This window comes from Osmerus mordax, chromosome 5 (genome assembly GCF_038355195.1).
Source record: "Osmerus mordax isolate fOsmMor3 chromosome 5, fOsmMor3.pri, whole genome shotgun sequence".
NCBI lineage: Eukaryota > Metazoa > Chordata > Actinopteri > Osmeriformes > Osmeridae > Osmerus > Osmerus mordax.
This window is the reverse complement of record NC_090054.1, coordinates 7,929,144-8,073,322: the sequence shown is the minus strand read 5'-3', so window position 1 is coordinate 8,073,322 and position 144,179 is coordinate 7,929,144. Positions and strand designations below refer to the sequence as shown.

At 42.0% G+C, this 144,179-nt stretch overlaps 1 protein-coding gene and 1 pseudogene across 1 annotated transcript; both read left to right on the top strand.

The window, feature by feature from the left end:
* Nucleotides 1–19,245: 19,245 nt before the first annotated feature.
* Nucleotides 19,246–20,173, top strand: LOC136943318 (uncharacterized; annotated as a pseudogene).
* Nucleotides 20,174–32,346: 12,173 nt separating this feature from the next.
* Nucleotides 32,347–120,717, top strand: myom2b (myomesin 2b). The gene is made up of 36 exons (XM_067235999.1): nt 32,347–32,410; nt 33,364–33,469; nt 34,858–34,915; nt 35,088–35,242; nt 35,380–35,466; nt 37,243–37,331; nt 37,451–37,501; nt 38,303–38,467; nt 38,589–38,750; nt 42,214–42,355; nt 63,353–63,552; nt 63,705–63,758; nt 64,385–64,512; nt 64,613–64,796; nt 77,347–77,521; nt 77,616–77,737; nt 78,486–78,673; nt 78,805–78,931; nt 79,008–79,186; nt 79,331–79,445; nt 79,844–80,006; nt 80,158–80,264; nt 90,098–90,142; nt 90,478–90,614; nt 90,730–90,874; nt 90,988–91,050; nt 91,950–92,017; nt 92,187–92,300; nt 116,823–116,910; nt 117,024–117,062; nt 117,281–117,386; nt 118,041–118,204; nt 119,001–119,037; nt 119,422–119,444; nt 119,553–119,608; nt 119,855–120,717. Exons 2-36 carry the CDS (start codon nt 33,384–33,386, stop codon nt 120,293–120,295), a joined length of 4,263 nt encoding a protein of 1,420 aa, XP_067092100.1. The 5' UTR covers nt 32,347–32,410; nt 33,364–33,383; the 3' UTR covers nt 120,296–120,717.
* The last annotated feature ends 23,462 nt before the right edge of the window (nt 120,718–144,179 follow it).

Sequence of the window (144,179 nt, the reverse complement as noted above, 5' to 3'; positions counted from 1 at the left end):
TGGCGGCAGCCATGTCTTCACGTCATGTCACAAAGTTCATAATTTTACAGTTTTACAGTCAATTATACATCTAAAAAGTGGAGCAGGGCAGCTTTCAAGAGATATGGGAATTCTGCTTTTAGCCAGCTGGTCCGATTATTTTTGTGATTTGTTTAAAACTGGCAATCTGAGTGAGACTGCATCCCCGTTACACTGTTTTGACGTTAGCATCAGTCAGACTCGGGTCGCTCACTGGCAGTGTGCACAATGTTGTATTTCACTCCATTCTAGACCAGAAACGTCAGAGAGGACTGCCTTTTGTAGATACGAGCCTGTTAAAGATAGCCAGCATCTCGGATTTCTTTAACCGAGCCTGTTTCATTCGTCATTTGCCTGAGAAAGCAACCTCCGTTAGACAGGCTAGTTTTGCCCGATCACTTGGTCAGGCTATTTAAAGGTATCAGGGTCAAGTGACTTTTGTGCACAAGTGAAACGTAAATGTACTTGTCCAAAGGACAAGTGCCTCAAAAAGTTAATGTCAAGCCCTGCAATCCAGTGGCCAGAGATATATGATGACCTGATCGACATTACACAGGTCTATTACAGGTCTATTAGGTCTATTAGTGTAATAGACCTGTAATAGACCTGCTTGACAGTCGTGTGGCAGTCGTGTGGCTATAATGTTACAATGTTTACTGTTTGGGAAAAGAGCGCGCAGAGAAGAAATTAGCATAAAATTAGCTTGGAACAATGTCTTTATCAAAAGGTCTTAAGAGGAAAGTTGACAACGATAACAGAGTATACAAAGAGGAATGGAGAGACAACTTTGCTTTCATCTTACCCGGTTTCACAAATGGAAAGCCGATGTGTCTTATCTGCAACGAAGTTGTGGCGGTTTGCATAGGGTACAATGTCAAGCGGCATCACGAAACGAAGCATGGCTCCTTCAACGTTGCTTATCCGCTCCTGTCTGAGGCCCGAAAACGTAAAATTCAAGCGCTGTCAAGAGGGTTATGCAAAGAGTAGCAGTATCCTAATGCGAGGTCTCACATCCCAAGAAAAAGCCACAAGTGCGTCCCTAAAAGCGTCTTGGTTGCTCGCACGACACAACAAGCCTTTCACCGATGCAGAGCTTTTCAAAGATGTCATGATTGCTGTGTTGGAGGAACTAGCTGACGATAAGTCGATGGATGGAGTCATTGCCTCTGTCAAACAGATACCCCTTTCTGCGAGGTCCGCTACTCGACGCATAGACACGTTATCAAATGCTGTGCAGGGAGCTGTTTGATACTTTGATGGGAAAGAGTTTAAGGAAGACCTGCTGGCTCTTATTCCGCTGGAGGGGCAAACTACTGCTGACATCATTTTCACTCAATTGTCTGAGCGGTTTGAACGACTTTCGTTGTCCTTTGAGAAGGTTAACCTACTCGTAACAGATGGAGCCCCTGCTATGGTGGGTAAGCACAGAGGTTTGGTGAGCAGGTTGAAGGAGGTCGCTCCCCAAATGCAAGGACTGCATTGCCTCATCCACCAAAGTGTCCTCTGTGCCAGGCTGGGTGGTGAGTTAAAGGGAATCATGGACAAAGTGATGCGCATCATCAACTTTATCAGGGGTACATCAAGCACCCAGCATTGGCTTTTCCGACAGCTTGTGGCTGACTCAGAGGAGGCCACCCACGATGACCTTCTGCTTCATAATGACGTGCGCTGGCTGAGTAAGGGGAAAGCGCTGGAGGCTTCTAGATGAAGTGAAGATGTTCATATCGGGCAAGAGGGCAGCAGATCATCTTGTCCTAATAGAGGATGATGAGTTCATGGCTAATGTGACTAAATGTAAATGGATATTTTGAACTACTTACCAAATGACTCGTCATTGAAATCATCAGCACTCTAGTGTTGTTCTTATTCGCTGACGTTCTTTGTGTGATAGACAGACGAAAATGTCCAATGATACTAGACACAGAAATGGCTATATTTGATTGGCTTAGATGGTTTTGGGAGCATTGTTCCCGCCTTCTTCTATGGAGACACAAAACTTTTTTTTTACAAGTAAACGAATCTTTTTCTTCTACGGAGACACAAAACTTTTTTTTACAAGTACACTAATCTTTTTCTTCTACGGAGACACAAAACTTTTTTTTACAAGTACACGAATCATTTTCTTCTACGGAGACACAACTTTTTTTTACAAGTACACAAATCTTTTTCTTCTACGGAGACACAAAACTTTTTTTCACAAGTACACAAATCTTTTTCTTCTATGGAGACACAAAACTTTTTTTACAAGTACAGGAATCTTTTTCTTCTACGGAGACACAAAACTTTTTTTTACAAGTACACAAATCTTTTTTGCAAGTTACAAATCTTTTATGCAAGTACACAAATCTTGCCTTCTTCTACGGAGACACAAAACTTTTTTTTTGCAAGTACACGAATCATTTTCTACAGAGACAAATCTTTTTTGCAAGTTACAAATCGTTTTTACAGAGCTCGCTCTCCTGGCACTAATTTCACGCCATAGGAGCTTGGTCAGCACACAATTTTCAGAAAGCATGTGTGTGTGTATCGCCATGCTCGCTCGTTTGTCAAGGGGCAGGATGAGCGTGCCCGCGCTATGGAGCCTTTCAATCAAGGCCGGATTAACCATTAGGGCAACTGGGCACTTGCCCTGGACAATGTCAACTAAAATGTTATATCACGTTATGAACGCAGTCCTAACTTTCCTTAATGTTAGTACTTTATTGCAACTCGTTTTATCAAAATATTATGTTAAATCACGTCAAAAACAGTGTTTGTGTAGTCTAGTAGCCAGTGGTGCCGCTCCCATAACGCGCACTATGCGCTGTGCGTAGGGCACCAACTCCTGATTTTGGGGCACCAAAAATGTGCCAACTGAAAAATCATCATAGTTATAATACTTATAATGCCGATATTATTTTAGTATAGAAATATTAGGCACATATATTACAAAACAGGCAGAACAAGAGATATAGCCTATTTAAATGCTCAAAAAAAGTTACGATGGTGCCCCCCCCCCCCCCCCCCCCCAAAAAAAACACACTCAACTTCCCAAGCTCGCTGTGGGTGCCCTTCCCTATTTCAGTGGCCTGACGAACTTTGACAGTAGGCTAGGTCAACTTTTCTAAAATGGGCTTAAAAAGATAACAGGAGTCAGGGGAAGAAAAAAAGAAAGAAAGAGACTGCGAGATGGTGCCCGTGCATCACTTTCAGGTAAGCCCATGTTTAATCATTGTTAAATACGGGAAATGTGCTGCTAATTTAATGGTTAGCCTATGCATAAACCTCAAACTAGCTGACGTTATTGCTAATGTTAGCACACTCAAATCTGTTTTAACTTAGGTGAAAGCTAAATTGAGATGTTACTGTTAAACATTATCTATGCATTTTACAAGTAACTGACGCCAGCTAGCTGTTACTTTACATTCTATGATGCTTTTATATTCGATTTATCAAATAGTTTTAAAATGAGTAATAAAGGTGGAGAGCTCCTTGGCTAAACCAGGCTAAGAAACGCAAGGTACGGATCTGAAATATTAAGAGACAAAAAGACATCACCTTCTCTAGACAAGATTTTACCAATTGAAAAACGACTTGTAAAATGTTTATTTTACTTAAAGCTCCAAAAACTATTTTGCGCTCAAATAAAGGCCCCAAAAATTCGCTCGCGCGCTTTCACCCTATAGAAAGACATGTATTCTACAAATCTGTAACAAATTTCAAGTCGATTGGATCTATGGTTCATCAGGAGAAGGGTTTTGAAGGTTGTACCAAATGTGGACAGTACAAGAAAGGTTTCCTCCCACCGGAGGAACCCTAATAATAGGAATACTAACAAAAACAATAGGTTTCCTCTAGTGCTGTCAGTTTAACGCGTTATTAACGGCGTTAACGCAAACCCATTTTAACGGCGTCAATTTTTTTATCGCGTGATTAACGTTATTTTTGGCCTAGCAAACGTTATAGTTTTTTTCACATGCTGTTGCAACAACTACTGACGTTAGAAAAACTACAACACCACACCGGATCTAGCTAGACCGGAAACAAAACAACAGGCATGCCGCACACACTTGTTTGGGCTTGCAAACCGGCTAAAGAGTATTAGGCTAACGTTACGTTTTGAGTGGATGGCTATGGCAGGCCTAGTGGGCAAGTATTAAGACGCCCCCGTGTGTCAACCATGCGTAATTAACGCCGACGTCCATTGCGCCGACTTCCATACAAAGTCTGCGTCTTTTTCGCCTCAAATCGAACCGTGTCACGTGACACGTTCAAACATTCTTTTTTGAGACGTGTCTAGCAAACCACACGAAATTAACGCCTGGTTTGGCTCAATCAGCGTCTGGTTTTCCAAAATTAAAGTCTGCTGGCTTGAATCTCCGATGGGAAATTATGACAATAATTGTAACAACTAATACGTAAGTAAAGTAGGTCTAAGGATGCTCGTGCGAGCTACTATCAAATACAATGTTGGTTACATTTTACATTTACATTTTGTCATTTAGCAGACGCTCTTATCCAGAGCGACTTACAGTAAGTACAGGGACATTCTCCCCGAGGCAAGTAGGGTGAAGTGCCTTGCCCAAGGACACAACGTCATTTTGCACGGCCAGGAATCGAACTGGCAACCTTCAGATTACTAGCCCGCTTCCCTCACCGCTCAGCCACCTGACGCCCCGTGGTTAGCTAGTTAGCTATTAGTATGAAGTTGGTGGTCACAATTGCAATACTGTAGGATATAAAAAGGGGTGCAGACAAATAAATACAGTAATTTCAGGCTGGCTGGCTGTCTGGCTTGGAGCTTTGTGAACTTCCCTTGCGCTGAGTTTGCGTTGCCTCAGTATTGTGCGCAATTTGGTTTCACTGCCAACATCCTATGGAAGCAAATCGTTACCAAAATTCAAATGCAAATGCATTTCCAGAAATGCATTTGCATTTTAAGAGTGTGGCTGCATTATTTGACTCATAAATGAAATTAGTAATCAATCATCCTATTTGCATTTTAATTTTCTTTTTCAAGAGTGCTCAATCTTTCACTTAATTAAAATGAAAAAGAAATAGACATTTGAGATTTAATTTTCAAAACATGCCCCAGCAAATAGATACAAAAATTCAATTTGAAATGTTTTTTAAGAACGTGGCTGCAAAATCGTGACCACAATTCAAATTCAAATGCATTTCCAGAAATGCATTTTCATTTTGAAGAACGTGGCTGCAAAATCGTGACCACAATTCAAATTCAAATGCATTTCCAGAAATGCATTTTCATTTTAAGAACGTGGCTGCAAAATCGTGACCACAATTCAAATGCATTTGCAGAAATGCAAAATGAACGAAAAAGCATTCTGAGCGGTGCAGCAGAGTGACGTCAGTAGCCGCTCTTCTTCAGCTCCCTGCTGACCGAGCTACCCATCTTGTTCAGTAGGGAGCGGTGTGCACATCTGCATTGCATTACATTGCAAATGTGCCGGAAAATTGATTGAATTGCCGGGTCTTTAGAGCAGCGTTCCCCAACCGGTGCCCACCGGTCCGCGGACCGGTACCGGTCCGTGCGTCATTTCGTACCGGGCCGCACAAAAAAGAATTAATAACATTATTTCCTTTTCATTGATTATCAGAGTCTGAAAGACATTTTGTTCTGAAAAATGACCTGATTCTCTCCTTCTCCGCGGGCCTTTTCCCCTGAGCAAAAAAGCTCTGCAAAGACGTGTGTTTACTCATGTTTTAGCAAGTTTGTGGGCTTTATTGAACGGTATCATGCGCGTCTCTTCCTCTTGACACATGACAAGTGATAGTTACCACTCAATGAAGCCTGTTTGAGACAACAACTCTGTCTGTGTTTTGGATGAAGGATATCCTGAGATCGCCACTAAAGCACTGAAAACCCTGCTTCCATTTCCAACATCAAGCGGGATTTTCTGCCGTGACAGCAATCAAACAAAATTATGGAATAGGCCTGAACTGGATATAAGGAACGCACTTCGGGTGTCACTGTCGTAGCTTATAGTCACACACAACAGTGGGACTGACACATCGAAAGCTAGCTAGTAACAATATAACGCTGGAAAAACAGGCTAAGAAACTTAAAGATGGGTCAATTGAAAAAACGTCTGTTTATTTTACATAAAACTCCAAAAACAATTTTTCGCTCAATCAGCTAAACTATTTTTCTCGCGCGGTCCGCGCGCTCGCATTAGGTGTGGAAGTCACTAACTAGGATCACATCAAACCCAGAATGTGCATGCATTAGCAGTGCAGCTGTCCAGGGCCTATCTTTCCTCCCAGTCCGTCCTGCCGGTCCGTGAAAATATGCCTTACATGAAAGCGGTCCGTGGCGCAAAAAAGGTTGGGGACCGCTGCTTTAGAGGACGCATCACAGACCATGGCGCTCCCTCAAATTGTGCAAACACTGTTAGAACTAGAGAGGGTACAATTTCTGGGGAAATTGTAGGGTGTGCTTGCGTCGGTTGCACAGGGGTCCGTTTTTGAATGACATTTTTACAACTGATATTTCTGTATACTTTATATAAAAATGCATACTTATTATTTATAAATATTACATAGATTTAAAAGCATTTTTTTTTGCTGCTCATTTACAACTGAAAATACGAGTGAAGTGTAGAATAAAATAGATGTATTATTTCACCTGCAAGAGGCAGCCTCATCGTTGAATCAAAACGAATAAATTTGTCAGACCGGTGTAAAAATTGACCTAATCTCTATGACTTAAACGTCCTTTTAAGTTTTCCCCTTCTCGTGATATTTTAAGGAATTTAGCCTACTCATATTGCATTCATTCATGAATAAAGAACCCCCTTTGAAGATTATTCTACGACGTTACCGGCAGTATAAGATGGAATCGCGATTCAAACAGTGTCAATCTGCTAACTGAAAATATGCCCCCAAAAACGTAAATAAGCTTGACATTTATTTAGTGGAAAATCGCTTTCATAAAAAGCTCACTGGTAGCGATCATTGTCAATAACAACGCCAAGTGCGATATAACCCTGTGTGGAGAAGCTGCCCCGGTAAATTGTACTACTACGGTACAGTACTAGTAGACTACTGCTGTGTTCGTCTTGGTAGCGATTGGGTTGGTTGAATTGGATTTAACGTTCCGTTGTACGGTTTAGGCTGAAATTAATTATTTTGACATATTGACAAAGTTTAGGCTGTGGCAATGAAGTTAAGGTTAGTAGTTAGATAGATTTTTTGAAGTAAGGGGAGTGCCGAACATGTTCTGTCGCTGTTTGACTTCCTACAGCTGTGTAGATGTTTTTGTAGTGTCTCGCGTAGGCTACAGCGTTTCAGTGAGCAACATTGGTTTGAAACCACAGGTAATGATAATTTCACCCACAAATCGTTTACTTGTAATGTAATGTCATAATAAATCCTACAACGAAAATGTATTTGTGAGGAATGTTTATTTTAACGATTGAAAACAGATGCATCATAGACCACTGTAGTATGTGTTGCCCGGGCAACAGAGGCTAATGTCATGATGCTAATGCTTCAGTGAAATAGTAGACTACTGTTTCCGAAAGTAGATGTACTTCCTTAATAAAATCAGCTTATATTGTACATTACACGTCACAATTGTGTGTCATATCACAAAGTAAAATTAGTAAATAGTTATCACCCTGGCCTCTTTGCTTGTGGCGTTTCTGCAGCTGCCTTGCAGTAAAGCAGTTAGCTTAGCTATTTCCCAGAAGTTAACGAGCTGCTAAACTAATGTTCTGCTAGAGGTAGTCACGCGAGTTTTCGTGACGTTAGTGACGTAAGTAGCGTCATTGACTGTGGCTAGCAAGTTAGCCACCGTTAGCTTCACTTTTCGCCACAAAAACTTAATTTCCACTTAAACCATGCAACGGAACGTAAATCCCAATAGAAGCAACTCAATCGCTACCAAGACGAAACTTTTGACACCTAGGTTGTCTATGTAGGTCAAATATTGACTGAGTTTTAGGGGGGCAAAAAGAATAATAAAAAGAATAATAATAATATATATGTGAGAGAACAAAGGTTGTGCCCTTGCCGAAGGCAAAGCACACCCAATTAGCTGAGCAGGTAGAATCTAATAATATATCTGAGTCTGATGCCCGTGACCGAGTAGAACAATTCATAGAGAGCTTGGCTGCATACTCTGCCCTGCCGCCACACATTTACACATTAATAGTAGCTCTGCCACTGTTTTAGTCATTGTTTGACATCAAGTGCTCAGTCTGTGATGCGTCTTCTAAAGACCCGGCAATTCAATCAATTTCCCGGCACATTTGCAATGTAATGTAATGCAGATGTGCACACCGCTCCCTACCGAACAAGATGGGTAGCTGAGGGAGTCAGGTGGCTGAGCGGTGAGGGAATCGGGCTAGTAATCCGAAGGTTGCCAGTTCGATTCCCGGTCATGCCAACTGACGTTGTGTCCTTGGGCAAGGCACTTCACCATACTTGCCTCGGGGGAATGTCCCTGTACTTACTGTAAGTCGCTCTGGATAAGAGCGTCTGCTAAATGACTAAATGTAATGTAAATGTAGCTCGGTCAGCAGGGAGTTGAAGAAGAGCGGCTACTGACGTCTCTCTGCTGCGCCGCTCAGAATGACAGAATTTTCGTTCATTTTTGCATTTCTGCAAATGCATTTTAATTTGAATTGTGGTCACAATTTTACAGCCACGTTCTTAAAATGAAAATGCATTTCTGAAAATGCATTTTAATTTTCAAATTTTACATTTAAAATTGAATTTTGGTATCTATTTGCTGGGGCATGTTTTGAAAATTAAATCTCAAATGTCTATTTCTTTTTCATTTTAATTAAGTGAAAGATTGAGCATTCTTGAAGAATAAAATTAAAATGCAAATAGGATGATTGATTACTAATTTCATTCAAATGCATTTCTGGAAATGCATTTGCATTTGAATTTTGGTAACGATTTGCTTCCATAACATCCCTTAATGTAAGAGGCAAAGCGCAAACTCAGTTGGTGGCAATATGGTCCGTGTACTTTGCGGCCAATGGATTTTCGTTTTGAAATTAGAAAACAAAAACCGGAAAACTACCCATTTTCCGTTTTTTGTTTCGATAATAGAAAACGAAAAACGAAAAAACAACCCGTTATCTGATTTTCTTTGATGTGCTTAAACATGGAAATCGGGAATTTAAATAGTGTGTGGAAATCTCCTCTCTCAATTTTGCATAGATTTTAGTGTTGTGACCCGGAAGTTGCTCCCACGAGCTTGACAGTCACATATTCAGGATGTCAGCAGAGGGCGCGCTGCCATTTGTATGGAAGCAAATCAGTGACATAATGTTTTGAATTTGAAGGCATTGAATACTTTGAATAATTTAAACAACACCGAATTCACATATAAAAAATATTTAAAAAAAATCTGACCCAAAAATTCAAGACTCGGAAATTCAGGTTGCTCAAATTCGAGCCCCCCCCAAAAGTCGAGCTTTAAAATTTCGAGCCTATCATCTTCGAGCCAAAAAAATTCTATCTTAACAAATTTGAGCCTTATGGAACAATAGGGTCATTGTAATCAATAGGAAATCATTGTTTAAATATGATTGGTATGAAAAGGGCATTGTGTTTGTGAATGATGTTATAGATGTCTGGTAACCTTTTGTAATATATAGCTTTCTTCGACAAATATAATTTAAACTGTACTTATAGAGAATACAACAAGATCTGTAAAGCAATACCGATACCATTATTACAGTTAGTTCAAAGCACATTGTTATATGTAAGAATAAGACCCTTACCAACTTTACCAAATGTTTTTATTAATGATTGTACTTTATTTGACAGTAAATGTAATAATACATATATTAGTGATGCTTTGAAATCTAAATATGTTTTGATAACAGAGGATTGTGTGTACAGGTTCTGAATATGGTTGCATTGTCCATAAAAAAACTAACATTTAAAATTCATTAAATGGCCCATTTCCCCAAAAGTCAAAGAGACTCACTTTAAAATAATTTATCAAATATATCCGGTCGCTGACTTTCTTAGAAAAATATTCAAATTTGGTGTAGAACCTTCTTTATTTTGTGAGGTGGCTGATGAGACTCTGGAACCATGCTTCAGTCCGATGTAATCCAATATTGCATTGAGGCTCGATTGCTCTGCGAGCAATTTTATCGTTCATCTGCTCTGCTATGCGCCCTCTGCTGACATCCTGAATATGTGACTGTCAAGCTCGTGGGAGCAACTTCGTGGTTGCAACACAAAAATCTACGCAAAATTGAGAAAGAAGATTTCCACACACTATTTTAATTCCCGATTGATGTTTAAGCACATCAAAGAAAATCAGATAACGGGTCGTTTTTTTTGTTTTCCGTTTTCTATTATCAAAACAGAAAATGGAAAATGCGTCGTTTTCCGTTTTTTGTTTTCCTATTTCTAAATGGTAGTCGGGAAACAGCTTGTTTCCCGATTTTGGTTTTCTTATTTCAAAACGAAAATCCATTGGCCGCAAAGTACACGGACCCAATATACAACTGTTGTTAGGCTACTATTCAAGTCAAGTGTATTTTATTGTCATTTTCAATTACATATGGTTGTACATACTAAAAACGAAACAGAGTTTCAAGTTCAAGATGCACAGACCAACACGGTCAGACTGGGCACTGAAATTCTTAGGACAAGATAACGCAAAGCAACCTGGCATAACATGACATATAAGTAGGCTACTCAGAAGGCAATAACATGACATATAAGTACTCAGGACAAGTTTACACCTATGACAAGCAAACATATAATGTAATAAACCTCCTAAATAAATACAAAATAAACAATAGAGTATACTAAACCTATAGGACCACAGGACGAAACTTATTTCCCCAGGACCATGATGCCATATAAAACAAGATATAACAGTAATTGGTGCCAGTGCAAACGTATGTAGCCTACAGTGACATGACAGTATGTACAGTAACAGGACAGTATGTACAGTGATTGGAGGTAGCAGTTATGAAGTGATAGGTTCTCGTGCCAATATATTGTGATGCCAATTTGTTGAGCGGTCATCTTCCTTGTATAGACCTAGAAAAGTGAAATACACAGCCAAGGTGACAGAAATAAAGGTTCATCGGTTGTCCTTCACATTCACACACTGTTATCTTTATACTTAACAGATCATATACTGGACTGGGGGTCAGATGGCTGAGCGGTTAGGGAGTCGGGCTATTAATCAGGTTGTTGGTTCGATTCCCGGCCATGCGAAATGACGTGGTGTCCTTGGGCAAGGCACTTCACCCTACTTGCCTCGGGGAGAATGTCCCTGTACTTACTGTAAGTTGCTCTGGATAAGAGCGTCTGCTAAATGACTAAATGTAAATGTCAACATACAATGTCCCAAAGGCCCAACTCCTTCTCAGGTCACCTTCTGGCAGCAACCTTGCAGCTGGGTTTCACTGTGCAACCAGGCCTACCAAGCTGCTGCTGGGCCAAGGGCTGATTGTAATGGCACACTGGGACTTGCAGATTACCTGAAATAAATATTTGTCTTTCTGCTGTGTAAGATGTAGGCCTACTGCTTTTAACTTGAGTTGAACACTGTTAAACACTGCCATGGTCAGCAAACACTTGCCTTGCCTACTTCAGAAAGGATACTGTTCACAGCTGTATGAGTCAATAGGACATTACCATTACCTGAATGACTTGTAGTGATCGGGAGGTTATGCCTGTTCTGATGATGGCATAAACCATGTTAGATTGTTGGCTCTATGTGCATTGTTTCAAATCAAAATCAAATCAAATTTATTTGTATAGCCCTTTTTACACGCATGCATGTCACAGAGGGCTTCACATATGCCCATTGAACTGCCCCTCTACCAACCTAAACCCTCAAGGAAGACAAGGAAAAACTCCCTAAAAACTCAACAGGAGAAAAAAAATGGAAGAAACCTTGGGAGGAGCAATTCAGAGAGGGATCCCCTCCTCCAGAGACGGTTGGTGAGAGAGAGGAGGAGAACACAGGCTAAACATAGTCATACAGTGTCGATGGGTTTTTAAAACACCAAAATCCATTGTTCAACTTTATAGATGTAGGACAGGACCGGGAGACTCGCGACCAGGTCCAGCGTTGGCTGACCGACGACCAGGCAGGTGCTGACAACTCAAACCCCCCACACCACAAGGGATGTGTGTGGGGGGGGACAGAGAGAGGAGAGCAGGGATTAGAGAATGCCAGGAGCAGCTAACAGTTACAGTCATAATAGAATGAGATCCCCACCGGTCAAGTGTGGACTGGTGCAGCAATTTAACAGAGCAAAAAAGGGGAATTTGATGCAACCCCACACACCAAGACAGCGACAGCCCCCCTCATTTGGAACATGAAATCTGTTCCAGGGGGAGGGAACTCTAAAATAAGTTATACTTATAGAATAAGGATGGAAGCAACCCGTCCCCCGTTGCCTCCAACTAGTAACATACTTACCTTTAACAGTCGTAGAATTGACTAAACAATAACGTTTTAACCTAATTTTAAATGTCGAAACAGTATCAGGGTGTCCTCTCCATTGTCTTCTGTTTTGTCTTTGATTCTGTTGCAGGATGGCAGGCAGGTAGAGGAGCTGTGATTGCTGCAGGGGCACACCTGTGATCTGTGCCTTGGTCCTTAATAAGTTGTGCCCTAACAAGCTGGGTCTCTCCATTACTAGCAGGAACATCAAATCTAATCTTCCTATGAACCCAGTTAACACAAAATAGTGTACACTGCTAATCATCAGCTAACTAAATGGTAGGTGAATAGACAATCAAGCTTGATATGGTATAGTCATGAACTAGCACTGTTCAAAGATGTCCAACCTAAGTTCTCAATGTCAATGTCAGCAGAAAAACACGAAAGAGCAGAAACCTGCTCTCGCAATGCAGTGTTAGTCTACTAATAAAATAATTGTGATAATTTTTTAACTTTCATTTATCTTCATAGCGCCCGCTCACTAGGGATGATTTTCCATAACAAATTACGCAATGCGCCCTCTACTTTTATGAGGTGACCTGACGCTCAAGTCGTTGACCCTTTAGTGACACCATCTATATGGGTAACACAATTTTCATTATCTGGGAAATCACACCATAATCTTTTGATACATTTCCTTCTCATGTAATACACTTTCCCCTACATTCAGCCTAATAACATACTCCAAACTAACACAATGTACCATCATCAGGCTACAGTGTCTTGGTAACGGGTTTAAAGAATTATAATAGACCTTTTTGTAAGTCCAACGGTAATATCTGTAGGTTGCCACCTACACTCAGAAGCCAATGCTACTTAGAAACCCTTTTAAAATCAAACACTCTAAAAGTAAGGTTATACAATTTAATTTGATGTCTTTAATTAATTCAAATATGCCTTATGTGTTACAGTGTGTGGTGGCGTAGGACCCAAACGCAGGAGAGTAGCCAGACATTGCCTCAAACAAAGGGTTTAATCTTTTAATTGGGAAACAGACAGGGTCAGTAGCGGTCCTAGTACATATGGCGCCCTAGGCAAGATTTATCAACAGCACCCCCTCTTCATGCTGCCCTAGGCGGCTGCCTATGACGCCTATAGGAAGGACCGGCACTGGACAGGGTACTCACGTTAACAAGGGTAAGGACAAGACAAAGACTGGACACAAAACAGGAACCTAAAATACACAGAACCAAACAAGACACAGGTGGACATGATAATACAAACAAGAACTGAAACCACTGAATGAGACACAGGTGAAGACAATGGCAGACACAGACACAGTAGGGCAGGGCAAAACCAAAAACGGGGTCACGTTTGTGGCTGTGACATTATGCCTGCCCAAAGGTGGGTGACTGTATTATCCTAGACTCCATGTACTGTTTGAACTGTACATGGGTTGTGTGTATGGGCAGTCTCAGGGTTATGTCACAGGTTTTGGCCTCTGGGCACACCCTTGGTGCTGGGGGAGGACCAGGGGGACAGGGAGCTGCTGGTGCTGGGGAAGGACCAGGGAGATGGAGAGAGGCAGAATAATTGAATATCCAATACAGTGCCAATACACACATCTGTATAAGCCCGACATGAGGTGTGTAACCAACCAGGGCTTGTTTAATGCTGTCATAACTTGATTCATAGGAAAATTAGATAAGAACTTCAGGAAGTGACAAGCCACGGTAATAAGGATAACAACGTATTTATTTAATAAAAAGTGCTTACAAAGAAATGGTTGGTAAATTAGAAGTGTATGGAATGGGTGTGGGATCAGTGCAAGTGTATAGTGTGTAGAGAATCATTACAAACTAAAAAGCAAACAGTGATGATGTTCCTGCTAGTAATGGAGAGACCCAGCTTGTTAGGGCACAGCTTATTAAGGACCAAGGCACAGGTGTGCCCCTGCAGCAATCACAGCTCCTCTACCTGCCTGCCATCCTGCAACAGAACCAAAGACACAGAAACAGAACACAGAGAGAGGAGACCCAAACAATGCACATAGAGCCAACAATCTAACATGGTTTATACCATCATCAGAACAGGCATAACCTCCCGATCACTACAAGTCATTCAGGTGATGGTAATGTCCTATTGACTCATACAGCAGTGAACAGTATCCCTTCTGAAGTAGAGCAATGGCTAGTGTTTGCTGACCATGGCAGTGTTTAATAGCATTCGACTCAAGTTAAAAGCAGTAGGCCTACATCTTACACAGCAGAAAGAAAAATATGTATTTCAGGTCATCTGCAAGTCCCAGTGTGCCATTACAATCAACCCTGGGCCCAGCAGCAGCAGCTTGGGTAGGCCTGGTTGCACAGTAAAATCCAGCTGCATGGTTGCTGCCAGAAGGTGACCTGAGAAGGAGTTGGGCCTTTGGGACATCATAGATGATCTGTTAAGTATAAAGACAACAGTGTGTGAATGTGAAGGACAGCCGATGAACCTTTATTTCAATCAGGAGAGACCTTGGATGAGTGAAAGATGTTTATTACAGGCTAATACATGTACTATGGTGTTTGGAGCTTGAACCCCACGGGGAATTATATAGATCAAAGGGCGCCTGTCCAACGGCCGAAGAAGAATCCCCCACGGAGTCCAGACACTGGTGGCGGTGGCGGCAGCCGACGACCAATCGAGCCGAAGACTGAGACGGAACCGGGCGGCGACGGGGTGGTGGAGGGTCGCGCACTTGATAGCATGGACAAACTACACAGGGAGAGAATCATATTTAAAGGCAACGGATCATGTGACACCATTAATTGATAACGGGAGCGCTAATCGACCTGAACCCTAGTGACCGCCCAACCAGGGAACGGGGGGAAGGTAGGGCGTTCTTAGCGGGGGGAGTGAGAAGTGTACACTACGATTAAGCCCGAGTGCAGAGATCGGTCTTGCCTGACTGAACTTGCGCAAGCTTCATTTCTGTCACCTTGGCTGTGTATTTCACTTTTCTAGGTCTATACAAGGAAGATGACCGCTCAACAAATTGGCATCACGATATATTGGCACGAGAACCTATCACTTCATAACTGCTACCTCCAATCACTGTACATATTGTCCTGTCACTGAACATACTGTCCTGTAACTGTAGGCTACATACGTTTGCACTGGCACCAAAGGGAGTTAGATTAACTAACTAAAGTTCGGGAGGAAGATAGCGCACCAAGACTCCTCCTATACTCCAATCAAGCAAATCGCAAAAGCACGGAAGAATGCGCACCAACTCCAATCAACTTCATACGCATCAGCCTAGCGAAAGCACGGAAGAATGCGACCAAACTCCCGGTATCAATTACGAGGCTTGTATAAAGTGTCTTCCGTTGCTCTGATCCTTGTGCTAGCATGTTTTTGTCGTTCGACTTTTCATGCACCCCGCTGCTGCTGCTCTGCCTGCCGACTCTGCTACCTGCTTAGTTGCCGCCGCCTCTGCTGCTCCCGCTCCGCTGCGGTCCGGCTCGCCCGTTCTACCGGCTCCGGCTGTTCGCCTCCCGCCCTCATGGACGTCCTGGACCTCCACCCGTCCGACGAGGAGTTTCCCTCCCGGCTCGAGCGCCGGTCCCGCCCTCGGCGTTCTGGCCGCGTCCCTGAGGCCTCCGGCCGCTCTTCGTGCGGCGCTGCTCCTACCTCCTCGGCTTCCCCGGTTCCTGCGGCTTCTCCTGCTGGTCCCGGGCGTTGGCCCGACCGCCTCCCGCGGTCTCCGCCCCCCCCGGCCTTCCTGCCGGGATCACTCCAGGCGTCCCTCCCGGTCTCGGCGGCTGCCCGTGCCGGCCCTGGTTTCTCCTCCTCGGCCTTCCCGGCCTCGCCTCTCGCGACCTCGGGGGGCCCCGCTTCTCCTCCTCCGCCGGCTCTTCGCGCCGCTCCTCGTCTCCTGCGTCCCCCTCCCGGCGCTGCCCTCCGATTGGACCGTCGCCGGCCTGCAGCGCCTCCTCCGGGCTTGGGGGCTGCGTTTCAGCCGGTCCGATCCGAAAGCCAGGCTGTTCGCCCTCTGTTTCGGGGAGTCCGTGGGCCGGCGCGCCTCCCCGCTCCGCCGCCATCCTGCTGCCGGGCGCTGGACCGCGCCCCGCGTCCCCCTGCCTCCTGCCTCGCCCGCCTCCCCGCACCGGTCGTCTCCCGCTGCCGGGCGTGGGGTCGTGGCCGGCGCCTTCCTGCCACCTGCCTTGCCCGCGTCCCTCTTTCCCCTGCCCCCCCTCCCCGCCTCCTCTGCCCCGGCTCCGGCTCCCGCCCTCTCCGCCCTTCCTGGGCTGTTTGCGGCGTTCCTCGCCTCTATGGCGCCCCCCTGCCCCGTGCCTGCCCCTGCGTGCACCGTCCTGGCCGCGCCTGCTCCGGGCCCTACTCCCCTGACTGTGTGTTCTGTTCTTTCCTGTGCAGATGGCTCCGCTCCGGCCGCCTCCCCCGCCCTGGCTGCTGCCCTTCCTTCTGGTCTCCTGCCCGCCCCTCCCTTCACGCTGGCCACGGCGCCTCCCCCTGCCCGCCCCGCGGCCCCCTCTGCCTCCCGGCCTTCCCCCGTGTCTTCTGCCCTCCGGGCCACCATCCTGCTGGGTAACTATGTGGACCTGGCTGACCTTCTCCTCCCCTCGCAGGTTTCCGCCCCCCGTACCATTGACGGGTCCTGCGGCCCCGTCTTGCTTCGTCACCCCGACCCCGTCTGGCGCCGGGAGCCTACGCCTTCTCCCTGTACCGGGACGTCATCTGCTCCTCCTTTCCCGGGCGCCGTGCGGAGCTGGACGACTACCTCACCTTGGTCCTGCAGCTCGCCCTGCGGTTCGGGGGCTCCGGCTTCTACACCTACCACGTCCGGTTTGCCTCCGAGGCCGCAGGGCGGCTGTAGCAGTTTAATGAATCCACCTACTGGTGCGTGCTGGACAGCGAGGCCTACTGCCGGGTCTTCGCCGCCCGGTCCGCCCTGCCCTGTTCCCTGTGCGGCGCCCCCTCATCCGTCGCTGGAGTGCACGGTTACGGCCCCCCCAGGTCCTGCCCGCGGCCCCCCGCCCGGCCTGCCTTCTCCTCCTCTGCCCCTCCCCACCCCCTCACCCCGCGGCCCCTCATGTCCGGCCCTGCGGGCACCGACCGCCGGGGCCGCCCCATCCTGATGCAAAAGGTGCGCATGATCTGCAATAATTTCAACGCCGGGTCTTGCTCCTTGTCATCCTGCCGGAGCCTCCACGTCTGCTACTTCTGCGGTGGGGCCCACTCCCGCTCCTCCTGCTCCTTTGACCCCCCCGGCCGGCCGGCCCCCTGACTGTCTGCCCATTTGTCCACCCCCATCGTCGTCCCTGCCCTGGCTGCGGCCCTCCGCCGCCACCCCGACCCCGCCGCTGTGCGGTTACTCCTGGACGGCTTGGTCCTAGGCTTCTCCCCCCGGCCTGGTGTCCTTGCCCGCTTGCTCTTTTGCCTGCCCAAACCTCCGCTCGGTGCTCGAGGCCCCCGCCGTGGTCTCTGCCCCGTTGGCCAAGGAGGTGTCTCAGGGCTTCATGATTGGCCCGTTCGCCTCTCCCCCGTTCCCTGTCTACCGGGTGAGCCCCATCGGCGTCGCCACCCGGAAGTACTCGGGCAAGCAGAGGCTCGTGATCGACCTCTCTGCTCCCCGTCGCGGACCCGTCCCCAGCATTAACAGCTTGATCCCCAGCCCGGACTACTCCCTGGCTTACACCACCATCGACCACGCCATCTCCCTCATCCGCCTGGCCGGCCGCGGCGCCTGGCTGGTGAAGGCCGACATCACGACCGCCTTCAAGGTCCTTCCCATCCACCCAGACTACTGGGCTTTCTTTGGGGTCTGCTGGGAGGATTCCTACTACTTTGCTGTCCGACTGGCATTCGGCTGCAAAAGCAGCCCACGCTTATTCGACTGCCTCTCCGAAGCACTCTGCTGGATCCTCCTCAACGAGTCCAAGGTTCCCTTCTTAGTCCATCTCCTGGACGACTTCCTCACCATCGGCCCCCCTTCATCCCCACCGGCGCAAGGCCTCCATGCTCTCACCACGGTGTTCTCACAACTGGGTGTCCCCCTCTCCCTGGAAAAGACAGAAGGGCCAGCTACAACACTGGAGTTCCTCGGTATCACACTGGACTCCGTGGCTTTCAAAGCTTCACTCCCCACCGACAAACTGGACCGCATCACCCTCCTTCTTTCCAATTACCTGATCACCCCCACCTGCACCAACTCCTCTCCCTTCTCGGCCATCTGAACTACGCCCTCCGCATCATCCCCCAAGGCCGCTCCTTCATTTCCCACCTCCTCCTCCTGGCTTCATCCGTACAGTCGCTCCACCACACCATCACACTGGACGCTTCCTGTCTCATGGAGTTGGAGCTCTGGCATCATCTCCTTTCCCACTGGAACGGCATCACTTTCTTTTATAACGATCTCGTATCCAACCCCAACGACATGCAGCTCTTCACCGACGCCGCCCCCTCTTCTGGTTTCGGCTGCTATTATAACGGCCGCTGGTTCTCCTCCCCATGGCCTTTCGAGTTCCCTTCCTGCCCTTCTCCCTCACTGGCCCCCTCATCTGCACTTCACGAGGTCTACCCCATCATCGCCGCCCTCCTCTGGGGCCATGAATGGTCACGCCAATCCATTCTCATCCACTCCGACAACACTGCCGTCGTCTCCTGGATCAACAAAGGCTGATCAGACTCCATCACCGCCATGCCCTTCATCCGTCGCCTCACCTGGCTTTCAGTCACACATCAGTTCATAATCAGAGCCGCTCACATCCCCGGTCACCACAACACCATTGCCGACTCTCTCTCTCATCTCTCCCTGCAGAAATTCAGGCGCTTGGCCCCAAGGTCTGTCCCCCCGTACACTCTCCACCTACTGGACAGCCTGGAAAAGCTTCAGGTCCTTCCACACCATTCACCACCTCACATTCCCCTCATTCAACCAGCTTCATCTCATAGGCTCACGCGCACCTCTCTATCCGCACTTCCACCATCCACACATACCTCAGCGGCATCAACTTCTTCTGCAAGTTGCTCTCCGGTTCCCCCTGCACAGCCATCTCCAATAGCCAGACCTCCCTTCTCATGAAGGGTCTGAAGCGCCTGGAACCCCGCTCTCCCTCTGCACGACTCCCCCTCACCGCCGACCTACTAGCCGCCTGCATCACCACACTGCAGTCTGGCTACTCCTCCCCTTCCACTGACTCCACCCTGGAGGCTATGTTCCTCCTGGCTTTCTTCGGCTTTCTTCGGTGCTCCGAATTCACGTCCACCTCCTCCACTTTCGACCCTTCTGCTCACCCATGCGTCTCTGACATCACCCTACACTCCCCCGACACACTCATTTTCTCTCTGAAACGCAGCAAGACCAATCAGAGCGGGCCCGCAGTCCCCATCTTCCTATTCCGCCTCAATTCTCCTCTCAGCCCCTTCGAGTCTCTACAGAAACTCATTCACTCCAAATCCGGCAGCCACACCCTCCCATCCAGCCCACTATTCATCACGGAATCAGGACTCGTTGCCTCCCGGTTCTGGTTCCACCATCATCTCCGCCTCATCCTCACCAAATCAGGCATAGACCCCACACACTATTCCGCACATTCCTTCAGAATCGGCGCCGCCTCCTCTGCTTCCAGCCAGGGCGTCGCTGACCACACTATCCAGCTTCTGGGTCGCTGGTCCTCTCAGGCATACCGCCTATACGTCAGGACCAACCTCCCCGATCTCCACCACACTCAAGCGCTCATCAGCCTCGCAGCAGCCCGTAGGTGAGTGTTCCTTTGGGGATCCGGTTGAGCCGCTGCTCGGCCGTGACCCATAAGGACTCTCCGCCACACCCCGAGTCCATACCCGGTACCTATTCATGAACCATCCACATCACCTCCCTGGTAACTATACATGCACCATCCACATCACTTCCACCATCTCTGCATCCCCTAATCACACTCTCATCCTCCCAGGAACCCAGGCCCGGCTCTGCTACCGGCCTCCATCAGCACCAGGCTCGGCCCTGCTACCAGCCTCCACCAACCGCCTCAGGCTCGGCTCTGCTACCAGCCTCCACCAACCGCTCAAGGCTCGGCTCTGCTACCAGGCTCGGCTCTGCTACCAGCCTGCGACACCCTGCATTAGGCTTGGCTCTGCTACCAGCCTCAGGCTTGGCTCTGCTACCAGCCTGTACCACAACGCATTAGGCTTGGCTTTGCTACCAGCCCAAGTTCAATAAAAGCTATCTATTCAATCGATGGTGTGATTACTGAACTCGTGAATTACTGTTATATGTTGTTTTATATGGCATCATGGTCCTGGGGGAATAGGTTTAGTGTTTATTTTGTATTTATTTAGCTGTTTTATTATATGTTAGCTTGTCATAGGTGTACACTTGTTCTGAGTACTTATATGTCATGTTATGCCAGGTTGCTTTGCGTTGTCTTGTCCTAAGAATTTCAGTGCACAGCCTGACCCTGTGTTGGTCTGTGCATCTGACATTAAAAGACTTGAACTTGAAACTCTGTTTTGTTTTTATTATGTACAACCATATGCAATTGAAAATGACAATAAAATACACTTGACTTGAAGATTAGCCTAACAACAGTTGTATATTGCCACCAACTAAGTTTGCGCATTTGCGCACAATACTGAGGCAACGCAATCGCAGTGCAAGGGAAGTTCACAAAGCTCCAAGCCAGACAGACAGCCAGCCAGCCTGATATAACTGCATTTATTTGTCTCTGCACCAATTGTTATATCATAGAGTATTGCAATTGTGACCACCAACTTCATACTAATAGCTAACTAGCTAACCAACATTGTATTTGATAGTAGCCTAGCTTGCACGAGCATCCTAAGACCTACTTTACTTACGTATTAGATGTTACAATTGTTGTCGTAATTTCCCATCGGAGATTCAAGCAAGCAGACTTTAATTTGGGAAAACCAGACGCTGATTGAGCCAAACCAGGCGTTAATTTTGTGTGGTTTGATAGACTCGTCTCAAAAAAGCACGCGTTTATTTAGACGCGTGCTTTGTGACACGTTAAAAGCATATGGAACGCCGACAGGGTCAAATGTACTCGTAATTTAAACGCGTATTTTTTGATTGGACACCCGTTTAGGAAGCGCCTGCATCTGTTTCATAAGCGGCTGCAGCCGTAAATGTGCAGGCGAAAGTTACACATGAATGTACGCGTTAGTTAACGCTTGCAGGCGTTAAATAAACGCCTGTATATTTACACTTGCAATTACAAGCGTTAAATAAACGCCTGTATATTTACACGTGCAATTGCAGGCGTTAAATAAACGCCTTTATATTTACACGTGCAATTGCAGGCGTTAAATAAACGCCACATGCAAATCACTGCCCACAATTTCCCTAGCTCCTCCTGCAGTTATCTGGGCTAGTGTGATTTGATTCTTCCCTGTATATTCAAGTACCAGCTCCTCCCCACTGTAGAAGCGGAAGATTTCAAAACAAGTTTAGCCCAGCACACAGAAGTTTGAAGTTTGAATCCTAATAATAGGAATACTAACAAAAACAATAGGTTCCCTCCTACCGGAGGAACCTTAATAATAAGAACACTAACAAAAACAATAGGTTTCCTCCTGACGGAGGAATCCCAATAAAGCTTAGCCTACAATACTTTATTGAACAATAAAAATGGAATTCAATGTATATCATAGGAGCAATTCATGTTGGTAACAGTTTTGTTTATAAACATGTTTTAAAGCTCGAAATGGTGTCGCACTTTACCTGAACAGTGCTGTCCCACATCTGACATGTTCAGTTAATGTTGGACAGTGACATAAAACGTTTTTTAAATAAAAACAAAGCATTATTAAAATATTATTTTGGTGTGTTTCAACCAATGGTTAACTTCACTTCATTATCATCCAGGAGTACAGTTTGTTAGCTAATTTATATTCCATTGACGCCTTATCAATGAGAGATAGAGGCTGTTCAAACCGAAGAACGCTACGAACATTCTTGAGAAGAACGTTCTTGCCAAGTGTCTTGCAAGAACGGTCTTGCAACACCGCGAGAACGGAGAACAATTTGAGATGTGTTTGGGCGGATCAAGAACGCTTCCGGGTATTTTGGGAGTTCTTGGTGACTTGTGTTCTTTGGATTGGAACCATACTTGGGCAATGAAAGATGACGTCATACGAGTTCGCAAGAACGGAAAAAGGATGGATTGATTGATGGATTGATAAACAACCAATGTTTAGTGGGAAGAAGTGTTGTAATAACAATTCAAGATTGTTTGTTGGTTTTACACATATCAAATCATTAGGCCTACAATGCTTATTTGTCCCACTTTACCTGATGTCCAACATTACCTGAACTCCCCCTACAACAATATGAAAAATAACAAATTACATTAAACGATTCAAGAATTAGCAATTTGATTCAATTAGATAACCAGAAAACCCTTATTTTGTTACAAATATAGAAAATAGGATTACAGTATCAAGTATTAACATCATTTCTTTTTACATGTACAAAATCCACACCGACTAGTAACACTGCCTTGTTACCATAGCGACCACACAAGCTAGACTTATTTATGCTCAAATAAGATGGAAAAGTCTCTGAAGCACGCGTACGCAGTGGCGTCTTTATATGTAAAAAATTGGTGGGGCACAAACCATTTCGAAATATAGGATACATACCATTAAAGCTACAAAACTCCCTCTTGCTACTGATGTGTTTATTTAACACATCAACAAACAGCGTGGCTCCACAAAACACTTTTAACGACAGAGCAGCTTGCTTCTACCAGGTGTTGTAGTAGCCTACACAGGCCTACTTGAGAGACCTTCTTGTGTAATTGCTCTCCTTCTCTCACACACACGTAAAATTACCACTGTCACATTTGCAAACCTAAATTAGGAATTTACATTTAGCAGACGCTCTTATCCAGAGCGATTTACAGTAAGTACAGGGACATTCCCCCGAGGCAAGTAGGGTGAAGTGCCTTGCCCAAGGACACAACGTCAGTTGGCATGACCGGGAAACGAACTGGCAACCTTCGGATTACTAGCCCGATTCCCTCACCGCTCAGCCACCTGACCTGGTTGCAGGAATGCAACCAAGCTCAGAACTAATTTGCCTACAGGGCCATACCTGAACAGCAATGAGCTCAACACCACTGACAGCCCCAACAAAGCGGAAATGTTTTGACTAAAGGTTCAATAAACACTAAAATAACTAAATAGACTAAATCTGTCTATTAGTTGATGTGTCAGGCTTCACAGGGTTAAGCATCTGGGGGCTTGTTTCAATAACTATATGGGGCCCTACCCACATAAAACATAATAGAGCAGAAAGCAAAAAGATTCCTGTTGGTTTGCATCAATGGTTTATTATTTAATTATGTGCACTTTCATCTTCATGAACAGGCAACTAAACATAGAAATAATCCAACCTTATTTGATTAAAACGATATACATACAGCGTTTTATGTTGGAATAAGCCTCGCCCTTTCGGTAACTTCACTGCTTAGCTTATTGATTAACGCAGTATATTTTCAGCTGTCTGGGCTGACTCAAACATCCCCTCAACTTGAATTATTTAACAAAAGCAAAGAAGAAAAAGTGTCTGACTGACACTGAACCGAACTTAGACTACTGGTATCATAAATAGCAACGATGAGGAAACTAACATCGGGTCAAGCGAACCATTCCTAAGTACCGTTGTACTCCCGGAACAAGTGCGTCTTGAGCCTTTTCTTGAAGGTGGGGAGACAGTCAGTGTCTCTGATGGAGGTGGGGAGTTGGTTCCACCACTGGGGGGCCAGACAGGAGAAGAGCTTGTGTTGGGACCGGGCGCTCTTGAGCGGTGGGACCACCAGGCGGTTGTCTGAAGAAGACCGTAGGTGGCGGGTGGGGGTGTAAGGCTGCAGGAGAGACTTGATGTAGTCGGGTGCAGTCCCGTTCACTGCTCGGAAGGTCAGTACCAGGGTCTTGAATCTGATGCGGGCCGTGATGGGTAGCCAGTGAAAGGAGATGAGGAGCGGGGTAATATGGGAGCGTCTGGGTAGATTGTAGACCAGGCGGGCCACTGCGTTCTGAATCCTCTGGAGAGGGCGGGTTGCGCATGCTGGGAGACCGGCGAGCAGCGAGTTGCAGTAGTCCAACTTGGAGAGGACAAGTGCTTGGACTAGCAGCTGGGTGGAGTGCTCAGACAGGTATCTCCTGATCTTCCGGATGTTGTAGAGGGTGAATCTACACGACTGGGAGACTGCAGCAATGTGAGCTGTGAGGGAGAGCTTGTCATCCATGGTAACCCCAAGGTTCCTGGCAGAGGATGAAGGGGTCACCGTCGCAGATCCCAGGGTGATTGAGAGATCGTGGGAGATGGAGGGTTTAGCCGGGATGATGAGAAGCTTTGTTTTGGCGAGGTTCAGCTGGAGGTGGTGCTCGGTCATCCAGGCGGAGATGTCTGTGAGGCAGGCCTCAATCCTAGCTGAGATCCCCGGATCGGTCGGGGGGAACGACAGGTACAGCTGTGTGTGTCGTCAGCGTAGCAGTGGTAGGAGAAGCCATGGGAGGTGATGATTGGTCCAAGTGAGGTGGTGTACAGAGAAAAGAGGAGCGGTCCAAAGACGGAGCCCTGTGGGACACCAGTGGAGAGCTGACGAGGGCCTGACAGTTTGCCTCCCCAGGAGACCTGGTAGGATCTTCCCGACAGGTAGGATGAGATCCACTGGAGTGCAGTGCCAGTGATGCCCATCTCAGAAAGTCTGGCGAGCAGGATCTGGTGGTTAACCGTATCAAACACTGCAGAAAGATCCAGCAGAATGATGACGGATGGCCTTGAAGCCGCTCTGGCAGACTGGAGGGCAGTGGTGACTGACAGGAGGGCAGTCTCTGTGGAGTGGCCAGTCTTGAAGCCCGATTGGTTGGGGTCAAGCAGGTTGTTCTGAGAGAGAAAGTTTGACAGTTGGTTAGATACAGCACGTTCAATTGTTTTTGAAAAGAAGGGTAACAGTGATACTGGTCTGTAGTTCTGGAGGACGGCAGGGTTAAGGGAGGGTTTTTTGAGTAGAGGGGTAACTCTGGCCTGTTTGAAGGCAGAGGGGAAGGTGCCGGAGGTAAGAGAGGAGTTTAGGACATGGAGAAAAAAAGTTATGATGGAGGGGGAGATGGTTTGAAAGAGAGGGGAGGGGACAGGATCAAGGGGACAGGAGGTGGGGCGATGAGAGAGAATGAGCTCAGAGATCTCTGCCTTGGACAGGGGAGAGAAAGAGTTTAGACATTTAGTTGGGTCAGTCAAGGAGGGTGAGAGGGTAGGAAAGGTGGGTTTAGGGAACCGACTGCTAATGTCGGCGACTTTTTTCTCAAAGAAGGAGGAGAAGTCGTCTGCTGTCAGGGAGTGCAGATAAAGCACTCCAATGTGTTCATGCTTCAGTTTTTGTGTTTCAGCAATACTAATGGGGGATTTAGCTATAATATATGATACTTCTAAGTACCACCTTTCATTAGAGATAACAATTATGTAACATAATACCTTTTTATCCTAAGTATTTGACCTTGGTTACAAAGGGTCATTTTGGAGTCTCCAAAAGAGAATGCCTGGATGTACTCTTATAAAAACGTGTCAAATATGAATATATTGTGGTATGTTTGACTTTTGATTTGAATTGGGTAAGGTTTCAAGCTGTTGTCCAATTCTGTCTTCCAGCTAATACCTACCACCTACAGGCCTCTGTTTTCAAAACAAAATCTAGGCGGAAATAGATACGTTCACTTTCCTTGTGTTCAAGCTTCTATTACTCAACACCAGTAGGACTGACAAGGGGTCCTGACAACAGGGGAAATAACTTCAGAGTGTCACCTTTCAAAACAGACCACAGTCATGCATGTACCCCAAATGGTTCAAGAACAGATTTCAATTTACTTTGGGTATGCTGTATAGACGTTTTCAGGCACATTTAACAGGAGTCTTAAGAGGTTTTAAGTAAGTGCAGAGCTAAAGTTGACCATATTTCAGATGTAACTGTAATCTTTCTTTTTCCAAACCCATCCCATCATCTTCCGCTTATCCGGGGGTCGGGTCGCGGGGGCAGCAACCTAAGCACGGAAGCCCAGACTTCCCTCTCCCCAGCCACTTCCACCAGCTCTTCCTAGGGACCCCGAGGCGTTCCCAGGCCAGCCGAGAGACATAGTCCCTCCAGCGTGTCCTGGGTCTTCCCCGGGGCCTTTTCCCAGTGGGACGTGCTCAGAACACCTCACCAGGGAGGCGTCCAGGAGGCATCCTTATCAGATGCCCGAGCCACCTCAACTGGCCCCTCTCTACGCGGAGGAGCAGCGGTTCTACTCTGAGCCCCTCCCGGATGACCGAGCTTCTCACCCTATCTCTAAGGGAGAGCCCGGACACCCTGCGGAGAAAACTCATTTTGGCCGCTTGTATTCGCGATCTCGTTCTTTCGGTCACTACCCACAGTTCGTGACCATAGGTGAGGGTAGGAACGTAGATCGACTGGAAAATAGAGAGCTTCGCCTTTCGACTCAGCTCCTTCTTCACCACGACGGAACGATGCAGAGCCCGCATCACTGCGGACCCCAGTGGCGGTTCTACATTGAATTACACCCAGGGCGAGACACCCTTCGCCCCCCCCCCCCCCCCCCAAACACCAAACATAATGGGAGGGTTACATAAACATGCCCTTACACGCTAAATGTCTGTTATTACATGCTATATTAATATAACTTTTAGGGAGGAACACTTTTAGTTATGACGTTAAACTATACTTGTAATATAAATATATATATAATATATATATAATATATATAATAAATATAGTTGTAGCAAATAGCAAATGTTCGTCTTTGAAACTACCTACAGATTTGAAAATTCCGTTGGCTAATTACAGGGCCTAACCTAAATAATGAAAATAAATAATAACTGAACTTGTAACAGTTTGGTTGCAAAGCACACTATTATGGTGAAATGTTATCTCGTGTTTGTTGAGTTAAAACCAAAATATTGTTGTTGCATAGCAAGCATAGCAAAAAGGCTAACAAACGTAAGAGTTAGCCTATACCCACCGCCCTTCATTCATGAAATGGATACCATAATAATCATACAGAGACATATTTGCATACCTTTATCTTCTTCTCGTTTCTCCTCTTCTTCTTTTCTTTTTTTTCGAAATTGGGCACCTGATGGCTTACTTGACCTTTTCCTGTCCATCTTCTTTGGCACTCAACAGTCAACAGATTTCCCATCCCCCCAACACTGTCACTCACGACCAGAAGTCAAGACTAAACCAATTCACAATTGTTTTGTGTTACATATTTTTATTAGCCATTTCACACAATAAAAAAAATTAAAAATGTGCAGGAACTTTAGGCCTATATTTATAATATTAAGAATGAAATGTGTGTTATTTGGAAGAAAGTCGAGGTGCAACTGACTTTAGCCCACTAATTTAGAGTATTGCACTATACAGTGGACCCCCCCCCCCCCCCCTTGTCCGTTCCATTTTGGAGACCCAGTCAGGTGAGCTGTCTGTCCCCCTCCCCTTTTTTAATCAGCTTCTGTGTACGGCACCTTCTCAGCAAGCAGGGGTGCCTGCAGCTGCCTGAAGGGGGCGCCAATTTGCCAATTCCCCACACAGTGAAATGATAGAAAAGAGAAAACCGCTTCGCGGCGCAGATTTTTATTTATTTATTTTATGCTTGTGCGCCCCCCACGTGACATGAAAAAATGCCGCCCCGGGTGGCTGCCCGGTCCGCCCGTGCCTAAAACAGCCCCTGGCGGACGCCGCACCGATCCGCCTGTCGATCTCACGCTCCATCCTTCCCTCACTCGTGAACAAGACCCCGAGATACTTGAACTCCTCCGCTTGGGACAAGATCTCCTCCCCGACCCGGAGATTGCACTCCACCCATTTCCGGTCGATAACCATGGCCTCAGATTTGGAGGTGCTGATTCCCATCCCAGCCGCTTCGCATTCGGTTGTGAACCGCTCCAGTGAGAGCTGAAGGTCACGGCCCGATGAAGCCAACAGGACCACATCATCTGTAAAAAGCAGCGACCCGATCCTGAGGTCACCGAACCGGACCCCCTCAACGCCCTGGCTGCGCCTAGAAATTCTGTCCAGATAAGTTATGAAAAGAATCGGTGACAAAGGGCAGCCCTGCTGGAGTCCAACCCTCACCGGGAATAAGTTCGACTTACTACCGGCAATGCGGACCAAACTTTGGCACCGGTCGTACAGGGACCGAACAGCCCCGATCAGGGAGTCCGGTACCCCGTACTCCCGGAGCACCCCCTACATGAGCCCCCGAGGGACACGGTCGAACGCCTTTCCAAATCCACAAAACATGTGTAGACTGGTTGGGCGAACTCCCATGCACCCTCCAGAACCCTGCCGAGGGTATAGAGCTGGTCCACAGTTCCACGGCCAGGACGAAAACCACATTGCTCCTCCTGAATCTGAGGTTCGACAATCCGACGGACCCTCCTCTCCAGAACCCCTGAATAGACTTTCCCAGGGAGGCTGAGGAGTGTGATCCCCCTAAAGTTGGAGCACACCCTCCGGTCCCCCTTTTTAAAGAGGGGAACCACCACCCCGGTCTGCCAGTCCAGAGGCACTGTCCCCGATGTCCACGCGATGTTGCAGAGTCGTGTCAACCAAGACAGCCCTACAACATCCAGAGCCAGACACCGGTCTGGCCTGGCAGGCCCAAACGTAATGTGAGGGTCTGCTGGGAACGGCTGGCGGAATCCCCTGTCAGAAGGAGCTTCAACTCCCACCTCCGGGAGAGCTTCGATCATGTCTCAGGGGAGGCCGGGGACATTGAGTCCGAATGGGCCATGTTCCGGGCCTCCATTGTTGAGGCGGCTGACCGGAGTTGCGGACGCAAGGCGGTCGGTGCATGTCGCGGCGGTAAACCTCGGACCCGGTGGTGGACGCCGGAGGTGAGGGAAGCCGTCAAGCTGAAGAAGGAGGCCTATCGGACTTTGTTGGCTGGTAGGACTCCAGAGGCAGCTGATGTGTACCGGCAGGCCAAGCGGAATGCGGCTTTGGCGGTCGCGGAGGCAAAAACCCAGGCGTGGGAGGAGTTCGGTGAGGCCATGGAGAATGACTTCTGAATGGCTTCGAAAAGGTTCTGGACCACCATCCGGCGACTCAGGAGGGGGAAGCAGTGCACTGTCAACGCTGTATATGATGGGGATAGTGCGCTGCTGACCTCGATGGGGGACATCCTGGATTGGTGGAAGGAATACTTTGAAGACCTCCTTAATCCCACCAACACGCGTTCCAACGTGGAGGCAGAGTCTGGGGACATTGGGGGGGGCCCTTCTATCTCTGGGGCTGAGGTTTGCCGAGGTGGATGAGGTCCGCCCGGAGTTCCTTTTCCAAACCCATGTGCAATAAATGCCTGTATTATTGTTTCTCTGCCACCTGCTTTTTTCCTGAGATCTATGAATGCTGTCTGTCCTTTCTTTCGGCGCCCCATCATCAATGTAACTTTAGCAGTTACAAATTACTCTTATTTCATTTTAAACAGGAACATCTATGGAAAATATGTTGTGTAGAGAAAATAAACAATTATGCGATCAACAATGAATACAACACACCAGGATGTTCCCAGTCTAGAACAGTAAAACCAGTCAATGATGCCAGTGCAGCTTCACAGAGCAAGAGTCACAGAATATAGATCAAACGAAGGCCTTCTTGAGAAAGTAGTCTTGACAGAAGTCAAAGAGAGTTCTGCCCAGTTCACATTCTGTTTACCTGTCCTCGGGAGACAGGTCTTGTACCCCCCAAGAGAGGGAGGTGTTCAGAAGACCATGGGGAGGGGATGTGGTCAACCTATTAGGGGTCCAGGGCGTTCGTGGTAGCTCAGGATGGGCAACAACCAAAACCAAAAAACTAATCAACACACTGTACCAGCCTTAATATCTCTATTACTCAAGTCAGGCAAACACAACCACTAAGTCATTCAGATGTATTGGCCAATCGGTAAACTTACATCTCCACCAAAATCATTAGGAAATCCAGTGACTGTGACATAATGTCCAGTGACATTAGGACTCCAATTACAGTGACTGTGTCCAAAGCTGCAAGTACGTCCTTTTTCAACGTTAATTTGTTTGGTCATTATCATCGTCATTGTCGTCATAGCATATGCACTAGCTCCACAGATTTATGGCTCTAGGCCACGGCATCTGACTCACAAGAAACAGATGAATGAGGGGGAAGGGTGGGGACTTGTAAGAGAAGTGATTGGGTTATCCCAGTGTCAGCATATAGAAAGAACCAATGTTATCCCTGGTTCATGGGCAGGTCGATGGGCAATTAATTTTTCTGTTTATTAAGTTTTTATTTTACACTGGCCCAAAAGGTGCCTCAGCCCACCGGGCATTTGCCCGGTATGACAGATTACCAGTCCAGGCCTATTTGACTTTAAAGTTGGCCTTTGGGTTTTACACTTGACTCCACTTCCTATGAGTCAAAGAGTTTGGATGTCTCTGTAATTACTACAAATTGTGATTAGATAAGAGAAAGTCTCAGCCTCTAAATGGACATGTGTAGATGTACTTTGTTTGCAATTAAACAGGGCTGAAATGTCACATGACCAAAAAGCTATTGAAATTTGAAATCTTCAAAACTTCACTGAAAATAATGTGAGATAAAAATTGACAAACTAAAGGCTGTGCAGCATGAATGCATACATCTTGAATAGTTTAACATTATTTTGATGCTCATAGTTCATGTTGTTGAAAAGCTATTGATTGTTGCATTTTTTAATTTGTAATTTGTTGATGGTCCCTAAACATATGCGTTGTTTAGGCAGCAAAAGCATTGGCTAAACGGACGGTCATAGCGGTTTTAAACGGTTAAAATAACAAAATACTGGGCGTCCGAATATCTGTTTAATATCGAACTTCAAACCAACTTCACCACAGTAATTTAAACCATCCTTTCAGATATGCAATTTTATAGTTTATAAGTCTGATATTTTATAATTAGTAGACATTGTATACCATAATTTTATACATGTATTACTTCATGTGGAAACATATTATGTAATCTGGAATACCACTGCTGTAGGCTATTTGTGTACCAAACCAGCTTGTTAAAAATAGTGCCTGGTTGAATTTCACATTTCACTTGGGGATCAGAACAGTCTTAACCACGTCTTAAAAAGTAACAACACCCCCCCATTCTCAGCCATAGGCTGACGCTTTATATCATCAAAAATGCTTTCCTGTTAAAAGTTTGATTTAAAATTATCAATATTCCTGAAATGCTGGAAATGATAGCTACATTAATACTGCCAATTAGCCGATCATACATAACCTCTCCCTGTGATACATCAGAGGATAGCCTACCTCAAAAAGGCCCTCTTGCGTCACACATTTCTTTAAAACCTTTCAACCAGTGGGGGGCAAGAAGAGTAGGCATTTAGAGCCAAATATATCAAAAATCACACATTTGTAAAGATTTGTCAGAATCAAGACAAGGATTGATTAGTTTAGCCCCATGAATAATGAGGGGTTATTACTTAATAAGGGGATTAACGTCAGGTTTTGGTGTGAAGTTACTCAAGGTAGGCTACCTTCATATAGAGAGTGCACAACAACAATGTGTATACTTGAATAAGGCCAGTGTTAGATGTACATTATTGTGGTAAATATCTTCCTGCTTAAATCAAAAATGTTTTTGTGTCTAGGCAAGTAAGTAAACGTTAGTTAGACACGACTAATATTCAACACACCTTTATAGGCAAGAATAAGGAACATCATGTGTAATTAGCCTATGGGGGTGATCGAATCTCGTCGACCCTCGGTCTTCAGCACAAAGGGGCTCAAACGAGGCAGATGTGATGGTTCGAGTTGATGTGAGTTATATTTAGAAGTATGCCTAGCCATACATGGGTGGCAGAAGCCGCAGGCAGCTCTCCGTCGGGTTAACGTTGTTTTCATCAGCGACTGACTCCCGAAGGGTTCAGGTTGACACACCTCTGCAAAAACCTTGCTATTCTCTTGGGGTAAGTAGTCCCTTTTTTCTTCCACCCATACCAAGATTTTCACAACAGGTGAAACAGGAGGGTGTGCACTTTCACAAGGAGGAAATGTAGGATATTTATTTTGTTTAATTAGGATACCTAATTAGAAATCTTTACAGGAAATAATTCAGTAGTTAGGCATGCTCGTTTCCATCTTAATCCCTATTTGTATATACATATTTGATAGAAACAGCAGGATTACATTGATTTTTCAGGTAATTGAGTATGAGAGTAAAAATCTGTTATGGTTCTGCTGCGGAGTTCAAGTGTCAGGTGCTGATATTTACAATGCCTGCCAGACTGATGTAAGACATTTTACAGTTGAAACCAACCCATGTAGATGGTGAGATTTGCATAAAAATGTAATATGAAAATACTCTTTTTTACATGGTTTTACATTGACCATGATACCATGACCAACAAAGATATATATACATTTGCTTTATTTTTTATTACATGTCATGGGATATATTGGGCTGCTGTAATATGTGGATTGTAAAGGAATCTGGCTCATATGGAATGCTGCCAGCTTCAAGTGAAAAAGCTGAAGATCAAATATATTCACCACACTAAAGCCATGCACAAGATCCTGATATTTATTGAAATATTCTCTCTATAGACTATTTCCAGATGAGTTTAATTCTGAAGTTGTAACTGAAACTTTGTGGATGATTTCTTTGACCACTAATTTGCCCTCAACTCTAAACCCAGGCGTAATGGAGTGTGGAATAAAGACTCCACAATCCCGTAGCCTCTATTTTAAACCTATGGAGAGTTTAAAAGAGTCAGCATTGGGTAAACAGAACAGGCACATTGTGCCTCATGCCCATCTACAATGGCAAGCTACCTCATTATTATATTGTGACTCCAAACCACGTCTACTACACTTTTACCGTTGCCAATGTGAGGTACAGTGTGTCTGGTTTGACTCACAGGTCAGTAAAAGTAATCAACTATGGCTGCAACCGTCTACAGACACAAGCACTTCAGCCATGACTACCACGATACTCAGAGCCCGTATGTGGTCAAGGAGTACTCAAGGTAAGGTGTTTAGGTACTCACCAGATACAGGCCATGTCTGAAACATTCCAGAAGTCCACAGTGCTGGACAGATTTACACACTATTACCTGCAGAGGGGAAAAAGCACCAAATAAAGCACTCAAGGCATTAAAAAACAACAAAACAATTAATTCAAATCTAAATTCAGATCTCTTCACAATGTCCTGTGAAACAAATGTTACGGTGTTGGTTTTTATACCCTGGCAGAAAAAAACTGGTACAGCAGTCGAAGTAGATCTGTTCCGGTAGACGTCCCAAATTGCTGCCAGTGTGTTCTAGTTAGCTCTAAATTATAACTCTTTAATAGCCTAACTTGCTAACTGGTTGCCTGTTCCATCACCCAATCTTACGTCTACATCCTCCCTGGTAATTGCCTGGCTCCCTTTACTATGGTCACCAGTACCATTAGAATCCACACAAACATATTTAATTCTTAAAAAATCTCTTAAGCAATGAATAGTCTCCTATTAATCAATACATTACAATTTTGCAGTGTTTACCTGTACTCAGTCTATCTGATTAGCATTCTAGAAAAATTGCAGTTATTAACACACATGTAATTATGCTAGTAGTACAAAATGACTTTCAAAATGACTTATATTAGTTCTGTACTATACTATAATACAGAACTAATATAAATAGTGCCAGGCACAAACAGATTCATTGTTTTGTGTCATCCTCAGAACTGCACAATCAAATCTCGAATTCAGGGTAATGTACTGTGGTGCTATCATGGTTGTTCCATACAGTGTCAAAAGAGAAGAGCCTAGTTTCTGTCTTCCATTATTCACACTATTCTACTGTTCTAGTAGTCTCGACAGAATAGTTTTTCTCCTGCCAAATTTCCATCCGCTTCCATTGATCCAAATTCATGATGATTCATCTACTCTAATCTCCATGTATGCAGAAATGATGAGCATTGGTCGGACTGTACTGTAGGCCCTGGTCTGTGCTGTAATACTACATGTACATTACCTGTCGACGTACCAGAAAGTTTGACCTGAACATTAAATTCAGTCTATGTAGTGGTACTCAATGTTATAGCTTTTTGCTTACAATGATTACATTTTCTTTTATTAAATTTAGACATGTTTATGATCCATGCCTGTTTGTGTTGCCATGCCACACTATGAGGCTTAATCCTACAGGCTGAGGAGTTTGTGTTGCTCAACTTTTCACCATGATGATACCATTTATACTAGTTGCATCTGCTTCAGTAACAATACTCATGCGGTTTCAGGCTAACTAAAGCCAGAGTGTGGTGATTTAACATATCCAAATACACTATTTAGGAATGTTAAAATGGTGCATTGTAAAACAATTTCCTGTTTCACACGTGAGAGTAACAGTATGTTCTTTGTTTCTGTAGCTCTGAGGTGGTGGAAGACGATTACCAGTACAAAGCAGAGAAACGAATCCAAGGAGTGGTAAGGTCTACATCCATTTGTGACTTGTTTATATGTGTGACTTGTCTATCTACCTGGCTACTTTACTTTGAGTATACTTGTCCACCTGTGTGTCAGTTATTCAAGTTGATGGGTTAAGCAGCATTCCTTCTAAGGGTGGTAAATCCTCATGTTCATAAACCTTGTTTCCCAGGTGAGGAAGAAGATGGTTGAGAAGTACATTCGAGAGGAGTCCATGATCAGGGGCCCTAAGTTTGTGGTCCGACTCCGTTCACACACTGTGTTTGAGAACACACCTATAAAACTGTTCTGCACTGTGGAAGGATACCCCACACCTGTGGTAAAATGGTCAGCAATAGTTAATATTGGCTATAATGTTGTCACATAACTACTTACAGCAAGAAGCAGTCTTTTCTATCAAGTGGTAACATTGTTTCAGTCATTATGTGGCTTAGAGTGTGTCCTCTCTACTTGTCACACACCAGGTATAAAGATGGCATCATCTTGGATAACGCATCAGGAAAATATATTGTTGGTGAAAAAGCTGGAAGCCACACTTTGGAGATTTTTAAGTAAGTGTTATTCTATGAATGCTGTATTTGTAGATGATTATTTGACCTAATTGATCTAGATAAAATCATACACAACATTATGAATTTGTTTAAATAATCCAAGACCACCTCATCTATTAGGGAAGAATATGAATGAAGATTACTGTGTGATATTTAGTTAACACATGGCTCATACTGGGTACTGTAACTGAGTACAAAGTTGAATAGGAGACTGAGGCTATAACACTGTGTTGGCAGGGAAGCTCTGCTCATTCCTATTTAGTCCCTCGCTGTGGTAGGCCACTCCCACATCTTCAGGAGTGTCAGCTGTTCATGGTCAAGTGCTGACTTCAGTGACACAAGATCCTGCAGCTACTTAAAGAGCTTTGAGCTCGTACTCATTTTACCCTTCTCTCCCCCTTTTCTGTCTGGGAGGGGATCTGGGTGCAAGTCTTAAAACTGCTGTAATTCCTCAAGGTACATGAAGGGGTTCAGTAAAATCATACAAACAATAATTACCTAAGATTCCTCTAACATGCCTCTGCGGTGAAAAATCTGAACAGTAAAGTGTGACAAAATAAAAGTAGTATGGAGAGTAAGGAAATGAGAGACGGAAAGAGAACTGAATAAAGAGAGGGAAAGACAGAGAGAGGATAGTATAGGGTAAGACAAGGGAAAGACAGGAACAAAGAAGGAGAGACAGGAGACAGAGTAACTGAAGGAAGGGAGTCTTACCGAAGGCAAGCCAGCAAGTCAAGGTTGTGTTTTGTCTCTTGCAGCTTGACATGCTTGTCATTCATGTCCTCCATGTAGAACAACTCAGCAGTGCAGGGGCCATCATTGATCAGCTCTTGTAGAAGTGCTACTAGAGGGAAAACCATTTTTTACTGAGCATTGATTGAGTCAGTAAAGGGTTTAGAATCAGGATTGCTTTTTGACATTTCCCTGTGCTGTTTACCACACTTTAAAGCTTACACTATTAATGGCAGATTTGGGTCCATTAATCAAAGTAATATAAAAAAGAATGTCTCACTCTTGAAATATATAGTTATTAGTGCCAAACAGATGGCCCACTTCAGGAAAAAAGTATTTTGGCATAATTTATATTCAAATTACCCACGGTACCGATTCTTTTTGTTATGTCCATAATTTGAATATACATGACAGCAAAATACTGTTTTTATAAAGTGGAGTGTCTAGCAGTATCAACTGTACATTTCAAAATAATTGCCCATACAGTACATGTTCATTTATTTTATACTTTAATAGTTTATCGTCATTGAACATTAATTTCATGGCATTGCTTTACCAAACTTTATCTATACATGTATCATGTATACCCGGGGGTGCGCGATTTGCGGACGTCGGTCCGTATCCGGGCTGAGTGAAAGTTCAATCTGGACCTAGATACATTTGTCATACAGAATTGTTCAATTAAATAATGATGAAACAACCGTTATTTTCAATTATCTCAGCTCAGCGCAGCTGGAAAAGTCCCAGACAAGCGTTCCATACTACGATGTGTTGTCCAATCATGTGTTATTTACATCACTTCACGAAACTCCAACAATCAAAGCGAAAGTTTACAGTGCATGTTAGGAGATAGACAGCGAGAGAAGCAGAAGCTTAAGCGAGAAAAGTAGAGAGCGAGTAGAATGGCGTGTGCAAAAGTCAAGGAAGAACATATTAAGTAAGCTAGGTAAGCTTCAGTAAGACAAATCATTGCTGTTGAATATGTTAGCAATGTGGTATTGTTTCCATCTCAAATGTGTGCAATTTTTTCTGCGTGGGGGACAGGTGTGAAACTCAGGACACTGCTCAATACACGGCTGTAGCAGGGAACATTCATGGCCAGGCCTCCACACAAGCCTCCATCATTGTCAAGAGTAAGTCTGCACACACCACACACACAAGTATTAATTCAGCTCTGCTCTTGACTTAAAGAAACATGAAACACTGAAAATGACTTGTTTGATCAGGTGCGTTTATCATATGTTTTCTACAGGGTTTAAATTAGAAGAGGAGACCTCTGTGTATGCATGGCTGCCTTACCAGAGTAAGTCCGACCAACATCTACACCTACTAGCTGAGAGCTCTAACCTTAGACCTCTACCTAAATCTTCAGGAGCTGCAGAGAGGCACATCAGGATGGTTCTCATCGACGCAGACTCAGCCATACAGTATTTAGATGGAAATACAGAAGCCTTTATCAGGCTTCCTGAAGACATGTTAGGGGAACCACTGTTGGTTAACTTAACGGCTGTTTCTGACAAACACATACTGTATCTCATTGCGCCTGAAAAGTCACAGTGTTGGTTTTATGTGTTGGTCTGTTTTTGAAAATGCGAAGGAGAGAGATCAAGCTGATTGAAAATAAATGATCTTGCACTGTGTAGATTTGGCGATAGCGTAACAAGTGATCCCTTTATCTTAGCTTATTCATAGCTTTTACTGCAGTAGAAATCCATTAAAACAGCACTAAGCTGATTTTCTGCCCTTGTATTTAGAGCCCTCTTTCAACAGAATAACTCAACCAGTATGTTGCATCAATGTGAAGCCATTGTAATACACATTGCATTTACATTTTATTCATATCTGTGTGCCTTCCCTCCAGTAAACTTTTTTGAAATTATAAAGTGAACAGATAACACCAAGGATGTGAATTTAGTTTGATGGCTCAGCGGTTAGGGAGTCAGGCTATTAATCAGAAGGTTGTTGGTTTGAATCCAGACTGTGCCAAATGGCGTTGTGTCCTTGGGCAAGGCACTTCACCCTACTTGCCTCGGGGAGAATGTCCCTGTACTTACTGTAACTGCTAAATGTCAATGATTGTGTGTATCTTCTCTGCCTTTGCTAGTTCCCATACTTCCAAAGATCCAGTACACCAAGATTAACATTACCTTCCTTGAGACCTTCGGAGCAGTGTTTGCCACAGAAGGAGTCTCAGCCACTCTGACCTGCACCATGACAATCAGTCCTAACCTGGCCAACCTGCAGCCTGAGGCCCAGTGGTTCAGAGATGGTAACACCTCAATGTGTGCAGTAACTAACACATATTTTAATATAAGCCAAAACCATTCTTCAACCATCACATTGTTCACCTTTTTGTGACTTCTCATTTTCGTCCTCATTCGTCTACTCAGAGCACCGTCTGTTTGACTCCAAGTGGGTGAAGATGGAGCAGGGGCAGTGTGTGGCCTCGCTCACTCTTCCTCACCTGTACAAGGAAGATGAGGGTCTATACACTCTTCGCATGGTGACCAAAGGGGGTGCTGCAGAGCACAGCAACTTTGTCTCCGTGGCAGGTAGGACTGGGCATCCAATCTACCATTCTTCTGACCAAAAGGATCTCCTAGTCCAAGGAAGACCCCTCAGCTGAGGCAGATATATGATTCTGATATATTAGCAGCAATCATTCTCAAGCAAAAATGCTTTTTGATAAGTAAAGGGTTAGGGATAAATTAAAGATCCTGTAAAGCAAATTCCATGATTTGCTTCTCAGTACAGTATATACGTGTGAAATGAGTTCTTGAAAGCATGTGCAAAGCGCGAAAACTTTGTCGCACTGAAATGTGGAGTTAGACCGTAGAACAGTTTCTCTTCCGTTTTCAGATCAGGTTTTAATGGGCGGAGCCAAAAAATTACCTATCTACGTCATTTTGACCCATCTACGTCAGATCACTGAATGACTCCTCCTGCTGTACTGTGATTGTAGCCTACATCAGCTAGCTAGCTAGCTTCAGGATGTCTCCCTCCATCCGCAACTGCATCTTCCCTGGATGCAAGAACTTCAGCTGCGCTGCAATGCTATTTAATTTCCCTATTGATGAGGAAAGGAAAAATACCGTATTTCTTCGAATAAACGCTGTGGCGTTTATTAAATAACGTTCATTTTTGGTGCAGCTTTTATTCGAGGGCTGCATTTACTCGAGTGTGGCATTTAATTAGTAATTGGTAAGAGAGATTTCAGCCATAGACAACTACGTTGCTGGCCTTGTGACAAGTAAAGCTTGCAGCTAAAAACGCAGGTTTCATTTAGGCTACTACCGCTGACATCCTTGTCTATTTTTTTGTTTGTCTGAGTGCGGCAACTCCCTTTCTCATTGGCTATCAATTAGGTGTGCATTGGTAATACAACTGTCTCAAATACAAGTGTTCTACATTGTGTAGAAATCTGAAGCAGCATGCCTAAACGTTCATACACGTTAGCTTTTAAACAGAAAGCTGTGCAGAAAGTGTAATAAAAACAGAAATAAATACTAGGGTTTTCAGATTATTTTTGTGTGGCGTTTATTCAAGGGCGGCGTTTATTACACAACGTTCATTTTTGGTGTGGCGTTTATTCGAGGGCGGCGTTTATTCGAAGAAATACGATAGGTGGATTGATTTTGTGAAGAGCCACGCTGATGGAAAGCTTCGGATAAACTCCAACAGCCGCCTCTGCAGTGACCATTTCACGGCGGATAATTTTAACAGGGACAGACGGGGTTCAGGGACACACGGCTTCTCTTACAGCGCGGAGCCGTACCAAGTGATCGCCCTCCCGGCCGTTTCTCCTCCGGTCGCACCTGGACTATCCACCGCTGCCAGCAGTTCATCACTCAGTTCTGTGTGCTTGTTATAATTATACTAGATAACTTTTCCAGAGGTATCTCTGCTATGAGTTAGTGCAAACCGCTAACTTGATATTAGGCTACTCGGTGTAGAATGATGGTATTTTGGTGAATTGGTAGTTAATGTGCTAGAAGTAGTGCTGTCAAACGATTAAAATATTTAATCGCGATTAATCCCATTAATGGCATAGTTAACTTGCAATTAATCGCACATTTTTATCTATTCTAAATGTCCCTTGATTTATTTTTGTCCATTTATTTTTTCTCATTTTAATACTCTTATCAACATGGAAAAGTGGATCAGATTGCTTGGTGCAAATGTTTTTTTTAAATTGAAAACAACATTGCAATCGCCTGGCTTTGATGAGGGGGCGGAGAATTTGCATCAGCTGTGTGCTTGGCCATCAAGTGGTATTTCAGACTGGACTTGCTGCGATGATAGCTCAGTTCACAACAACAAAACACACAGATCACTTTGGTCTTGTCAATGGAACTATTTGGCAACTTTTTAAAAGTAAACTTTCCATTCAGAACTTATTGGCATCCATTTCGGCGTCTCGCGCTCGCCATCCACTCAAAACGTAACGTTAGCCTAATACTCTTTAGCCGGCTCGCAAGCCCAAACAAGTGTGTGCGGCGTGCCTGTTGTTTTGTTTCCGGTCTAGCTAGATCCGGTGTGGTGTTGTAGTTTTTCTAACGTCAGTAGTTGTTGCAACAGCATGTGAAAAAAACTAAAACGTTTGCTAGGCCAAAAATAACGTTAATCAAGCGATAAAAAAATTGACGCCGTTAAAATGGGTTTGCGTTAACGCCGTTAATAACGCGTTTGCGTTAACGCCGTTAATAACGCGTAAAACTGACAGCACTAGAGGAAACCTATTGTTTTTGTTAGTATTCCTATTATTAGGGTTCCTCGGTGGGAGGAAACCTTTCTTGTACTGTCCACATTTGGTACAACCTTCAAAACCCTTCTCCTCATGAACCATAGATCCAATCGACTTGAAATTTGTTACAGATTTGTAGAATACATGTCTTTCTATAGGTTGAAATTGAATAAGGAATGCAATACAAAATGGCAGAAAGAAGTGTATTTATGTAAATGTCCACATTGCCACAATATCTTTGTGTTAATAAATCAAATATAATTTTGACTGATGGTTTTTCAAACGCTAGTGCCTTCAAGTTGACATCATTCTGAAGTACCATATGCAATTTCACCTTGATATGTCAATATATGATTGAATTCAATTGAAAGCAGGGCCGGATTAACAATTTTCTGTGCCCTGGGCAACAAGGCTCAAGCCCCCCCCCCCCCCCCCCCTGTGTTTGATGTGATGCTAGTTACGATTTCTGGAGAGAAAAAAAGCGCAAGCGAATGTTTGGGGCCTTTATTTGAGCTTAAAATTGTTTTTTGAGCTTTATGTAAAATAAACATTTAACAAGTCGTTTTTCAATTGGTAAAATATTGTCTAGAGAAGGTGATGTCTTTTTGTCTCTTAATATTTCAGATCCGTACCTTGCGTTTCTTAGCCTGGTTTATCGCGTAGAACGTTAATCGCGCGATAAAAAAATTTACGCCGTTAAAATGGGTTTGCGTTAATGCCGTTAATAACGCGTTAAACAGACAGCACTAGCTAGAAGTAGTTGGAGAGCTCTGGTGTCCATTTTTACTCCTGTGTAAAAACAATTTATTTATATGCATCTGTATGTTTCACTCATTGAACAAATAAATTATAATTCTGTCCTGTTTTGTTCGGCTTGACGTAGCAGCCATTATCTGGGTCGTAGGTAGGCAACGAGGGGCGGAGCCTCAGCTCCGTCAGGCGACATGCCTCCTCAGTCTCAAGCAGAAAGAGTGCTGATTTTCTCACGATTTCAAAACCTAATTTAACATACTTGTCTGTGTTTTTTTTTATTCTAATTCGAATGGGTAGTTAATAACACATTCTTCTGTGGTGTGGTGAACTTAAAACTTGTTTTCAATTCCACTTTACAGGATCTTTAAGTAATTTCCGTTCTATTATGGAGTGTCCTGTCTGTCATCTTAATGATGGAAATGTAAAGAACTATTCAGATTTCCAGTCAACAATTTGAAAATAACTATATTAATAGTGAAAATTGTGTAAAGAGGCACTCTGTTTCTGCCCTCATCTAGACGGCCCTCCCCCCGTGCCGGGAGCTCCTGGTGCCCCCATGGACATCAAGATCCACGATGCCAACAGAGATTATGTTATTGTGTCCTGGAAGCCCCCCAACACAACTACAGAGGGGCCTATCATTGGATACTTTGTAGACAAGTAAGAGTTGGAGGACTGCAAAAACACTACTGTTATTCTGGATACGTATTATTATTATTGGGTGTGCTTTGCCTTCGGCAAGAGCACAACATTTGTTCTCTCACATATATATTATTATTATTTTCGCACCCCTAAGGATCCCTCAATATTTGGACTACATAGACAACGTTGGTGTCAAAATGTTCGTCTTGGTCACGATTGCGTTGCTTCTATTGGGATTTACGTTCCGTTGCATGGTTTAGGTTTGAATTACGTTTTTGTGGCAAAAAGTGCCTTTTGTCGCACAAGGGAACTCAGTGCTAGCCTACGTCACAATGTCACAACGTCACAACATCAGCACACGTGCGCAACGATGCATAGATACGACGTGCTAGTGTACTAGTAGAATCATATATTTAGGCAATTCAAGACTTGCATGTACAGTAAGTAATGTCAAACTAAACTAGAGAGGGTACAATTCCTGGGGAAATTGTAGGGTGTGCTTGCTTGCGTTGGTTGCAGGTGGGTCCATCCCATTAAGTTATTCCATTCTAGTGATATTTTCAAGCATTTAGCCTAGCTAGGCTACTCACATTGCATAATTCATTAAGAACCCCCTTTGAAACAAGCTATTGTAACAACATTGTCACCGGAAGTATTTCAGATGGAATTGCGATTCAAACAGTACCAACTGAAAATATGACCCCAAAAACGTAAATAAGCTTGACATTTATGAACAAGCTAGCTGCTATTGCTAGCTTGCTCCGTAGCACAATTCAGCTTCTGCACGCAGGGCTCTAGGCTGAGACCAAATGGTCGCTTTTGGCTTTGTTACTGACAATGATCACTTCCAGAAAACTTTTGAATTAGCCATTTTCCCCTAAATAGATATCAAGCTTATTTACATGTTTGGGAGCATATTTTCAGTTAACAGGTACTGTTTGAACCGTGATTCCATCTGAAAAATACTGCCGGTGACAACGTTGTTAGAATAGCTTGTTTCAAAGGGGGTTCAGCTTGTTTCATAATAAACGGACCCATCTGCAACCGACGCAAGAAAGCACACCCTACGATTTCCCCCAAAATTAGTTATTAGTGTGTTTGCTGAAAGCAAAGACACTACTGTTGTTCTGCATACTTATTATTAGGGGCCAAGCAGCGAAGCACCTAAGGCACCTAAGGCTAGGGTTAGGCAACTTTTGAACCGTATGACTGATTCCCTGGATCAAGACGAGTTCAACGCATCCTATGACGTCAATTTCCGTTTATATAGATTTTCCGCCATTTCCGGTTTTATCAAAAGCCTTTGAAAGTAGCCTGGCTGCCAGCCCAACTTCGTCCCGCCCACAAAAAAATTTGGTCGGGAAGTTGGGTCTGGAGGGTCTCGTATTGGGGACAACTACAGAAAACCAGAATCTGGGCGGACCAAAGAAATTGCCAGGGTGGACTTTTTACAATGATGGACAGATGATCAACAGTAACGTAATCCCCCACGTCACAAAAGAGCGCTTAAGTTGAATTAGTTTTGAACAAACATGGCTACCGCTGGAGATCTGGGATGTTATGATTCTGCCATCGAGTCTGTTTTAGAAGACATCGACAGCGCATTAATTTTAAAAGAGGAACAGAGAAACGCAATCAAGGCATTTGTCGATGGAAAAGATGTTTTTGCCGTCCTTCCTACGGGATTCGGTAAAAGTTTAATTTATCAGCTGGCCCCGATGGTCGCGAAGAAGATGGGACACAACTACTACGTTGCTCTGATTGGTTGTAGATATATCCAATTGAGCGAAGAGGCATTTGTTTTCCAGGTTCGTTTGAAACACGCCCAATAGTCACAGCCCAACGGAGAGTTCTCAGACTCATATTCTGACTAGAATTATGAGTATGACAACGTCAGGCTACTTTGAAAGCCTACTCCTCCTACAATTTTTTTCCAATCTTCCCCAGAATTGGCACCCATCATCGTCAGAGCAACCCTCAATCAAATTATTTATATATTTGATTTTCAAAACCGTTTGTCTGGTACAGCCAATCATAATTGGCAACAAAGCAACCAAACAGGAATTTGGGTAAAATCTCAGCAAATCTTTGAGATATCAAAACTAAACTTGGAAGACACTACAACATGTTACCATGTTCAAAGGCAACTTCATATCTCCAAAAATGATTCATATAAAGCAAATCGAATTTATCGCCAACGCTAAAATAATGCTTTACACATCCGCCAGTCAAAAACTGATACTCTGATACTATGAAGACTCTTGAGAATGTTTAGTACACAAATCTGAGAAAAAGTTGACTGTGAGATGAAAAGTAGATTTTTGGTGGATATTTGAAACATGCATGTTTGGCTAATTGCTAAGGAAATTGGGTGTGCTTTGCCTTCGGCAAGAGCACAACCTTTGTTCTCTCACATATATATTATTATTGTGAGAATGCTGTTAAGCATTCTCACTATTGTTTTCCTGTTTCTCTTTATTGTGAGAATGCTGTTGAGCATTCTCGCTATTGTTTTCCTGTTTCTCTTTATTATTGTGAGAATGCTGTTAAGCATTCTCACTATTGTTTTCCTGTTTCTCTTTATTGGGTGTGCTTTGCCTTCGGCAAGGGCACAACCTTTGTTCTCTCACATATATATTATTATTATTATTATTATTTTTATTCTTTTTGCCCCCCTAAAACTCAGTCAATATTTGGCCTACATAGACAACGTAGGTGTCAACAGTTTCGTCTTGGTAGCGATTGAGTTGCTTCTATTGGGATTTACGTTCCGTTGCATGGTTTGGCCTTAAGTTAAGTTTTTGTGGCGAAAAGTAAGCTAACGGTGGCTAATTTGCTAGCCACAGTCACTGACGTTACTAACGTCACTACGTCACGAAAACACGCGTGACTACCTTTGGCAGAACATTCGTTTCGCATCTGTTAACTTGGGGGATAGCTAGGCTAACTATAGCTTTACTGCAAGGCAGCTGCAGAAACGCCACAAGCAAAGAGGCCAGGGTGATAACTATTTACTCATTTTACTTTGTTATATGACACACAATTGTGGTGTGTAATGTACAATATATGCTGATATTATTAAGGAAGTACATCTACTTTCGGAAACAGTAGTCTACTATTTCACTGAAGTATTAGCATCATGACATTAGCCTGTGTTGCCCGGGCAACACATACTACAGTGGTCTATGATGTATCTGTTTTCAATCGTTAAAATAAACATTCCTCACATATACATTTTCGTTGTATGATTTATTCTGACATTAGTAAACGATTTGTTGGTGAAATTACCATTACCTGTGGTTTCAAACCAGTGTAGCTCACTGCAACGCTGTAGCCTCCCCGAGACACTAGTGTGAGTAGCTAACAAAAACTCCTCAGTCTTTCAATAGTTGAAACAATCTGACTACTAACCTGAACTTCATTGCCACAGCCTAAACTTTGTCAATCTGTTCATGAAAATAATTAATTTCAGCCTAAACCGTACAACGGAACGTTAAATCGAATTCAACCAACGCAATCGCTACCAAGACGAACACAGCAGTAGTCTAGTACTGTACCGTAGTAGTAGAATTTACCGGGGCAGCTTCTCCACACAGGGCTATATCGCATTTTGCGTTTTTACTGACAATGATCGCTACCAGTGAGCTTTTTATGAATGAGCGATTTTCCACTAAATAAATGTCAAGCTTATTTACGTTTTGGGGGGCATATTTTCAGTTAGCAGATGGTACCGTTTGAATCGCGATTCCATCTTCTACTGCCGGGTAACGTCGTAGAATAATCTTCAAAGGGGTTGTTTATTCATGAATGAATGCAATATGAGTAGGCTAAATGCCTGAAAATATCATGAGAAGGGAAAAACTTAAAATGACGTTTAAATCATAGAGATTAGGTCCATTTTTACACCGGTCTGCACTAATGTCACGAAAACACGCGTGACTACCTTTGGCAGAACATTCGTTTCGCATCTGTTAACTTGGGGGATAGCTAGGCTAACTATAGCTTTACTGCAAGGCAGCTGCAGAAACGCCACAAGAAAAGAGGCCAGGGTGATAACTATTTACTCATTTTACTTTGTGATATGACACACAATTGTGATGTGTAATGTACAATATAAGCTGATATTATTAAGGAAGTACATCTACTTTCGGAAACAGTAGTCTACTATTTCACTGAAGTATTAGCATCATGACATTAGCCTGTGTTGCCCGGGCAACACATACTACAGTGGTCTATGATGTATCTGTTTTCAATCGTTAAAATAAACATTCCTCATATATACATTTTCGTTATATGATTTATTCTGACATTAGTAAACGATTTGTTGGTGAAATTACCATTACCTGTGGTTTCAAACCAGTGTAGCTCACTGCAACGCTGTAGCCTACCCGAGACACTAGTGTGAGTAGCTAACAAAAACTCCTCAGCTGTTCAAGTCAAACGGTGACAGAACATGTTCGGCACTCCCCTTACTCAAAAGTCTTTCAATAGTTGAAACAATCTGACTACTAACCTGAACTTCATTGCCACAGCCTAAACTTTGTCAATCTGTTCATGAAAATAATTAATTTCAGCCTCAACCGTACAACGGAACGTTAAATCGAATTCAACCAACGCAATCGCTACCAAGACCAACACAGCAGTAGTCTAGTACTGTACTGTAGTAGTAGAATTTACCGGGGCAGCTTCTCCACACAGGGCTATATCGCATTTTGCGTTGTTACTGACAATGATCGCTACCAGTGAGCTTTTTATGAATGAGCGATTTTCTACTAAATAAATGTCAAGCTTATTTACGTTTTTGGGGGCATATTTTCAGTTAGCAGATGGTACTGTTTGAATCGCGATTCTATCTTCTGCCGGTAAAGTCGTAGAATAATCTTCAAAGGGGGTTCTTTATTAATGAATGAATGCAATATGAGTAGGCTAAATGCCTGAAAATATCACGAGAAGGGACAACTTAAAAGGACGTTTAAGTCATAGAGATTAGGTCAATTTTTACACCGGTCTGCCAAATGTATTCGTTTTGATTCAGCCTGTCAGCTGCCTCTTGCAGGGGAAATGAGAAGACATCATATTTCATTCGACACTTCACTCGTATTTTGAGTTGTAAATGAGCAGCAAAAAAAAGATGCTTTTAAATCTATGTAATCTTTATAAATAATAAGTAGGCCCGATGCATTTTTATATAAAATATACAGACCCCTGTGCAACCGACGCAAGCAAGCACACCCTACAATTTCCCCAGAAATTGTACCCTCTCTAGTTTAATCTGTTAAAACGATAATATTCTTGTTACGACTAGCTAGCCTACTTCTTCTGTTTAACAGTTCAGCTTTCAGCTTCTCCCACATTGTAGGCTATTTTAGCTCTTAGCTTTGTTAAGATGATGCAGTTCAGCTTCCACATTGCCTCTTTTGTGTGACTCACACATTTTTGAAATTCATTTCAGCTTGCGGGTATTTTCTCATTCTCACTTTTATACTTTTTAAAATATTAAGGTTTTTGTGCAAATTATTCTCCCTTTAAAAGTAATGGTAAATCCTTTCAAATCATTGTTGGAATGCTGCTCCAGCCCCTTTCAAAAATACCTTTCGGTTGCTTTGAAGCTTCAGCTTATAACTTTCTACTAAATGTTCACTATTTTCAGCTTTTTTAGCATGGTCAGCTATCCACATTCAGGTTTTCAGCATTCTCACTGCTGTTTCGCAGGAACAGCCTTTTCTAGTTATTATTATATCAACTTCTTAGTTCTTCCGCCGTTTTTTGGCCTTTAACTAGTTCTGCATACTTTCACCTATTCCTACAATTTTTGTATCAAAACGTTCAGCTCCTTCAGGAGATGTTGGCTATGACTTTTGGTATTTCTCACTTTTATACTTTTTAAGACATTAAGGTTTTTGTGCAAATTATTCTCCCATTAAAAGTAATGGCAAATCCTTTCAAATCATTAAAAAGCTTCCTCCTCTTTCAAACGTAACTACTTCAGCATACTTTCAGCTAGAGACACCATTCAACCTTTAAAATGTTCACAAGACATTCAGCTATTCCCAAATGATTCAGCTTTTTCAAATATTCTGCCAATTTCTAATTATGACAGTTTGAAATACATTAAAATGTTTGCTCCTTCTTGATTGTTATGAATGAGCAGCCAGCAGAGTGGCACACTGTGCTGGCTGCTCTTTTTCTGATATTCAACTAAATTGTCAAACAAATTCCTCTAACGTTCATATAGTTTAACGTACAGAAACAAGTTATACCTTAAAATGTAGGAAAATTTGTCCTCTTTCAGCCAATGTAACTACTAAAGAGCTCACATTTACAGATTTTCAGCTATGGGCCTTGAAGCGAGAGCAGCCTTTCAAATTCTCTCACTAACTTCAATGGAGAGGTGGGTAAAATCCGTCAGAGAAAGCAGGAAGGAAGACGATTTCGAAACTGCCGGTAGAGACATATTTCTGACCGCACATACATATAAAGGACATCTCTAGTTTCGGCAGAGTCTTGGGTCTCGGAAGATATCCTCATTTTATTGATTGGACGTGTAGTTTTGCGTCTAGGTCAACTTGTTTGAGGTGTGGATGCTAGGTAAATGTTCGTTTTTCTCTCTGCCTAGCTCGTTAGCGATCACAGCTGCTCCATCGCCGTGGCAACCAAACAAACACGTACCAGGAAAGCAAAAGGAACACGTTTTTGAAACTGCAGGTATAGTCGTATTTCTGACTGCACAGACATATAAAGAATATCTCTGGTTTCGGCAGAGTCTTGGGTCTCGGAAAATATCCTTATATTTTGGATTGGACGTACAGTTTTGCGTCTAGGTTATCTTGTTTGAGGTGTGGATTCTAGCTACATTTCTCTTATTCTCTGCCCTCAGCGCGTTAGCAATCATAGCTGCACCATCACCGTAACGACAGACACGCACCACTCAGTCTCTCACACAGGTGATTGGTACGTTTACTTGACCATGAGAAACCCGATTACTAGCAATTGTCGGTTTATACCAATAATACGATTACTCCGTTTACATGTGTAATTAGTTATGCGATTACTCAATAAACGCGTCTACATGATTCTTTTTTATTAATCGTTGTATGCTCCACGGCCAAAACTTGCACCATCATCCTTCTGCAACAAAGTGTCGCCGTGTCTTCCTGTATCGGCTCTACTGCTGTATGTTTCATTCCATCAACACATTGAATCCTACTAAGAAAGCCGAGTAAACACACTCAATGGTAGGCTACATCTGCTACTGCTATTACTATCCCAACTATAATTTCAGCTGTTAAAACGATAATATTCTTGTTACGACTACCTAGCCTACTTCTTCTTCTGTTTATCAGTTCAGCTTTCAGCTTCTCCCGCATTGTAGGCTATTTAAGCTCTTAGCTTTGTTAAGATGATGCAGTTCAGCTTCCACACTGCCTCTTTTGTGTCACTCACACATTTTTGAAATTCATTTCAGCTTGCGGGTATTTTCTCATTTATCACTTTTATACTTTTAAAAATATTAAGGTTTTTGTGCAAATTTTCTCCCTTTAAAAGTAATGGTAAATCATTTCAAATCATTGTTGGAATGCTGCTCCAGCCCCTTTCAAAAATACCTTTCGGTTGCTTTGAAGCTTCAGCTTATAACTTTCTACTAAATTTTCACTTTTCAGCTTTTTTAGCATGGTCAGCTATCCCCATTCCGGTTTTCAGCATTCTCACTGCTGTTTCGCAGGAACAGCCTTTTCTAGTTATTATTTCTTTTTGCCCCCCTAAATCTTCGTCAATATTTGGCCTACATAGACAACCTAGGTGTCACAAGTTTCGTCTTGGTAGCGATTGAGTTGCTTGTATTTTTATTTACGTTCCGTTGCATGGTTTAGGCTCAAGTTAAGTTTTTGTGGCAAAAAGTGAAGCTAACAGTGGCTAATTTGCTAGCCAGTCACTGACGTTACTAACGTCACTACGTCACGAAAACACGCATGACTACCTGTAGCAGAACATTCGTTTTGCATCTGTTAACTTGGAGGATAGCTAGGCTAACTATAGCTTTACTGCAAGGCAGCTGCAGAAACGCCACAAGCAAAGAGGCCAGGGTGATAACTATTTACTCATTTTACTTTGTGATGTGAAACACAATTGTGAAATGTAATGTACAATATTAGCTGATATTATTAAGGAAGTAGGCCCACATCTACTTTCGGAAACGGTAGTCTACTATTTCACTGAAGTATTAGCATCATGACATTAGCCTGTGTTGCCCGGGCAACACATACTACAATGGTCTATGATGCATCTGTTTTCAATCGTTAAAATAAACATTCCTCACAAATATATTTTTGTTGTAGGATTTATTATGACATTACATTACAAGTCAACGATTTGTTGGTGAAATTATCATTACCTGTGGTTTCAAACCAGTGTTGCTCACTGCAACGCTGTAGCCTACGCGAGACACACTACAAAAACATCTACACAGCTGTTTAGGAAGTCAAACGGCAACAGAACATGTTCGGCACTCCCCTTTCTTAAATTAAAAGTCTTTCAATAGGTGAAACTATCTGACTACTAACCTGAACTTCATTGCCACAGCCTAAACTTTGTCAATCTGTTCATGAAAATAATTAATTTCAACCTAAACCGTACAACGGAACGTTAAATCCAATTCAACCAACGCAATCGCTACCAAGACGAACACAGCAGTAGTCTAGTGCTGTTACCGTAGTAGTACAATTTACCGGGGCAGCTTCTCCACACAGGGCTATATCACATTTTGCATTGTTACTGACAATGATCGCTACCAGTGAGCTTTTTATGAATGAGCGATTTTCCACTAAATAAATGTCAAGCTTATTTACGTTTTTGGGGGCATATTTTCAGTTAGCAGATGGTACTGTTTGAATCGCGATTCCATCTTCTACTGCCGGTAAAGTCGTAGAATAATCTTCAAAGGGGTTGTTTATTCATGAATGAATGCAATATGAGTAGGCTAAATGCCTGAAAATATCACGAGAAGGGAAAAACTTAAAAGGACGTTTAACCCTTGTGTTATCTTCGGGTCATTCTGACCCATCAGTCATTGTGACCCACTGTCATATTGCGACAAATTTACCTCATAAAAAAACAAAGTGAAGCATTTTCTTTTAACCGTTGGGCTGTCTCAGACACCCCACATTGCAAAGGTTAAAAGAAAATAATTTTGATTTGTTTTTGTATTGGGTAAAATTGGGTAAACACAACGATGGTTCGTTATGAACCTTTGGGTCATGTGACCTGAAGGCAGCACAAGGGTTAAGTCATAGAGATTAGGTCAATTTTCCACCGGTCTGCCAAATGTATTCGTTTTGATTCAGCTATGAGGCTGCCTCATGCAGGGGAAATGAGAAGACATCTATTTCATTGTACACTTAAATCGTATTTAGAGTTGTAAATGAGCAGCAAAAAAAAAAAATGCTTTTAAATCTATTTTATCTTTATAAATAATAAGTATGCATTTTATGCATCTGATATTATTAAGGAAGTAGGCCCACATCTACTTTCGGAAACGGTAGTCTACTATTTCACTGAAGCATTAGCATCATGACATTAGCCTCTGTTGTCCGGGCAACACATACAAGTTGGGCAAGACGCACACACAACATTTCAGGAAATTGTTGGCTGACCACGCCCCCACTCACTCATTGGCTTGAAGCAAAGGCCCTTGTGGATCTGGATGGGATTGCATTTCAGATTTAGTATCCCATTGGTAAGTCTGCAGCATGGAATTTTCTATACAGTGGCAATTTGTAAATAATATACATTTTTCAATGGTTCTCAATGTTTTGGAGGAATCCACCATTGCTGCCTGCAGCTATATTTATTATTATTATTAAGAGCCAAGCAGCGAAGTTACTAGGGCACCTATTGTTTTTGTTAGTTGTATTATTATTATTATTAGGGGCCAAGCAGATAAGCTGCTAGGGCACCTATTATTTTTGTTAGTTTTATTATTATTATTAGGGGCTAAGCAGCGAAGCTGCTAGGGTACCTAATTGTTTTTGTTAGTTGTATTATTATTAGGGGCCAAGCAGCGAAGCTATTGTTTTTGTTAGTTTTATTATTATTATTATTAGGGGCCAAGCAGCAAAGCTGCAAGGGCACCTGTTATTTTTGTTAGTTTTATTATTATTATTACTTGGGGCCAAGCAGCGAAGCTGCTAGGGCACCTATTGTTTTTGTTAGATTTATTATTATTATTACTTGGGGCCAAGCAGCGAAGCTGCTAGTTCACCTATTGTTTTTGTATTATTATTATTATTATTATACTTAGGACTAGGAGTCTATGGCAGCCCATAGAACCGATTGGTGCAAAGTTTTGAAATTTGGCACACTGATTGGGAACGGTCTCCTGATTATTGTCACCAAGTTTCATGTCTATCACTGAAGCACTATAGCGCCATCAAGGGGTCAATGTTGAAGGTGATTTTACGCCCATAACTTTTGAACCGTAAGACTGTTTTTCTCAAGTCAGGTATCACTGGATTCCTTAGATGCAGACGATTCGACTGAACCCTGTTACGTCATTGTCGTCCAGAATGTTTCTCCGTCATTTGTATTTTAAGAAATGCCTACTTTTTTGAACTCCTCCTAGGCCGTTGCTCTGATTTTCATGAAAATTGTAACAGATCAGCTTCAGACCATGCGGACAAAAAATATTTAGAATTTTATCGATAAGTCAAACCGTTCATGAATAACACGTAAACGATTTTGACAAAGAGCACGCCAAAGCGGACGTGAGGCCTTGACTCTGCGACGGTCTACCGTATGACAATAACGGTAGACCGACAATGCTTGATACGGGAGAAACGGCTTACTTTTTTTTATAAAGTAACCGAACACAGCATTTCCCAGCAGCGAGAATATCACACTGGGATAAGACGGGCTCCTTTACATTTACATTTATTCATTTAGCAGAGCTTTTATCCAAAGCGACTTCCAAGAGAGAGCTTTACAAAGTGCATAGGTCACTGATCATAACAACAAGATAGCCAAAAAACATCGCGAGTAGCCAAAACATGAAGCACACATTGTGAACAACCAAAGTAAGTGCCAAAGGGAAGAACCATAAGAGCATGTAGTTAAACAAGTTACAATTAAACAACATGAACCGCTAAAAGTGCAAGTGTACCTGTGGAAAAAAGCAAGCAACACTAATAAAAACAATATATCACAGCGAGAACAAAAATTTAAATCAGTTACCACTAACCACAAGAGCAACAAGTCTCTAAGCAAGAGTCATTGTGATCCTTGAGGAAACTAACATCGGGTCAAGCGAACCATTCCTAAGTACCGTTGTACTCCCGGAACAAGTGCGTCTTGAGCCTTTTCTTGAAGGTGGAGAGACAGTCAGTATCTCTGATGGAGGTGGGGAGTTGATTCCACCACTGGGGGGCCAGACAGGAGAAGAGCTTGTGTTGGGACCGGGCGGTCTTGAGCGGTGGGACCACCAGGCGGTTGTCTGAAGAAGACCGTAGGTGACGGGTGGGGGTGTAAGGCTGCAGGAGAGACTTGATGTAGACGGGTGCAGTCCCGTTCACTGCTCGGAAGGTCAATACCAGGGTCTTGAATCTGATACGGGCCATGATAGGTAGCCAGTGGAGCGAGACGAGGAGCGGGGTAACATGGGAGCGTCTGGGTAGATTGTAGACCAGGCGGGCCGCTGCGTTCTGAATCCTCAGAAGAGGGCGGGTTGCACATGCTGGGAGACCAGCGAGCAGCGAGTTGCAATAGTCCAACTTGGAGAGGACGAGTGCTTGGACTAGCAGCTGGGTGGAGTGCTCAGACAGGTATCTCCTGATCTTCCGGATGTTGTAGAGGGTGAATCTACACGACCGGGAGACCGCAGCAATGTGGGCCGTGAGGGAGAGCTCGTCGTCCATGGTAACCCCAAGGTTCCTGGCAGAGGATGAAGGGGTCACCGTCGCAGATCCCAGGGTTATTGAGAGATCGTGGGAGATGGAGGGTTTAGCCGGGATGATGAGAAGTTCTGTTTTGGCGAGGTTCAGCTGGAGGTGGTGCTCGGTCATCCAGGCGGAGATGTCTGTGAGGCAGGCCTCAATCCTAGCTGAGATCCCCGGATCGGTCGGGGGGAACGACAGGTACAGCTGCGTGTCGTCAGCGTAGCAGTGGTAGGAGAAGCCATGGGAGGTGATGATTGGTCCAAGTGAGGTGGTGTACAGAGAGAAGAGGAGGGGTCCAAGGACGGAGCCCTGTGGGACGCCAGTGGAGAGCTGGCGAGGTCCTGACAGTTTGCCTCCCCAGGAAACCTGGTAGGATCTTCCCGACAGGTAGGATGAGATCCACTGGAGTGCAGTGCCAGTGATGCCCATCTGAGAAAGTCTGGCGAGCAGGATCTGGTGGTTAACCGTATCAAACGCTGCAGAAAGGTCCAGCAGAATGATGACGGATGACCTGGAAGCCGCTCTGGCAGACTGGAGGGCAGTGGTGACTGAAAGGAGGGCAGTCTCTGTGGAGTGGCCAGTCTTGAAGCCCGATTGGTTGGGGTCAAGCAGGTTGTTCTGGGAGAGAAAGTTAGACAGTTGGTTAGAAACAGCACGTTCAATTGTTTTTGAAAGGAAGGGTAACAGTGATACCGGCCTTTGAAACGCAAGGTCGTAGTATCGAATCCAGCCACAGTCATCAGGCATGTTGTGATACTGGATCATCTGTTTAGCGAAGCCAGGTACGCCACAGTAGCTTTCTAGCAGTATTATCATAATGGTAACGATAATGTTTCATTCTCAGGGGATTTATAAGATTCAGATTTATTGTGCTTTCTAGATATAACGCTGCTACATCTAGCCAGCGCATCGGATTTCTTTCTTTCATAAATTCTGAACGGTTTGACCCCAAATCACAAGATCAGACTCTTCTGATTCTTTGTGGCACACCAAGTCGTAAAATATTACACTTTCCCACGTCGGCCCATTTCAAATGTTGTCTTAAAATGACATATTTACCGAACGCATCGGCTTATCGTTACAAAACTCGGTATACGTCTTTTGCGCAACGCCATGAAGGTAATCAAAAGTTTCGGGGTAGCGCCACCGCGTTGCCAAAAAGTATAATGTGATTTAAAAAAGGCAAATACTTTTTTATACGTTTTGCTTTGCTTCTTTAGCTACTGAATTTCCATATCGAATGCTGCTTGGCCCTTTCATTACTGCTTGCAGCTATATTTATTATTATTATTATACTTAGGCATTGGAGTCTATGGCAGCCCATAGAACCGTATGGTACAAAGTTTTGAAATTTGGCACACTGATTGGGGACAGTCTCCTGATAATTGTCACCAAGTTTCATGTCGACCACTGAAGCACTATAGCGCTAGCCTGGCTCTGCCCTACGTACTTCCGCTCAATTTTCATTTTGCCTCTGTACTAGGTCTGGGATTTCGGTGTATTAGTCGGTTTTTGGAAATAAAATGTTTGTAGGTCCAATCAGCGAACAGAGGGAGTGGCTGAGAACAATCCTTGCTGAGTTTTGTTGGTGGCCATTATTTTGTGGCCCTCCTCCCCACGGGCAGGGGCGTGGCCAGGGGTGGCACTGGCCACCAGTGAAAAGTGATTTGCCACCACTGGTGCCACCCCTACCATGCGTCCGTATGCATGAATACTGGCCAATGAAAAAAAAATCTAAAATATGAGGGGCGGGAGTTCAGGCTGAGCGGCATGTTCAACAACTACACTGGAGAAGCGTGAGAAAAGACTGATGATACTAACGTCGATTTTTCCATATGTGTGCTGGGAGATATTCATAAGGATATAAACATTCAGAAACTAAATATGAGCTATTGTATGATGCTATTCAACACCATGCAGCCCCTTTACTTTCGGTGTATGGAATACAGTTCGTATTCCAAAAATAGCCTGATGTAAAGTCTCTACAGACTGTAGCTTGCTTTGATAAATAGCATGCTAGCTAGCAAGCATTCACGATATGTGAGACATTTTATTTATAAGATGTTAAATACGCATTTGTCTGTAAGTGTTTCACATGATAATTCGTTTGTAGAGTAGTTAACATAAGTAACGCAATGCATTGTATTGTTATTCTGCCAAGCTTACTATATTCAGTCATGCAAACTCCTCACCTTTTTGAAAACAAAATGGGTCACCTACGTGATTTGTGCAGATCCGATGAGAAAATATTTGGATGGGATGGGGTCGTGGCCTTGGCCAACACAGCATTTTACCCATGCTTCTACAACTGGCTCTGAACCAATTGACACTTCTAATGCCTCCACTAACGACTCCCGCCTGGCCAACGACCTGAATGAGTTCTACTGCAGATTTGAAAGACAATTGGACAGTCTTGAACTACCCCTTCCCACCCAGGAGGCCTCCCACCTCCCCCCCTCTACAGTGACGACTCTCTCCATTCAGGAGGGTGAAGTTAACAGACTTTTCAAGAGGCAGAATCCCCGCAAAGCAGCTGGGCTGGACTCTGTGTCTCCAGCCACCCTCAAGCACTGCGCTGACCAGCTGTCTCCGGTGTTTACCTACATCTTTAACACCTCCCTTGAGACATGCCATGTGCCAGCCTGTCTCAAGTCCTCCACCATTATCCCTGTGCCCAAAAAGCCAAGGCCAACAGGACATAATGACTACAGACCCGTCGCCCTGACCTCTGTGGTAATGAAGTCTTTCGAGCGCCTGGTGCTGGCACACCTTAAATCCATCACTGACCCTCTACTGGACCCCCTGCAGTTTGCCTACAGAGCCAACAGGTCTGTGGACGATGCAGTTAACATGGCCCTCCACTTCACCCTACAGCACCTGGACTCCCCAGCATCCTATGCCAGGATCCTGTTTGTGGACTTCAGCTCTGCCTTCAATACCATCATCCCCGCCCTGCTTCAGGACAAGCTCTCCCAGCTGAACGTGCCTGATTCCACCTGCAGGTGGATCACAGACTTCCTGTCTGACAGGAAGCAGTGCGTTAAGCTGGGAACACAAGTCTCTGACTCCCGGTCCATCAGCACCGGATCACCTCAGGGCTGCGTCCTTTCTCCTCTGCTCTTCTCCCTGTACACCAACAGTTGCACCTCCAGTCATCCGTCCGTCAAACTCCTGAAGTTTGCGGACGACACCACCCTTATTGGGCTCATCTCTGGTGGAGACGAGTCTGATTATAGGTGGGAAGCGGCCAACCTGGTGACCTGGTGCAGCCAGAACAACTTAGAGCTCAATGCTCTTAAGACAGTGGAGATGGTTGTGGACTTCAGGAGGAACACAGCCCCACTCACCCCCATCACCCTGTGTGACTCCCCAGTCAACACTGTGGAGTCCTTCCGCTTCCTGGGCACTATCCTCTCCCAGGATCTCAAGTGGGAACTGAACATCAGCTCCCTCATCAAGAAAGCACAACAGAGGATGTACTTCCTTCGGCAGCTGAAGAAGTTCAACCTGCCAAAGACAATGATGGTGCACTTCTACTCAGCCATCATTGAGTCCATCCTCACCTCCTCCATCACCGTCTGGTACGCTGCTGCCACTGCCAAGGACAAGAGCAGACTGCAGCGTATCATCCGTACTGCTGAGAAGGTGATTGGCTGCAATCTGCCTACCCTCGAGGACCTGCACACCTCGAGGACCCTGAGGCGAGCGAGGAAGATTGTGGCCGACTCCTCCCACCCTGGACACTCCCTGTTTCAGTCACTCCCCTCCGGCAGAAGGCTGCGGTCTATCAGGCCCAGTACCTCACGCCACAAAAACAGTTTCTTCCCTTCCGCTGTTGGCCTCTTCAACAAGGCCAAGGGACCACACTGACTCAAATGACTTATTGCTTAAACACTCTGCTTTTGCACTGCACCACAACATGGTATCTTGTACATTTGTATTTTTTGTAATATTTGTATTTTTGTATTTTTATATTGTAATTTACGGTACTTATATTTTATTGTATATTTAATTCTATTCTAATCCCACTTAGTACTTCTAGTTTATGTACCCTTAGTATAGTTAGTCCACATATTTAAATTTTAGGTATATGTTTATTGTATGCACCTTCCTGCCAAAGCAAATTCCTTGTCTGTGCAAACTTTCATGGCGAATAAATCCCTTTCTGATTCTGATTCTGATTCTAACCCTCACAGCCAATCAGGGGCAAAGTGGGGAGAGGTTTTCTACATTCATCTAGCCTCTTAATTTTGCTCTCAAAGTGCAGTAGATTGGTGCGTTTAACTATTTAAAATGTAAGACATTTTCTTCCAGGGGAGCATGCCCCCGGACCCCCCTAGAGGGTTGGGGGTTTGCTGTATCATTATAACCTTTTTTACCCCTGACCTGTTTGCATGCCTGTATATTAAGTGGAAATCATGATCCTGGCTTACTTCAGTCATAAGATGACCGAGGTGAAGTTAGTTTCATATTCAACATTCGTCTCACATTCGGAACACGCTACTTTGCAGCGTCGCGTTAGGGACCGGGTAAAAAGCTACCCATACAATTTTGACAAATGATGACTTATAATATTTTTATTAATATAAAACCTCAAACGGACACCAGAGTATTCTAACAATGTTTGGTGTAGGCCTACTTCCTCAGCCTTTACTTTTTCAATTAAGTTTCAAACAAAATTATAGAAAATCACTCTGTCACTCACTCAATCTCTGAAAATAGCTTAATCCTCACAAATCTTAATAACTTTTTCAAAATTATGTCAAAAACTCAACTCTCACCCGATTATTCTAATGTCTGGCCTACTTCCACATACAATACAAAAGAAAAAATCATTGGAATTCTACATAGGGCTGACGTGAGGTGAACTTAATATTATTGAACAATGTGAACTTTCTGAAAAACAAAGAAATTACTCTGACACAGGCAGCAATGAGCCCCCAACAGTGCCTGATGCAGTGTCTGCTCATCAAGGTATGTCCTCTGAACATCAGTAAGATTTAATAAGTATGTAATACAGTAAAGGTATGATATCAGTTATATTGTTTATGTTTGTTATTAGTCTAGGAATCTATAAATAATGGTAAATTCCTGCAGTGTTTCATTACCTACAACAAAAAGGGTAGATAAATTTTTTTAAACTTGAGTCTCGATACGTGGTTGATGGCCACCCTGCTCTGAGGCTGTGCCCCTGCCTGGCCACCCTGTTCAAAATGTTCTAGACACGCCCCTGTGTTCATATTAAGCTAATGTGGTCTTCATTTTTACGTTATACTGTGGGTTTAGTTTTCACGGTGGATTTGGAGAAACTTCAAATAAACCTGTAGCAAGAAAGCCACTTGTGTCTGCCAGTGCTTCGAGGGAATTATAGTACACTTGTGATTTGTGTAATAAATACAGTGTTTTAACTTAACCAATTAAATAATAGTTTTCAGATTTTTTGGGTGCGGCGTTTAATCGAGGGCGCCGTTTATTTGAGGGGCGGCATTTAATCGAAGATTACATTTTCTTTCTCAGTCCCACAGAAATCACATTTAATAGCTACATCAGTACAAACCCCTCTCCCAATTTTTTTTATAGCGTACACCAGATGAAGTATTTTTAAATGTACTCTCTCACCTTATTTGTTAGGCAATGATGTATGCAGCAACCATGTATATTTCCAGTCAATGCACACAAATTCTGAGGGCTGTGTACTGTTAGTAACTCCCTAATAAAGTAATTATTCCATCTTCTATCGGTAACTCCTTTAATTGAAACAACAGGTCTAAGATTCCTTGTGGTCCTCCAGCAGTATGCAAAGGTCCGAGACACACTTGTCTGTTTCTGGTAGAGTAGCAGTGTAGTCGCTGAGCATATCCATGTAGTCAGCCAAGTACTCTATAGCATGTACCCAGGAGCCCCACCTGGTATGGACAGCATAAACAGGCATTACAGAATAATTTCCCTCTAGCATGAATGCTCTAAGCTGCTAATTACCTACAACAAAAAAGTTAGATAAAAAAATGTGAACATGAGTCTCGATACGTGGTTGATGGCCACCCTGCTCTGAGGCTGTGCCCCTGCCTGGCCACCCTGTTCAAAATGTTCTAGACACGCCCCTGCCCACGGGGTTTGGGAAAAGTTTGATTTTCAAGCTATTGCAGCTAGCTCCGTTACAGTAGTGGTGAAGGAGTTGGCTAAGGCGAACGCTAGCGATTGGTTATGGCAGATCAGAGTGGCTCTGGGCAGATCCAATAGTTTTAAACTTCAACAGAGTACCTGCCTTCAAGGAAGTTAACGCTTGTCAATGGAGCGATCCCAGACTCTCTGTACAAATGAAATGTACGAGAGTCTGGTTAGGAACAGTTGTGTCATAAATCACAAGATTGGTCTCTTCTGATTCTACGTGGCATACCAAGTCGAAAGATATCACATTGTCCCGTGTCCGCCATTTTGGGCTTAGGCCATTTGGAATTTTCATGAAAACCTACTTTTTTGAACTCCTCGTTCGTCGTTGTTCCTATTTTTTTTGATTACATGTAATCAAATCATCTTCAGACCACAATCACATTTACATTTTAGTCATTTAGCAGATGCTCTTATCCAGAGCGTCATATCACCTTGATATGTCAAAATATGACTGAATTACAACTGTTTAAACTTGGGTCAAATTTGACAACGGTCGCCACAGGAGAAAAGGCTGACTGTTTTTATACAGTACCTGAACACGGCAATTTACAGCACTGAGAACAGCTCACTGGGATAAGACAGGCTCCTTTGAAGTGCAAGGTCATAGGTTCGAATCCAGCCACAGTCATCAAGCATGTCATGACACTGGATTATCTGTTTAGTGAAACAGGTGGCTGAGCGGTGAGGGAATCGGGCTAGTAATCCGAAGATTGCCTGTTTGATTCCCGGGCATGGCACAACTGACGTTGTGTCCTTGGGCAAGGCACTTCACCCTACTTGCCTCGGGGGAATGTCCCTGTACTTACTGCAAGTCGCTCTGGATAAGAGCGTCTGCTAAATGACTAAATGTAAAATGAAACTGGAAGCCAGGTACGCCACAGTAGCTGTCTAGCAGTATAATCATAATAGTAACAATAATGTTTTCTATGCGTTGTAGATATATTGCTGCTACATATAGCCAGCCCATCCGATTTCTTGCATCATAACTTCTGAACAGTTTGACCAAAAATCACAAGATTGGACTCTTCTGATTCTTAGTGGCATAAAAAGTCGTAAAATATAACACTTTCCCACGTTGGCCATTTTGAATTTTGTCCTAAAATGATATATTTACTGAACGCATTGGCCTGACACCTAACTAGTTTCACACCGTTTAAGCTAGAAACACCATTCAAAATGTATTTGATAGAGGCTGGAATGCTCTAGTGTGCTATGACTCTAACGCTACGGCTACACCAAGCGCGGAAATTTTGCTGTGCAGAAATAGAACGTTCACGGAGCGGATCTTTTATTTAGCCGGTTACACTGGACGCGTTGAAGATGAATCAGTTTTGCTGTCTTTGTTTATTTATTTTACAAACACTGTCAACTATCTTACTTCCTATTTAACACTTGAATCGATCTACTTACTATCACTGTCGTATCTTCAAATAGAAAAGCAACGTTAAAATCGTTAGAAACGTTAAATCTCCAAGGAAATAGCTCTCGGGGTTTGGGAAATAATCTGATTTATTGCTTCCTTCATTATTTACAGCAAAATATATAATAATTTTCATAGATTTATTACCAGACTTTTTTACATTGCAATAAATAATATGTAACAAGGGCCATGCAAACCTCGCGGAAAATAATAAAAATAGAAGCCAGTCTATTTGTCAATTTTCCGCGCGGAAATTGTCGGCGCGTAAATTCAGTTTCTGCATCTGGTGTAGCCACTCTCATTGCTTACAACGGATTAGAATTAGAGTCCACACCGCGTCCGCAAAGCAACATTTCCACGCTTGGTGTAGCCGTAGCGTTACAGTTTTTATGATATTCCAGTCTAATGTGTTTTTTTTATGGGGTTCAGAATGTTCACGTCAAATTTTATTGTGATATCATACATTTACATTACATTACATTTAGTCATTTAGCGGACGCTCTTATCCAGAGTGACTTACAGTAAGTACAGGGACATTCCCCCCAGAGGCAAGTAGGGTGAAGTGCCTTACCCAAGGACACAATGTCTTTTGCATGGCCGAGAATCGAACCGGCAACCTTCTGATTACTAGCCCGACTCCCTAACCGCTCAGCCATCTGACCCCCTCATAAAGGTTTCAGTTTCAGCCAGACAGTTGTACAGAGATGGCTGTCAGCAGGGTAGAGAGCACGTCATGTTTGAGGTTAAAAGTCAATTGTTTTGCTGACTATTACCTTTTTATTTTTTATCACTAGAAATCCGATTTCATTTTTGTTCTTTTTATATCCAGGATGTGTTTAATAAATGGTTAAACATGTTAACAGAATAACACAACGTATACGTCTTTGGTTTTGTTGTAACCATGATAAATTACAACTTTTGGAGGGGGGGCCTGTAAAAATTGTCTTGGGGCCAGTAACATACATGGCGAATAAACCAAATTCTGATTCTGAAATTTGCCCTGTTGAGCCCTGGACATGTTTTGAATTTTAAAAGGCGTTGAATACTTTATTGAAATTTAAACAACGCCGAATTCACATATGCATTTATTGCAATGTAAAAAAGAAATCTGATCCAAAAATTCAAGGCTAGGAAATTCAGGTTGCTCAAATATTAATAGTAAAAATTTGATCCCCCAAATTCAATACAAATCAAATTCCTATCAAATTTGATCTGAATATTTCCGAGGCATTACACACATTGTCTTCAGGAAATGTACCTTTTCTAGTTTTCAACTGTTATTTTCAGCTTACATGGATGCTGACACAAGCTAAATAGATATAAACAAAGAAGGTACAATGATATGTTAATGATGATTTTCTCAATTTAGTTAATAGCAACAACATAGCAGTTAATCTATTATAACCTTATATCAGACAATGAAGTGTCCCCAAACCTAGATGAAGGTTTGCCTATCATCTACGATAGCCCTGTGAGAATGTGTCAATGCATTTACAGGTGTGAGGTGGGCACAGACAACTGGGTGCAGTGTAATGACTCCCCCATCAAGATCTGCAAATACCCAGTACCAGGCCTATTTGAGGGTCACTCCTACTACTTCCGGGTCCGAGCGGTCAACTCCCATGGCATCAGCAAAGCCTCGCGCATGTCTCAGCCCATCGCTGCTCTTGACCCCACTGAGTTTGAACACCTCCACGGTAATGTCATTACAAGTTTAAACAACACATACACATGACCTTACAAACTCATTTATTGTGCTTGTCAGTACATAATTGGTTCTGATCTTTTAAATAAATCTTAGATTCATAATATTTTCATTAAATTCACAATGTGCTTTTGTTTTTGACAGCTAAGAAATTGGGTGGCAAGCTGGACGTGGTGTCCTACCATGATGACCTTGCAGGTTTTAAATGACTGTCTGCTCTTTGATGCTGCACAGATGAATGTGGATCCTTGAACCTCTTTGAGAGAGAAAAAAACCTAACACTTCTCTCAAAAAACTGTCCTTAAAGGGACAGTTCATCCAAAAATCTAAAATACATAGTATTTCCCCTCTTACTTGTGCTGCAATTTAATTAATATTTAAATGTAAAGGGATCTTAGCTTTTGTGTGTAGTGCAGGGCCTAACTAAAGTGTGAACACAGGCAGAGGCTATGTTTCACCCCAGGACTCCTCCAGGGTGAACAAATTATTATTATTTCATCTCTCCTTATGATAGTACCCCAGTATTTAGTGCTGATTATGCATCTAGATCTGCCTCATCAGACAGATGCGGATTGGCTTTTTATGAGGTTTCCGTCAGGATTTTCACAGCCATCTGTGAGGTTATAACACAACACAGCAACAGACTCTGTGCACAAACAGTGTGTGTGTACGTGGTAAGTTTGTGTATGCCTTCTATAGATATGGACCCCTGTCTCTGACATTCCAGAGAATTGAAGTGTGTCCACACAAGACCACAGTATGATTTGAGGCAAAATGGTTGTATGACATTCTAGGTCACATTGTGTGTGTGCATGTGTCTGTAGCTGAAGGTGCTGTTCCTGAGGTTCCCTCTGGTGTCCGTGCCTCTGAGATTGACAGAACCTATGTGGTCCTGTGTTGGAAGCCTGTGGCCTATCACGGCAAGGCTCCTATGTGGTACTATATAGAAAAGGTACTAGCATTGTAATATGTCTTTGTGTGTGACTGAGTTAAAAAATAATTGTGTTTGAATCTTTGAGTGCATGTGAGTAACAGCATGATCATTCCCCCAGAGCCTGTCTCAGAGCGGAGTGTGGCAAAGAGTGAACACCCAGGTGCCTGTGAGGTCTCCTCGCTATGCTGTGTTTGACCTGACAGAGGGCAAAGAGTACCAGTTCCGTGTTTTAGCAGCTAACATGTATGGAACCAGTGAGGCCTCAGAACCCACCAAACCCATCCACACTCTGGAACTAAAGGGTAAGGGCATTCCTTCCATATTTCTCTGCTCTCCTCTCTATTTTTCTCTCATCCACTGTCTTTGACATCCTTACCTACCTACCTACTAGAGATGCAACAATACAGTCAGCCTACGGTTCAATACAAACCTCAGTTTTTTAACCACAGTTTTTGGATCTGACTGTTTTCTGTCATTCTATGCTTAAGCGACATATATACAATTATTTTCTTGATTTAAAATCTTTAGTGCATAGTGATTGGATATTTACTCGCAGGGAGGCGTTTCTCTATCTCAGCGGGCAGACTCCAGTGTTGCCAATTTAGCGACTTTGTCAAGGTAAGTCGGTTGCCCAAAACAATCTAATTGGGCAACGAGCGACAAATCTGGCAACTTTCTGCAACTTTAAATGTTTTGGGTTGATTACTTTTATTTAGAAATGCCAATCTCATTACAAACAATGGCCGCGTTTCCCAGATTCGTTAAGAGCCTCTTAGCTCAAAGGCAAAATTAATTGTAGAGCTGTGTTCAGCGCATTGATTCGCTCAGCCCCTTCTTGCCACGCTCGCGTTCTCTCTCTCACTGTGAATAACCCCCTCTCTCTGTGCATGCTCTCAATTCATAGAGAAGCCCCTCATTGGGTGTGCTTTGCCTTCGGCAAGGGCACAACCTTTGTTCTCTCACATATATACCGTAATTTTCGGACTATAAGGCGCACCTGAATAAAAGCCACAGCAGCTAAATTGAATGATGTGTACATATATAAGCCGCACTGGACTATAAGCTGCAGGTGTTTTAATGTTTAATTACCATATGTAAGGGTTCGTGCACAGAGGGGGTTGTCGGGAAAGAGATGGCTGCTTGAGGAAGCTCCCATTTATTAACAAACAAGTTGCATTTTTGCATAACGTATTCAAGTGTTACCAGTGTGTGAAATACGGGGGGGTCCGGGGGGGGCTCGACCAAATTTAGATCGGTATTGCATAACAATCGAGAGATGGGGACCCCCCCGAATAATGATGGGTATTTCGCACACTGAGTGTTACCATTTAGTGCAATAGTAGCTACAGAACATATACTGTGCTGTGTAAACTGTACTGTATCACATAGCATTTCAGACACACAAATGTTTCAACTTTCAAACTTAAAGGGTGCGCTCCCAGCACACATAGCGGCAGTGATCTACAGCAGTGGTTTTCAACCAGTGGTCCTTGAGGGAGTGCTAGGGGTTCCCCAGCAAAATTAGTTAATAGCGTCACAATCATTTAACTACTTAACTTTGGCTATTTTTGAAAAAGCTTGAAAAAGTGTGCACATCTTTGAATATTTATATTTTTTAGAAGCGAAAATGTACTGATATCTTAGTGGCCGTTAGCTGTAAAAATCCATAGATTAGCCGCACCGTGATATAAGCCGAAGGGTCGAAAAATTGGATAAAAGGCGCGGCTTATAGTCCGAAAATTACGGTATTATTATTATTATTTTTGCCCCCCTAAAGCTCAGTCAATATTTGGACTACATAGACAACCTAGGTGTCAAAAGTTTTGTCTTGGTAGCGTTGAGTTGCTTGTATTTGTATTTACGTTCCGTTGCACGGTTTAAGTAGAAATTAAGTATTTGTGGCGTCACTAACGTCACGAAAACTCGCGTGACTATCTCTAGAAGAACATAAGTTCAGGGTTCTTGCAGGTTTCAGTTAGTCAAGACCTTTTTAAGACATTTTAAGACCATAAAGATTGAAATTTAAGACCTACACGACGCATCACCCCAAAAAATATTCAAATCAAAGAAATTCTGAAAAAAACATTTTATTTCAATGAATTCAGTCATTGAAAAAGCATAAATTTTATTTGCAGATAAAACAATCACATTAGTAATTTTTGAATATTTTTTGGGCAAAGTTTGCAGCAAGCCTTGTACCTGGAGCTGGGTACCGCTTGTAACCAACAGCGGAAATCGCTGTGATCTAGCCATGTCTCGTTGAAAGTACACTTTCCCATTTTCCATACGTAGCCGAACTTTAACAAACTCTGTGGAAGCACAGACGTATTTCGTGGGCAGGTATTGCATTTATAACAGGATTTGTAGTTTTATCACCGTGTACATACCAACACCAATATCCCCCAGAAAGAACTACAACACACCGAACCAACGTTCTGAAGGCAGCGTTCTGCTGGTTTCGTTTGTAGAGCTCCGCTTTGTAGGCTGCGACTCAATACTTTTTTGCTACTTTGTCCTAACTTTCTGCAGCCAGCGGTTCTGGAAATGAACGAGGGTAAAACCTTTTTTAGACATGACTAAATGAAATTTAAGACCTCGGATGAAAATCTGGCCGTTTTTAAGACGTTTTAAGGCCTTAAATTTAAAGTTCGGGAACCCTGTAGTTTAGCAGCTCGTTAACTTCTAGGAGATGGCTAGGCTAACTGCTTTACTGCAAGGCAGCTGAAGAAACGCAACAAGCAAAGAGGCCTGGGTGATAACTCTTTGCTCATTTTACTTTGTGATATGACACACAATTGTGATGTGTAACGTACAATATAAGCTGATATTATTAAGGAAGTATATCTACTTTCGGAAACAGTAGTCTACTATTTCACTGAAGCATTAGCATCATGACCTTAGTCTCTGTTGCCCGGGCAACACATACTGCAGCGTACCACGTTTTCAGCTGATTTACTGATTTCACGTTAAGCTAGCGTTTAAATACACTCATATGCTAACCCATATAGTAGCAGTACGATGACAGCACCGACACACTTGGCAGAGTAAAGAGCGTCGCCCGAGTGTCGCCGACTGGTCTTTCGGCCAAAGTAACTTTCCTATATCATTTAGACATGTAAAAGTCCATATATGTTCATGAAATTTGACACGTAGATGGTTTGGTATGCCTAAAATAATACTACTTACACTTTGCTGGCGATTGCAAAAGAAAAAATGCTGGCAAAAAGACCGGAAACTGGACTGGAAACTGTCCAAACCCCGTTCGGGTTTGGACAATAGGAGTTTACAGCGGTCGGGATTGGACACAGTGACGTTAGATTACAAGTAAACGATTTGTGGGTGAAATTATCATTACCTGTGGTTTCAAACCAGTGTAACTCACTGCAACGCTGTAGCCTACCCGAGACACTAGTGAGTAGCTAACATCTCCACAGCTGTTTAGGAAGTCAAACGGCGACAGAACATGTTCGGCACTCCCCTTACTCAAAAGTCTTTCAATAAGTGAAACTATCTGACTACTAACATGAACTTCATTGCCACAGCCTAAACTTTGTCAATCTGTTCATGAAAATAATTAATTTCAGCCTAAACCGTACAACGGAACGTTAAATCCAATTCAACCAACGCAATCGCTACCAAGACGAACACAGCAGTAGTCTAGTACTATACTGTAGTAGTACAATTTACCGGGGCAGCTTCTCCACACAGGGCTATATTGCATTTTGCGTTGTTACTGACAATGATCGCTACCAGTGAGCTTTTTATGAACGAGGGATTTTCCCCTTAATAAATGTCAAGCTTATTTACGTTTTTGGGGGCATATTTTCTGTTAGCAGATGGTACTGTTTGAATCGCGATTCCATCTTCTACTGCCGGTAACGTCGTAGAATAATCTTCAAAGGGGGTTCTTTATTAATGAATGAATGCAATATGAGTAGGCTAAATGCCTGAAAATATCACGAGAAGGGAAAAACTTAAAAGGACGTTTAAATCATAGAGATTAGGTCAATTTTTACACCGGTCTGCCAAATTTATTCGTTTTGATTCAACTATGAGGCTGCCTCCTGCAGGGGAAATGAGAAGACATCTATTTCATTGTACATTTCACTCGTATTTTGAGTTGTAAATGAGCAGCAAGGGAAAGATGCTTTTAAATCTATGTAATCTTTATAAATAATAAGTATGCTTTTTATATAAAATATACAGAAATATCAGTTGTAAAAATTTCATTAAAAAACGGACCCCTGTGCAACCGACGCAAGCAAGCACACCCTACAATTTCCCCAGAAATTGTACCCTCTCTCGTTGCAATGTGCAATTCGAGGCGATGCCTCAATGTGGCAGGGGCGTGTCCAGGGAGTGGCCAGGGTTGGCACTGGCCACCACTGAAAAGTGATTGGCCACCACTGGTGCCACCCCTACCATGCGATCTGCTATTTGCTGACAGTCTTGTCCATATGCATGAATACTGGCCAATGAAAAAAAATCTACAATATGATATGAGGGGCTGAGCGGCATGTTGAACAACTACACTGGAGAAGTATGAGAGAAGACTGATGATACTAACGTTGATTTTTCCATATGTGTGCTGGGAGATATTCGTAAGGATATAAACATTCAGAAACTAAACATGAGCTAGAAACTTGTATGATGCTATTCAACACCCTTTACTTTCGGTGTATGGAATACAGTTCGTATTCCAAAAATAGCCCGATGTAAAGTCTCTACAGACTGTAGTTTGCTTTGATAAATAGCATGCTAGCTAGCAAGCATTCACGATATGTGAGACATTTTATTTATAAGATGTTAAATACCGATTTGTCTGTAAGAGTTTCACATGATATTTGGTTTGTAGAGTAGTTAACATAAGTAACGCAATGAATTGTATTGTTATTCTGCCAAGCTTACGATATTCACAGCCGGGAATCAAACCGGCAACCTTCTGATTAATAGCCCGATTCCCTAACCGCTCAGCCATCTGACCCCCAACTTTACAACTGGCTCTGGAACCAATCGATACTTCTAATGCCTAAACCTCACAGCCATTCAGGGGCAAAGTGGGGAGAGGTTTTCTACATTCATCTCGCCTCTTAATTTTGCTCTCAAAGGGCAGTAGATTGGTGCGTTTAACTTTAAAATGTGAGACATTTTCTTCCAGGGGAGCATGCCCCCACCCGGACCCCCCTAGAGGGTCGGGGGTTCGCTGTATCGTTATCACCTTTTTTACCCCTGACCTGTTTGCATGCCTGTATATTACGTGGAAATCATGATCCTGGCTTACTTCAGTCATAAGATGACCGAGGTGAAGTTAGTTTCATATTCAACATTCGTCTCACATTCGGAACACGCTACTTTGCAGCGTCGCGTTAGGAACAATTTTGACAAATGATGACTTATTATATTTTATGAATATAAAACCTCAAACGGACACCAGAGTATTCTAACAATGTCTGCTGTAGGCCTACTTCCGCAGCCTTTACTTTTTCAATTAAGTTTCAAACAAAAATATAGAAAATCACTCATCTCTGAAAATAGCTTAATCCTCACAAATCTTAATAACTTTTTCAAAATTGTGTCAAAAACTCCCAACTCTCACCCGATTATTCTAATGTCTGGCCTACTTACACATACAATACAAAAGAAAAAATCATTGGAATTCTACATAAGGCTGACGTGAGGTGAACATAATATTAATGAACAATGTGAACTTTCTGAAGAACAAAGAAATGACTCTGACACAGGCAGCAATGAGCCCCCAACAGTCCCTGATGCAGTGTCTGCTCATCAAGGTATGTCCTCTGAACATCAGTAAGATTTAATAAGTATGTAATACAGTAAAGGTATGATATCAGTTATATTGTTTATGTTTGTTATTACTCTAGGAATCTATAAATAATGGTAAATTCCTGCAGTGTTTCATTACCTACAACAAAAAGGGTAGATAAAAAAAAGTGAACTCGATACGTGGTTGATGGCCATCCTGCTCTGAGGCTGTGCCCCTGCCTGGCCACCCTGTTCAAAATGTTCTAGACACGCCCCTGTGTTCATATTAAGCTAATGTGGTCTTAATTTTTTCATTATACTGTGGGTTTAGTTTTCACAGTGGATTTGGAGAAGAAGCTTCAAATAAACCTGTAGCAAGAAAGCCACTTGTGTCTGCAAGTGCTTCAAGGGAATTATAGTACACTTGTGACTTGTGTAATAAATACAGTGTTTGAACTTAACCAATTAAATAATAGTTAAAAGATTTTTTGGGTGCGGCATTTAATCGAGGGCGGCGTTTATTACACAATGTTTATTTTTGGTGCAGCGTTTATTCAAGGGCGCCGTTTATTTGAGGGGTGGCATTTAATCGAAGATAAAATTTTCTTTCTCAGTCCCACAGAAATCACATTTAATATCTACATCAGTACAAACCCCCCTCCCAATTTTTTTTTTTGCGTATGTAACGAGTGTCTAACTTTAACACCGCTACAGAGAATAATAATGTGATCAATGGGAGATGTATTATAATATGTGGTTCTTTGGAAAGATGGTACTGTTTGCACTACAGAATGAAACACACAGAACACGTTGGCTATATTTCAGAGGTAATAGAATTGTTGTTATTATTTTTGATATTTTGTTTCTCTATTACCTCTGTTTTATTTTTGTAAAAACACACATTAACAAACAAACAACAATGGTAATTGACTTAATGACAAGAACACAAAAAATAAGAAAATAGTAATTCCCCAAATCAATGTGTCAATTAATTGATTTGATTTAAAGTACAAGTACAAAAAACATCAAGTATATCAATACCCAAATCAAGTAATGGAACAACCAAATTTAGAAACCCTCAATCTAACCTCATCAATGAATGCTACAGCATGTACAAAACAGTGAGGCAGCGTGAACTCACGCGCACCTAGAAACGATTTAAAGTACGACAGTCCTTCAAAACAAAAAAATACAAAAGTGATCAGTCCAGGGGGGTATTCGTCGTAGCTCGCTAAGCGGTTTAGCGAGCTAATTTTCAGGCTAAGATAAAAAACGCCCCTCTTTTTGGTTCGTGGAAGCAACTTTCGATAAATCACCATAGTAACATATCAATTAGCACTAACCTGCTCCAGAGCAGGCTAACGTAAGTGTAGCTGGATAAGCTTGCCACACCCCCAGAAAATAACATGGCAGCTCCCTTTTTGAGAGACCCAGTTGACCAAGGAGCTATAATTTAGTTCGATTAGCTTTCCATACCAATAGAGTTCTTCGCGATTGCCAAGATCCTTTATTTCACACGGATGAGTTCTTGTTTGAGCGATATCTATTCAGCCGACATGGACTCATTTATTTGCAAGACCTTCTCGGGCCGTACATTGCAAATAATATCACACGCCGCAGCAAGCTTTATGCTTTATTATGAGCTTATGCTGCTGTATGTGAATATGTAACGCTATGTTTTAGGAAATGTCTTGTCTTATCTGTTGTGCCTGTGCTTTTTATATGTTTCACTGTGGGAGAGTGGGAAACGTCATATCGATTCCTTTTTATGTCTTGACATGTGAAGAATTGACAATAAAGCTACTTGAAACTTGAACTGTGCTTCAGACTGCATAGCCTTGAGGTTTTTTGCATCAGGTAGGCTATATGCTACATTTTTATACAGTATAGGCGATGCAGAAAACATTGGCAAAGCCGCAGCATGCGTTGCTGTAAGAAAAGTGTACTTGGCGCTTAACCAGCTGATGAATCAATTCATCATATTCCCTGGCCATGTCCCAGTCAATGACATCAAAGAGGGATTTACACATATGCCTACATGCATATACACATATATAGTACATGATATAAGCGCAGTAGCTTACATATATCCTCATAATTGTCTATGATTTCGTATCAATTAGATACTCTTTGGCCTTGTTTATATTTAGCCTACTTATTCTGAAAGAGTTGAGATCATTATTTTCGCTAGCAAGATCTCATTCGATTATTAATTTCCATTAAGCCTATACCAGCAGGCACAATTAAAGAAATGATTGTAATGAGGCACTTAAGATGAGCCTATACATTTCCCCAAAACTTTCGCATTTAGCTTATCGGCAATTGTTTCCCAAGCTGCTTGTTTTGCTCTGGCAGCGGTGGCGGTGTTTGACTTAGCCATGATTATATGCTTATTGTCTAGAGACTCATTATAATAGTTTGCTCGGATGGCGAGAATAGCCGATCACCGCTCTCTCTTTCGTCTTTTCCGCCATCATACCGTTAGAAAATCACGGTTTTGGTGATCGACCTTTCCTGCCTTTTGAAGTAGGACGTGCACGTGCAATTTCCCTGATAAGTTTAGCCTGATTGAAATTAACCACATGATTTGGATGCGGATCAGCCGTTGACGAACCGATATTTGCTGTTCTCACTCATCTCGCTAATGTTAACGGGCTAAAGGGACAATTGATTAACTTAGCTTCAACCCTTACGACGAACGGGGCCCAGGTCCAAGTGTCTGGCAAATCGCTCCAGGGTAGAAAAAATATATATAAATCAATCAAATAAAATCAGGTCCTTGTCCTACCAGTCGTAGCAAGTTGTTCTCTTTCTGTTCTGTCTCTCACAGCGATCGCTAGCACCTCGATTTGCTAGCACTGTTGATGATGGAGTTGCACTCTACTCCAGTACTGTACTCCGGGAAAGAGTACGCCGCATACTATGATTCACTCAGAACGATGGTTCACTCAGATCGATGGTTTAGTTAGATCTTCCCAAAAACAATTGAAAAAAAGAGGAGAATACGGCCGAGGTTACTCTACAGTTCTCCACCCAACCGTAGTGTAGCAGATGGGACCTCTCCTCTTCGGTTACAGTTAGCCTAGCCAACCGCAACTAAACCAATGTACAGAAACGAAAAAAACGAAACTAAATAACATATCTTCTTTTTCTCAATCACACTTCAACTACTCTCCATATCTTCACACACATACAGGAATTAACTACGTACATCAATATTTTCGTTTTTTCTTTCTTTCCTTTCAATAACTGCAATCTCTAGTCTAGCTGGTCCGTGTACTTTGCGGCCAATGGATTTTCGTTTTGAAATAAGAAAACCAAAATCAGGAAACGAGCTGTTTCCCGACTACCATTTAGAAATAGGAAAAAAAAAAAACGGAATTTTTCCATTTTGATAATAGAAAACGGAAAGCAAAAAAACGACCCGTTACCTGATTTTCTTTGATGTGCTTACACATGGAAATCGGGAATTAAAATAGTGTGTGGAAATCTCCTTTTTTAAGTTTTGCGTAGATTTTTGTGTTGTGACCCCGAAGTTGCTCCCACGAGCTTGACAGTCACATATTCAGGATGTCAGCAGAGGGCGCGCTGCCATTTGTATGGAAGCAAATCAGTGACATAATGTTTTGAATTTTAAAAGGCATTGAATACTTGGAATAATTTAAACAACACCGAATTCACATATTTCAAAAAAAATATAAAAAATCTGACCCAAATATTCAATACTCAATTCAGGTTGCTCAAATTCGAGCCCCCCCAAAAAATCGAGCTTAAAAATTTTTAGCCTATCAACTTCGAGCCTAAACATTTCTATCTCAACAAATTTGAGCCTTATGGAACACGCAGCATTTAAGCCATATAGAACATAATTTATGAGTGTATGGCTTAAATGCTGCCAATTAATAATTGACGTAACAACTTATTGTAAATGGTCCGTAGCCTAGCCTATCGATTAAGGTAGGCCACTCTGAAGCATGTACACTGCCTGCTTCATTTGATCTTGATAGGCTAAGCATTCTGTAGCTAACAATAAACCCACTTTTTATTAATTAAAACTACTTTAGCATAATAATACACCTAAAATACAAACCTGAGCAAGGGCAGCAATCGCTATCTAATCAACAGACAATTTAGCTAGCAGGGGAAGAATACAAACAACACAAATCACCAGTTGATTTACATTTGCAAGAACTATAGACTTATACAATAACAGGCTTAAATGAACTGACAACATAAGTTATACGACTAACAGTGTGTGTCCACTGCAGCGACACGATGCGAGCGACAACATGTTTTCCATTCATTTTCAATGGAGCCAGGCGAATCGCTTGCGTGGTGTATTGTGGGAAGCGACGTGACGAGTTGAGATTTTCTCAACTTGATGCAAATGAGGAGCGATTTTCGCTAGCGATGGCCAATCGGAGTGTTTTCTTGTTTCTCGTAACGTAGCAACCATGGTGAACATTTCTAGCTTTCTAGGTGGAGGAGAAACTAATCGTTTGTGTGGCTGCTTACCCAGTCCTGTACGATACATAGCTGTATTCGTACAGCGATGTTAATAAAAAACGATGCATGGCGCAAGGTTGCTGAAGTTGTTGGTGCTTGTACTTTGAAATTCAGTCTAGTCACATTACGTAACTTCGTTCTGTGGTAACTAGCTAGCTAGCCAGGCTGGAACTCCCTATCGTATCGACAGATTAGAAGACTGAGTAATATAATAAAACTTTTTTTACACATGTCAACGTTTATGTCTATTAAACAGTTTTGTATTTTGTATACAAGTTGTATTTTGATCGATGTTGCGAGTACGTAAACCCAAGTCTGCACACTTGGCCATGACAACTACAACAGTGACTTTAGATAACTACATTTTACATTAATCTGTTTGAAACGCCCCCGAGCGTGGTGAACTGTGGGAAGGCGAGCGATGGCAAGCGATTCGCATTGCTGCAGTGGACACGCACTGTTACAGTTCTCAAGGACACACACACGCAATCTCAACTGCGGTGTGAAGTGCATGTCCGTGCAATTCTCCGACATGCACTCTAACAATCACTGCTGATAGACGGCCTAAAAGTTTGTACAGCTGATTTCTGATACCGTGGCGGCAGAAATTTAGCCATAGAGGAAACACTTCACTATATATTATCATTCCAGGTTAAGAATACCAATGGAGGCTGCGTTGGAAATCGTAAATTAGACTTTTAACAGCATTTTGAGTGGAAATTTGATTTGCATTTGTACAGGTGTATTCGTGCACGTCGGGTTGGCCCTCGCAGGGGAACGACAGTTTACTGGCCGCTCTGTCCATTCGCGCACCTCACAGTTGCATATTGATCAGACAAGAAGACACGCTTATCTCGATTAGCCTACTATTGATCAAAACAGAACGAGGGTTTGGCTGTAGCCTGCTTGAAACATACTATTGAGAACATATTCGCTGACCTGCATTGCACGCGGGATGAACACAGCTTCTTTTTTTTTTTTTCATTGCTGACTTTTTTTTGCCTTTTTTAAAATTTTCTTTATGCAGGAAAAACCCTGCATGTAGTCAGCCAAGTACTCTATTCACCTTATTCCGGAAGTCACGATGCATCCATAGTTCCCGCCATTGTTATGTTACTGTACTTAAGTCGTTTTTTTGGGATATCTGTACTTTACTTTACTACTTATATTTCTGTTTACTTTTACTTTGCTACATTTTGCAAAGAAAACTGATACTTTTACTCCGCTACATTTCCCCTGAAACCTTCGTTACTCGTTAAAAAATCAAATCATCTTTTGAAAAAAAAATTATAATGAGAGTGATGAGTCCAACGTCGGGAATTCTTTTTGGAATAATATCTCCCCGATATCCTCCAGAACAGATCAAGGCAAAATGGACTGCAATATGCGCAGTGGAAGGATATATCCAAAACATTAAGATCAACAACAAAGGGGACACAACAATAATCGAAGCAAAAGCATACAGGTCTCAAACAAAAAATGAGAAACCCCACAACCTCTTCATTAAATGCCACCAGCACAACCTTGTAGAGCTTGACTAGTCATGTTCTTTCACCTCTGGGTAAGATCTGTATATAATATTTCAAGCTAGCTAATAGTGATGTGTCGTTCGTGAACGATTCATTCATTTTGAACGAATCCTTACAAGGACTCGGGAGTAACGAGTCCTCTCAAAGAGTGATTCGTTCATTTTCTCGTGGCCGCGCATCGGGACTGTTGCATAGGCTCGCCCAAGTAAACAGAAATTATTTGTAAATTTTCCGACTCGGTCTTCGGGTACGAGTCTTTGGATCATTTTTCACGTGACCTGCATAGGCTCTGTACTGGTAGCTAGAGGAAACAAACGATTCGTTCATTTCCCGACTCGGTCTTTCTACGAGTGTTTGTATCATTTTTCACGTGACCTGCATAGGCTTTGTACTGGTAGCTAGAGGAAACAAACGATTCGTTCATTTCCCGACTCGGTCTTTCTACGAGTCTTTGGATCCTTTTTTCACGTGACCCGCATTGTATTTTTTAGTAGAGGAAACAGTTTCCTCATTCCCTTTTGCGTGCCTGCTGTTTTAGTAAGACGTGAATGATATTCGCTCAAGTCATCATACTGACTGGTTTTGTTATTTTCACTTTACATTTACACTTACAGTTTAGTGCAGTGTAATTGTTTGCTGTGATAATTAAATGCTAGTGTGATAATAAATGACCAAATCATACAAACTGTCATGATACATTATTTTAATGCAGGAATTTCGTTTAAAATAGTATCTACTGGTGCACATGTCATGCACTAACCTACATGAGAATATGATACGTGTTTGCAGTCACCATTGAATGCAAACACGTATCATATTCTCCGGAACACTTCCAGGAATTGTTGCCGTTCTTGGTGACTTGTGTTCTTTGGATAGGAATCGTACTTGGGCAATGAAAGATGACGTTGAACGAGTTCGCAAGAACACAAGAACGGAGAAAAACGTGGATTGATAAACAGCCTATGAATGCCAAAAATACCCGGAAGTGTTCTTGATCTTGCTTCGCGGCGATTTGCGGCTCTAATTATTTTACCGTATGTTGTAAACTGTACAGGTGTGCCCTCCGCTCCGGGCCAGGTGATCGCCACCAGAGAGACAGACACCTCCGTTCTTATTCAATGGGCTCCACCAAAGGAACCCAACAACCTGATTGGCTACTACATTGACGTCTGTGTGAAAGGCTCCAAGGACTGGCTGTCGGCCAATCACAAGCCCCACAAAAGCACCAAGTATGTACAGGACTCAGACGTCTGAATAACCCTTTATGCTGCTCTATAGCACATGGAATTGTTCTGATTAATAGTCTGTTTTATGTGTGTGAAGGTTTGTGGTGCAGGGTCTGACTACAGGGGAGACCTATGTGTTTCGTGTCCAGGCCATCAATGAGCTAGGTTTGAGTGATGAGTCACAAGAGTCCTCTCCTTTGTCTGTTAAAGCTGCCCTCAGTGAGTACACATAAACACACTCTGTCTCTCTCTCACTCTCTCTTATTTTCTCACCCTCACTCTCCGCTCAACAGAACGGATATGCATGTTGTTAGTTAGGTAGCAAACCAAGTGCACCAATGATTTGCCAGCAGATTCAGAAACAGCAGAGACAGAATGTGACCAGTCTACTGTGTTCTAACTGGTGGCATGATCTCTTCTCTAAAGGATCTGTCTGTTTTTAGTTAGGGGGTTTTAGATCATCAATGAGGAAAACTGGTGTTTTTCCTCATTGGCAAATATGACACAATTCTGTAATTGTAACCTAAATACAATGTATTTTAAATACAATGTATTTAGTAGAAAACAATTACCACTTTGGAGAGTTATTGATTCTTAGAGAAATAAACTTAAAGCATGTACTGGATTTGGCCTGTCAGTAGAACAACACTTTGATACTCTAACATTACCAGTACTCTGCAATTCTCCTCTCCCTTACTCCTGTGCCAGTCCTAGCAAGATTAGTGTGGAAGCCAGTGTATAGCCTGCTCGAGCTCCTCAGAGAAAGCCAGCATGACATGATCTAATCTTAGGCACACCCTACACTATCATATCATCTTAAACCCTACAAATGTAAAATGTTTAAATGTAGTGAGTAACTACATACAGGAATAACAATCATGTATCATAAATGCAATGTAATCACAAAATTCAAAGGTAACAAAACAATGTATAACATGCCTTAAGACTGCTCCCCTTACTGTTACAGCAACTCCATCTGCTCCCTATGACATTGCTTTGCTAAACTGTGATGGCCAGTCCATGGTGCTGAACTGGAAGCGGCCCTCCCACTCGGGTGGAGCCAAGGTAGCAGAGTATTACATTGACAAACGCAAGATTGGCACAAGTGTGTGGAAGGAGGTCAACATTCCTCCAATTAAACAGAGACTCCATAAGGTACATCGCCATCCTAGCACTACCATAACATATCCCCGACACTATCCTAACAGACCCTGGGAACCAGTCATTTGTATCAGTGTTTTGTGGTTCTAAGTCTGGTTCTGGCTGGTGTTCCTTTTTGAGTGCAGGTGGAGAACCTGTCAGCTGGCAGTAAGTACCAGTTCCAGATCTACGGAGCAAGTCTGGCTGGCCTGGGAGCTTCCTCCGCCCCAAGCATGGTCTTCAGCTGTGAGGCTTGGACCATTGCCGAGCCAGGTATGACCCACACCTGATAAGGAGCATGCATGTCAAGGCAAAGAAGATGTTATGATACACGGTATGTGTGTCTCAGGCCCTGCCTACGACCTGACCTTCTGTGAGATACGTGATGATTCACTGGTGGTGGAGTGGAAGACCCCTGTTTATACTGGGGCTGGAGAGATCACAGGTTACTTTGTTGATTACGCCATCAAGGGGTCTGATTCATGGACAACCGCTAACGAAACAGCTGTCAATCATCGCTTCCTGAAGGTAAGCCTGATACACTATTACACACAAAATAAGATTTAAAAAGTACTTTTTGCAACATATCCCTCGATATTGTACAATCATGTTCAGTCACATGGTGTTACAATCGATATTGTAACACCATGTGACTGCTTCTCTCTTTACTAGGTGGTGGGCATGGAGGTGGGAGATACCTACGTGTTCCGTGTGCGTGCTGCTAACAGTGATGGCGTTGGGGTGGCGTCTCTGGCTTCTGACCCAGTGACTGCCAAGGCACTGCCAGGTATCACAATACAGATATGGCTATCTGCACTCATCTCAAACCTTCCATTGGTTATCTGCCCTTGACGAAGCACAGTAGACGTTGAGTCTAGAATTCAGAGCAGCATTGTGCTGGGAATCTGGGTCAGGGTTGTGGTTTTCCCATTTTGATAATAAGCGTGAAGAGAAGGTTGGAGGAGATTGTAAAAGGAGGGTATCTGATGAGTAATTGATGATCCGCTGGGTTTAGAGTGGTGGAGTGCAGGGCAGTAAACCACCTTTTGGGGGCATTGTGGAACTCTCTTAAAATAAGGCTCACAAATGGGGAAGAAGAGTGGAGTTGAGGAAAGTTATCCTGTACAGTCATATGAACAATTTACTAAAGACACACAATTCATGATTACTCCATTTTCACTACAGGTGTTAAGGAAGTGTCCTGCTCTGTGGACTCTGATTCAGGTGACATAGTAATGTCATTTGAGAGCTGTCAGATGTCCGAGGGCTCCACCTTTGTCTGGAAGAAATCCTACAAGGAAATCACTGACTTCTCCAAAGGCATCATGGTCAAGACAGTGGGCAGCATGTAAGCATAGCACAGACCTGAGGACCGCACACAAAACAACACTTGACTCAAGTACAAAAGCACTCTTAGAAATCAGATTTCTCGGCTCTGTCCTGTGACTTTTGCTTGCCATTATCTGTACAGCTCAGTTGTATTTTTCTGTGTTTTACAGCTCAAAGTTGATCTTCAAAAACCCAGATAAGGAGGATGTGGGAACCTTTTCCGTGTCAGTGACCAACACAGACGGTGTTTCTGGCAGCTACAGCATCTCAGCTGAAGGTAGCATTAGGCAATGATCTTTTCCCTTAAATGCCATATGTCTACTATAATGATAGATAATTAGAAAAGCCAATCTTTCTTATAACGTTCTTTGCGAGCCACAAATGAGCCAGACACTTTTTCTTCAAGATTTCGGGGCATAAATAAACTCTGACCCCCTCGCTATCTGAATCGTAATGTACTATTAGTGCTATCCTCCTCATTGAAGCAATCAGGCATCTTTCTCTTCTGGGAGATCTTTTTTTTGTTGCCACAATTAACCGGACAAAAAGGCGTCAACATTTGATGCACAAGTCCCTGGCCTGAATATGTCCACTATTGCAAACATTTATCATATTCCAAAGGAAGAAATCTTAATGCCTCTAAACCAGCCAAGATAAATTAGAATAGGCTATAGGAAAGGTAATTGTTTGTGTGGCAGATAATAGGCCTATTTTAAAAGACGAAATTCCTGTATTAAATACAGTAAGCTACATCAAGACAGTTTGTATGATTTGAAATGGTCATTTAATACAACACTATTTAATTATCACAGCAAAAATAACCAATGAAAATAACAAAACCTGTAATTATCACCTGTGAACAAATCATTCACGTCTTTTATGCTAAACCAAACAGTCACGTAAATATTTAACGAAACCCCGAAGACACAGTCGACTTGACATGTGAACGAATCCTTTCTGTTTCCTTTACTGAGCCTAAGCATCAGTCACATGAAAAAGGAACCAAAGAGTCGTACCCGAAGATACAGTCGAGAGGTGAACAAATCTTTTACCTGAAGACACAGTGGAGAGGGGAACAAATCCCTTACCCAAAGACACAGTTAAGAAGTGAACAAATTATTTCTCAGTCATTAATCAGTCCCAATGCGCGGTCACGAGAAAATGAACAAATCACTCTCTGAGACTACTCGTTACTCCCGATTCATAAAAAAATAAAAAATAAAGAATCATTCACTAACGACACCACTACAATACAGCTGCCTTGCAGCGCTCCTTTTCTGAAAGTCTGTGAAGGACAGAACAAAACCTAATTGGAGCCCACGTCACAGACGCGCCTGATGCCTGTTCCATAAAGGCCGCTCAAAAAAGCTTGACTTAAAGCCAATTTCAGCTCATGCAATCCTACTAATTCAAGTCAGATTTAAGTAGTCAAGCTAATTGCACGTGCCCCTATTCTTAAGCATCCCGACAGGTAGAACATGGATTATATCGATCCACCACGGCAAAAAGCAATGCACACGACCACGTGACTTCTTCCAGAAAGAATGTTCCCTTTAAGCAGCTCCTTCATCTACCACTTCATCAAAATAAAATGACACGCCATGATTGACATGAACGACGTAGGTCGAGGTCCGTTTTTATAGACCTTTACTTCATTGATTAAAAAAATACACCCTCTAAACACATACAATTAAATTGACTTTTTTGACATTGTTTTATAAATACCCTACTATTAAAGGCCATATGGCAGGTTAAACACTATGGAAGCAAATTGTTACCAAAATTCAAATGCAAATGCATTTCCAGAAATGCATTAGCATTTTAAGAATGTGGCTGCATTATTTGACTCATAAATTAAATTAGTAATCAATCATCCTATTTGCATTTAAATTTTCTTCAAGAGTGCTCAATCTTTCACCTAATTAAAATGAAAAATAAATTTCAAAATTCAATTTGAAATGTAAAATTTGAAAATTAAATTAAAATTTCCAGAAATGCATTTTCATTTTAAGAACGTGGCTGCAAAATCGTGACCACAATTCAAATTCGAATGCATTTGCAGAAATGCAAAATGAATGAAAAAGCATTCTGAGCGGCGCAGCAGAGTGACGTCAGTAGCCGCTCTTCTTCGGTAGGGGGCGGTGTGCACATCTGCATTGCATTACATTGCAAATGTGCCGGGAAATTGATTGAATTGACGGGTCTTTTGTTCTAATACCGGATTATAAACCGCTTCGAAATATAAGCCGAACAAGAAAACTGCGGACGTTCGACTCCGTTGGCCGGCAACGCGGACGAGACATCTAGCCTTTATATATATCTATGGGTCGTCTCCCCAACGTGACGTCATGCAATGCATTGTGGGGGAAAGAAGAATCATTGCAAAAAGTAGCTACTTTTTCGTATTATATTCCGTTTTGTGACACCCAACAACATCAAATACAATGGATAACAGTTAAAATGTTTATTAGCAACCAGCAAATAGCACAAATTCGTTGGAAAAATAAACCTGCCATATGGCCTTTAATCAATACATTATCCAGTAGCCTAACTTTTTAACATGGTTTTTGTGTTGGGAAATATAAGGATAGATGTATGGATTTAGGTTCGTTTTGCAATTGCCTACTGTTAACAATTATGTAGCTATGATAATTATACTGGGATAATTTAGATTGAGATATAGGCCTATATGCCTGATGCCTAAACCTTTGAAATCACAAACTACCATATAGCCATACGTTTAACGTAGGCTATGAAGGTTTGTATCATTCTGAAATCATTGTTCATCATTGTTTAATGCATTAGGCTAAATGTTGTAGCCTATGTATTTAACTTGATTTTCTCTAAATGTAGCCTACATATTGAACTGAGGGAGATCATCGTTTTCCCGTTGGGTCAGTGTTACAGGAACGTCTGGTTAAGCAACAACACGGGCTAAGCCTGACAGTTAGCCTGAACTAGCCTGAACAGGCTAGTTTCGAAGCATAAGTTGCCATAGTAACTGAGTTCGAACTACGTTGAGCTGGCTTTATGGAATCGAATGAACTACAAATTAGTCTGACTAACTGACAAAAGCCTGGTTTATTTGGTAAACTCGCTTCATGGAACAGGCCTCTGGTGTAAATTGAGGCCGCGTGGAGGACGAAAGATAAACTTGTGTGCCTCAGATGCGCCTGGTGTAAGTAAGGGGTTAGGAAATCGTTCATCTGCTGATTGGATGATCATGCAACAGCACAGAATCGACAAGAAGGCTATCATGCTGTGATATTGCATTATGGTTATTTGACCTGATTGGGTAAGAAAGCTCAGGCCACAGACCCAGGACGGTTAGAAAAAGTTATGCAGGTGTAGGGGTGTAATATTGGCCAATTAACCAATTGATCATAGAATCCATCGTATGATTGAAAACACTTAGTTTTACGGGCTGTTACCCAAAGCCATCGTAGCTCTTGAAAATGGTCGTAGATTAACAAGAGCTCCTGAGTACGACGATGTATTAGCATAGCCGCGGGAACATATTTTGTCAGGGGGGTGCTGGGGGGGGGCTTAATGTTGCGGGCCGGTGCTGCGGTGGTGGATTTTCAAGTCATATCATTTTAAATTCTTGTGCTGTCAGCAGGAGGTGCTGCAGCACCCTCAGCACCCCTAGTTGCCATGCGTATTAGGGCCAGTGTAGGTAAACAAAAAAGAAAATGGAGCCGGAGGATGGGGGCAGGGTAATATTCTGAGATTAAAGTCATAAATTTGCAAGAAAAAAAGTCTGAGATTCTCAGAGTTTATAAAGTCATAAATTTGCAAGAAAAAAAGTGTGAATTATACTTTATAATAGGATTCAGAAATAAGGAAATACTCCTGATTTTATCCCAGAATCACCACATTGCAATAAGCATTTGGACTTTGAAAAGACATTGCCATGATTTGGGACAATACAGAAGGAAACATCATGCTTATTTAGATGAGGTGATAGCTTTTGTGCATCAGGAACTATAATGCAATGGACATATGCAAGGACATAGCTGGTTACATCTACGGGCAATTCAAATGGGATTCGTGGTTCAACAGGACACAACACGACAGATCCTCAAATTAGTCGATGATCAAGGTGTGGGTCAGCTTAGAAGAGCGCAGAAGTTTTTTTCTAGCAAAATTACTAGTTTTTTTCTCACAAATTAGTGACTTTAATCTCGGAATATTACCCCTTCTCCTCCGGTTCCGATTTTTTTTTAACTACCTGGCCCTAATTACGTTTTGTCATTTTTATATTATCTAATACACCGTCGTACCTGAGCAATCATAGATCGCTAGGTGCATCTTAAGCAAAGACATTCAGTGGAGACACCAACAGGCCAACCCTAAAAATAAGTAAATAAGAATCTTTGTGTACCGTGATTAATCAATTATTTTGGTAAAAGTTAATTTAACCAAAGTCTTAAAGTTACAACAGAACATTTCCGCATCTGGAAATGATCTTAAGTAGTTCTTAAGAGACAGGTACGAATGTTTTTGTGATGAGCATGTTTGTGAAACGCAGGTAAAATATAACGATTGTTCATTATTTTGCTAATAGAAAAGGCTCTTAACAGCAAAGATCAATCGTTATCGGGAAACGCAGCCCAAAACTATTCTCCTAGGTTTAAAGGAAGAGGGGTAAACTGAACAGTTTATTAATATTAACCAATTGTGCTGGAATTACTATTAGTCTATGGGTTAAATCAGAGCAAGAACGGTCAAAGTAAAGTTAAAGGAAATAGATATTTAATAACATTGCAAATCAATTAAATCAATTAAGAGGCAAACGTTACAGAATAAAGGTTTGAACTCTTACCTACTCTACCTTGATTATTGTAAATCAGAGAGAGAAAGAGTAATAGGCAAGTAGGGCTAAAAACGATTTGTCGACGTTATCGACAGCGTCGACAATAAATACATTACGATGAATATTTCTGTTGTCGACTCGTCGTTAGATCTCAAATGACCTATTTTAAGGGTCTGCAATAACGCGTATTGATCAGTGCGGGACTGTAGCGCTAGACTGTAACGCTACCCTCCCTTATGCAATCCAATAGAAGACGAGATAACACAGTGCTTACGATAAAGTGCAAACAACGCCAAACTAGCAGATCTTTTCTATGCATATGTAGCGCCCTCTACCCTGGTATATCCAATGGCCGGGCGCCCAAATTCCTATGTGTGCCTCTCGGCGAATGACCTATAAATCCCCTCCTGTGTCCTATTAACGTTAAGTCCTATTTACCAGTGTATCTAGTCATAGATATAATGTATGTTTTATCTTAAGGCTAATAATTACCATGTACACACCCTGTACTTAGTCCAAATAACACTTCTCTTTATTCACGTCAAATAAATGAATGCAATTTCACCCTGGGGTGGTTCTTCATGTAAAATAAATACATAAACGTTTCCTTACCCCTCAACTGGATGGTTACATTGGTGTTATAAAATTAAATAAACCTTCAGTGACTGAAAACCAAGTTAGTTATTTCCGGTAGTTGTACACCAGCATAAGAAAAACACAAACTTCAATTCCAATAATCAAACTTAACAGATAGCAAAGATGCTAAGGCGCTACAATATATTAATTACTTATCACAACAGTGCACTGTGGGCCCACACACACTCACATTCACACGCATACCACTCTCCGTTGCAGGCCTGTATGGTGGCTTGAGAGCGTGGTGGCCGTGAAACTCACAAATGGCCGCTTCACTCCGAAGAGCCAACTCTAGAACAAAGTTGAACTGGTCCACCAGTGCTCACGTTCCTCCGTCTGTAACCAGCTCCAGCAGTACGCGGACCTAGCAGACAATCCTCTTCTCCTCCGCACGCCGACAGTCCATTCCACCACGCTTTGTAGCGAAACCGCCTAGCTAGCCAGGTCCAAACTCAGTCCGTCACTATAGGTTACAGACAAGGTTTATCAGAATCAGAATCAGAATCAGAAAGGGATTTATTCGCCATGAAAGTTTGCACAGACAAGGAATTTGCTTTGGCAGGAAGGTGCATACAATAAACATATACCTAAAATTTAAATATGTGGACTAACTATACTAAGGGTACATAAACTAGCAGTACTAAGTGGGATAAATATAAGTTGCCGTAAATTACAATATAAAAATACAAAAATACAAATATTACAAAAAATACAAATGTACAAGATACCATGTTGTGGTGCAGTGCAAAAGCAGAGTGTTTTAAGCAATAAGTCATTTGAGTCAGTGTGGTCCCTTGGCCTTGTTGAAGAGGCCAACAGCGGAAGGGAAGAAACTGTTTTTGTGGCGTGAGGTATTGGTCCTGATAGACCGCAGCCTTCTGCCGGAGGGGAGTGACTGAAACAGGGAGTGTCCAGGGTGGGAGGAGTCGGCCACAATCTTCCTCGCTCGCCTCAGGGTCCTCGAGGTGTGCAGGTCCTCGAGGGTAGGCAGATTGCAGCCAATCACCTTCTCAGCAGTACGGATGATACGCTGCAGTCTGCTCTTGTCCTTGGCAGTGGCAGCAGCGTACCAGACGGTGATGGAGGAGGTGAGGATGGACTCAATGATGGCTGAGTAGAAGTGCACCATCATTGTCTTTGGCAGGTTGAACTTCTTCAGCTGCCGAAGGAAGTACATCCTCTGTTGTGCTTTCTTGATGAGGGAGCTGATGTTCAGTTCCCACTTGAGGTCCTGGGAGAGGATAGTGCCCAGGAAGCGGAAGGACTCCACAGTGTTGACTGGGGAGTCACACAGGGTGATGGGGGTGAGTGGGGCTGTGTTCCTCCTGAAGTCCACAACCATCTCCACTGTCTTAAGAGCATTGAGCTCTAAGTTGTTCTGGCTGCACCAGGTCACCAGGTTGGCCGCTTCCCACCTATAATCAGACTCGTCTCCACCAGAGATGAGCCCAATAAGGGTGGTGTCGTCCGCAAACTTCAGGAGTTTGACGGACGGATGACTGGAGGTGCAACTGTTGGTGTACAGGGAGAAGAGCAGAGGAGAAAGGACGCAGCCCTGAGGTGATCCGGTGCTGATGGACCGGGAGTCAGAGACTTGTGTTCCCAGCTTAACGCACTGCTTCCTGTCAGACAGGAAGTCTGTGATCCACCTGCAGGTGGAATCGGGCACGTTCAGCTGGGAGAGCTTGTCCTGAAGCAGGGCGGGGATGATGGTGTTGAAGGCAGAGCTGAAGTCCACAAACAGGATCCTGGCATAGGATGCTGGGGAGTCCAGGTGCTGTAGGGTGAAGTGGAGGGCCATGTTAACTGCATCGTCCACAGACCTGTTGGCTCTGTAGGCAAACTGCAGGGGGTCCAGTAGAGGGTCAGTGATGGATTTAAGGTGTGCCAGCACCAGGCGCTCGAAAGACTTCATTACCACAGAGGTCAGGGCGACGGGTCTGTAGTCATTATGTCCTGTTGGCCTTGGCTTTTTGGGCACAGGGATGATGGTGGAGGACTTGAGACAGGCTGGCACATGGCATGTCTCAAGGGAGGTGTTAAAGATGTGGGTAAACACCGGAGACAGCTGGTCAGCGCAGTGCTTGAGGGTGGCTGGAGAGACAGAGTCCGGCCCAGCTGCTTTGCGGGGGTTCTGCCTCTTGAAAAGTCTGTTAACTTCACCCTCCTGAATGGAGAGAGTCGTCACTGTAGAGGGGGGGAGGTGGGAGGCCTCCTGGGTGGGAAGGGGTAGTTCAAGTCTGTCCAATTGTCTTTCAAATCTGCAGTAGAACTCATTCAGGTCGTTGGCCAGGCGGGAGTCGTTAGTGGAGTGGGGGGCTCTGGGCTTGTAGTTGGTAATTTGCCTGAGCCCTCTCCAGACAGAAGCAGAGTCGTTTGCAGAGAATTGGTGTTTTAGCCTCTCTGAGTACAGTCGTTTAGCCTCCCTCACCGCCTTGCTAAACCTGTTCTTCGACTCCTTGAAACTGTCTTTGTCCCCACTCCTAAACGCGGCCTCTTTCTCTGACCTCAACCTTCTGAGTTTAGCTGTAAACCAGGGTTTGTCGTTGTTGTAGCTTACCCTGGTGCGTGTTGGTATACAGCAGTCCTCACAGAAGCTGATGTATGATGTCACAGCCTCTGTGAGCTCATCCAGACTATTGGTAGCAGTCGTGAACATGTCCCAGTCAGTGCAGTCCAAGCACGCCCGCAGATCCTCCATAGCTTCACTGGTCCACTGTTTTGATGTCCTCACAGCAGGCTTACAGCGCTTTAGCTTTTGCCTGTATGCAGGAATCAGGTGGACCATGGCGTGGTCAGAGTGACCCAGTGCTGCTCGGGGGACCGCATGGTATGCTTTGCTGATTGTAGAGTAGCAGTGATCCAGGGTGTTTCCTTCTCTGGTAGGGCATTTGATGAATTGTCTATATTTTGGGAGTTCTTGAGTGAGATTGCCTTTGTTAAAGTCGCCTAGCACAATAACCAAGGAATCCGGATTTTCATGCTCCACACTCAGTATCTGGCTGGCGAGCACACGTTGAGCCTCGTTAACGCTAGCCTGCGGAGGCATGTAGACGCCAACCAGAATGAATGATGCAAACTCTCGTGGCGAGTAAAAAGATCTACAGTTAATAAAAAATGATTCCAGATCAGGAGAACAGTGCTGCAGAATCACTGTCACATCTTCACACCAGCCGCTGTTAATGTAAAAACAAATACCACCGCCTTTCGTTTTGCCAGAGAGCACAGGGTTACGATCCGCTCTCAGCAGTTTGAAACCTGCTAGCTGTAGCGCAGAGTCTGGGATCAGTTCACTCAGCCATGTCTCCGTAAAGCACAAAACGGAAGATGAATGAAAGTCTCTGTTTTTCCACACCAGTAGCTGAGGTTCATCCAGTTTGTTGCTCAGTGAACGCACGTTGGAGAGAAATATCCCCGGTAACGCTGTGCGTGCCCCACGCCGACGGAGTCGCACCAGAGCACCGGCTCGTTTACCTCTCCTACGGCGCTTCGCTGCTAGGACAAAGCCGAGGGTGGCTTTGACTATAATTCCCACTAATTCCGCCGCTGGAAGCAGAAAAGTGGGAAATAAATCCACAGGAGTTGTAGTCCTGATGTTTAGAAGTACTTCTCTAGTTAGAGAACCCCGGAAATCTTGGCAGAACACTGAATTAACAGACAAAACAAGACAAAAAAGAGCGCACCTAACGACCGAGGCAGCCATCATCGGCGCCATCTTGGATCAAAAGCCAGTGACTCGCACTATATCTTACAGAAAGTAACGATCACTTTACTCAAGCGGTGCATACGACTCTGGGTATAACATAGGCTTACTTTAATCAATAAATCAGAACAAAACGTTTGTCCATTCGTGCTTCTTCACGCCGTTTCTCTTTCTCCCTTCTCTCTTTTTCTTTCGCGGCCTTCCGCTCGCTGTCCTTACCAATCCCAATCCCAGTCTCTATTAGAGGCGGGATTAATCTAAATAGCATCCAATTAGACCTTGACTCCACAAACTTGATAGCACGACCCACATGTTCTGTATGTACATTGCTCACCAACTTAACTACCAGGTTTAACTCAGGAACACAAACCATTATTTCTCAATCAAACAAGAAACAAAACCAAAATGTTTATATTTGTAATAGACCCTTCTTAAAATAATTAAACCCATCCACAAATAAAATGATAATACTAATAACCCTAGCCGGGTTACACATACATGCATAGTCACTCACCCTTGTTTTGTTTCATATTCATATGACATACAAAAGGTCATATTAGGCAGAATTCTGCATCAGTCAGTCCGTTACTTGTTAATAAAGTTAATTAAATGGTGAATGACATGGGTTAATGTCTCTCAACGATTAGTCGATTCATCGTTCTAATAATCGTTAGATTAGTCGATTAACAAAATAATTGTTTGTTTCAGCCCTAGAGGTGAGCAAGGAGAAGGAGTAGGAGAAGCCAGAACTGAGGATCCTATCTGTAGGATCAAATCTTGACCCTTACTTATGAACATATGACCAAAAATAAAAGTGCATAAAAACTTTTAAAGTTGTTTTCTTGCTTGCCAGTGTTTCTCGACCTAGGGTTATAATGGAATATTGAAATGTTATTCAGTTGTTACTTGCATTGTTTACATCCATTGTATAGCTGTTGTTCACTGTGTGTTGCAGCACTGGAGAAGATGCTGGCCCAGAGTTTCGACATTCGCCACCCCAGTAGGTTGACCTTTTGATCTGGCATTTAATTATCACCTCCATCAACTTCACCAGTCATCATAACCCTCTCAGAGTTCCCTATCCTCTTTGTGACTTTGAATTGTGTACTGGTATGTTTCAGCCTGCTGGAGCCTAGATTACTGCTTTTGGTTTGGAATGACCAAATGTATATATAAATAAGATGGATAGATTAACAGATCAATCTTTGTCAGTGCTGGCTTAGCCTTTTAGGTCAGGAGAGTGTCTTCCTTTGAGCTAATGGCATTTCATTCATGAGAAAAATATATTTAATGTATTACATCCTTATCTCTTCTTTCCTCTCTCTCACTCTTTAGTCATCCCCTTGAAGACTGAGCTGGCCTATAAGATCCTAGAGAGAGGTCGTATGCGTTTCTGGCTGCAGGCAGAGAATGTCTCCTCCGGAGTTTCTTACAACTTCTTTGCCAACAACAAGGAGCTTTCAGGAGCTGATGTAATATAACATTTCTACTTTATTTTCAGTGTAATGTCTTCTTATTTTTATGCTGTCTGATTGGGTTTTGTACTGGGTTTGACATGAGCTTCTGTGTTTGTGTCTGTCCCTGCAGCCCAACAAGATGGGTCATGATGTTGCCACAGGAGTGATTGAGTTTATCCTGGATCACTTCACTGAGGATAGTGAGGGCACCTTCACAGTGCAGATCCAGGATGGGAGGGGCAAAGCTCAGTCCTCCCTGGTCCTTATAGGAGATGGTGTGTATGTATGTATTTGTGTGAGAGTGAGAGATTATGTGCATGATGTTTAATCTGTTGCAGTGGTCTCTGTGCTCAATCCAGGACTTCAATGTTACTTGTTTGTGCTGCAGCTTTCAAGGCGGCCTTGGCCGAGGCTGACTACCAGAGAAGAGAGTACATCAGGGTTAAGGAGGGTGAGAAAAACTTCTATCATGTCATAAACACATAAAACATCAGGCTCCCTTATCTGAAGATGAACTAGACCAGGGGTACTCAATTAGAAACTCAAAAGGTCCACTCACCAAATTTCCAGTCAGTCCAGGGTCTGGAACAGTGATGGTTTATTTTTCTGGCCCTTACCTCAGAGTTCTGGGGGTAATTTTGTTCAAAGTGTCTATGCTTTGTGTCATAGTGACGTTTCACGTTAGCTCTACCACAAGGGCAACCGTCTCATTGCAGATTAAACACATCGGTTTTGTGCTCCCCACTGGAAACACAAATGCATACTTGTCAGTCCATTCTGTCTGAAATTTGCGCTTTTCTGAATCAACTTTTCGCTTTTTGCTGGGTTTTGTCACACCATGATTTTTGCTAAGGAAGAAACAGGTAGGCTACTGTTAGCAAATCGATTAGCCTGCGTTGTTGCGAATGACACACACAACCTGCGTGACCCACAGATGTTGCTGCCAACGTTGAGTGAGTGAGTTGTCATGGTGATTACTATTACAACTCCTGATTGGATCTTTGGATTGGATGGATCTTTGGATTGGACACAAAAGATAGAAACCAAATCTAGTAGGAAAACAATATAGTTGTGAAATCACGCACCAATGAAAACTCGCTTGGATCATGACTAAATTAGAATGTTGATTTTGGCTTCAGTCCAAATTGTATTGCGTCTGGGTCCGGATCCGGACCGCGGTCCGCCTATTGAGTAACCCCAAACTAGACCCATTTTCACACTACAACGTTATTTCATGCAACTACTTTTGTACTCCTGATAAAGTAGACAACAGTAATAATTGGCACAAATAGGTTATTATCTAAATTTACTGTAAATGAATTAATGAAATCTCCCAACCTACTCCCTCAGGCCCCCACTTCAGTGAATTTCTGTCTGTGCATGTGGGGGATGACTGCTCTGTGTCTCTGGTCTGTAAGGTGAGTCAGAAGTCTACTGGGAGAGTAAGGCTATAGCTGTGACTGACTATGCAAGTAATACTATGACTATGTAGTTGTGTACTATTATGATCCTGTTGCTGTGATACTGTGACAATGTGTGTGTTGTAAAGTCGGGACCATATATGGATGTCTGTGTGTGGTCCTGCAGGTGGCTAATCTGACAAAGGAGTCTGAATTCCACTGGTTTAAGGAAGACACTGAGATCGTCCCTAATGAAAAAACAGACCTATCCTCTGGGGCCTGCAAGCTTCCCCTTGCCCAGGTAACCCTCCCTCATCGCCCCTAACCCACGTAACACTCCCTAATTACAACATGCCGGAGAACCTCTCTGAATTTACTTCTCTTCCAGAGCAAAGCAGAGCAGTGAAAGTATGGTTGTTAGCTATCCAGAGGGCTGTTGAGAGATTCAGTCAGGCAAGGTCACCAGTGACCAAGGTAACATGTGTTTATGTGAGAGCACTCCAGACCCCAAAAAGAGACCCTGAGGGAACAGATTAGAACACTATTTAACACAACGTATCCTACATTCCTGCAGATCTACATGCACACACAAACAAACCAAAAATGCTGCCTTCACATGCTAGTCAGAAGATCCATTTTCCCATTTGTAAAATCGAGATTACGAGGAAGTCATGTTCAGGTGCTTTTGTTGTCAAAGAGATAAAAAATTGCGTCCGCAAACGTTTTTGGCACCATCATATTGTGGAAATCCTTTTTTGATTCCATTATGCACCTGCTAGAGGAGGAAATGGATGCAACAAAATGTAAAGGTAAGTAATCCATGTAAATATATTATACTAGTCAATCTAAACCAGTGGCCAGGATTTCTTTATTTATATAGTGTATTTTACACGTTATACAAAAAAAGAGAATAAAATATAAACAAAATTTTACAAGGAATGGTAGGCAAATATATGTGCTTTGAGAGTATATACATTAAAAAACACATTAGGCATTTAAAAGCAAGCTACTGGAAAATATTGGACTAACGAGAGGCCTACTTACCTGCCTAAATGGTTCTATTTTACCAGAAATACCATCGGACACGAACAACATTATAGAACACAAGAAACATTTAACAGCAAGCTTGTAAAGCTAGTTATGCAGCAAAGGTAAAGAGCTAGTGGAGATGCTCCTGGCTTGTAAAGCCCGCTCACCAGCAATAGTAAAGAGACAGTACAGACCAAAAAGTATCTATCCGTTCCGCTGGCTTTTAAATCCCGCTCAGCAGAATGATGAAAAGGCACTGCAGACTATGACGTTCCTATCTATGCCGCTGATGGCGGACAGCACATTGAAGAATAGCCTGCGATTGACCATAGATCAGTTCCAATTCTTTTCCAGGAAACTGAGAGAACATGGGGTGACTGATGACCATCAACAAGGAGGTTCTGCAAGGATTCCATTAGAGAAGTAGTGTCACAAAAACTGGTACCCCGGTACGCAGTCGGTACTCAAACCAAAAAATCTTTACGATACCAGAATTTCTTAAGTATCGGGTTGCAGTCAGATGCTGACAAGCACAGTGTTGTAAGCACAGTGTTGCCAACAAAATCTCACCAGAAGTTGCTAGTGGCTCTCTGTAAAATCGCCAAAAGTCGCTAGATTTGTCGCTAGATGAGATTTTTTTGTACTAGGGAAGGCAAAATGTCTCGACAACGTCATTAAATTGGCAACACTGAACAAGCAGCTAATGTTGCAGGGTCTCCACTAAAAGTTGTCAACAAGAAAAGTGGAATGTGGAAATAGCATCGGTGTGAGGCAGATGACAATGAGAACATTGTTGATCACCACGAAACCATTAGCAAACATCACCGTCCAGAGCTCTCAAGTTTGATCAAAAGTTTGGCGTGAGGTTTCCATACATGTAATGTATGGTGTGAGTGTCACGGCAAATGCGTGAGACTTGAGAGCCCTGGCAGTTCAATACTTAATACTGGGGCATACGAAAGGAGAGGGCACACATTTTACAGAGGCTTTTAGATTACATAGTTTGCTGAAATTTGTGTTTTGGAGTTTGGGATGTATATTTACCTTTTGTGCTTGTAGTGCGACCAAACTTTTAAAGAGCCCCTTGAGTTCTGTTAATGTCTCCACTCAGTCCACAGTTTCCAAACACATTTTCTTTTGCCTTTAGGCCTACATGCATTGTGATTGTATTAATGCTCTGTTGTTGTCATAAGTAGGCTACAGCCTTAAACCAGAACTCTTTTTGGGAGCTTTCTGATCAATGTAATGTTAGTCAATAAGCAGCTCATAATGTAGTGACTGAAATGATAAACCACACGCGTGCCATTGCCGAGCAGTTCATCACCTGGCCTAGTGAATGTCAGAAACTTGTCCAGGCAGCCCTGTTCAAACGAGTGTGTCGATGGTTGTTACTTCAGAATGCAGCAAGCACCTGGGTCGTTCTACGAAAACGTGCCATTTCCCATACTTAAGGTTCGATTTTTAAAGTACCGTTTTTAAAGTCTTTAAGTCTCTATTTGGATATTGTAGATCCTTACCTCTCAGAAAAATATGTGGTGCCATCTTAGGCTATTTTTAGGGTTTCTTCGGTAGGAGAACCCTATTGTTATTAGGGTTCCTCCGGTAGGAAGGAACCCTATTGTTATTGTGCATACTTATGAATAATTCTTTTTTTTTTAATATATATATATATATAGAATAGAAGTATGCAGTGGCATAACGACATCTCTGACGTTGATAACAAACCAAACCGTTTAAAAAAAAAGCTATTCGTCATAGCTTGTTAAGCGGTTTAGCAAGCTAATTTTCAGGCTAAGATAAAAAACGCCCCTCTTTTTGGTTAGTGGAAGCAACTTTCGATAAATCACCATAGTAACATATCAATTAGCACTAACCTGCTCCAGAGCAGGCTAACGTAAGTGTAGCTGGATAAGCTTGCCACACCCCGGAAAATAACATGGCAGCTCCCTTTTTGAGAGACCCAGTTGACCAAGGAGCTATATTTTAGTTGGATTAGCTTTCCATACCAATAGAGTTCTTCGCGATTGCCAAGATCCTTTATTTCACACGGATGAGTTCTTGTTTGAGTGATATCGATTCAGCGGACAAGGACTCATTTGCAAGACCTTCTCGTACATTGCAAATAATATCACACGCCGCAGCAAGCTTTATGCTTTATTATGAGCTTATGCTGCTGTATGTGAATATGTAACGCTATGTTTTAGGAAATGTCTTGTCTTATCTGTTGTGTCTGTGCTTTTAAATGTTTCACTGTGGGAGAGTGGGAAACGTCATATCGATTCCTTTTTATGTCTTGACATGTGAAGAAATTGACAATAAGCTTTAACTGTGCTTCAGACTCTGCATAGCCTAGAGTTTTTTTGCGTCAGGTATAGGCTAAATTTTTATACAGTATAGGCGATGCAGAAAACATTGGCAAAGCCGCAGCATGCGTTGCTGTAAGTAAAGTGTACTTGGCGCTTAACCAGCTGATGAATCAATTCATCATATTCCCTGGCCATGTCCCAGTCAATGAACTCAAAGAGGGATTTACACATAGGCCTACATGCATATACACATATATAGTACATGATATAAGCTCAGTAGCCTACATATATCCTCATAAGTGTCTATGAATTCGTATCAATTAGATACTCTTTGGCCTTGTTTTTATCTAGCCTACTTATTCTGAAAGAGTTGAGATCATTATTTTCGCTTGCAAGATCTCATTCGATTATTAATTTCCATTAAGCCTACTGCCAGCAGGCACATTTAAAGAAATGTTATCTGATTGGGGTAATGAGGCACTTAAGATGAGCCTATACATTTCCCCAAAACTTTCGCATTTATAGCTTATCGGCAATGTTTTGCCAAGCTGCTTGTCTTGCTCTGGCAGCGGCGGTGTTTGACTTAGCCATGATAATATGCTTATTGTCTTCGTAGAGACAGACTCATTATAATAGTTTGCTCGGATGGCGAGAATAGCCTATCACCGCTCTCTCTTTCGTCTTTTCCGCCATCATACCGTTAGAAAATCACGGTTTTGGTGATCGACCTTTCCTGCCTTTTGAAGTAGGACGTGCACGTGCAATTTCCCTGATAAGTTTAGCCTGATTGAAATTAACCACATGATTTGGATGCGGATCAGCCGTTGACGAACCGATATTTGCTGTTCTCACTCATCTCGCTAATGTTAACGGGCTAAAGGGACAATTGATTAACTTAGCTTCAACCCTTACACGAACGGGGCCCTGGTCCCACATCCCATTGTTGACTACTGCACATCTGGGGCCCGTTCTCCGTACGTCGCTTATTACATCCGAGATCAAATGACACATCCAAGATGACATCATCTTGCTTATCATGATCTGGCTAATTCGGTTCTTCGAACACACTTGTTGTTTATGATTAGTATAGCTGGATTGAGTTATAAAAGGGGGTATGTATCGATAGTATAAACCTTGATCAGCAACGCTGCTATTGGCTGCTCACATAAGTCTATGGCTGCTCACCGTGGCCAAAATGAGCGCCCTGTTTTTTCCCCAACAGAGCAACAGCTTGTTCGACGGTTACTCTGAATTTGAAGATTTTATCAGAACGCCAGGGAACACCTCAAAGTCTGCAAAATCCAAGAAAGAGGGCTGGCAAGAAGTAGCAGACCAAATTAAATGTAGAGGAGTGACGCGTTTTATCGCTTATTACAGTAAGCTGGGCCTATGTTTTTTTTATTTTCATTTATCATCTTTAATGTCAAATGATGTGGTTTCAACAAATGTATTATGTAAATAACACCCTCACAAAAAAACGATAGGCTATCCCTCAAAAAGTATAGGCTAGCATAATATTGCGCTGTGCTTAAGGAGCCTATCTATCACGCAATGAGCAATTAATTCGGTTTCATGTTAAATTCTGCTAATTATTCTTGCACCTTCTGCAACAGGTTCCTGTAGTAAAAACGGACAAGACATGTCTGTAACAGACTTCCTGTATCACCTCTGCTTGTAAAGCCTCAATCTAATCGTGTTTACATAAAATAAACCTGCTCCCGAGCAGTTTTAAGCATACGGACCTGTTGCTATGACAGCAAGTCCAGGATGAGCTTCGAAGAACCGAACAATCCAAGATAATGACAAATCGTCAACAATCAAATCCAGCTAACTGAGTTAGCGACGTACGGAGAACGGGCCCCTGGAACGAATGTATATGTTAATATAACATGTCCAGTTGGTGCAATAGACATACACAAATCCATTAAATGCATTAGACTCAGACATACTGAAGATACATTTAATTTCATAATGAGACTTGCAAAACACAATTTCAAATTCAATAATTGTGCTTGATAGGGAGCGCTAAAAAGCATGTTTTAAATGGAGCGTTGATAATAAGCATGTCTGGCTTGGTAGCTGACCAATGCCTAGGAGTGCCTACTGATTGCGGAGAGAGGTACTGTGTGTAAGTGATGTCCGCAAACACCCCCTGTGGATAAAGGGTAATGTGAGTTTAGATATAGAGACATGGAGGAGAAAGGGGAAGAGGTGAGATGCTCTGCAGCGTTGAAGCATGTGATGTAGGGACAGTTAAGGAGGGCTCAAATGTTCTAGAAAGCTGAAATGGGGTGAATGATAGCTGTCAATCATCCATATATGCTCCTTTGTTAAGAGAAACAAAATTAGTTTTGCTTTGCATAGTATAGTACACCTGTACACCTCATCATAAATAATCAAATTACTTTTAATGGGCATGGTTGCATTTGCCACAATTCTGCTGCTGAAACCATCTACAGTAACCACGTGGGTGGCCCCAAACATGCCAATTTTGCCAACAGTCCAAAATTTCATTTTTGGACTTTGGGGATTTTGGCTGAAAAGGTTCCACTTCCGCATTGCGGTCATGGGGAAAAACAAACTTTAAGTGAATTTATATGCCTTGATTTTCTGTTTTCTGTTTTCCCTTTCCCATTTTGGTTTTGAAACAGAAAAACTGCTACAGAACTAGTGATTTCTGTTGTTCTTTTTCCCCGTTTTTTCTGTTCGGGTTTTAAAACAGAAAAGTTTTTTCCGATTTTGTTTTGAAACGGAAAAATGAAAGAACGAAGGCTACACAGATTGTTATACCGTTTGTGTTATATGGATATTCCATTATTCCAAAATGAAACAAAACCAAGCATTTCTCCATAATCCGGTTCTGACATCCGAAATGGACAAAACGATATTACGAGCCTATTTTTCATTTTTTGCAGATACCACCATAAAGGATATGGAATAATACAAACAACGATTAATGGATCGTTATTCCATTTGTGTTATATGGTTATTTCATTATTCCAAAAAAAACGAAACAACCAAAACAAGCCGTTATACTTAAATGTGTGTTCGACTTACTAAAGTGACAAAACGATATTACGACCCTATTTTGCGTTTGTCAACACGGGTTGCAAAATAGAAAAACCAATGGCCACAAGGTACACGGACCACGCAAGAACTACTAGTGATGTGGACCATTATTGTAAAGTGACAAACATGTTAACTCCTCACTAATTACTCAAGCGTTGTCATCCCGCAGTAACTGTGATCTGGACCATTATTTCAAAGTGAAAAACAAGTTAACACCTCACTAACATGTCACCCCGCAGGAACTACAACATAAAACAACTGCAGTGATTGGGTCGAACGTTTTTTTTGTTAATTATATGCACTGGAATATTACCATGAAATCAAAGAACAACAAAGAAAATCCTACATAATGCAAAAATGCACATGGGCATGCAAGAATAAAGAACTTTGTAAAATATGTCTGAATTAAACATTCTTTGTTTGGCACAATGATGAAACCTAGCATTTAAACAAAAATTCTGTATTTTGGAATGAAACGTTCAACAAACTGTGATGAGAAACGGAGTCAAACATAATGGTTAAATAAGTAATAAGTACATGGCTAACCCAAACCCAAACCAACCAGCAGTCACATCGAAATTGCCCACATAATCATACAGTATGATATAATATTGGGGGGACGTGTCCCATAATCATACAGTATGATGAAATATTGGGGGGGACGTGTTACAATATTAATATTCATAAACTGGTTTCCTCAAAGAACCCATTTGAGGCACAAGATTCTGAAATGTTTGTTAAAAAACACAATTGTTCACTTTTTAGACATGTTACTTTTGTGATTAGTAATTAATTGGTTATTCTTTCTTAATTGGTCATAGTTCACAAGTAGTTCTCAATGAGGATATATTTATTTAGTAATAAACAAATACCTACCAAGGAACTACCTTTGTACTCAATTTGCTATTACTTACTGCTTAGTTAATCTTGGTTCCATATTAGTTAATAGTATTAATTTTGGTGTTAATGTAGCACTACCTGTTACTTCCTGCATAGCTACTCGTTAACAACAGACCATTATTCTAAAGTGTTACCGTGTTATGTCCAGCTGCTTGCAAGTGTACCTGGAGATGGTATAGCAGCCTGACAATACTTAAGAATGGTCAGACTCTCTGATCTTATTAATTTACACAACATGCACAATCAGGGTGACCAACAGGATTATATTAACTAACAATAACACTACAAACATCTAACTGAATGAACACTACAACTGAAATCCCTCACACGGCTGTTGTAACCAAACTATTTTCCACAAGTCTTTGCGTTTTTTGACATGATGCACAGCATGCTGGGTACCCTAGGGCGCTGACGCTGATTATCTAGCTGTGCTCCGACTGCGTGATATGACGAGATGCTAGTGACGCGCTAAGGTCTCGGAGTCTCCTGCACCAGTTCTGCCCGATTAGCAAGCTGTTTGGACAACAAACTCTGATGCTAGCAGTAACTGAATCATTGGTGAACATAAGGTTTAATGCTTGTTAAAGCAGACCTGCCAACATGTACGCATTTTGCGTACCTGGTACGCATTTTGTCATCAAAGTACGCTGGTATGAGTTGATGCTCTAAAAGTACGCATAACGCTCGATAATGCATTGCCGGTTTTCAACAGGTTCAACCTTCAAAGTCTCACTGTGCCGAGTCGCCAAAGCGTACATGGGAAGCTGCAGCGGAGCAAGAAGCAGAAGAGGAGTTTGACCAATCGCAGACCCCCTGCCATTACTATCGTTACTATCCTCTGTATTACCCTTGAAATCAGAGCGTACAAGGTTACTATTCAGTCAGTAGAATCACCCGCTGTTTAGGTATCAGTTAGCGATTTTTCACTCTGACTTACCTCTCTAACTAACTGACTAACTCTCCCTTCTCGCCCACATCTGGCCAATTCTTCCAGTGAGCACATTAAGCAAATTTGAAAAACACTGGTAAACTGACGAGTAATGCAGAGATAAGATTAAATTAATTTAATGTATCTCTGCATGGTTAGGCTAACGATGTTAGCCTAACCATGCGGTAGTCATGTTTGCCGTCAATTTAAAATGGCAAACAGATCTAAGTGTCTTGGCTGTGTTACAAATGGTTTAACGTTACGTTTTCTTGGTGTTTTATGTCCGTGGTTCTCAAACTCATGCTCGAAGTCCGCGACAGCCTTCTACGGTTTCCACACATAGGCCTACGCACAGCTCTTGTCATGTGCAATAGGCTATATGATTCTACTAATAATAGGCTAATGATAATAGCCTAATAAAACTCTCAGACTGTCTAGAATTTAATTAAATGATAAGTCAAAGTCAAAAGTCAAACTAGCTTTATTGTCAATTTCTTCATATGTCAAGACATACAAAGGAATCGATAGGACGTTTCCCACTCTCCCACGGTGAAACATATAAAAGTGCACAGGGAATTTAGCTTCCTGACAGCTTGGTGTATGAAGCCATTTCTGAGTCTAGTGGTGCGGCAACGGAGGCTCATATACCTTCTTCCAGAGGGTAGGAGGCTGAACAGACTGTGTGCAGGGTGGCTGGTGTCATTCACAATCGAGGTAGCTTTCTGGGTGAGGCGGGTGGTGTATATGTCTTGCAAGGAGGGGAGTGGGGCACCAATGATCTTACCAGCTGTGTTCACTATGCGTTGCAGTGCTTTCTTGCTGTGTTCAGTGCAGCTACTGCCCCACACAGTGATGCAGCTGGACAGGATGCTTTCAATGGTGCCTCGGTAGAATGTGTTCAGGATGGGTATGGGAGCTTTCGCTCTCTTGAGCTTGCGGAGAAAGTAGAGGCGCCGCTGGGCTTTCTTCGTCAGTGATGCAGAGTTGGTTGCCCAGGAGAGGTCCTCACTGATGTGCACCCCCAGGAATATAAAGAAGCGAACCATCATTTGGTCTTAGCAGTTCTCTAGTCCTGGTATCACGTGTTAAATATGTTAATTAAAAAGGAAAAATATACAACATGACCATTGTTTGAGAAGGTCCTAAGTAGCCTAGAGTGAAATAACATCCCCAAGGAAATTGAATAGGCCTTCTGCTTATTGCTCAATTCTGCAGAGAAAGTTTTTATTAGGCTATGAATTTGTTGTCACAGTTATCACTTATAACAGTAGCCTACCACAGTCTTTTTTTTCTTTCATTAGTGTTTCAGAACTGCATTATTTATAAGATCAGAATGCTGTCTATTGGTTCAAACATGCAACAGCATAGTAACTAATAAAATGAAGGCCACAAAATCTTGGACAGGACAACAGAAATATCATGGGGGTATACTACATTTACAACAGTTCTCTCTACGCCTCAGATAAATAAGGTCTTTCTTATGAATCATGTATTTATATCTAGAAGAGCTAGAGATTAGCCAACATGAATTTCATATTCCTTTCCTCTGGGATGAAATGGTCATATTGGTCTAAGGTGTTATAAGGGAGAGTTTGGTTAAATCATATATTTTTTATAGCATGCAAGAATATGATAGTGATACATTTAATACTACATGTAATATATATACCTTTTTTAGATTGCAGACCCCACGTTGAAGGGGCAAAACATAAAAAGCTGGAAAGCACTATATCATCAGTCCCTAAAATAACCTTGACATTTCAGGATACGCGCACAATACGCACAGTTTTTTTTTCCCAAATGTTATAGCAGAGCACAATTTGCCGCTATCCATTGCTGATCATGCAGGGCCATTATTTCGGAAAATGTTCCCTGATAGACAAATACGGTGGTATTTGTAAATATGGTGAGAAGCCTCCCCTGCATATCTGTCAATATGATCGATCCCAGAGAGAGAGTGCGCGTGCACGTGGAAACTTACAGAGTTCTCCGACCCTAGGCATGACAGAATAAATTGTCTCACAAAAAGGCAGAGAAAGAAAAGAAAGAAGAAAATACAGAGTTGACAAAACCAAAGAAGGTTTACAAATTCTTGACTGATCCACAGTCAAAGCTATATGCTCTGTTTTTAAAACGGGCCATTCCATTGTTTGAAACTGCAAACCAAAACCAAAACCTTCAGCTAGAAGGATTCTTCAGCGATGTGAAGAAATATTTCACAACAGCAGTTGATTACATGGTCTCCAAGTTTCCCTATGGGGATGAACTGCTGCACTGGCTGACATAAGTAGACGCAAAACTGTCACCTTTTCCACTCTAAGGTATTTCATGGAGAGGTTCGTGCCCAAGGGAGTCACAGTGGATGATGTTGAAGAGGAGTTTCGGCTGTTTTAATCCACAACCTTGTATGATGATAATGTCCTCACAAAGAGGGCTGATGAAGCTTGGAGAGAACTGGGTATGATGGCAACAGGAGGAAGAAAACTCTTTGCAAGCCTATCTTCTGTCATGCTTGGTGTCCTTGTAATTTTGCACAGTAATGCAGACTGTGAAAGAGTCTTCAGTTTGGTGACAAAGAAAAAGACAGTACCGTGCCAGCCTTAGCACAGAGATGCTTAGCTCCCTTGTCACCAGAAAAGTAATGATGTCTTCCAAAGACACTGTGCTACATGGAGAACTTCAGTGACACATTGTTAAAACCTCTTAAGATTCCTGTTAAATGTGCCTAAAAACGCCTAAACAGCATACCCAAAGTAAATTGGAAGCTGTTCTTGAACCATTTGGAGTACATGCATGTAAATGATCTCTTTTGAAAGCTGACACTCTGAAGTTATGTCCCCTGTTGTCAGGACCCCTGTCAGTCCTACTAGTGTTGAGTAATAGAAGCTTGAACACAAGGAAAGTGAAAATTTCTATTTCCGCCTAGATTTTGTTTTGAAAACAGAGGCCTGAAGAGGCCTAGAGGTGGTAGGTATTAGCTGGAAGACTAAATTGGACCACAGGTTGAAGCCTTACCCAATTCAAATCAAAAGTCAAACATAATACCACAATATATTCATATTTGACACATGTTTTTATAAGAGTACATCCAGGCGTTTTCTAAAAGGGCCTTTTGGAGACTCCAAAATGACCCTTTGTAACCAAGGTCAAATACTCAGGATAAAAAGGTATTATTTTTCATAATTGTTATCTCTAATGAAAGGTGGTACTTAGAACTATCATATATAATAGCTAAATCCCTAATTAGTATTACTGAAACACAAAAATTGAAGCATGAACACATTGGAGTGCTTTATCTGATTCCAAGGATTGGCGCACAAAGAACACTGATTCTGTCAACCATATTGCGCAATCGACTTTTATTTTGAAGGCTCCACAGACACATACAAATGAGGTATTGGCATTTTCAGCTAGCTGTCAGCTACAAGGCTAACGAGCTAATTTCAGAGCCAGTCGAAGCCAGTTTGAGAAATTTGTTTTGAACGAGTGTGGGGGGGGGGGGCAGGACGCACAGACCTAGTTGGCTTTAGAGGGCTGTCAACGGGGCATGGAAGCTCCTATTGGGTCAAACAAGGTGTCAATCAAAAGGGGAGGGTTCAACGGACATTTTGATGCCTTCATTTTGTAAATACTCCGTTGCTAACCGGAGAAAATAACACTTTTTTGTGAACAAGTTGTTTCTTCCGTCGGCTAACTTGCATAATGAAACAAAGGATAATGGCTATTCATGAACGTAAAACATTGTATTTGGACGAATTACTTTACATGGTTAGATACTTTGAACCCTTGGGACTGTAAGCAGATCAAGTTTTGATGGCATGATTTGCACACCTGGACCTATTTGAACCACTTAGGGTGAGTAAAACCTTTTTCTTTGGCATTGTTGAAGGAATGTTCACCGTTAAAAGACTTTGCTTGCTATTGCGACTTGATCTTGAATTGGTTTATTTCAATGGAAGCACAAGAATCGTAGCTTTCCAATGATGTATAACATGTGTAGCGTCTAAAAAATATATTTGTTAGAATTTAGTGCGTCGTAACTGAGGGAGGGGGGGGCAGCATTTTTGTAACGCGGGCGAACAGGAGCGTAAACAGGTTAAAACAGAAGATCTAATGGCCTTCCACAATTGTAAATATCCTATGGCTTCTTCTCCAATTGGGCCTCGATACAATGCCATCTAATATCTTCTGCCCATTCTGCACAGTTTTAGGGGACTTTCCACACCAGCACCCTTTGACCAGTTCCTCTATTCTTCCCTACTACATGTGTTTTCCAACACCAGTTACAATCAACCCTGGACAGGGCCTGGGCGGCACCAGATAATTTTTAATGCAGGAGCTGAGGGGGTGCTAGATCATTGAAAGGGGGAGCTGCGCAATTATATATATATATATATATATATTATATATAAATACTATTAATAAACAAGCAGCGATGCGGGTTCCTCCGCAAAATGGCAAAATATTATAAAAATGTACATGTACCATGAACATGGTGAGGAGGATGTTCAGGAGGAAGATGTTTACATCTTCTCATAGGGCACCAAGGGCCTCATGTATAAAGGATTGCGCAGCTTTTATACCAGAAGATGGCGTATGGCCAAAACTCGAAAAGTACCTACGCACAGAAATATTCACATGTATAAAACCGGTCGTACGCCAGGTCCTGCGCACCTTTCCTTTATAAATCACAATCAACGTGAGATTGACCGCACGTGAACGAGCCACTGACCCCGCCTTGCCTCCTCCCATAAATGAATATGCAGATGGCCTATAAATGCGCTCCTGAGGTCATTTCTTGAATTACCGTATTTCTTCGAATAAACGCCGCCCTCGAATAAACGCTGCACCAAAAATGAACGTTATTTAATAAACGCTGCGGCGTTTATTCGAAGAAATACGGTGACTGTGAGATCGAGGTTCTGACAACAGAGGTGGAGGTGAGAAAATGTGTCCTGTTTGTCGGCCTGTCATCAGGTATTAGCGACAAAAGAAAGTCGGCGGAGTGGAAAACTGTCACTATTTGCGCCCTTTCTTGTTTTTAACCTGTAGCACTTTGAGATTTAGCTAAATGTGAAGTTAATTACAAATAAAATCACTATTATTATTATAGGGCCATAAATGATGTGGCTTCAGAGAACCGGACCATGGCAGAAATAAAAAAATGGTCCGATGTAAAACTTTAAATGAAGAAACGAGTGGTGGCACATCGTAACAGCATGGCAGCTATAGGTTTAGCGTGACATGCATTTCCTGAGTGATTTTGTCGTTCATTTGACACCCTCAAGTTTAACAGAAGTTAATAAATCGATGCGGATTAAACAGAAGGCTATATAGCATTTCCCGTTTTGGCATTTTGATGTGATCATCCACATTAATGATCAAACTTTTATTTTTATGTTTTTTGAATAGTCAACGTCATAAACGTAGTAGTGGAAACTTTATTTTGTAATGTTTGGTGAGTTTCGGCACTTTTCAGTTAGAATCGCCACGTAACAGAGCCAGACAAGACTTTGCGGACGGTCCGCACATTGTCACGTCTGCTCAAAACTTTCCGTGACGACCCGCACATTCTCACGTCAAGTAAATCTTTATACATCGCAAAGTGTGCGTGAAAACCAGCGTACGCAAGCTTTTTGTGCGTACTTAACGTTTATACATGAGGCCCCAGGGCCCTGTGAATAGAGGATTTAGTGACTCCTATCTGGCCAAATGGAAGTGCATCCACAGACCCAAAAGCTCATGAATCCCATGGAAACAAAGGCAAATGTGTGAGATGTACCGATGTGGAGCACAAATCATCCAAGAAGCAGTACTTCTTTTGAGTGGTTTTATTCAGATGAATAATCATTGGATTCAGGTCAAAAGTATATCACTTGAACTGGTTTCATCACTTAAGACACTAAAAGTCAGCAGCTTGCATGCTGGGACATAGAAAGGATTAAACATTTAGACTTTCATCAAAGTAAAAATTGTTGGTTTGTTCTTTTTCATCAATGTCCTCAAAAAAGCAGTCTGTAGAGCTACTGTGTCTGTGGGGTGATTGTCTGTCTCTGGAGGGCTGGCAGGCAGGGGCAAGCAGTGCCTGCAGGCAGGCAGGCCCTGGGGTCAGGACTGAAGAGAAGCTGTCCAGCTAGAGAGGGGTAGTCCAGCAAGGGGTCTGTGTTGCTCTCAGCATCCTCGGTTGCATCCTCTCTTACACTCAGCATCCTCTGTTGTTGCTCTCAGCATCCCCTGTTGTACTCTTTTGAGCAGGCCTCTGCATGACCCTCCAGACCTGTAAAAGTGAAGAAAGGGTCCATGTCAGTTGTGAAAAATTAAGCTTTTTCCATACACTTGATACAGACTTCAGTTTTGACTGTGAACTGCAGTGGCAATACTTGAACTTGAATCCAAATGTGTTGGAGACCCATGCAAAGTCACTCAAAACACTGGTTCTATTCCAGGCTCTGGCAGTAGTATTTAGCTCTAAACTGGTCAATATACACATCTGACCAAAGACCAGCTCGACCTTTGCCTGTAAACAGTGAATCTGACTGTCAGAGACATTTAAATAGGCTGACCGAGTGATGTATTTCCGTATGAAGCTCATACGGAAATACATCCGTATGAGCCGTATTTGAGCCGTATTAGGTAAGTAGAATTTTTTTCTTTCACGTTCTTGAAATTTTCGTGGTCGGACAAAGATGGGATTGTAACTGCTGTTGCAACTTGATCTTGAAATGGTTTATATCAATATAATCACAAGACTCGTACCTTTCCAATGATGTATGACATGTGTAGCAGTCTAAAAAGATAGTATTTGTTATCTTTAGGGCCCAACATCAGGCCTGGACCGCTAACTTAAGTTTTCTTGTGATCCTATAAACATACTGTTGAAAGCTACATGTTAATGCTAAATTAATCTCATGCGACACACGTGCCATACCCCATCCAAATCCGGCCTGGTGCGGTAGATTAACCGCAGCGGTGAGGATTGCATTCTATTGAAACGAATAGACTAGAAAGTTTAATAAAAATGAATATATCGTGACTTATACCATTACTGTCCGTGCTTCAAAATTATACTGTGATACACATTTTAGGCCATACCGTCCAGCCCTAGCTACAGGGCATTGTTGATGACTTGGGAACATCTTTGCTGGGCCTGATTCCTGTATGCTCAGCGTATCACCATTCCACGCTGCATGGAGACGGAAGCTGGGGAATTACCAACTGCTTGGAGACATTGTACATCAGCAACAGCTTCCCATTCTTAGTCACACCAAAACGTGACAATGATACCTTGAGGGATGATGACTTGCACAGACATGCAATAATCAGCAGAGGGAAGGTAGTAGTGGAACAGGCATTTTATTTAGCTGAAATGTAAATGCTACATGAACTAAAAAACTCTCGGGTGGACATTGTTGTAAAAATCATTGTGGCTGCTTGTGCATTACACAACTTGTGCATTGAGGGGTATGACACAACTTGTGTAGAGCATCCACATGGGTGCCCAAGGGAAGAAGATGAGAATGACTAGTTTTGTCCACTACACAGAAACAAATTATACTCATACCTCAAATTTTCCATTAATTTAATTCATTACCCTAAAGGTCCCATGACATGCTGTTTTTGGATGCTTTTATATAGGCCTTAGTGGTCCCATAATACTGTATCTGAAGTCTCTTTCCCGAGATTCAGCTTTGGTGCATAATTAGAGCCACTACGAGCAGTCCCACAATGAGCTTTCCTCAGGACGTGCCATATCTGTGTCTGTAGCTTAAAATGCTAATGAGGAGGAGAGAGGAGGCTCCATGCGCTAATGTTTACAGTGGATGTATCGCAATGGCTCGTAGCCCCGTTGCTTTAAGATGCCTTGAATTTGCCCATTATCATCTGATCACCCTGGTTTGCAGAGGTGCACACTCAGTCATTTCAATGAGGGAAAAGGCAGATATCCAAATAACAAAGAAGTGTACAACACTCGCGTTACAGTGTGTGTATTCACACACGTACTTGATGCTATCTACCTTTACATTACCGACAGTAACTGAGCTGTTAGCTGCAGAGCTAATGTTACAGCCACATTCTAAGGGTAGCAAGCTAGGTAACCATATACAGTAAAGCAACAAAATGATATAGCGTTAGTAGACTTATTTGTCTGAGGTTTGTAGCTGGACCAAGGAGAGTTGGTGCTGATCCAGAATTAAATTTCAGACGGTCAGCAAGGCCAGCTTTGTATTGCCCCAAATTGAGGAAACAGTCGTGCCTGAAATGTTATGCACAAATACAAAACTTTGGGAAGTTGTGTCGGCGCATTTGCAGAGAAAATGAAACTAGAGAGGATACAATTTCTGGGGAAATTGTAGGGTGTGCTTGCTTGCGTCGGTTGCACAGGGGTCTGTATATTTTATATAAAAATGCATCGGGCCTACTTATTATTTATAAAGATTACATAGATTTAAAAGCATCTTTTTTTTGCTGCTCATTTACAACTCAAAATACGAGTGAAGTGTCGAATGAAATATGATGTCTTCTCATTTCCCCTGCAAGAGGCAGCTGACAGGCTGAATCAAAACGAATACATTTGGCAGACCGGTGTAAAAATTTACCTAATCTCTACGACTTAAACGTCCTTTTAAGTTGTCCCTTCTCGTGATATTTTCAGGCATTTAGCCTACTCATATTGCATTCATTCATTAATAAAGAACCCCCTTTGAAGATTATTCTACGACTTTACCGGCAGAAGATAGAATCGCGATTCAAACAGTACCATCTGCTAACTGAAAATATGCCCCCAAAAACGTAAATAAGCTTGACATTTATTTAGTGGAAAATCGCTCATTCATAAAAAGCTCACTGGTAGCGATCATTGTCAGTAACAACGCAAAATGCGATATAGCCCTGTGTGGAGAAGCTGCCCCGGTAAATTCTACTACTACAGTACAGTACTAGACTACTGCTGTGTTCGTCTTGGTAGCGATTGCGTTGGTTGAATTCGATTTAACGTTCCGTTGTACGGTTTAGGCTGAAATTAATTATTTTCATGAACAGATTGACAACGTTTATGCTGTGGCAATGAAGTTCAGGTTAGTAGTTAGATAGACTTTTGATTTAAGTAAGGGGAGTGCCGAACATTTTCTGTCGCCGTTTGACTTCCTAAACAGCTGTGTACTGTAGCTAGATGTTTTTGTAGTGTGTCTCGCGTAAGCTACAGCTTACGTAGTGTAGTGTAGTGTAGTGAGCTACACTGGTTTGAAACCACAGGTAATGGTAATTTCACCAACAAATCGTTTTCTAATGTCAGAATAAATCCTACAACGAAAATGTATATGTGAGGAATTGAAAAAACGATTGAAAACAGATAACGCTACATCATAGACCACTGTAGTATGTGTTGCCCGGGAAACACAGGCTAATGTCATGATGCTAATACTTCAGTGAAATGGTAGACTACTGTTTCCGAAAGTAGATGTACTTCCTTAATAATATCAGCTTATATTGTACATTACACATCACAATTGTGTGTCATATCACAAAGTAAAATGAGTAAATAGTTATCACCCTGGCCTCTTTTCTTGTGGCGTTTCTGCAGCTGCCTTGCAGTAAAGCTATAGTTAGCCTAGCTATCCCCCAAGTTAACAGATGCTAAACGAATGTTCTGGCAAAGGTAGTCACGCGTGTTTTCGTGACGTTAGTGACGCAGTGACGTTAGTAACGTCAGTGACTGTGGCTAGCAAATTAGCCACCGTTAGCTTCACTTTTCGCCACAAAAACTTAACTGAAGCTTAAACCATGCAACGGAACGTAAATTCCAATAGAAGCAACTCAATCGCTACCAAGACGAAACTTTTGACACCTACGTTGTCTATGTAGGCCAAATATTGACTGAGTTTTAGGGGGGCAAAAAGAAGAAAAAAAAATAATAATAATAATATAGCTTGGCCAAGAGAACAAAGGTTGTGCTCTCGCCGAAGGCTTGAGCACACCCAATTAAGGACTCATATACGTACATTTGCAAACATAGCGTTATTAGCGCCATGGCCAACCCACAGATTGCGCAAGCTGTGATACTTCAGTTTACGTCGTATTTACGAAACCTGCAGTTCATCGGGTAATCAGCGTAATCAGTTTCTCCGGCCACTATATCTTAAATCGCGAGCATTTAAATGTGCAATTGAATGGGCCTTATTTCTTTCTATCATGGATCAGCCACCAAAGTCAAAACAGCGAAAACAAAGATTTAGTGATAACGAAATTGATGTGCTTGTTCATAAGGTAACAGCTCATTTTTAATTTAAATATTATACATGGCCGGAATTCCACACCGACACAAAAAAATGCAATCTGGACCGAAATTACAAATTCCAGTAAATGTAATATTGCATGGCTGCTTAATCTGTAACACGTAATTATTATGTGTTCACTCAACTGAAAAAGTGTGATCCTTGTGGCAAAAATCCTTTCAGATCGTCTCCTCGGCCTATGTCTTCGTCTTGCTCGTATTACTGCTGTCATTTCACCAGGAGGCATATGCAAGGGAACCTGCGTGCACCCAGGTTTACACCTGCTTTTAAGAGGCGCAGAATTTTCACCGCAAAATAGATGCACACTTTCACGGGCGGTTTTTATACATACCGCGGAATACATTTACATTTATTCATTTAGCAGACGCTTTTATCCAAAGCGACTTCCAAGAGAGAGCTTTACAAAGTGCATAGGTCACTGATCATAACAACGAGATAGCCACAAAACATTGCAAGTAGCCAAAACATGAAGCACACATTGTGAACAACCAAAGTAAGTGCCAAAGGGAAGAACCATAAGAGCATGTAGTTAAACAAGTTACAATTAAACAACATGAACTGCTATAAGTGCAAGTGTACCTGTGGAAAAAACAACAAAAACAAAAAAAACGACAAGCAATAATAATAAAAAACAATATATCACAGCGAGTACAAACAATTTTAAATCAGTTACCACTAACCACAAGAGCAACAAGTCTCTTAGCAAGAGTCATTGTGATCCTTGAGGAAACGAACATCGGGTCAAGCGAACCATTCCTAAGTACCGTTGTACTCCTGGAACAAGTGCGGCTTGAGCCTTTTCTTGAAGGTGGAGAGACAGTCAGTGTCTCTGATGGAGGTGGGGAGTTGATTCCACCACTGGGGGGCCAGACAGGAGAAGAGCTTGTGTTGGGACCGGGCGGTCTTGAGCGGTAGGACCACCAGGCGGTTGTCTGAAGAAGACCGTAGGTGACGGGTGGAGGTGTAAGGCTGCAGGAGAGACTTAATGTAGACGGGTGCAGTCCCGTTCACTGCTCGGAAGGTCAATACCAGGGTCTTGAATCTGATACGGGCCATGATAGGTAGCCAGTGGAGAGAGATGAGGAGCGGGGTAACATGGGAGCGTATGGGTAGATTGTAGACCAGGCGGGCCGCTACGTTCTGAATACTCTGAAGAGGGCGGGTTGCACATGCTGGGAGACCAGCGAGCAGCGAGTTGCAATAGTCCAACTTGGAGAGGACAAGTGCTTGGACTAGCAGCTGGGTGGAGTGCTCAGACAGGTATCTCCTGATCTTCCGGATGTTGTAGAGGGTGAATCTACACGACCGGGAGACCTCAGCAATGTGGGCCGTGAGGGAGAATACATAATTAGGCGCACTTTACGCATCCCTTCCCATCTCTTTATGGAAAAGTCCCACTTTCCCAATGACCCTCCCGTGAATGCATATGCATGACACGGTAAAGCGCAATTTACCACATCGTCAACTACTTTTTCTTCCATCTTTTCCTCACTCGCTCCCATGGCCCTGTCATGGTCACTCTCCTCCCGGCTTCTTCCCTGACCCTGTCAGTATGTTTCTGCCTCTCTAAGCCAGCCGCCTCCCTCCTTCCTCTACAGGTATGCTGATTTTGAAGCAGCTAAAGCCCCCCCCCCCCCCCCCAAACATGTTCGAATTTTTTGCACATTTTGTGGCATTCGCCTGTAGATTTTTTATATTTTTTACCCTTCACTTTTCTGCACCTCCCTTGCGCTTTGGTGTTCGTTTATCCATTTTAGCGATGCTAAACGTTACCGATGCTAAACCAGCATACGCATTAGCCAACAGCTCGTGTCTCAGGGCCTACGGGAGGCGATATTATGAAAGGAAGGGGAAAGGGGGTTCCTGGATTTGATTGGGTCAGGCAAGTGCCAATAAAGAGAATTAACCAATGGGCTGCCGTCAGTTCTTTATGGGCCGGCCCGACCAAAAAAAATGAACCAATGGGCCGCTGTCAGTTCTTTATGGGCCGGCCCGACCAAAAAGAAAAAAAGAAAGAAAAGAAAAGGCCTATAAATTATATTGCCGATTCGGTCCAAAAGTGCGTCGGCCCACCGGGCAAATGCCCGGTATGCCAGATGGCCAGTCCAGCCCTGCTTATACAATATTAAATTCCTATGCAAATCTATAATGTTTATTTGCTTTATAATATATGTATGTTTGTATAATATTAACCCTAATGGTGCCATGATCAAATATTTTGTGTAGATGTTATAATTATTTTTATCATATTCTGATTTTAAATAGGGATAAGCAACCAAGTGAGCAATGAAATGGAAGTTAGTGTATTTTGCCTTAGCATGACCCCGTATTATTTTGCAGACAATTCAAAGGCAGAGTACAGTAACTTTCACTTCGCTGTGAAATATTTTACTGTTAGTTTTTCTACAGGTACACTCGCACTTTTTGAGTTTCATGTTGTTTAATTGTAACTTGTTTAACTGCATGCTCTTATGGTTCTTCCCTTTGGCACTTTTTTGTTTTTTCACAATGTATGCTTCATGTTTTTGGCCGCTCGCAATGTTTGGGGCTATCTCGTTGTTATGATCAGTGACCTATGCTCTTTTGTAAAGTTCTCTCTTGGAAGTCGCTTTGGATAAAAGCGTCCGCTAAATGCGTAAATAGGGGTCAAAAGTGACTTTTGACCTCATAAAAAAAAAAGAATCATTACTAAAACATCTAATTGACAGATTTCCAGTGTCCTAAATTTGGCTGGACAACTCAAAACCTGTCATTTTTCTCAGTTCTACCCGCTGTTGAGGTAAGGTATTTTGCCTTTGTAGGGCAGAACTGACATCACCAGCTGCATCACGAGCACTGCACCATCTATAATTCCAGAAATCTGTGTGTGTGCCACCAATTGTGTCACGGACACTATGCACTATCTATAGTTCAAGTAATCTGTATTTGTGTGCTTCACCGACTGCATTACAGGCACTGTACACAAGTTTACCATAATTCCGATAGCACGTGAAGGCAGCATAACTTCAACCACACCTGTGTTGTCAGTAGTTCCTCATAGGACACTGATTTGTCCAAACCACTGTTGGTCAGACATAAACGACTTGGAGCTCGGCCAGATGGATTCCCGCATGTTTGTGATCTTGCTAAACCAGCTGTCTTGCAAGGTTAATGGAATTCTGGATTAATCCAGAAAAGTCACATCCCTGGAGGATGGCCCTGTCATTAGTCTTGTTTGAGATTCGATTTGCCTAATGCCTAATACCTTTTCTCGTGATGTTATTGTGGCCCGTGTCACCATGACAATACCGGTGACAACTCAATGCGTCAGACAACATTTCTAACTGGCATACACTGCACTGAACCAGGCAGCGATCGGTGCTGTGTCCACCTAGCTTATCTCAAATTGGCCTATTGTCAGTTACATTCAGAGTAATTACCACATCTGGAAATTTATGGTGGGATTTGCCATCACTGTCATGCAATCAGTATGGATAGTCAGTGTGGATGAATTTTTATTTTGCTGTTAGGTTATACGGGCGTTAAAAGGGTGGGACATTCATTCGTCAAAATATTCTTTATTTTACATCTCAGATGCAAGTCTTTATTGAATAAGTCTTTAATGAATAATCCGTGTCTTCTAACAGCGATCGGTCCGAATTTTTGTAATACAAATGAACAAGCAAATAGAAAACATACTGTTTCCTACCAGTGATGTAAGCTAGTTCCCCCCTTGAGTCAGTCAGTTACAAATGTCAAAGTGGTAATTATAAAAACATTATCTCTCTAATAATTACAGGAATGTGTGTGTGTACAAATTAGAATGGGTTTAGTTCCCCACGATCAGCTCAAGAACTGGGCACTCTGCAAAGTTAATATTCTGCATGTGTCCTCTTTATAACCCAACGCAGTGAAGTGCCGCAATTGACGTTGTTTGGATGAGCATCTCAACATTAAATAATGAAAAAATAATTTGCCGCCAGTTTGGCTTGGCTGATATACTGGGACCCAGGCACTCTGCAAATAATCACTGACTGCATCATGGGCACTGTGCACTAGTGACTTTAATGGTTAATAGTCAAAAGATGCGTCCCTCCTATTAACGCTCCATCCACAATAATGATTAACAAAACCCAATGTATGTACATAAAGTGTAACAGGGTTTTCTCAGTAAAAGATACAAAATATAAATACTTAGCTAGCTATTTGCTATCAATCATAGGTAGTTAATTTGTTTTCAAAGGACATGATGGCTAAATAACATTTGGTGTTGACTACAATAGTTAACTACCTCAGATTATTCCTCAAATGTTATTATCCATTCAAACATAAAAAACCTTTAAGGTTGTTTCCATCCTGTAAGCTGATTGGCTGACACCATGGCCTACTGTGACTTAAAATTTGCAGCCAGATCGCCGCTTAGAATCAGAATCAGAATTTGGTTTATCCGCCATATACAAACCCGGAATTTACTGTGGCAGGGAGGTGCAAAACACTAAACATATACGAATCTTAAATTAAGTAAAACTACAAAAGTTTAACTATTTCTAAGAACTAAACAATCTAAGAATACAACAATTTAAATATAAAATAAAATATATATAAAAATAACAATAAGAATGAGCAGCGTGAGTGGTCAACATAGTGCAATCGGATACTGAGGTTTGCTTGTGCGTACTGTAATTGCCATTAGATGGACTTAAATAAGTAATAGTTAAATAAGTGAATGAATGTCAATGGGAGTCCTTGGCCTTGTTGAAGAGGCCAGTAGCAGATGGAAAGAAACTGTTCTTATGGCGTGAGGTTTTGGTCCTGATGGACCGCAGCCTTCTGCCAGAGGGGAGTAGCTGGAACAGGGAGTGACCAGGGTGGGAGAGGTCGGCCACAATCTTCCTCGCACGCCTCAGGGTCCTCGAGGTGTGCAGGTCCTCGAGGGTAGGCAGATTGCAGCCGATCACCTTCTCGGCAGTGCGGATGATACGCTGCAGTCTGCTCTTGTCCTTGGCAGTGGCAGCAGCGTACCAGATGGTGATGAAAGAGGTGAGGATGGACTCATGATGGCTGTGTAGAAGTGCACCATCATTGTCTTTGGCAGGTTGAATTTCTTCAGCTGCCGCAGGAAGTACATCCTCTGTTGTGCTTTTTTGGTGAGGGAGCTGATGTTCAGTTCCCACTCGAGGTCCTGGGAGAGGATGGTGCCCAGGAAGCGGAAGGACTCCACAGTGTTGACTGGGGAGTCGCACAGGGTGATGGGGGTGAGTGGGGCTGGATTCTTCCTGAAGTCCACAACCATCTCCACTGTCTTAAGAGCATTGAGCTCTAAGTTGTTCTGGCTACACCAGGTCACCAGGTTGTCAGCTTCCCACCTATAATCAGACTCATCCCCGTCAGAGATGAGCCCAATGAGGGTGGTGTCGTCCGCAAACTTCAGAAGTTTGACAGACGGATGACTGGAGGTGCAGCTGTTGGTGTACAGGGAGAAGAGCAGAGGGGAAAGGACGCAGCCCTGAGGAGATCCGATGCTGATGGACCGGGAGTCAGAGACTTGTGTTCCCAGCTTAACGCACTGCTCCCTGTCAGACAGGAAGTCTGTGATCCACCTGCAGGTGGAGTCGGGCACGTTCAGCTGGGAGAGCTTGTCCTGAAGCAGGGCGGGGATGATGGTGTTGAAGGCAGAGCTGAAGTCCACAAACAGGATCCTGGCATAGGATGCTGGGGAGTCCAGGTGCTGTAGGGTGAAGTGGAGGGCCATGTTAACAGCGTCATCCACAGATCTGTTGACTCTGTAGGCAAACTGCAGTGGGTCCAGGAAAGGGTCTGTGATGGATTTGAGGTGTGCCAGCACAAGGCGCGCAAAAGACTTCATTACCACAGAGGTCAGGGCGACGGGTCTGTAGTCATTGAGTCCTGTTGGCCTTGGCTTTTTGGGCACAGGGATAGTGGCACAAAGTCAACATTTCAGTGTGATGAATAAATGCACAAATGGAGACCAATCCATAGTCGTTGTCCTTAGTCTCTTGCTTTCCGAGTTGCTTTGATTTAATGTTTAACTTGATTTAATGTTTAACACGTCTGTTTTTAATGGTAAATAGTACATTGCATTTTCTTTTCTAAAATTAATAGAAAATATTGGTAATATAGGCATTTTGTTCACAAGGAAGTGACCTGAAGGATTACTCCATTATACCAAAACCTAATGGCAGGAATGATGGAGGGAGAAATGGAGGATAGGGCGGGGAGGTGTCTTGTACTTCTGGTAGACAGCCTCATTAAGTTATTTTCTTAATCTCTGACCTCCTCTTCACCTCTATTCCTTCTAGTTCTCCAATAAGTCCACAGGAATATACAAAGCTTCCATCAGTGACAACAGAGGAAAGGACCTGTCCCAGATTGACATCTCTGGACAAGGTATCATCTCTATCATATCACTTAAACTAATTATTGATGATAGTAGAGATGTAGAAGATAGTAGAAGATGTAGAATGGCTTAATTAGACTTTACATCTGTTTTGTTCACACAGTTTTTGCTGACATCATCGACGAGATTTCTAAACTTGCTGGTAAGTTTAGGAGCTCTGCAACTGTCATCACTTCTGCCCCTCTTTCCGCCACCAGCCACCTTCTCAGTGCATGTTAAAGGAGCTCGATAACATGAGTGTAAATACAATATACAATACTGATAATACTAAACAGAGTTCATTACGATCTCTAGTTGTGTGTTAGTGATCTCTTATGTGTTATCTGGGCCTCAAAATAATATGATGAAATATCTGTCCAGGTTCCACTGCTGCAGAGCTGTCCATTCACTGCACTGCTACAGGCATCCAACTTCAGTGCCACATGAAATACTACACCTCAGAGATGAACATCTGTTGGTTGCACACGTAAGACTCAGAGAGCAAGGATGTGTGTGCATTTTTCTGAAAGAGTTTCATGGATGTTTGTACGTTAGATGTTTGTGTTGTGGAGGGAGTGTTTGTTATCACATTAAATTATGTAAACAATAAAACTGTATGGAAATAATTATGGAAATTAAGGTTGTATCCCAAGGGATAACATGAAACAGGCATGTTAACATGATGTGAGATTATGTCTTAAACTGAGCCTCTCCACCATGACTCACTACTGACATGCTTTTATTGAAAACGCTAGAGTAAGAGATAGCTTCCCCATACACATTTTCATATCAGTAAATACAGCTCCCTATGCCTATCTCTCACTTTCCCAAAGCAATACAATCCCACTATAACACCCACTTCTAGATCTAGGACTCCAGCTATTGACACACAACAGTAGAAACATGCTACAATACTGACACACGTTTGATAGAGAAAGCATGTTCAGACCCACCATTGATTTGTTTATAGTAAACCAATAAATTCATCACTGCTGGGACATGCCCCATAAAGCAAGTTGACCTAATAAGCCAGGCTTATGCCAGCAAAAGTAACTGGTCAAATTGTATAATGTAATGTTGACTGTGTTGTACTGTAAACATCCAGGCAATTTTTGTTTACAAAAATGTTTATGCCCATCAGTGAGACTAAGCTTTCCAGCTCAGAGAAGGTGGTGATTGGAGGAACACCATCCATGGCTGTCTTGGAGATTATTGAGCCAGTTGATAAGGACAAGGGTGTATACTCCATCCAGATATCTGATGCTGAGAAGACCTACACCCGTACCCTAGACCTTTCTGGAGAAGGTATGCAAACTGACTACACATTCCATCCCCCTATAGAGTTGCACACCTACACTCGATAACCCTGGAGCTGTCAGGAGACTGCATATACAGTACCTACATCTTGTGTATAACCTACCAACAGCTTAACTATATATTACTTGCCTGCTACTGTGGCTACACTTACACCCAAAACTATATTGAAGTACATATTTAAGTACTCACAAAACTACATCTGAGGTGATAATCTTTTTTAATTTATTTTGTATCTAGTTGGACTTGTTTCTAGTATAAATGGTTTATCTAATGACTTAATAAGTAAACAGCATATTATCATATCAAGTAGAATTGTCTTACTGCACTGGCAGCCACATTCTTTTATTTTAAAGGATAAGCAAGCTCAAATTTGTGAATTTAAATTTGATAGGGCATTTTTGCAGTGCACCCACACTCTGTAGCTGTCTGGTGACCATCAGTACCACATTCTTACTAGTCTACCACAAATCCTAGACCTGTCTGGGTAAAGACACAACCTGTTATACCAAAGTCATCTGCTGTGGCTCTTACAGTTTGTATGACAAACATGATTACGACTAGTCTCTGAAAGGTTGGGGATTAGTGTACTGTAAACATTAACTAGAACCAGAGAAAGAGAGAGAGACTTGGGTGGAAAGCTATTTCAGGTAAAACAAGTAAGCACGGAGAGTGAGTGAGAGAGCAAGACAGAGAAAGAGAAATGGGTTTAGTATGAAACACAATGACATGATATTACTGTACTTATTATTAGCTCAATTGTGTGTATTGTTTTTCAATTCTACAGTTTATGAAAAAGCCTATGCAGAGTTCCAGAGACTCAAGTAAGATAATCACAATACACCCCCTTCACCTGCTACCTCATTAATGAGGTGTAATTTACCCGTGCTCACATTAATCAAATATTTACATGTTACTTGTCTGTCAGTTTACCAGAATCCCATCGCTAATGTCCATGTATCATATATCTCTTTATGTCCTTTTTATTCTGTTTAAAACTCAAACAAGTTGTCATCATCTTCGCTGAAAACAGCTTGTAAAAAGCAGAACCTCTAGTTTGCACTTTTTAAGAGACATTGAGGCACTGCCATATTGTTTCAAGAAGCCAGCAGTAATATAATATTCTAATGAAAACCCAATGATGTGATGTGCGATGGGCGGACTTGTGCTGATGACCTCCCTAATGCTCTTGCTTTCCTGTGTTTTAGAGCGGAAGCGTATGCTGAGAAGAGTAAGTTTGTTTCGGATCAGGGTTCTTAGTTGATTCTGACGTATCGCTTCTCACTCAGGAATGTGTGTTGACCTGAGATGATAATGATACATTGTGTTTTATCCTCAGACCGTGGCAAGGTTGTAGGTGGTCTTCCTGATGTGGTCACCATCATGGAGAAAAAGGTATGAAAGTAGTCTGTGGAACACAGAGACCTGGAAAATTAAGCCTAAAGATATTGTAGTCCTCGACCTCCTAGAGAGAGAAAGAGACACATAAAAACACTGTAATATGAGCTCATATTTGATTTTTACTCTAGACAGTAGGAGTTATGGTGCTAAAAACCTGCTATATATTGACAGACAGGTACTGTGTGTGTGTGCGTCTGTCCGTGTTTATTAAATCAATTTGCTCCATTCTGTTGCCCCCAGACCCTGAGTCTAACATGCACAGTGTGTGGTGACCCCAAGCCCCAGGTGACTTGGTTGAAGAATGGCCAGGAGGTTGAGCCTGATGACCAGTACGTGGTCTCTCTGGACTCTGGCAAATTTGCCAGCCTCACCATCAAGGGTGTGTCCCTTGAGGACTCAGGCCGCTACACTATGATCGTTCAGAACAAGTATGGTGGCGAGTCCATCGACATCGTAGTCAGTGTGTACAAACATGGAGAGAAGATACCTGAGGCCAAGCCAGCCCCCACGCCTATAACCATTATCCCTCCCAAAGGCCCCATCGAGATCCCCACCTCTAAGATGGCAGCACCCACTCCTGCAGCCCCTGCCGCTGCTAAGTCCCCTATTCCCCCAAAGGGAACCAAGTCCCCTAGCCCTGCCCGCAGCATGAAGAGCCCCACCCCCACCAAGAAGAAGTAAACTCTCACCATGTTGCTATGCCATCACGACAACCAGTTCTTACCCTGGACTGGAGCATGAGTCTATTGTGGTGTTGTGTTACATACCAGTGATTTGTTTTGGAGTGGTTATCTGTCTCATACTTTCTGCTCTTTCCTCCTCCTTCTCTGTTGCCTTTGATGAGCTCTGGTGATTCATTTGTCAAATCACTGTTTTCAAAACTGCTCTTACAGCAGGACATTGAACTACAGGCTTACCCACAGGTTAGATAAGCCTGTAGTGTGTGGTCCTCTATTACACCCTCTTTACCCACCCTCTCTCAACTCTCCACCCAACCCTTTTTGTCCCTCCCCTCTTGCAATGGTCAGATAAATCAGTTTTAGCTACTGGTCTGCTAGCCTACTGTCTCCCTCCTTTGTTGTTAATAAAATGAGCAGAAATCATTGTGTTGTACCTGTGCTGACTACCACACACACACTCAAGCTAAAGGTGTCTGAATGGCTCAGCAGTATTAAATATGTCAGCGTTACAGTAGCTACAGGCCAATGCACCCATCTCTCTGCCCCTCTCACACTCCATTGTTGCTATTAAAGGGGTGATTGACTGGGTTTTTTGGGTATTTCACACTGTTCCTTAAGGTCTCCGAATAGGGTATGTAACATTGGTTGGGTTGAAAATGGCCCGGGTGCTGTTCTATGCCCCCTGATAGATCCTCTGAAATTTTCCCGGGAAAAAACACTAGCTTTTCTCCTTTTATGGTATGCTCATTAATATTTAGATGAGCTGCGCGCTGATTGGTTGGTTTTCAACGAGTGAAGCTGGGGAGCAAAAACGCAACACAGCCAACAGCACTCACTGAAACACCGAAGGTGGAGACTTGATATAAAAACGCGCAAATAAATCTATTCTGTCTACACAACACTGTTTTCAAACAGATTGACTAGATATCATTTGAAATGATAACGTTAGTTATTTCCACTTCTGTTGTCGATGCAAACTGGATTGACTTAGGTGGGTAGAACGTTACAGCTTACAGAAACCAAACTATATCGTGATTCAACTCAGCTTCAGTTAGCTAGCTCTAGACATCTTGCTGAAAAATAACCTGTTAAAGATCTGGACAAACATGCATCGTGAATTGTCAGTTGGCTGAGCGGTGAGGGCAGGGGCGTCTTAATAGCACTTGAGGCCCCTGGGCTACTGACTTGTTTTTCATTTTTTGAGGCCCTCCACACGTTAATCGCACAATCGCACGAGTTGCTTGTATTGTTATTTACATTCCGTTGCACGGTTTAGGCTGAAATTCAGTTTTTGTGGCAAAAAGTGCCTTGTGTCAACGAAGGGAACTCAGTGCTAGCCTACGTCACAACGTCAGCACACGTTAGCAACGACGCATGGATACAACGTGCATTGCTGTTGCACAGCAAGTATCGTATCGTGCCGTGGTGTACTAGCAGCATTATACATTTAAGAAATTCAAGACTTGCATGTACAGTAAGTAATGTCACAATAAATTATGTATTTAAACTCAAGCTTGTGTGGTGCGTCCCTGTATTCAATGCCACAGCCTAAACTTTATGTCAAAAGAAACGTTTTAAATTTCTGGCGCATTCAAACAATCCCCTCAGTGAAGTTTGGCTAGCAACAGCAGCTAGGCTAGCTTGCTCCTAGCATAATTCAGCTTCTCCACGCAGGGCTCTAGACTGAGACCAAAAAGTCGCGTTTGAGGGCATATTTTCAGTTAGCAGATGGTACCGTTTGAATCGCGATTCCATCTGAAAAATACTGCCGGTGACAACGTTGTTAGAATAGCTTGTCTCAAAGGGGGTTCAGCTTGTTTCATATTAAATGGACCCATCTGCAACCGACGCAAGCAAGCACACCCTACAAATTGTACGCTCTCTAGTTTTTGTTACATTTTGTTACATTTTGTTTAGATAAGGGGGGGGGGGCTCCCCTCCCTCCACATACACCACCAGATGCCACTGTAGAGCAGAGTAATGACACCGCGAATACGGACGTTTATCATCATTATTATTTTGTATTATTATTAAGAGGCCCCTGATTGGTCGAAGCCCCGGGCTTCAGCCCAGGTAAGCCCGTGCATTAAGGCGCCACTGGGTGAGGGAATCGGGCTAGTAATCCGAAGGTTGCCAGTTCGATTCCCGGTCATGCCAACTGACGTTGTGTCCTTGGGCAAGACACTTCACCCTACTTGCCTCGGGGAAATGTCCCTGTACTTACTGTAAGTCGCTCTGGATAAGAGCGTCTGCTAAATGACTAAATGTAAATGTAATTGTAGATTTACATAAAAACACGGGTTATTTATTTTAATGAAACAGTCAGGAACATGAAACAACGTTAGCCCCATTGCCAATAAACTAGGCTAAATCATCACACATTCTACCTATGCTCTTGCGTTAGCAAGCTAAACTAGTTTACATGCCTACAGTCTAGGTGTTTTCGCTATCTAGCTGTTCTTGCATTCCTTGCAAATCGCCGTTAATAAAAAGCAGATGAGCTTCAGTCCAGCTAACATTGACTAGACGGGCATGGCTGATGTTTGTCTATACCGTACCGTGGAAGATCCCTGTGCAGTTCGACCCTCAACACATTTGCGCGAACCATTTCACCAAGGACGGTTTTGAAAACCTGGGACAATGTAGCTAAAGCAGGATTTGCTATGAACCTGTTGCTGAAAAGAGGTGCGTTCCGACCTTAGTTCATCACAACCGCAAGCTGTAGTATGATTTTGTCGGTAACAGTTATTAGCAATGCTAACGTATCCTGTATCTAGCACTTTCTCCAGTTCTTTCAAATAGATAATCTAGACAGGCGTTACCAATAGGCCAGACTATTTGTTTTCTGGCTATTTTTTCGGAAGCTTCCCTTCTAATGCCGACTACAGCTAGTCTAGCTAGAGTCATTTGCTAAGTAAAGTATGTTGATGTGTTTAGAAACGTATTTAGTATTCTACTTTAGCATTGCTAATAATTGTTACCGACAAAATCATAGTAGCCTACTTACAGCTAGCGGTTGTGATGAGCGTATGGTCGGAACAGCACATCTTTTCAGGTTCAGCTTCTTAGCAAATCCTGCTTGAAATTGTCCAAGGTTGTCAGAACTGTCTTGGGTGAAATGTTCAGGGCAAATGAATAATTGAGTGTCGAACTTCGCCGGGATCTTCTCATAGACAAACAGCAGCCATGCCTGTCGAATGTTTGGCTCCTTGGGAAGACGATGAGTGTTAGCCTTCCCTGTACAGCCTGGAACACAGCATTTGCGACCGTGGTCCATTTTCAATATCCTTGTTATACTTCAAAACGTTATTCTTTGTAATTGCTTATAAGTAGCCTACACAGAGCAGCGCGCAGCTAAACTAGCATCGGAGATCTACGCTACCTCGGACTGGGCAAGAACACCAGTGAGTGGGCTGGTCTGGATGTACATTTTGGGGCGTGACAAAGATACAGACAAGAGCCAAAAAAGCCGGTCCCCGGACTGACAATTTTTTTCATTTTGAGATTTGCATAGGAAAGAGGTGTCGATTGAGGTTCACTGTATGTTCATTTTACCCACCGAACTGTCGTTATTCAACTATGACGAGGTAAAATCCGTTTAGCAATCAATCACCCCTTTAAGTATTGCATAGTATACATATATTTATATAGTTATAGAATTATGTCTACGAGATACATACTGTCACACAGGATTGTGCAAGGTGACAGATATACATATAATTAAGGGGTTTGGTGGGTCACTGCGTTTCACCTCTCCAATAATTAAAAATAAAAATGCAGAAAGCCTCCCTTAGGTAAACGTCAATTTAGACTTAAGCCGTTGCACTAATGTTCCGTTCCACGAACAATCAACTCTAATTTAAGATGGAACTCAATAAACTTTGATTGTGCAGCACTCCCTCCTCAGGCCCCTCTAAACCGGAACTCTCTCCTCAAGCCCCTGAAGCCAGAACTCTCTCCTCAGGTGTATTGCATTCATATACATAAGCCAATGGGATTTGTACATGAGTGGTATCTCGCCAACGCTAGTTAGAGGATGTATTGCATTTATATGTAGCCTATGACTTAAACTTCGGTTTTAACTTAAGTCAATAGTGTTTAACATAGCGAAAATGTGCATTGTGGCTAGCGTTACGTATAGCGAATATTATCACAAAATATTATGTTTTAAAAAAACATAATATTGTGGTTAAAAACATAAACATAACCCATATAGTCATAACTTTTATGTTTTACTAGCTAGACTACATAAAAAGAGCCAGAACTATTAGTGTTTATGTTTTTTGGATAAGATTATGTGCATTTATTATTAATGCATCATGTGTGTTGAAGTTGAGTTGATGACCAAGCACTACCTCCAGCTGAACCTCGCCAAAACAGAACTTCTCATCATCCCAGCCAAACCTTCCATCTCCCACAATCTCTCAATCACACAGGGATCTGCAACGGTGACCCCTTCATCCTCTGCCAGGAACCTCGGGGTTACCATGGATGACAAGCTCTCCATCACTGCCCACATTGCTGCAGTCTCCCGGTCGTGTAGATAACAACATCGAAGATCAGGAGATACCAGTCTGAGCATTCCACCAGGGGCGTGTCCAGGGAGTGGCCAGGGGTGTCACTGGCCACCACTGAAAAGTGATTGGCCACCTCTGGTGCCACCCCTACCATTGTCCATATGCATGAATACTGGCCATTGAAAATATGAGGGGGAGTTAAGGCTGAGCGGCATGTTCAACAACTACACTGGAGAAGCATGAAAGAAGACTGATGATACTAACATCGATTTTTCCATGTGTGCTGGGAGATATTCGTAAGGATATAAACATTCAGAAACCAAACATGAGCTAGAAATTTGTATGATGTTATTCAACACCATGCAGCCCCTTTACTTTCGGTGTATGGAATACAGTTCGTATTCCAAAAATAGCCTGATGTTAAGTCTCTACAGACTGTAGCTTGCTTTGCTAAATAGCATGCTAGCTAGCAAGCATTCACGATATGTGAGATATTTTATTTATAAGATAAATAAAATGGGTTAAATACCCATTTGTCTGTAAGTGTTTCACATGATAATTGGTTTGTAGAGTAGTTAACGTAAGTAACGCAATGCATTGTATTGTTATTCTGCCAAGCTTAATAAGTGGAAATCATGATCCTGGCTTACTTCAGTCATAAGATGACCGAAGTGAAGTTAGTTTCATATTCGACATTCGTCTCACATTCAGAAGACGCTACTTTGCAGCGTGGTGTTAGACCGGCTAAAAACTACCAATACAATTTTGACAAATTATGATTTATAATATTTTTATGAATATAAAACCTCAAACGGACACCAGAGTATTCTAACAATGTCTGGTGTAGGCCTACTTCCTCAGCCTTTACTTTTTCAATTAAGTTTCAAAATAAATTATAGACAATCACTAATCTCTGAAAATAGCTTAATCCTCGCAAATCTTAACTTTTTCAAAATTGTGTCAAAAACTCTCAAATATACACCAGATTATTCTAATAATGTCTGGCCTACTTCCACATACAATACAAAAGAAAAATTCTTTGGAATTCTACATAGGGCTGACGAGAGGTGAACATAATATTATTGAAAGAACAAAGAAAAGACTGACACAGGCAGCAATGAGCCCCCAACAGTGCCTGATGCAGTGTCTGCTCATCAAGGTATGTCCTCTGAACATCAGTAAGATTTAATAAGTATGTAACACAGTATGGTATGATATCAGTTATATCGTTTATGTCTGTTATTACTCTAGGAATCTATAAGCAGCTGGGCCGGACTGCACCTGGGCCGGACTCTGTCTCTCCAGCCACCCTCAAGCACTGTGCTGACCAGCTGTCTCCGGTGTTTACCTACATCTTTAACACCTCCCTTGAGACATGCCATGTGCCAGCCTGTCTCAAGTCCTCCACCATCATCCCTGTGCCCAAAAAGCCAAGGCCAACAGGACATAATGACTACAGACCCGTCGCCCTGACCTCTGTGGTAATGAAGTCTTTCGAGCGCCTGGTGCTGGCACACTTTAAATACATCACTGACCCTCTACTGGACCCCCTGCAGTTTGCCTACAGAGCCAACAGGTCTGTGGACGATGCAGTTAACATGGCCCTCCACTTCACTCTACAGCACCTGGACTCCCCAGCATCCTATGCCAGGATCCTGTTTGTGGACTTCAGCTCTGCCTTCAATACCATCATCCCCGCCCTGCTTCAGGACAAGCTCTCCCAGCTGAACGTGCCTGATTCCACCTGCAGGTGGATCACAGACTTCCTGTCTGACAGGAAGCAGTGCTTTAAGCTGGGAACACAAGTCTCTGACTTGGAGGTCCATCAGCACCAGATCACCTCAGGGCTGCGTCCTTTCTCCTCTGCTCTTCTCCCTGTAACACCAACAGTTGCACCGCCAGTCATCCGTCCGTCAAACTCCTGAAGTTTGCGGACGACACCACCCTTATTGGGCTCATCTCTGGTGGAGACGAGTCTGATTATAGGTGGGAAGCGGCCAACCTGGTGACCTGGTGCAGCCAGAACAACTTAGAGCTCAATGCTCTTAAGACAGTGGAGATGGTTGTGGACTTCAGGAAGAACACAGCCCCACTCACCCCTATCACCCTGTGTGACTCCCCAGTCAACACTGTGGAGTCCTTCCGCTTCCTGGGCACTATCCTCTCCCAGGACCTCAAGTGGGAACTGAACATCAGCTCCCTCATCAAGAAAGCACAACAGAGGATGTACTTCCTTCGGCAGCTGAAGAAGTTCAACCTGCCAAAGACAATGATGGTGCACTTCTACTCAGCCATCATTGAGTCCATCCTCACCTCCTCCATCACCATCTGGTACGCTGCTGCCACTGCCAAGGACAAGAGCAGGCTGCAGCATATCATCCGCACTGCTGAGAAGGTGATTGGCTGCAATCTGCCTACCCTCAAGGACCTGCACACCTCGAGGACCCTGAGGCGAGCGAGGAAGATTGTGGCCGACTCCTCCCACCCTGGACACTCCCTGTTTCAGTCACTCCCCTCCAGCAGAAGGCTGCGGTCCATCAGGACCAATACCTCACGCCACAAAAACAGTTTATTCCCTTCCGCTGTTGGCCTCTTCAACAAGGCCAAGGGACCACACTGACTCTAATGACTTCCTGCTTAAAACACACTGCTTTTTGCACTGCATTACAAAATTGTATCTTGTACATTTGTATTTTTTGTAATATTTGTATTTTTGTATTTTCATATTGTAATTTACGGCAACTTATATTTTATTTTATTGTATATTTAATTCAATTCTAACCCCACTTAGTACTGCTAGTTTATGTACCCTTTTTTATAGTCCACATATTTAAATTTTAGGTCCCTATATGTTTATTGTATGCACCTTCCTGCCAAAGCAAATTCCTTGTCTGTGCAAACTTTCATGGCGAATAAATCCCATTCTGATTCTGATTCTGATAAATAATGGTAAAATTACTGAATAAATGGTTCTAAATGTATGAGTAGGCCTACAAATAATAAATCTGTCATTTCAAGTTTGCAGTTAGAATGTTTCTGACGTGTATGACTGGTAGAACTTAGGCAATCCATCGAAGAAACTGTAGACTAATTTCTAGACTGTTGAAAATAATTATAAATACATTAGAATAAATCATAATTTGTAATAGGGAAATCCCATATGTGGGATGCTCAATTTAGATTAACCCTTGTGTTATCTTCGGGTCATTCTGACCCATCAGTCATTGTGACCCACCGTCGTATTGCGACAACTTTACCGCATACAAAAACAAAGTGAAGCATTTTCTTTTAACCGTTGGGCTGTCTCAGACCCCCCACATTGCAAAGGTTAAAAGAAAATTATTTTATTTGTTTTTGTATTGGGTAAAATTGGGTAAATACAACGATGGTTCGTTATGAACCTTTGGGTCATGTGACCCGAAGGCAGCACAAGGGTTAAGGATGTGACCATTTACTAACAACTACACACAGGAGAAAAATGTTAATAGAAAATGTTTAGTTTATTGAGAAGTTTATTGAGATGAGTTTCATTACCTACAACAAAAAGGGTAGATAAAAAAACGTGAACTTGAGTCTCGATACGTGGTTGATGGCCACCCTGCTCTGAGGCTGTGCCCCTGCCCGGTCACCCTGTTCAAAATGTTCTAGACATGCCCCTGCATTCCACCCAGCTGCTAGTCTAAGCACTTGTCCTTTCCAAGTTGGACTACTGCAACTCGCTGCTCGCTGGTCTCCCAGCATGCGCAACCCGCCCTCTCCAGAGGATTCAGAACGCAGCAGAGAATGCTCAGATAGGTATCTCCTGATCTTCCGGATGTTGTAGAGGGTGAACCTACACGACCGGGAGACCGCAGCAATGTGGGCTGTGAGGGAGAGCTCGTCATCCATGGTAACCCCGAGGTTCCTGGCAGAGGATGACGGGGTCACCGTCGCCGATCCCAGGGTGATTGAGAGATCGTGGGAGATGGAGGGTTTGGCTGGGATGATGAGGAGTTCTGTTTTGGCGAGGTTCAGCTGGAGGTGGTGCTCGGTCATCCAGGCGGAGATGTCTGTGAGGCAGGCCTCGATCCTAGCTGAGATCCCCGGATCAGTCGGGGGGAACGACAGGTACAGCTGGGTGTCGTCAGCATAGCAGTGGTAGGAGAAGCCGTGGGAGGTGATGATTGGTCCAAGCGAGGTGGTGTAGAGGGAGAAGAGGAGGGGTCCAAGGCCGGATCCCTGTGGGACACCAGTGGAGAGCTGGTGGGGGCCTGACACTTTGCCTCCCCAGGAGACCTGGTAAGATCTTCCCGACAGGTAGGATGAGATCCACTGAAGTGCAGTGCCAGTGATGCCCATCTCAAAAAGTCTGGCCAGCAGGATTTGATGGTTAACCGTATCAAACGCTGCAAACGTCTTCAGTCTACTCAGACGCTCCCATGTTACCCCGCCTTCATGTTGGTTTGTGCGGTCTGAAGAGGCCAGTGAAGGTTTGCTGTAGTAGGGCCAGGCCATCTTTGAAAATAATAATTTGATCTTAAATGATTCTGCCTGGTTAAATAAAAATAAAATAGGGGGGAAGGTTGTGCTGCCACAACCAGGTAACTTTGTTTGAGTTATGATTTAATTCTGTCAATTAGTTTTGTTTATTTGGCTTATGTTTCTTTTGGTTCTTGGAGTGAAGAACATCTTGAACCACATTCCTGGATGTTTGAGCTACACTACTTTACAGGCTGCTTGAGGATTACTGTATAAGACCTTGACCCATCTAATAAAATTATCCCCTAAACCAAATTTATCCAAGCAGTAAAATAAATATGATTTGCATCCAGGGAAAGCACTAAACCATCAACTCGTCTACGCTTGAAAACCTGAATGATATTGAGCAGACGCCTAACATTATGAGTTTCGCCCTTTTATGAAACCAGTTTGATCCTCTTTTCTAATTTTAGGCAGGAGCCCTTCAAGGCGTATAGCCAGAATTTTCGCCAAGATCTTTAGGTCTACATTTAGAAGAGATATGGGCCTATAAGTGGCACAGGACTCTGGACATTTCCCCATTTTCAGTATGAGTGAGATATTTGCTTCTCTCAAGGTCTGAGGTACAGTTAGGTCCATAAATATTTGGACATTGACACAATTTATCATTTTGGCTCTGTATACCAGCACAATGGATTTGAAATGAAACAATCAAGATGTGCTTTAAGTGCAGACTTTCAGCTGTAATTTCTGGGTATTTACATCCAAATCGGGTGAACGGTGTAGGAATTACAACACATTTTATATGTGGCCCCCCCCCTTTTTAAGGGACCAAAAATAATTGGACAAACTAACATAATCATAAATCTAATTGTCACTTTTAATACTTGGTTGCAAATCCTTTGCAGTCAATGACAACCTGAAGTCTGGAACCCATAGACATCACCAGACGCTGGGTTTCGTCCCTGGTAATGCTCTGCCAGGCCTCTACTGAAACTGTCTTCAGTTCCTGCTTGTGCTTGGGGCATTTTCCCTTCAGTTTTGTCTTTAGCAAGTGAAATGCATGCTCAATTGGATTTAGGTCAGGTGATTGACTTGGCCATCGCAGAACATTCCACTTCTTTGCCTTAAAAAACTCTGGTTGCTTTCGCAGTATGCTTCGGGTCATTGTCCATCTGCACTGTGAAGCGCCGTCCTATGAGTTCTGAAGCATTTGGCTGAATCTGAGCAGATAATATTTCCCGAAAAACTTCAGAATTCATCCTACTGCTTTTGTCAGCAGTCACATCATCGATAAATACAAGGTAACCAGTTCCATTGGCAGCCATACATGCCCACGCCATAACACTACCTCCACCATGCTTCACTGATGAGGTGGTATGCTTTGGATCATGAGCAGTTCCTTCCCTTTTCCATACTCTTCTCTTCCCATCATTCTGGTACAAGTTGATCTTGGTCTCATCTGTCCAATAGGATGTTGTTCCAGAACTGTACAGTCTCTTTTAGATGTTTTTTGGCAAACTCTAATCTGGTCTTCCTGTTTTTGAGACTCACCAATGGTTTACATCTTGTGGTGAATCCTCTGTATTTACTCTGGTGAAGTCTTCTCTTAATGGTTGACTTTGACACAGATACGCCTACCTCCTGGAGAGTGTTCTTGATCTGGCCAACTGTTGTGAAGGGGTTTTTCTTCACCAGGGAAAGAATTCTTCTGTCATCCACCACAGTTGTTTTCCGTGGTCTTCCGTGTCTTTTGGTGTTGCTGAGCTCACCAGGGCTTTCTTTCTTTTTAACAATGTACCAAACAGTTAATTTGGCCACACCTTATGTTTTTGCTATCTCTCTGATAGGTTTGTTTTGATTTTTCAGCCTAACCAAAATGATGAAAATTGTGTCAATGTCCAAATACTTATGGACCTAACTATAACTCTTCATTTAAGAAAGCATCATTAAACATGTTGACTAAAGGGTCTACTAATACGTCTGAAAACTCCAGGAGCTTTTCCATTCTGAAGAGTTCCTATGGCATTAACCACATCTTCTCTGGAAATGGGAGAATTAAGGGAAAGTTTATGCTCTGATGGTATAGTGAGCAGGTTTAGCTGGTCAAAGAACTTATCCATCAAAACAGACGCATCACTTGGCTGTTCAGAACTGTAGAGACTATGATCAAATGTGGTTGCCTTGAGCATCACAAAGGGCCGCAATGGTTTGTGACTGGTCTGACATTTTGTGAGATATGCCAGGTATTTCCCAGGTTTATCCCCATGTTCATAACATTTTTGTCTAAATTTGACTTTGACTTCCTCATCTTGTGTTAAAAGGTTGTCTAGGGTTGTTCTGATTGCAGATATTTCTGTCAAAGTAGTGGGTGACGGGGACTCGACATAAGCATTTTCTTTAGTTTTAAGTTCAGTCATTAACAAATTCTGCTTTTCTCTTTTTTTACTTGCTGAAAAGGAAATAAACAACCCCCTAAAATATGGGTTTAGCAGTTTCCCATAGTAAGGCAGGGCTGTCCGTGGACCAAGTGTTAATGGAAATAAAGTACTGAAATTCAGTGGTAAAATAAGTAACAAATGTATGATCTTTCAAGATGGACGTGTCCAGTCTCCAGAATTTCTCTCCACTATTTACACCCTTGAAGGAGAGGTCCAAAATTACCTTGGCATGATCATAAATCAGAATACTGCCAATAGAGCAAGACAAAACCCTGTGCATCGTTAGACCTGACAAGAAGAAATAGTCAATCCTACTGTGAGAACCATGAAGTGCAGAAAAGAATCAGAATGGGATTTATTCGCCATGAAAGTTTGCACAGACAAGGAATTTGCTTTGGCAGGAAGGTGCATACAATAAACATATAGGGACCTAAAATTTAAATATGTGGACTATCTATACTAATGGTACATAAACTAGCAGCACTAAGTGGAATTAGAATAAAATAAAATATACAATAAAATTAAATATAAGTTGCCGTAATTTACAATATAAAAATACAAATATTACAAAAAATACAAATGTACAAGATACAATTTTGTAATGCAGTGCAAAAAGCAGTGCGTTATAGTTAGTGTGGTCCCTTGGCCTTGTTGAAGAGGCCAACAGCGGAAGGGAAGAAACTGTTTTTTTGGCGTGAAAAAAACAAAAACAAAAGAAGTAATTTAAACAAGGATCAAAAACAAATTAAACTTACAAATTCAAGGGGGTTGTCCCTGCTACCTAACCTGCAGGGAGTAACAAACATCACCCATGGCAAGACTAAAGATCGTGCCACCCCATCTTCATTCTTTATCACCATCACCATCATCAGAAAAACAACAACACGTCAGCTTACTCGCAGTGGCTACATATGGCTAATAGAATATAACGTTTCTGTATAGATAAACTCAAACAGGAAGTACCCGCATACCGCATAAATCTTCAACAATCAGTGACTTGAGTCCAGTCTTCAGTCTGACATTCCTTTGCGTCATTCCTTGCGTCTGACATGTCATTGCGTCCCTTCCTCTAATGAGGAAGGACGCAATGACACAATGACGCAATGATGTTAATCTTGGTGGTTGAGACATTCATTTTTTTATTGCTTTAAAGTGCATTTGCAATGCTTTGTATGAACCTTACCATGGTAATCTTGGTGGTTTATACATGAGAAAGGGGTTTCGGCATTGAAATTGAGTGTTACTAGTCAGTAATATCATGTTTAATGCTGACAAGATCTTCAGACAAGATTTTGGCTTCAGAATCCGTTTTTGAGAATTTAAGTTTTTATTGCTTTGAAGTGCTTTTCAGCTCCTGATTAGCGTTTTCAATGCATTTGCAATGTTTTGTCTGAAACTTCTGGGTGAATGGTTTCCCATCACTATGACTATTCTACCATGTTAATATTGGTGGTTTATACGTGAAAAAAGGGTTTTGGCATCGAAATTGAGTGTTACTAGTCAGTAATATCATGTTTACTGCTGACAAGATCTTCAAACAAGATTTTGGCTTCAGAATCCTTTTTTGAGACCTTCGCGTTTTAATTGCTTTACTGTCCATTTCAGCTCCTGAATAGCGTTTTCAATGCTTTTGCAATGTTTTGTATGAAACTTCTGGGTGAATGGTTTCCCATCACTATGACTATTTTACCATGTTAATCTTGGTGGTTTATACATGAGAAAATGGTTTTGGCATCGAAATTGAGTGTTACTAGTCAGTAATATCATGTTTAATGTTGACAAGATCTTCAGACAAGATTTTGCCTTCAGAATCCGTTTTTCATACTTTCACGTTTTTATTGCTTTAAATTCATTTTCAGCTCCTGAATAGCGTTTTCAATGCTTTTGCAATGTTTTGTAGGAAACTTCTGGGTGAATGGTTTCCCATCACTATGACTATTCTACCATGTTAATCTTGGTGGTTTATACATGAGAAAATTGTTTTGGCATTGAAAATGAGTGTTAGAAGTCAATAATATCATGTTTAATTCTGACAAGATCTTCAGACAAGATTTTGGCTTCAGAATCCGTTTTTGAGAATTTCAGTTTTTTATTGCTTTGAAATCATTTTCAGTTCCTGAATAGCGTTTTCAATGTTTTTGCAATGTTTTGTATGAAACTTCTGGGTGAATGGTTTCCCATCACTATGACTATTTTACCATGTTAATCTTGGTGGTTTATACATGAGAAAATTGTTTTGGCATCGAAATTGAGTGTTACTAGTCAGTAATATCATGTTTAATGTTGACAAGATCTTCAGACAAGATTTTGCCTTCAGAATCCGTTTTTCATACTTTCACGTTTTTATTGCTTTAAATTCATTTTCAGCTCCTGAATAGCGTTTTCAATGCTTTTGCAATGTTTTGTATGAAACTTCTGGGTGAATGGTTTCCCATCACTATGACTATTCTACCATGTTAATCTTGGTGGTTTATACATGAGAAAATTGTTTTGGCATTGAAATTGAGTGTTAGAAGTCAATAATATCATGTTTAATTCTGACAAGATCTTCAGACAAGATTTTGCCTTCAGAATCCGTTTTTGAGAATTTCAGTTTTTTATTGCTTTGAAATCATTTTCAGTTCCTGAATAGCGTTTTCAATGTTTTTGCAATGGTTTGTATAAAACTTCTGGGTGAATGGTTTCCCATCACTATGACTATTCTACCATGTTAATCTTGGTGGTTTATACATGAGAAAATGGTTTTGACATCGAAATTGAGTGTTAGAAGTCAATAATATCATGTTTACTTCTGACAAGATCTCCAGGCAGGATTTTGGCTTCAGAATCCTTTTTTGAGACTTTCAAGACTTTCACGTTTTTATTGCATTACTGTCCTTTTCAGCTCCTGAATAGCGTTTTCAATGCTTTTGCAATGTCTCGTATGAAACTTCTGGGTGAATGGTTTCCCATCACTATGACTATTCTACCATGTTAATCTTGGTGCTTTATACATGAGAAAAGGGTTGTGGCATTGAAATTGAGTGTTACTAGTCAGTAATATCATGTTTATTTCTGACAAGATCTCCAAGCAGGATTTTGGCTTCAGAATCCTTTTTTGAGACTTTCACGTTTTTATTGCTTTGAAGTGCTTTCAGATCCTGATAAGCGTTTTCAATGTTTTTGCAATGTTTTGTATGAAACTTCTGGGTGAATGGTTTCCCATCACTATGACTATCCTACCATGTTAATCTTGGTGGTTTATACATGAGAAAAGGGTTGTGGCATTGAAATTGAATGTTACTAGTCAGTAATATCATGTTTAATGCTGACAAGATCTTCAGACAAGATTTTGGCTTCAGAATCCTTTTTTGAGACCTTCGGGTTTTAATTGCTTTACTGTCCTTTTCAGCTCCTGAATAGCGTTTTCAATGCTTTTGCAATGTTTTGTATGAAACTTCTGGGCGAATGGTTTCCCATCACTATGACTATTCTACCATGTTAATCTTGGTGGTTTATACATGAGAAAATTGTTTTGGCATTGAAATTGAGTGTTAGAAGTCAATAATATCATGTTTAATTCTGACAAGATCTTCAGACAAGATTTTGGCTTCAGAATCCTTTTTTGAGACTTTCAAGACTTTCACGTTTTTATTGCATTACTGTCCTTTTCAGCTCCTGAATAGCGTTTTCAATGCTTTTGCAATGTCTTGTATGAAACTTCTGGGTGAATGGTTTCCCATCACTATGACTATTCTACCATGTTAATATTGGTACTTTATACATGAGAAAAGGGTTGTGGCATTGAAATTGAGTGTTACTAGTCGATAATATCATGTTTATTTCTGACAAGATCTCCAAGCAGGATTTTGGCTTCAGAATCCTTTTTTGAGACTTTCAAGACTTTCACGTTTTTATTGCATTACTGTCCTTTTCAGCTCCTGAATAGCGTTTTCAATGCTTTTGCAATGTTTTGTATGAAACTTCTGGGTGAATGGTTTCCCATCACTATGACTATTCTACCATGTTAATCTTGGTGGTTTATACATGATAAAATTGTTTTGGCATTGAAATTGAGTGTTAGAAGTCAATAATATCATGTTTAATTCTGACAAGATCTTCAGACAAGATTTTGGCTTCAGAATCCGTTTTTGAGAATTTCAGTTTTTTATTGCTTTGAAATCATTTTCAGTTCCTGAATAGCGTTTTCAATGTTTTTGCAATGTTTTGTATGAAACTTCTGGGTGAATGGTTTCCCATCACTATGACTATTATACCATGTTAATCTTGGTGGTTTATACATGAGAAAATTGTTTTGGCATTGAAATTGAGTGTTAGAAGTCAATAATATCATGTTTAATTCTGACAAGATCTTCAGACAAGATTTTGGCTTCAGAATCCGTTTTTGAGAATTTCAGTTTTTTATTGCTTTGAAATCATTTTCAGTTCCTGAATAGCGTTTTCAATGTTTTTGCAATGTTTTGTATGAAACTTCTGGGTGAATGGTTTCCCATCACTATGACTATTTTACCATGTTAATCTTGGTGGTTTATACATGAGAAAATGGTTTTGGCATCAAAATTGAGTGTTACTAGTCAGTAATGTCATGTTTAATGTTGACAAGATCTTCAGACAAGATTTTGCCTTCAGAATCCGTTTTTCATACTTTCACGTTTTTATTGCTTTAAATTCATTTTCAGCTCCTGAATAGCGTTTTCAATGCTTTTGCAATGTTTTGTATGAAACTTCTGGGTGAATGGTTTCCCATCACTATGACTATTCTACCATGTTAATCTTGGTGGTTTATACATGAGAAAATTGTTTTGGCATTGAAATTGAGTGTTAGAAGTCAATAATATCATGTTTAATTCTGACAAGATCCTCAGACAAGATTTTGGCTTCAGAATCCTTTTTTGAGACCTTCGCGTTTTAATTGCTTTACTGTCCTTTTCAGCTCCTGAATAACGTTTTCAATGTTTTTGCAATGTTTTGTATGAAACTTCTGGGTGAATGGTTTCCCATCACTATGACTATTCTACCATGTTAATCTTGGTGGTTTATACATGAGAAAATTGTTTTGGCATTGAAATTGAGTGTTAGAAGTCAATAATATCATGTTTAATTCTGACAAGATCTTCAGACAAGATTTTGCCTTCAGAATCCGTTTTTGAGACTTTCAAGACTTTCACGTTTTTTTTGCATTACTGTCCTTTTCAGCTCCTGAATAGCGTTTTCAATGCTTTTGCAATGTCTTGTATGAAACTTCTGGGTGAATGGTTTCCCATCACTATGACTATTCTACCATGTTAATATTGGTGCTTTATACATGAGAAAAGGGTTGTGGCATTGAAATTGAGTGTTACTAGTCAGTAATATCATGTTTATTTCTGACAAGATCTTCAGACAAGATTTTGGTTTCAGAATCCTTTTTTGAGACTTTCACGTTTTTATTGCTTTGAAGTGCTTTCAGATCCTGATTAGCGTTTTCAATGTTTTTGCAATGTTTTGTATGAAACTTCTGGGTGAATGGTTTCCCATCACTATGACTATTCTACCATGTTAATCTTGGTGGTTTATACATGAGAAAAGGGTTGTGGCATTGAAACTGAATGTTACTAGTCAGTAATATCATGTTTAATGCTGACAAGATCTTCAGACAAGATTTTGGCTTCAGAATCCTTTTTTGAGACCTTAGCGTTTTAATTGCTTTACTGTCCTTTTCAGCTCCTGAATAGCGTTTTCAATGCTTTTGCAATGTTTTGTATGAAACTTCTGGGTGAATGGTTTCCCATCACTATGACTATTTTACCATGTTAATCTTGGTGGTTTATACATGAGAAAATGGTTTTGGCATCGAAATTGAGTGTTACTAGTCAGTAATATCATGTTTAATGTTGACAAGATCTCCAAGCAGGATTTTGGCTTCAGAATCCTTTTTTGAGACCTTCGCGTTTTAATTGCTTTACTGTCCTTTTCAGCTCCTGAATAGCGTTTTCAATGCTTTTGCAATGTTTTGTATGAAACTTCTGGGTGAATGGTTTCCCATCACTATGACTATTCTACCATGTTAATCTTGGTGGTTTATACATGAGAAAATGGTTTTGGCATCGAAATTGAGCTTTACTCGTCAGTAATATCATGTTTAATGTTGACAAGATCTTCAGACAAGATTTTGCCTTCAGAATCCGTTTTTCATACTTTCACGTTTTTATTGCTTTAAATTCATTTTCAGCTCCTGAATAGCGTTTTCAATGCTTTTGCAATGTTTTGTATGAAACTTCTGGGTGAATGGTTTCCCATCACTATGACTATTCTACCATGTTAATCTTGGTGGTTTATACATGAGAAAATGGTTTTGGCATCGAAATTGAGTGTTACTAGTCAATAATATCATGTTTAATTCTGACAAGATCTTCAGACAAGATTTTGCCTTCAGAATCCGTTTTTGAGAATTTCAGTTTTTTATTGCTTTGAAATCATTTTCAGCTCCTGAATAGCGTTTTCAATGTTTTTGCAATGGTTTGTATAAAACTTCTGGGTGAATGGTTTCCCATCACTATGACTATTCTACCATGTTAATATTGGTGCTTTATACATGAGAAAAGGGTTGTGGCATTGAAATTGAGTGTTACTAGTCAGTAATATCATGTTTATTTCTGACAAGATCTCCAAGCAGGATTTTGGTTTCAGAATCCTTTTTTGAGACTTTCACGTTTTTATTGCTTTGAAGTGCTTTCAGATCCTGATTAGCGTTTTCAATGTTTTTGCAATGTTTTGTATGAAACTTCTGGGTGAATGGTTTCCCATCACTATGACTATTCTACCATGTTAATCTTGGTGGTTTATACATGAGAAAAGGGTTGTGGCATTGAAACTGAATGTTACTAGTCAGTAATATCATGTTTAATGCTGACAAGATCTTCAGACAAGATTTTGGCTTCAGAATCCTTTTTTGAGACCTTCGCGTTTTAATTGCTTTACTGTCCTTTTCAGCTCCTGAATAGCGTTTTCAATGCTTTTGCAATGTTTTGTATGAAACTTCTGGGTGAATGGTTTCCCATCACTATGACTATTCTACCATGTTAATCTTGGTGGTTTATACATGAGAAAATTGTTTTGGCATTGAAATTGAGTGTTAGAAGTCAATAATATCATGTTTAATTCTGACAAGATCTTCAGACAAGATTTTGGCTTCAGAATCCTTTTTTGAGACCTTCGCGTTTTAATTGCTTTACTGTCCTTTTCAGCTCCTGAATAGCGTTTTCAATGCTTTTGCAATGTTTTGTATGAAACTTCTGGGTGAATGGTTTCCCATCACTATGACTATTCTACCATGTTAATCTTGGTGGTTTATACATGAGAAAATGGTTTTGGCATCGAAATTGAGCTTTACTAGTCAGTAATATCCTGTTTAATGTTGACAAGATCTTCAGACAAGATTTTGCCTTCAGAATCCGTTTTTCATACTTTCACGTTTTTATTGCTTTAAATTCATTTTCAGCTCCTGAATAGCGTTTTCAATGCTTTTGCAATGTTTTGTATGAAACTTCTGGGTGAATGGTTTCCCATCACTATGACTATTCTACCATGTTAATCTTGGTGGTTTATACATGAGAAAATTGTTTTGGCATTGAAATTGAGTGTTAGAAGTCAATAATATCATGTTTAATTCTGACAAGATCTTCAGACAAGATTTTGCCTTCAGAATCCGTTTTTGAGAATTTCAGTTTTTTATTGCTTTGAAATCATTTTCAGTTCCTGAATAGCGTGTTCAATGTTTTTGCAATGGTTTGTATAAAACTTCTGGGTGAATGGTTTCCCATCACTATGACTATTCTACCATGTTAATCTTGGTGGTTTATACATGAGAAAAGGGTTGTGGCATTGAAACTGAATGTTACTAGTCAGTAATATCATGTTTAATGCTGACAAGATCTTCAGACAAGATTTTGGCTTCAGAATCCTTTTTTGAGACCTTCGCGTTTTAATTGCTTTACTGTCCTTTTCAGCTCCTGAATAGCGTTTTCAATGCTTTTGCAATGTTTTGTATGAAACTTCTGGGTGAATGGTTTCCCATCACTATGACTATTCTACCATGTTAATCTTGGTGGTTTATACATGAGAAAATGGTTTTGGCATCGAAATTGAGCTTTACTAGTCAGTAATATCATGTTTAATGTTGACAAGATCTTCAGACAAGATTTTGCCTTCAGAATCCGTTTTTCATACTTTCACGTTTTTATTGCTTTAAATTCATTTTCAGCTCCTGAATAGCGTTTTCAATGCTTTTGCAATGTTTTGTATGAAACTTCTGGGTGAATGGTTTCCCATCACTATGACTATTCTACCATGTTAATCTTGGTGGTTTATACATGAGAAAATTGTTTTGGCATTGAAATTGAGTGTTAGAAGTCAATAATATCATGTTTAATTCTGACAAGATCTTCAGACAAGATTTTGCCTTCAGAATCCGTTTTTGAGAATTTCAGTTTTTTATTGCTTTGAAATCATTTTCAGTTCCTGAATAGCGTGTTCAATGTTTTTGCAATGGTTTGTATAAAACTTCTGGGTGAATGGTTTCCCATCACTATGACTATTCTACCATGTTAATCTTGGTGGTTTATACATGAGAAAATGGTTTTGACATCGAAATTGAGTGTTAGAAGTCAATAATATCATGTTTACTTCTGACAAGATCTCCAGGCAGGATTTTGGCTTCAGAATCCTTTTTTGAGACTTTCAAGACTTTCACGTTTTTTTTGCATTACTGTCCTTTTCAGCTCCTGAATAGCGTTTTCAATGCTTTTGCAATGTCTTGTATGAAACTTCTGGGTGAATGGTTTCCCATCACTATGACTATTCTACCATGTTAATATTGGTGCTTTATCCATGAGAAAAGGGTTGTGGCATTGAAATTAAGTGTTACTAGTCAGTAATATCATGTTTATTTCTGACAAGATCTCCAAGCAGGATTTTGGCTTCAGAATCCTTTTTTGAGACTTTCACGTTTTTATTGCTTTGAAGTGCTTTCAGATCCTGATAAGCGTTTTCAATGTTTTTGCAATGTTTTGTATGAAACTTCTGGGTGAATGGTTTCCCATCACTATGACTATCCTACCATGTTAATCTTGGTGGTTTATACATGAGAAAAGGGTTGTGGCATTGAAATTGAATGTTACTAGTCAGTAATATCATGTTTAATGCTGACAAGATCTTCAGACAAGATTTTGGCTTCAGAATCCTTTTTTGAGACCTTCGGGTTTTAATTGCTTTACTGTCCTTTTCAGCTCCTGAATAGCGTTTTCAATGCTTTTGCAATGTTTTGTATGAAACTTCTGGGCGAATGGTTTCCCATCACTATGACTATTCTACCATGTTAATCTTGGTGGTTTATACATGAGAAAATTGTTTTGGCATTGAAATTGAGTGTTAGAAGTCAATAATATCATGTTTAATTCTGACAAGATCTTCAGACAAGGTTTTGGCTTCAGAATCCGTTTTTGAGAATTTCATTTTTTTATTGCTTTGAAATCATTTTCAGTTCCTGAATAGCGTTTTCAATGTTTTTGCAATGGTTTGTATAAAAATTCTGGGTGAATGGTTTCCCATCACTATGACTATTCTACCATGTTAATCTTGGTGGTTTATACATGAGAAAATGGTTTTGACATCGAAATTGAGTGTTAGAAGTCAATAATATCATGTTTACTTCTGACAAGATCTCCAGGCAGGATTTTGGCTTCAGAATCCTTTTTTGAGACTTTCAAGACTTTCCCGTTTTTATTGCATTACTGTCCTTTTCAGCTCCTGAATAGCGTTTTCAATGCTTTTGCAATGTCTTGTATGAAACTTCTGGGTGAATGGTTTCCCATCACTATGACTATTCTACCATGTTAATATTGGTGCTTTATACATGAGAAAAGGGTTGTGGCATTGAAATTGAGTGTTACTAGTCAGTAATATCATGTTTATTTCTGACAAGATCTCCAAGCAGGATTTTGGCTTCAGAATCCTTTTTTGAGACTTTCACGTTTTTATTGCTTTGAAGTGCTTTCAGATCCTGATTAGCGTTTTCAATGTTTTTGCAATGTTTTGTATGAAACTTCTGGGTGAATGGTTTCCCATCACTATGACTATTTTACCATGTTAATCTTGGTGGTTTATACATGAGAAAATGGTTTTGACATCGAAATTGAGTGTTAGAAGTCAATAATATCATGTTTACTTCTGACAAGATCTCCAGGCAGGATTTTGGCTTCAGAATCCTTTTTTGAGACTTTCAAGACTTTCCCGTTTTTATTGCATTACTGTCCTTTTCAGCTCCTGAATAGCGTTTTCAATGCTTTTGCAATGTCTTGTATGAAACTTCTGGGTGAATGGTTTCCCATCACTATGACTATTCTACCATGTTAATATTGGTGCTTTATACATGAGAAAAGGGTTGTGGCATTGAAATTGAGTGTTACTAGTCAGTAATATCATGTTTATTTCTGACAAGATCTCCAAGCAGGATTTTGGTTTCAGAATCCTTTTTTGAGACTTTCACGTTTTTATTGCTTTGAAGTGCTTTCAGATCCTGATAAGCGTTTTCAATGTTTTTGCAATGTTTTGTATGAAACTTCTGGGTGAATGGTTTCCCATCACTATGACTATCCTACCATGTTAATCTTGGTGGTTTATACATGAGAAAAGGGTTGTGGCATTGAAATTGAATGTTACTAGTCAGTAATATCATGTTTAATGCTGACAAGATCTTCAGACAAGATTTTGGCTTCAGAATCCTTTTTTGAGACCTTCGGGTTTTAATTGCTTTACTGTCCTTTTCAGCTCCTGAATAGCGTTTTCAATGCTTTTGCAATGTTTTGTATGAAACTTCTGGGCGAATGGTTTCCCATCACTATGACTATTCTACCATGTTAATCTTGGTGGTTTATACATGAGAAAATTGTTTTGGCATTGAAATTGAGTGTTAGAAGTCAATAATATCATGTTTAATTCTGACAAGATCTTCAGACAAGATTTTGGCTTCAGAATCCTTTTTTGAGACTTTCAAGACTTTCACGTTTTTATTGCATTACTGTCCTTTTCAGCTCCTGAATAGCGTTTTCAATGCTTTTGCAATGTCTTGTATGAAACTTCTGGGTGAATGGTTTCCCATCACTATGACTATTCTACCATGTTAATATTGGTACTTTATACATGAGAAAAGGGTTGTGGCATTGAAATTGAGTGTTACTAGTCGATAATATCATGTTTATTTCTGACAAGATCTCCAAGCAGGATTTTGGCTTCAGAATCCTTTTTTGAGACTTTCAAGACTTTCACGTTTTTATTGCATTACTGTCCTTTTCAGCTCCTGAATAGCGTTTTCAATGCTTTTGCAATGTTTTGTATGAAACTTCTGGGTGAATGGTTTCCCATCACTATGACTATTCTACCATGTTAATCTTGGTGGTTTATACATGATAAAATTGTTTTGGCATTGAAATTGAGTGTTAGAAGTCAATAATATCATGTTTAATTCTGACAAGATCTTCAGACAAGATTTTGGCTTCAGAATCCGTTTTTGAGAATTTCAGTTTTTTATTGCTTTGAAATCATTTTCAGTTCCTGAATAGCGTTTTCAATGTTTTTGCAATGTTTTGTATGAAACTTCTGGGTGAATGGTTTCCCATCACTATGACTATTATACCATGTTAATCTTGGTGGTTTATACATGAGAAAATTGTTTTGGCATTGAAATTGAGTGTTAGAAGTCAATAATATCATGTTTAATTCTGACAAGATCTTCAGACAAGATTTTGGCTTCAGAATCCGTTTTTGAGAATTTCAGTTTTTTATTGCTTTGAAATCATTTTCAGTTCCTGAATAGCGTTTTCAATGTTTTTGCAATGTTTTGTATGAAACTTCTGGGTGAATGGTTTCCCATCACTATGACTATTTTACCATGTTAATCTTGGTGGTTTATACATGAGAAAATGGTTTTGGCATCAAAATTGAGTGTTACTAGTCAGTAATGTCATGTTTAATGTTGACAAGATCTTCAGACAAGATTTTGCCTTCAGAATCCGTTTTTCATACTTTCACGTTTTTATTGCTTTAAATTCATTTTCAGCTCCTGAATAGCGTTTTCAATGCTTTTGCAATGTTTTGTATGAAACTTCTGGGTGAATGGTTTCCCATCACTATGACTATTCTACCATGTTAATCTTGGTGGTTTATACATGAGAAAATTGTTTTGGCATTGAAATTGAGTGTTAGAAGTCAATAATATCATGTTTAATTCTGACAAGATCCTCAGACAAGATTTTGGCTTCAGAATCCTTTTTTGAGACCTTCGCGTTTTAATTGCTTTACTGTCCTTTTCAGCTCCTGAATAACGTTTTCAATGTTTTTGCAATGTTTTGTATGAAACTTCTGGGTGAATGGTTTCCCATCACTATGACTATTCTACCATGTTAATCTTGGTGGTTTATACATGAGAAAATTG

Excerpts from the sequence above, each read along its gene's own strand:
- myom2b (XM_067235999.1), top strand. The coding sequence starts at position 33,384 with ATGGCTGCAACCGTCTACAGACACAAGCACTTCAGCCATGACTACCAC. Across the intron at positions 63,553-63,704 it reads TGAGTTTGAACACCTCCACG|CTAAGAAATTGGGTGGCAAG; the intron begins GTAATGTCATTA and ends TGTTTTTGACAG. Across the intron at positions 90,615-90,729 it reads AGGAGCTTTCAGGAGCTGAT|CCCAACAAGATGGGTCATGA; the intron begins GTAATATAACAT and ends CTGTCCCTGCAG.